Here is a 142,425-nt window from a genome sequence, read left to right on the forward strand (position 1 = left end):
CTGACGTGGATGAGCCACGTGTTTCGGAACTGCAGCCTAGGCCTGACCAGGCGTTCGAACTATGGGGAATGCACCATGGTGTTGCATGGACAAAAATTATTGTCTTTGGCTGAATGTGCCAATGTCTTAAAGAGTCTTGACTAAAGGGAGTCAAAGTCGCTATTGCAAAACATTACAGCGTTCATCCTAGCCAGATTTCTCAGATTTCCAAAAAAAGGCAAGCCATATTGAAAGACTGGCAAAACAACAGCAATCATACCAGAAAACGGAAAAGAATTGGGAAGAAGATGTTGAACAGGCGTTGCTGTGATGGTTTGCTGAAGCTAGAAGTCGACAATTGCCAATCGGTGGACCTCTGCTGATGGAGAAAGAGGCACAGTTATCTGAAGAACTGGGTGTAGAAGACTTCAAAGCAACAAACAGATGGTTAGACCCCCACTTAAAATATTGTTTTGGAGGCCATATCTAGCAAAGGACATAGGGCAGGGGTGTCCAATGTCGGTCCTCGAGGGCCACAATCCAGTCGGGTTTTCAGGATTTCCCCAATGAATATGCATGAGATCTATTAGCATTCAATGAAAGCAGTGCATGCAAATAGACCTCATGTATATTCATTGGGGAAATCCTGAAAATCCGACTGGACTGCGGCCCTCGAGGACAGACATTGGACACCCCTGACATAGGGGGAGAGTGTGGCACAGTGGTTAAAAGCTACAGCCTTAGCCCCCTGATGTTGTGGGTTCAAAGCCACGCTGCTCCTTGTGACCCTGGGCAAGTCACCCAATCCCCCCATTGCCTCAGGTACATTAGATAGATTGTGAGCACTATCAGGACAGACAGGGAAAAATACTTGAGTACCTGAATAAATTCATGTGAACCATTCAGAGCGCCCCTGGGAGAACAGTATAGAAAATTGAATAAATAAATAAAAAGAATTAAAGCACTGCAGAGAAAAACAACCAAAATGGTGTGGTGCTTGAGACACAAGACATGTGAAAAGAGACTTAAGGACCTGAATATGTATACCCTAGAGCAGAGGAGGGCAGCCTGGGTCTGCAAGGGCTGCAAGCTTATCAGGTTTTTAGGATTTTGCCAATGAATATGCCTGAGATCTATTAGCTTACAATGGGGGCAGTACGTGCAAATAGATCTCAGGCATATTCATGAGGGAAACCTGATTGGGTTGCAGCTGTTGAGGACCAAGGTTCTCTATCCCTGCCCTGGAAGAAAGAAGGGATGGGGGAGATATGACACAGACATTTAAATAGTTGAAAGATATTAATATATCAACAAACCTTTTCCAGAGACTAGGAAATAAAAAAACTAGAGCAGTGATTCCCAATCCTGTCCTGGGGGACCCACCAGGCCAATCAGGTTTTCAGGCTAGCCCTAATGAATATGCATGGAGAAGATTTGCATGCCTCTCACTTCCATTATATGCAAATCTTTCTAATGCATATTCATTAGGGCTAGCCTGAAAACCCGATTGGCCTGATGGTCCTCCAGGACAAGGTTGGGAACCAGTGAACTAGAGGACACAAAATGAAGTTGCAGGAAGTCAACTTAGGAGTAATTTCAAGAAATACTTTTTCATGGAATGCCCTCCTTGGGGAGGAGGTACAGACAAAAGCAGTGACAGAATTCTTTGGATAAACATAAAGGATCCCTATATGAGACGAGAGTGGAATCAAAACAAAGGGGGAGGGGAAAATGACTTGATGTTGATATCAAGTAAATGTGTGCAACATTGTTGTGCAGCTCTGGCTGCCTTGTTGAGCAGGTTGGATGGACCGTGTGGTCCTTTATTTGCTGTCATTTAATATGCTACTATGTAATCAAAGCAATGACTGTTCAGAATGACACAGGGACAAATTTGTCACTGTCCCCGCGGGATCTATCTCCATCCCCGTCTCCAGTGACGTAGTAAGGGGACACGGGGGTGGGAGGGAGGGTGTACGCCCTGGGGGTGGTCTTCCTTGGGGTACTGGCACCCATTTTTCTCACCACCCCCTCTTTCCAAACCTCACCCTTCCACACTCGTGCCCCTTCCTTTCCCCCCGTACCTTTTTAACATTGGTACGAGCAGCCATGAACTTGCGAGAAGCTAGTTTGTGACTGCTTGCACTGAAAATAAAAAGGTACGAGGAAGGGGTGCACATGTGGCAGGGGCGACGGGGAAGAGAGTGGTTGAGGGGCACCACTGCCCCGGACACTGCTCATCCCCGCTATGCCACTGCCTGTCCCATCCACATGAGTTCTGTCCCTGCCTGCACGAGGACAGAGCTTGCAGGGATGGGACAAGAACAGAACTCACGGGATGGGACAGGGATGGAGACAGATCCCATGGGGACAAATTTGTCCCCATGTCATTCCCTACTCAGTGGTCCATTATATTACCTGAGGGTGATCAATCCAGAATCAGTTGTTATGAAATCATGCAACACTGGGTCACTCCAACTGGAAGGGGAACATCCAGTCAGTATTTCATGGTACATTGAAGATTCTCAGACAGAACTGAATCTCTGCTCAGCCAAAATTGGAAAAAAAAAAATATGAAGGTTGAACAAAAGATTTAGAAAACCATCATCCAAGCCAAGGATGGGGATCTTGACATTTTTCAGCCACGCATAAGCCTGATTAGATGGCTATTATTATTTATATGACAGGATATCAATCCACTGAGTGCTGTGAACATACAGGCAATAAAGAACACAAGCTCAATAAAATCCACAAGGCTATAAGCTGACAGAAAAGCTACCTGCAAGTACTGAAGGTTGTGAATCTGTATCCTAAAGGCCTCATAGTCTAATAATTAGGGGGACTGATATTCAGCATTGCACAAATAAATAGGAGAGGCATCTACCCGTTTAAGTACTTCTGATCAGTCATACCTGGATTTCAAGTGGCATTTACTCTATCTGGTAGTAGGTGTACACTGTAGGCGGAGCCAGAAGTTACCTGGAACCTACAATATTCAGCAGCAGTGCTTAAATAACTTTAAAAAGCTCTGATAAGAACATAAGAATAGCTTTACTGGGTCGATCAATGGTCCATCAATCCCAGTATCCCGTTCTCACGGTGGCCAGTCCAGGTCACTAGTACCTGGCCCAACCCCAAGGAGTAGCAACATTCCATGCTACCGATCTAGGGCAAGCAAAGGCTTCCCCCATGTCTTTCTCAATAACAGACTATGGACTTTTCCTCCAGGAACTTGTCCAAACCTTTCTTAAAACCAGCTACGATATTCGCTCTTACCACAGCTTAACTGTTCTCTGAGTGAAAAAAAATTCCTCCTATTGGTTTTAAAAGTATTTCCCTGTAATTTCAATTGAGTGTCCCCTAGTCATTGTAATTTTTGACAGAGTGAAAAATTGATCCACTTGTACCCGTCCTCTGTTATATTAAAAAGGCCCCTGAGTAATCGATTTTCACCGTAACTTTGTATTTATGACAAGAACGTTAAAGACACGCTAGTACGTGCGTGCAGGCTTCGCCTTTTTTTTTTTTATCAGGCCTTCTATATGCCATCATATGAGGTTTTCTACTGGGCTCAATTGCATATCACTAATATAAGAAATGAATATGCAAGCACCATCTGGTGACTCAGCAACTCAGCAACTCAGCAGAACTGTTTTCAATAATATGCGATGAGCAGGACCATTCAGGAAACATGACCTCAAGTTTGCAACCTTTGCAGAATATAAAGGCACAAGTAATTCACTGGCCAATTTTTCTTTATTGTTGCTTAACAGAATGAATGTGAAGAGATAAAAGCCACTGGGGTAGTAAAACAAGCCGCACATGAAGTTTACTGCTTGGGGAGAATTTACCTTGTCATTTTCTGTTTGCCATTAAACTGCAGTTAAAAAAAAAAAAAATGGTTGAGAAAGTATTTCTCCCTCTCAATTTGTGAGCTGTCTACTTGCATGTCTTGTCATCTCTTAAGATGGTGTGTCATAAAAGAATGATTTATTAGCATAAGTAGATCGCGCCGTTACTGTCCCTATTTCTGTGGCAGAGGATGGCATAGAATTTACAGACAGGAAATTGCTACTACTTACAGATGCAAATCAGATGGCTGGACTGTGGAATGGGGCAGAGAGATGTGCCATGCTGGTAAGACCGAGGCTGATTCTGGTTTCAACACAGTTCATGTGCAGGGTGGGGATGGCCAGGGCAGACAGAAAATTTTTGTTTTGCGTTATTTACAGGAATTTCCATTTTATTTAGTTTTGTTTGGCCATTGCCCCGTTCTGTCATTTGCCAATAATAGTGCCCCATCCTTGGAAATAGTAAGAATTATAGGCCAGATTCTGTATGTTAGGTGGCGGTCGACACCGTAACGCCACCTAACTTACCCCCTCTTACAAAACCGTAGCACAGTTTTTAGAATAGTAACATCTCTGACGCTCATAGAATTCCGGCGTTAAAAACCATGCTACGGTTTTGTAAAAAAAAAAAGGGGGGGAGGGTTAATTGCTTTAATTGGTTTTACTCAGCGCAGTAATTGACCACGCCATTAAAAACCAATTAAAAACTCATTAAAAAAAAAAAGTAGGAGCTGGTAGAAATGCAATCAGGTCTAAGCACATCTAAGCAGGCGCCTAGCGTGGTTAGGGGCGGCGATGACCTTGGGCGCCTTTGGATACAGTTCTCAAAAGAACATAGGGGTCTGCAATGTAGGCCAGTAAAACCCTGGCCTACATTGCAAATGCCTGAGTTTTGGGGTAGGCGCCTAAGTGCGATCGATCCACAACAGGCGCCGTTTTTGTTGGCAGCTCTGTGTGGAAAGAGGGTCATACTGTTACAGAAAGAGGGCGCGCTCTTTTCTTGATTGCTTAAACCTGCATGGTGGTTTCACTGTTGGAAAAGAGCGTGCCCTCTTTCAACATATAGCATAATTATAGGATACTAGTATAAGACCACATTCATGCGCCTAGCTTTAGTTGTGAACACTTACGATAGCTCAATGGCTGGTGTAAATGTTCAACCTAACTGCATCAAAAAACAAAGGGTAAGAGTTGGTCAGTGGCCACCAATACAGAGCCTCAGAAGTAGGATTAGTGTATAACAAAAAATAGTTTATTGATAAAAGCTCAAGACAAAAGACTCGACACGGAGCCGTGCTTCGGTGGAGTCACTGCCTGCTCCATATCAAGTCTTTTTTCTTGGGCTTGCATCAATAAACTATTTTTGTTATACACTAATCCTGCTTCTGGGACTCTTTATTGGTGGCCATTGGTCAACCCCCTACTCTTTGCTTTTTGATTGGTTTTATTTCTAGAGGTCTCTCATTCCCTTTGTGTTTTTTTAGTCACACCTAACTGTAGCCAATTAGAATTCTATAACCTGTGTACATAAACTGTCTGACATGTCCCCGGCCTATCCATGCCCCCTTGCCCATGCCCTTGAAGAATACCGACTAAAGGCTATGTTTAGCTAATAATTGGTTGTTAAGGAAATTAGGCATTCAATAATTAATTATGCAGAGGAAAGGCAAGGTCGGAGAGGGGAGGAAGCCAAACCGGAGAGCAGAGGGGAGATACCTGGATCGGGGTAGCGGCGAGAGGTAGCTCCGCCCACCCCCACCGCGTCAGAGGTCGCGTCGGAGCCCGGGCCGCCCCTTTAAAAGAAGGTGGGCCAGAGCACGAGGCGATCTCGGCGGCTGCAGAGAGAAGCAGGAGCTGAATCAGAGGAATCCGGGGCAGCGCAGAGGAAAGGCAAGGTCGGAGAGGGGAGGAAGCCAAACCGGAGAGCAGAGGGGAGATACCTGGATCGGGGTAGCGGCGAGAGGTAGCTCCGCCCACCCCCACCGCATCAGAGGTCGCGTCGGAGCCCGGGCCGCCCCTTTAAAAGAAGGGGGGCCAGAGCACGAGGCGATCTCGGCGGCTGCAGAGAGAAGCAGGAGCTGAATCAGAGGAATCCGGGGCAGCGCAGAGGAAAAGCAAGGTCGGAGAGGGGAGGAAGCCAAACCGGAGAGCAGAGGGGAGATACCTGGATCAGGGTAGCGGCGAGAGGTAGCTCCGCCCACCCCCACCGCGTCAGAGGTCGCGTCGGAGCCCGGGCCGCCCCTTTAAAAGAAGGGGGGCCAACGGCGCACGGCCGTTCGGCGCTCGGCGAAGGCGAGCAGCAAAGGCGCTCGCCTTAGCGAGAGCGCCTTCGCGAAGGAGCCTTGAGAAGGAGCCCAGGCAGCCCAGCAGCAAACCTAACTTTAACCTACAAAAAAAAATATATATATATATATAATTTTCTTCTCTCCACTTTCTTCTTTCTCTACCCCTTCGGCTTCTCATTCTTCTCTCTCTCTCTACCCTTTCAGCTTCTCATTCTTCTCTCTCTCTCTCTACCCTTTCAGCATCTCATTCTTCTCTCTCTCTCTACTCTTTCAGTTAGCTGCACGCCGGAAACCACTCTCAACCACCGAGGGACCGTAGGAGCAAGGAGAAAGAAATGGAGGCTACAGGAACCCAGCAGAGCTACCCAGTTTACTGCATCGGGTGTCATATGTATGACTACCTCCCCTCCGGGAGGCGGGCATACATATGCAGTCGGTGTCAGGAGCTGGATAGCCTGAGGATGGAGGTCGGCAGATTGAGGGTCAAGGTCCAGGAACTGGAGGGACTACGCAACACAGAGGAGACGAGCTGGTCAAACAAGGACACAGACGGAGCAGGCCTCATTGTGGACCAGGTGAGGGACCTTGAGAGATTCATCGAGGAGGCCTATAGGAAGGTGGAAGGACAGGACCAGCAGCTGTACAGACGGATGTCGGCAGACGAGACCCAGGATCCACAAGGCGACACCGGGGAAGGACCTAGCGGAGGAACCACACAAGAGGAGGAGACCGTGACTCACCGAGACCCCGAGGGAGAGACACCGCACTACACAGAGGACACGGACCTGAGACAGAGGAGGTTGCTGAGGAAAGGGAAGTCTGCTATTGTGGTGGGAGACTCGATCTTGAGAGAGGTAGATAGTCACATAGCTGGAGGAAGGGAGGACCGGCTAGTGACTTGTCTCCCAGGGGCCAAGATACGAGACGTCACTGATAGGATCGAGAGGATCCTGGACGGAGCAGAGACAGAGGAGACAGCGGTGATAATCCACGTCGGAACAAATGATGTGAGCCGGAGGAACTTCAGCATGGCCACGCTGACTGACCAGTTCAGGGTCCTGGGACGTAAACTGAAGCGGAATACCCGGAGGATAGCATTCTCAGAGATCCTGCCTGTACCGAGAGCAGATGCAAAGAGGCAGGCAGACCTCCAGGCTGTGAATACATGGTTGAGGAGATGGTGCCAGGAGGAGGGCTTCCACTTTGTGAGGAACTGGACGTCGTTCTGGGAAAAGAGTAGGCTCTACCGGCGGGACGGCCTGCACCTGAGCACAGAGGGAACTAGACTACTGGCCGCCAATGTGAGGAAGGAGATCGAGAGGGCTTTAAACTGAGGAGAGGGGGAAAGCCGACAGCTGATCTGATGTTGACGCTTCGGACAACAGTATCCAGAACAGATGCTGAACGGGCTGACTGCATAGAGGAAGTAGACAGACCGATGGATCTTATGATCAGACAGCGAGGGAAACAACAGGTAAAGGGAGCTTGCTGGGAGGAGACTAAGGGGCATGGGGACACAGGGGGACTGGGTGGCACAAGGGTGAAAACGGAGGGCAATATAGGGGTGACACAAGGCGAGGGGGATCGAACAGAGGCCAGGGCCCAAGAGGGGGCAAGAAAACCCGGAGGAAAAGCGGGGAAGTGGGGTGACGGGAATGTGGGGAAACTGAAAGCTACGAGGGTAAAAGCTGAGGGCAAAGCAGAAATACAGGGAAAAGGAGAGGCGGCCCAGGTATATGCAGAGGTGGAGGAAAAACGACGGGACCTGCGATGCTATTACGCAAATGCAAGAAGCCTCACGGCCAAAATGGGTGAACTAGAGGTCGTGGCCAAGGAGGAAGACCTGGATATAATTGGAATTACAGAAACATGGTGGACAGAGGAGAATCATTGGGATGTAGCACTGCCGGGGTACAAACTCTACAGAAGGGACAGGACCCACAAGAAGGGGGGAGGCATAGCACTATATATAAAGGACTCTATCTACTCGGTCGGGATGGATATGGCAACGAAGGCAGAGGGGCTGGAATCGCTATGGGTCAAATTGCCAGGAAACAAGGGTGCAGGCATAAAACTGGGGCTGTACTATCGCCCACCTGGTACGCCGGAAGGAGTCGGACACGACTTGGAAGCTGAACTGAGACAGGAGTGCAGGACTGGAAGTGTGACAGTGATGGGGGACTTCAACTACCCGGGGATAGACTGGAGTACGGGTCACTCCAACTGCACTAGGGAAACAGGATTTGTAGAAGCTGTGAGGGACTGCTTCATGGAGCAACTGGTCAGGGAACCGACACGAGGGAGTGCTACTCTTGACCTCATCCTGAATGGATTAGGGGGGCCTGCAAGTGGGGTAGAAGTGGGAGGACCACTAGGCAACAGTGACCACAATGCGATCAGATTCACATTAGAAAGGGGGACACCCACAGTAAGGAGGACCGCAACAACTGCGCTCAACTTCAAGAAAGGGAACTATGTTGCTATGAGGGAAATGGTGGGGAGGAAGCTCAAAAACATCTTTAGGATGGAGACTGTAGAAAGCGCCTGGACCCTATTCAGGGACACCCTGCAGGAAGCACAAAGAAGGTACGTCCCCAGTTTCAGGAAAGGCTGCAAGAACAAGAGGTCAAAGGACCCAGTTTGGATCTCAACAGAAGTAAAGAGGGCAATAAATGACAAAAAAGTATCCTTCTGGAGATGGAAAAAGGACCCAACGGAGGAAAATCACCAGGCGCACAGAAATTGCCAAAAGGAATGCCACCGAGAGGTTAGAAAAGCAAAAGGAAAATACGAAGAGGGGCTGGCCAGGGAAGCGAAAAACTTCAAGGCATTCTTCAGTTACGTAAAGGGGAAGCGACCAGCGAGAGAGGAGGTGGGGCCGTTGGACGATGGGGATAGGAAGGGAGTGATAAAGGAGGATAAAGAGATAGCTGAGAGGTTGAACACGTTCTTCTCGTCGGTTTTCACGAGAGAAGATATATCTAATATACCGGACTCAGAGGAGCTCATGAGTGGGGAACAGGCTGAAAAATTGGAGCACATAGAGGTAAGTAAGGAGGATGTCCTCAAACAGATAGACAGGTTAAAATGTGGCAAATCACCGGGTCCGGACGGGATCCACCCAAGGGTTCTGAAGGAACTAAGACAAGAAATAGCGGACACAATCCAGCATGTTTGCAACCTATCCTTAAGAACTGGAGAGGTACCAGAGGACTGGAGATTGGCGAATGTCACACCTATCTTCAAAAAGGGATCGAGGGGTGACCCCGGGAACTACAGGCCGGTGAGCCTGACTTCAATTATAGGGAAGATGGTGGAAGCTATGATCAAGGACAGCATTTGCGAGCACATTGAGAGAAATGGCCTATTGAGAAAAAGCCAGCACGGATTCTGTAAGGGAAGGTCGTGCTTAACGAACCTTCTGTACTTCTTTGAGGGAATAAGCAGTCGGGTGGACAATGGGGAACCCGTCGACATCATTTACCTCGATTTCCAAAAGGCTTTCGACAAGGTTCCACATGAAAGGCTGCTTAGGAAGCTGTGGAACCACGGGGTGGGAGGGGATGTGCACAGATGGATCGAGCACTGGTTGTCGGGTAGACTGCAGAGGGTCGGAGTAAAGGGCCAATTTTCTGACTGGCGGGGAGTCACGAGCGGTGTGCCACAGGGATCGGTGCTGGGGCCGTTACTCTTCAACATATTTATCAATGACCTGGAAAAGGAGGCAAAGTGCGAGGTTATAAAATTTGCAGACGATACCAAACTGTGCGGCAGAGTTAGCTCCAGGGAGGAGTGTGAGGACCTGCAAAGGGACCTAGACAAGCTGGAAGACTGGGCAAACAAATGGCAAATGCGCTTTAACGTGAAAAAATATAAGGTCATGCATATAGGGAAAAAGGACCCGTTGTTCAACTACAAAATGGGGGGGCATTGTTGGGAGAAAGCAGTCTTGAGAGAGACTTGGGTGTGCTGGTGGATGCAGCACTGAAGCCATCTGCACAGTGCGCAGCGGCCTCGAAAAAAGCCAACAGGATGCTGGGCATCATAAAGAGGGGCATAACAACCAGGACGCGGGAAGTCATCATGCCATTGTATCGATCGATGGTGCGTCCTCATCTGGAATACTGCGTTCAATATTGGTCGCCATACCTCAAGAAAGACATGGCGGTACTTGAGAGAGTCCAAAGGAGAGCAACGAAACTGGTAAGAGGGCTGGAACACTGCCCATACGCCGAGAGGTTGGACAGGCTGGGGCTCTTCTCTCTGGAAAAAAGGAGGCTCAGGGGTGATATGATAGAGACCTTCAAGATCATGAGGGGCATAGAGAAGGTGGATAGGGACAGATTCTTCAGGCTGAAGGGGACAACAGGTACGAGGGGGCATTCGGAGAAACTCAAGGGAGATAGGTTCAAAACAAATGCAAGGAAGTTTTTCTTCACCCAAAGGGTCGTGGACACTTGGAATGCGCTACCGGAGGAAGTGATCGGGCAGAATACGGTACAGGGATTCAAACAGAGATTGGACAGATTCCTGGGGGATAAAGGGATCGTGGGATACTGAGAAAGTATAGAAACCCAACCAGGTCGTGCATGTGCAAGACCGGAGGGCTAGGACTTCGATGGGAAGATAGGACTCATCAGGAAACCAAGGTGGCATGGGAGCCCCTTCTGATGGACCTATGGTCTGACCCAGCGGAGGTACTGCTTATGTTCTTATGTTCTTATGTTCTTTTGCATGCAATGCATATGCAAATTTTCATGCTAGTCAGAAACTTGGGTATACCGCTTTCTAGAATTAGGGGGGGGGGGTTAGTGTGTGTTATTTCCAAAAAGATGTGCACTATAATTAGCAAGCAACAAAACATGAAATGTTGTGGTCTTTTCTGCTCATTTTTATTTGGTAATGACATGCTGTCACATGGGATATATCATTGATGTTTCCAATGTCATTACAAATGACATCCATCCCTAGTGCAGGGTTAACAGAGTCAATCAAGAAGCAAGCTTCAACATTGCTAACATTAGAATTGGAATGTCCTTTTTCCATACGTCCTTTTGCCTAAAGATTACTACGTTTTCTTGCACCTTCTAAACCTTCAACATATTTGTCTTTTCTCCCACAAGCCTTCCCAAATATCCCACTTAATAGCTGTAAAATGTTGGCGTACAAATGACTTCCCGATCCTGGCCCCAAAAGAACAGCAGAAAATTGTCAACTCAAAAAGGAAAAAGTGCCCATGGTATCTTGCTTTTACATTCATAAGAGGTGGCCACCGAGTTGCCCCTGGCTGTGGCACTGGATATGGGCAGAAAGTGAAACAACAAGAAAAATTAGACCCTGCCAAAAATCATATTGTGCTTATTTTGCTTTGATTTTTTTGTAATTATTTTCTGGCAGCCATACAGTGATGAAAGATATCTTACTTATTAACAACAGTAACATGATAGAGCCTGTCATTTAGGACTAGATTCTGTAAATTGTCTCCAAATTTGGGTGCAAAAAAATAAGAACATAAGAATTGCCGCTGCTGGGTCAGACCAGTGGTCCATCGTGTCCAGCAGTCTGCTCCTGCCGCGGCCCTTAGATCAAAGACCAGTGCCCTAACTGGGACTAGCCTTACCTGCATAAATAGATTCTGGTTCAGCAGGAACTTGCCAAACTTTGTCTTGAATCTCTGGAGGATGTTTTCCCCTATAATAGCCTCCGGAAGAGCGTTCCAGTTTTCCACCACTCTCTGGGTGATGAAGAACTTCCTTACGTTTGTACGGAATCTATCCCCTTTTAACTTTAGAGAGTTCCCTCTCGTTCTCTCTAACTTGGAGATTGTGAACAACCTGTCTTTATCTACTAAGTCTATTCCCTTCATTATCTTGAATGTTTCGATCATGTCCCCTCTCAGTCTCCTCTTTTCAAGGGAGAAGAGGCCCAGTTTCTCTAATCTCTCACTGTACAGCAACTCCTCCAGCCCCTTAACCATTTTAGTCGCTCTTCTCTGGACCCTTTCGAGTAGTACTGTGTCCTTCTTCATGTACGGCGACCAGTACTGGAAGCAGTATTCCAGGTGAGGGCGTACCATGGCCCGGGAAGAGGGAGGGAGAAAGGGGAAAGAGGCAAAGTAAGCTGAGGTAAGAACATAAGAATTACCGCTGCTGGGTCAAACCAGTGGTCCATCGTGCCCAGCAGTCCGCTCCCGTGGTGGCCCCTAGGTCAAAGACCAGTGCCCTAACTGAGACTAGCCCTACCTGCATACGTTCTGGTTCAGCAGGAACTTGTCTAACTTCGTCTTGAATACCTGGAGGGTGTTTTCCCCTATGACAGACTCTGGAAGAGCGTTCCAGTTTTCTACCACTCTATGGGTGAAGAAGAACTTCCTTATGTTCGTACGGAATCTATCCCCTTTCAATGCCCTCTCGTTCTCCCTACCTTGGAGAGGGTGAACAACCTGTCCTTATTTACTAAGTCTATTCCCTTCATTCATTCTATAAATGTCGCTCTGAATTAGATGCCGTTTATAAAAAATGCTTAGCACCAGGATATATGCCTAATTTGGGGCATGAGGATTTATACCAACTAATACCTGGTATAAATCCTCATGCCTAACCCCTCACCCCTTTTACTAAGCCATCGTACAGGTGTCTATCGCAGCCCAGAGCGCTAAATGCTCCGATACTGTTCTGACGCTCATAGGAATTTTATGAGCAGCGAAGCATTTAGCGCTCTGGGCCACAGTAGAAAACTCTACTGCAGCTTAGTAAAAGGGGGTTAAATTAGGTGTGGCTCTGAAGAGAGATATCGCTTTCCTACAGGTTATAGGGATAGGATTAGAGGTAAAATTATAAAATTAATCAGGGATCACTGTTCAGGCACTAGGCCTGATGGGCCGCCGCGGGAGCGGACCGCTGAGCAAGATGGATCTCTGGTCTGACTCAGCGGGGGCAACTTCTTATGTTCGGGAATCAGTACAGAAAGAAAGGGGATGGTCCTGCTACTACTCTGCCAAATATCAGGAACCTCCCAGGTTTAGAACAAACGCTAGGAAGTTCTTTTTTACCCAGAGGGTGGTGGACACATGGAACGCGCTTCCGGAGGTTGTGATAGGCCAGAGCACGCTACAGGGGTTCAAGGAAGGTTTAGATAGGTTCCTAAAGGATAAGGGGATTGAGGGGTACAGATAGAAGTAGAGGTAGGTTATAGGAATAGTCAGGGACCACTTCACAGGTCATAGGCCTGATGGGCCGCCTTGGGAGCGGACCGCTGGGCGCGATGGACCTCTGGTCTGACCCAGTGGAGGCAACTTCTTATGTAATACTTAAGACTCATTTGTTGCTACAGTCATATGGAAAATAGTCTGAACACAGAACTTTTGCTTTCTTTACCACCACTGCTGTTTGTTTTGTTTGTCTTGTGTATATTTATTTTTCTGCCCTCGCTGCTGTATCTGTCAGATTGCATAACAGACATGTAGTTTGCCTTCATATGTATTTTTTATGTGAATCTCTCTGAAGCCTTATAGACCACCAGGCAGTATATCAAATGTTAATAAAAATAAGGTAAAGATAAGATTCTATCATTATTATCATCACCAATTTCGCCAATTACTGTAGGCATGGACCTCCGATCTATGCCCAAAATTGTGTGCAAACTTTGGTGACCTATACAGAATTTGGGGGAAAGTTTTAAATTACTCCCCCCCAATTAATAATATATTTACCAGGAAGACTGAATTTCCAGCTAAAGCGTTCACATCTCAAGTACATATGCATAAATTATCTACATACTTCACAGGGAACACTGGAAGAAGAAAGAATCCAATGTGCATTGTTAATTACAGCATCAGTGGCTCTTCATATTAGCACACCAGGCCCAAGAGAGTTAAGGTTTACATCTCAATAATGCATTGCTGAAAGGTGACAATACTATATTATTCAGGACCTTGATGAAATTTGTCCCCGAGGTTTATAATACTGCTTTATCAGATTACGTTCACCTTTTTGCATTTTAAATATTTTCTTTTATGCTGTATATGGTTTGTTAGAGAATGACACGGTGACAAAATTCATCACCGTTCCCGTCCCCGTGGATAACCGCGGGAAATAATCCCATGTAATTTTGTAGTGTCTATTTCAACCTCAGTCCTTCTACCCCAGCATTCTTCAACGCAAAGCTTGAGGGTCAGTGGTTGTGGCCATTCATACTCTGATTCTTCCCTCTCTCCTTAAAGAATGACATGAAGATGGTTTCCCGCGGTTATCCGCGGGGACGGGAACGGTGATGAATTTTGTCACCATGTCATTCTCTATTAAATGTAATTAAACCTGTATCTTATGTTTCCTTGCTATGTAAACTCTATCCCCCTCTTTTACAAAGGTGCGCTAAGCTTTTTAGCGTGTGTGAAACACTAACGCATGCATTTTATCTTATGGACGCGTTAGCAGTTAGCGCGCGTGCTAAATCCACGCTAAAATGCTTAGCACACCTTTGTAAAAGAGGGCTTATGGGTCTGGATTAGCACATTACAAATTTATTTTTAAAAAATAAATAAACAAAAGCAAAAAACAGCGCAAAGAATACCATAGACATTTTTGTTAAGAGTAAAGTCACTCCCCATGTCATTCTCTAGTTCTCAGCCTAATCAAGAAAAGAATGACGTAGATATGGTTCAATCAATGATCTCAAATAGTGTCAAAAAACATAGAGGGTTCCTTTTACGAAGGCGCGGTAGCAGTTTAACGCATGTAATAGCACGCGCTAAACCACCGGACGCACTAGTCGCTACCGCCTCCTCTTGAGCCGGCGGTAGCTTTTTGGCTAGCGCGGAGGTTAGTGCGTGATGAAAAGCACACGTGCTGAAGCCGCTAATGCGGCTTCGTATAAGGAGCCCAGAATTTTGTTTCTACAAATTGGCACTTAATGAAATAACATAACACTCTTTTCAGCTCCAGTAGCACCGCCTCCTAATTTGAATATTTTTACTGCTGTAATTGTCTGTTGCTTATGTTTGACTTATTCTTGCTGTCCACAGCCTTGAGTGAATTCCTTCAAAAATGCGGTAAATAAATCCTAATAAAAAATTTAAAAAAATAGAACTTCGGTCCATCTTATGCAAACATACAAAAATGAGCCTCGGAGAAACACATAATAGAAGGAGGGGATGTCTATCAGATTTAAACATGCTGATCTCAGCAAACGAGGAGATCATAGATTCTTAACATAGAATTGATACTGAGTAGCTTGTCATTACTCAAGGCTTTTAACATTAGAACCAAAAGTTTAAAATGAACCCCCCGCCAGGCACTATTTTGAGGCCCTCGGTATGTTTATCATAATCACAAAAGGAAAATAAAACAGTTTCTTGATCATATGTCTCTAGCTATAAATGACAATATTATCAGTAAGATTTAGCCAAAAGGGAAGATTTATAAACTATAAAGAGTTTTACCTCATGCAAAATTGTCATTTCTTTAATAAGACATTGACTATTTTTTTCTGAGGCCCTCCAAGTACCTACAAATCCAAAATGTGGCCCTGCAAAGGGTTTGAGTTTGAGACCACTGCTCTAGAGCAGTGTTTCGCAACTCGGTCCAGGAGTACCCCCTTCCCAGTCAGGTTTTCAAGATATCCACAATCAATATGCATGATAGAAATTTGCATATAATGGAAGCAGTGTATGCAAATCAAGTTTATGCAAATTCTCAGGGTGGATATCCTGAAAACCTGACTGGCAAGGGGGCACTCCAGGACCGAGCTGAGAAACACTGCTCTAGATAACCGGGAACCAATGAAACTTTTACAGTACTGGAGTGATGTGTTCCAGCCACTTTACACTGCAGTTGAACAAGCTGAAGAGCCTTCAAATAGGCAGCAAAGAGTCCCAGACATAGACCATTGCAATAACGAAGCCCCAAAACTATCAGTGATGGTAAAACATTTTTAAAATGTCAAAGTGTTAAAAAGGCTTTTGTGATACAGCACACACGACTTAAAGAAGCTTTTTTGAACAACTGTTTTAATGTGTAATTTCATATTCAGGTCTGATTTCATTAGTATGTGACAGTGAACATTGACCAATCTTCAATATTAAGAGAAGCAAGTAAAGAATGGCAACGAGAATGACTGAGAACTAAAATCTCAGTTTTGCCAATATTAAGAACTCTTTCATTATGCGGCATACAGCATTCTTCTGATTTAATACATAGCGCTACATAGTCAAAGGTTTGAGCCACTGTCTCGCTTGCAGGAATGAAAAATTGAAAGTCATCAGCATAAAGTCTATAATTCATGCCTAGTGTGGCAGAGTTTAGCAAGGGGTTGGCACTAGGGCAGGACTGAGAAATATCGAGTGACTGAGAAGAGAGAGACAGAGAGGAAAACTGTGGTGTGAAATACAATCCTAAAGCAACTCTCAGCTAATTTCTTGCAACTAGGCCTCCAGACTAGAGATTCAGATATCTTAAGTCTTCAAATTTTACAAAGTCCTGTGCTTTCAGAATTCCAGGTAAGAAGGTGTAGAAACATAGAAACAAGCGGCAGAAAAGGGCTATAGCCCACCAAGTCTGCCCATTCCAAGTATCCCCCCTCCCTGAGTTTACTCCCTTAAAGATCCCACGTGAGTATCCCATTTTCTCTTAAAATCCATCACGCTGCTGGCCTTTATCACCTGGAGTGGGAGTCTGTTCCAATGATCCACCATTCTCTCGGTGAAGAAGTACTTCCTGGAGTCGCCATGAATCTTCCCTCCCCTGACTTTCAGTGGATGCCCTCTGGTGGTTGAGGGTCCCATGAGCCAGAAGATATCATCTTCTGACTCGATGCGTCCCGTGATGTACTTATACGTTTCAATCATATCTCCCCGTTCTCTTCTTTCCTCAAGTGAGTACAGCAGCAATTTCTTTAGTCTTTCTTCTGAAGGTCGTGGTAAAGGTAAAGACTTAAGGGCAAATTCTATAAGAAGCGCCCAAAAGTTAGGCGCCTAATTAGGCACTGTTCAGCGCGATTCAAATAAAATTGGGGGCTGTTTAATGAATCACGCTGAGCAGAACCTATTTTGGAGGCGCCCACGAAATAGGCCAGCCCTAGGCACAACTAAAAGTTAAGCGCCTAGCTGAGCGCTTAAACACGCTTAAGAGCAGCGATTCTGCAACAAGGAATCTAACATGTAGCCACGCCCACACCTAACGTGCATAGTGCCTATTTTTTTGAAGGCCGCCTAAATTTGTAGAGGCGCCTTGTTACAGAATCGCACTTTCTTGATAGGCGCCTATGTTTCAATCAGTGCTGATTAAAAAGCTTAATTGAGCTTGTTATTCAATTTAGATAGGCGCCTGTCTAGTTGGCCGCCTCCGAAATAGGTGCCTAACTTTAGGCGCTGGTTACAGAATTTGGGCCTTATTCCCAAAAGTGCAATTCATGTGCTACAAGTTACACAAAACTTGATTATTCGCGTTCTGTTTGGTATTGGGAAATTTGACCAAGTGTCTGAATTTTATGTGAAGCTTTACTGTTAGAAGATTGACTTTTAGAATACGATATAAACTGCTGTTGCTAACTTACCTTTGCCGTCATGGAATGGCTCCGAGATATTTGATCAACTGTATATCTGAGGATGTACCATCACGTAGTTTATGCTCTGCTCAAGTATGATTGGTGTAGCCCAGTGGTCTCAAACTTGCGGCCCGGGAGCCACTTGTAGCCTGCCAGGTACTATTTTGAGGCCCGTGGTATGTTTGTCATAATCACAAAAATAAAATAAAACAGTTTCTTGATTATATGTCTCTTTAGCCTTAAAAATTACAATATTATTATTAAGACTTAGGCAAAAGGAAAGATTTATAAACTATAAAGAGTTTTACCTCATGCAAAATTGTCATTTCTTTAATAAGACATTAACTATTTTTTCTGCGGCCCTCCAAGTACCTACAAATCCAAAATGTGGCCCTGCAAAGGATTTGAGTTGGAGACCACTAGCTAAACTGTAACCATGACAGCCTGTTTGCCTTTGGGAAGCAGAGCTGAGATTGTGATGTCATAATGCCTCATTCCACAAATAAGAGCTAACCTCATCAGTGATGTCACAATGGCTTGATTGTCCTGTTCTCCCCTCTGCCCTCCAACCCAGCCAGCAGATTAACTGTTCCCCTTACCTCAGTGGTCTCAAACTCACAGCCCGCCAGGTACTATTTATCATAGTATGTTTATCATAATCACAAAAGTAAAATAAAACAGTTTCTTGATCATATGTCTCCTTAGCTATAAATTACAATATTAAGACTTAGCCAAAAGTTAAGATTTATATAATATAAAGAGTCATTTCTTTAATAAGACATTAACTATTTTATTCTGAGGCCCTCCAAGTACCTACAAATCCAAAATGTGACCCTGCAAAGGGTTTGAGTTGGAGACCACTTCTGTAGCCCAACTTTACTTTACAGAAGGGAAGGCTGAAAGTCACAACAATGGGAGGGTTTTCTTGTGCTGGTCCAGAAGCGTGGAATGCTATTCCATTTGTATATTAGAAAGCAAAAAGATGTGACTGTTGTCATGGTTGTATGTTCTTTTGCAGTTGTTAATAAAGATAATTTACAAAAAAAAAAAAAAAAAAGAGGCATCTTTTCTGCAAAATGAAGCATGGGTACCGAGCATTTTCACTGGGTAAATTGTATGATATGTTGATGAAATTTATACGTGTGTCTTATGGCTGTTTGTAATGCTTATCGTGAATGGGGTATTGTAACCCACCTTGTTAAAGGCGGGATATAACTAAATAAATCATAATTTAAAAATCTGAAGGGAATAGACTTAGGGCTCCTTTTACGAAGGCGCGTTAGCGGTTTAACGCGCATAATAGCGCGCGCTACACCGCCGGACGCACTAGCCGCTACCGCCTCCTCTTGAGAAGGCGGTAGTTTTTCGGCCAGCACAGGGGTTAGCGTGTGATGAAAAGTCGTGCGTGTTAACCCCGCTAGCGCGGCTTTGTAAAAGGAGCCCTTAGTAATTTAAAAAATCTGAAAGGAATAGACTTAGTAGATAAAGACAGACTGTTCACACTCTCCAAGGTAGGGAGAACGAGAGGGCGCACTCTAAAGTTGAAAGGGGATATATTCTGTACAAACGTAAGGAAGTTCTTCTTCACCCAGAGAGTGGTGGAGAGCTGGAACCCTCTTCCGGAGTCTGTTGTAGGGGGAAACACCCTCCAGGGTTTCAAGACAAGCTGGACAAGTTCCTGCTAAACTGGGACGTACGCAGGTGAGGCTGGACTCATTTAGAGAACTGGTCTTTTGCCTGGGGGCCGCCGTGTGAGTGGACTGCTGGGCAGGATGGACCACTGGTCTGACCCAGCAGCGGCAATTCTTATGTTCTTATGTCCAGAATACCCTTTCCACTCTGACCTTTTCAGCTCCCGGGGCAATGACCAGCTTACAGACTCCACTTCAGCATATTTGTGACAAATTCTTCAGCTGAACTACCTCGCTGCTATCTCCTGCTCACTTTTCATCTCGTTAAGCAATTTTCTAAAAATCTGCTTTTCACATAAAGACCACCCTAAGCTTGGATTTCGTATTTCACAGTCAGAGCATTGCTTTACATAAATGCAGCACATGATGGCATGTTTACTGTTTTAGTCCAATGATTATACACTTTCAGTGCTTGATTATGCATGTTTGAATTGGCTGCCAAGTGTTGGGTTCTCCTGTGTGTAGCTTGCAAGTGACTCAAACTCCAGTATCTCCAGGGCCTGCTGTTCGGTTTCTTTTAAGGGCCAGTGGACTGTGCCCATCTTGTTGTCTTTGCAGCTGTTCTGCTCTTCTACCCACAAGGTAAACAGGGTGGAACAATCTAATCACAGCCTCAGGGATGGAGCGGACCACTGAATCAGAGAATAGGGGTGTATATGGGGAAAACTTTAATTACGGTACCTTTCATTTGTTTTTCTTTCACTAGTTTTTAAAGTTGTTTTCATCTTTGTTTCTGCATCAAAATGAAGAAACAACATGAAAATAGGTTTTGTAGATCATTTTGGATTGGAAATGGCACAAGTGCTGCTGGTGTTTACAGTGTTATTTCCAAACATTGTACTTCCCTGTATATTAACCTTCCTGTGTTCTTGCAGCACTGATAACCATTCCCTAGTTTCCCTTTGCAAAGTAAGGTGTGCCGTAGCCCCTTTCTTCTTGTGGTGAGTTCAAGGGACTCAGGAAGATTCTCAAATGTTCACAGTAAAATCCAGCAGGCAGCTGTCACGGAAACTACTGTAATGATTTCAAAAAGGCAAATCATTCTTTAAAAAAACCACGCATGCAAATGAGGTTCATGGAGAGTTGCGGAGGGTCGTTACATTTGCATGTGCCAATCGCTGGTGATAGCAATCAGCACACACAGAATAAATGTGTAAAAACAGCACCTTAAATCGAAGATCAGCATGCCCACTCCCTCCCACTACCTTGCAACAACCCCCGACACTCCCCTCAGCAGTGGGAGAGATGCCCACTCCCTCCCATCACCATGCAACAACACCTGGCACCCCCCTAGAAGTGGGAGAGATGCCCACTCCCTCCCCCAACACTTCTGTGCCCCACGATGAACCCCTCCATGCCACCAATCCCCCCATGCCACCAGTGACCTCCCCACCCAACCCCCTTACCTTGTTTATGAAGGCCGGACAGAGGGATGCCTACCCACTCTGGCCAACAGGCTCACCTCTTCAAAATAGTGGGTCTTCCCTTCCCCCTGTGCATCTTGGGATGCGCCAGGGAGGGTCCTAGGCCTCTGATTGGCCCAGGTTGCTTAAGGCCCCTCCTTAGCAACTTGGGCCAATCATAGCCTTAGGTCCTTCCCCAGATGCATCAAGGAGGAGCCTAAGGCTATGATTGGCCCAGGTGCAATCTAGGCCAATCAGAGCCTTAGGCCCCTCCCCAGTGCATCACAAGATGCACTGGGGAGGGGATGGCCTGTCATTTTGATGAGGTGGGCCTGCTGGCTGGAGGGGGTAGGCATCCTTCCAGCCGGACTTCATAAACAAGGTAAGGGGGCGGGAACATTGGAGGCATGGGGGGAGTCAGGGGCACGATAGCAGTGGTGGAGGGAGTGAGCATCTCTCCCACTTCTGGGTGTGGTGGTGTAGGGGGTTGTTTATTAGCAGCGGGAAGGAGTGGGCATCTCTTTCACTGCCCAGGGGTGTCAGTGGTCGTTGCATGGTAGCGGAAGTGGACATCTTTCTCGCTGCCAGCTTGGTGGCAGCAAAATTTTCTGGCAGATCTGAACTGTCAAGCATTACATTCCTGTTAATGCCTGATCCAATCAGCGCTCAGACACTGACCAGAAAGTAAGGCTATGACAGCTCAGACCCGATGGAAAATTTTGCTTGCAAATGTAGGACAGCGAGTTTAGGGACTCACCTAGCGACAATAGAGAATCGCCTGGAGTGTTCCTTTAAATATTAATTACCTCATTGTAATACATTTATATGGCAGAATTGGAAACTGCTAGGAAGCTCGTAAAAGACCACGGTAAGCTGTTTTGATAATCCATTGCTAAAATATATGAACGTTAAACCAGCTGGAACCAGTTTAGCAATCACGTTAAAGCTTGAGAATTTTCCCGTCATTGATAGAAGCAATCATGGAGCTCAGGTACAGCCACTGATCAGTGACATATTTATTATTCTTTTTTATTTATTGAGATTTATTAACCAAGAGATTTACCCAAAGTAGTTCACAATACTGAAAAGGATTTAGGTCCCAATTCCTGCCCCATACTTTCTCTGTCTCTGTCATTTGGAAGTCAGATGCATCTGGGGACATATTGTAGAGGCAAGAAATGATCTCCAAAACATGTCCAATTTTATTGTGAGCTTTACATCTCTTTTATATTATTCTAAATGAATCAGTGTTGTCAGCATGTGTCAGCATGTGACGTAAATGCAAACCATATATGGACACAGGTCACATGAAACGTTAAAGACATCAGCATTTTTTCTATCTCGAGACTGGAGTCCAAAAGGTCAGAAGAGCCTTGGCCAGCAGAGTCCCTAATCTAAAGCTGTTTGCAAATACGGTTTACAAAAACAATTGAAGTCACTTCACAACAAGATAACACACATCTTATCAAACATCAGAGAAGGAAAAACAAACAGGGTCTGGTTTTCTTACAGCTTCAAAACATAACCTAAGGAAAATTACCAAGGTTCATGATACGTGTCCCTTCAAATACATTGAATAGTAATCAGGTACTCAAGTTTTTTGCCTATCTGTCCCGGCAGGCTCACAATCTAACTCTGGTACCCGGGGCAATGAAGGGTTAACGCTGCTTTTACAAAGTGGTGGTAAAGGTGTCTACTGCGGATCGGTGAGATAAATGATCCAACGCTCATAGAATTCCTATGAACGTTGGAGCATTTACCTCTACCATGGCTTTGTGAAAGGAGCCCCAAGTGACTTGAAATTAAGTGAAAAGTAGGGATTGAAAGATGACCTCCACACAGGAACTCGGAATTAATCAATATCAATTTATTGGCAGATAAATAATTCTAATAAAATACTGACATGCGTTGACACGACACTGCTAGTATTTTGACACAGCAATGTGTCTTCTTCAGGAATCTACAAAAGATATGCTACTTCTACTACTAATTATTTCTAGAGCGCTAGCAGATGCACGCAGCACTGTACATAGTCACGAAGGAGACAGTCCCTGCTCAAATGATCTCACAATCAAGACATAAAATCAATCAAGACAAACAGGATGCTAGGGTAGGGGTTACGGTTAGCGGGGATGGTTAAACTTCTGGCTAGGGTGGTGAGCAGAAGGCAGAGGGGAGTATATGAAATGAAGGGGTACTGAAAAGTTCTCAGCCCAACCAACCAACTTCCTAAATTCTGAGCGTTATTTTGCCACTGTAGCTGAAAAGAGCGTTATCTTATTTCATTAAGTGCCAATTTCTAGAAACAACACGTGGAGGGGCACAATAAAAAAATGCGTCTTGGACCTAAGTCGCTAGTCACCCAAAGTTAGCAACATTTAAAGTCCATTCTCGAAAAATACGTCCAAAATATTTCTTTCTTCGAGAATCGTCTGCTTCTATGTCCAGCCGTTTGATCCTCCAGACTGCTAAGTCGTCTGTCTTTATATCCCATTCTTGTCCAAAAATTTGTTCAAGTCAAAAACACCTAGAACAAGACTTTTTGGATGTGGGCGGGATCATCAAAGTAATGGACTGGACATCTAGACATGGCAACAGAGTAATGAGGAACCTTACAGGGCACTGCTGTGAACTTCACAAAAAGGGTGCCACATAAACATCTCACCACAACTCTCTTATAGGTCATGGTGAGCCCCCAAAACACCCCCAAAACCTACTAGACCCACATGTCTACAACTCCAATAGCCCTTATGGCTGCAGATGCCACCAATGTGGCACTACAATAGGGTTTGGGGGGGGTTTTAGTGTGTGCACGTTTCACCATGAATGTAGTGGTTATAGTGGCTTATGGGCCTGAGTCCTCCTCTCTATGGTTCATTATCCCACCCCCTAGCCACCTTTGTGCAGCTCTACTAGGCTTTCCTATTCCAGGCGGGGGGGGGGGGGGGGGCAGTGATCATTCGGCGAGTGTGGGGGGGGGAGTCTGTACTTTGTGTCTGCAGTGATTATCTGGTCACTTTGGATACCTTCTGGCCACTTACACTAGTTTTTAGATTGCCTAAGTCACTACCTATAAGTTCCGTCTAGGCAGTCTCATTAAACTTTTGGTTATACTTGCAGTATGACTAAGTCTAGGTCGGCACATGTCCAGTCCAAATCCCACCCTCACTACTCCTCCTAAAACGCCCCTTTCTGTTCTGGGCGTACAGTAGCACTGAAAAGGCCTAAGCTGTTTTTAGATACGTCTAAAACCTGTTTCGATTGTTGACACTTGGACGACCTGTCTTTTAGATCGTCCAAGTACCGATTTAGGTGTGTTTTTAGACATTTAAAAAAAAATTATTATGAGTCCCATAGTCTATGGACCAAAGAATGACGTGTAGCTCTAAAAAAACATTTATGTGGGATAGCATGATGGAGAAGATCAGTACTACAAAAAAGAGTCATAACCTACCAATTATTGTCAAAATATCAATTGTAATTCTTTACAAATCGTCAATCCCTTATGTATAAACCAGAGGTCTTGTGCGATAAAATTCTAAATGCATATAATACTGTAATCTAAAAGTAAAAAAAAATAAGATGCAGACAATGCCACGATTTAAAAATTAGACATCAACAACATAAAGGCCCGGATTCTCTAAACAGCGCCATTATAGGCGACTGCCTTAAAGGCAGCCGCCAATCACATGTCAATCACACAACAGTGCTGTTTAGAGAATTACGCCTCCAGGAAAAATAGGTGCCAGAAATTTAGGCCAAAGTTTTCAAGGCCTACATTTCCGGCGCTACTTTGATGTGAATCGCATCTCTGAAGGTGCCCACCAATGCCCAATGCCACTTCTGGCATTAGCCACATCTACAGTGGCATTATGCACTGGTAGGTACCTCCAGAGGTGTGATTCCAGCGCCTTGAAATTTCTTTAAAGTACCGTTTAAAATTGCATTTTGGGGCAGGTGTGGCTCACTGGGAGAACTGCTGGCTCTGCACACAGAGGTTGCGAGATCAAATCCCAGTGCAGCTTCTTGTGACCCTGGGTAAGTCACTAAATCCTTCAGTGCCCACCACTTTGAATGTCAGTCTTGAATGCCAAAGCCACAAAAAGGCAATATACAAGTCCCCATTCCCTTCTTTCTCGTCCCTTAACTTAGGCGCTGGGTAGGGCGCCTCCCAGCACCTAAGTTACTGTACCGTTTAGAGAATATGGGCCAAAAAGCCTAAAGAAATGTGAGTTTGTCTCTCATCCATAAAAACATGATTTCTATTACTCACCACTCTCAGCAATCTTTCACACTATGCACAGGAAAACAAAGGCAAATGGCTGGGTCATCAAGGAATATAAAGATGCTCCATAGAGTTAAACAGGCTGCACGGACCCAAAAATTTAATAGAAACAGGTCCAGGCAGATTCATAAAAATATTCCAATAGAGCTCTTTAACTCTATAGAGCACACCTGTCAACATGGCACTTCATGATATCTGAATGTAGTGAGATGAATCTTCTATGATGTAAGATAATATCTTATACAGACAAAACTAATTGATCCCTTCCAAGATGGCACTTTCTATTCTGCTAGACAAATCAGAAGCCATTAATTGTCTTTGCTTGGTCATAATATTGCAGTCTAATGCATCCTCTTCTAAGAATAGCCCTTGAGAGCAGCTGTCCCCACAGCCAATGTACTTCAAAGTACCTCTGACTGTTTAGTGAGACTGAAGCCTCGTAGTCATTGACACAAAATAAGCTGGTCATTTTATCAGTGCTCTATTTTATGGCACTTAAACTCATTACTGTTATCTATTATATATTACACCAGGAATGGTGAGAAAAATCTCAGAAGTGCTGAAAGAGCATCTTTATAGTGCTGACATGTTCCCTGCCTTCGGCTGGCACATCAGAGTAATCTGTTGAACTTCACTGCAGTCTTTATTCTCAACATAGATAATAGCCCAGCCTCCTACAAGGGGTGCGCTCTCAACACCAGAACTGGTGTTAGAAATTGCTGGGGCCTGATGTGGCCCTTTTGAACCTGGGCGTGGCAGCCTATTAAAATTGGACAAATGTGTGGTGGAATGGGCAAGCATGACAAATAAATAGCCTTTATATTTTCCTCCCATTGCTCTGGATTTACTAGTCAGGGTTTGATTTATAAGATAAGGACCTAATCCAAGGGAAGAGGAGAAGGATTTATGAATGGCTATACAAAATTACAGTTGGATAAGCCAGAACACAAACCAGATAAGACAAGTATGAGATAATATATTGACCTAAATATGTGTTTTGTGCTGAGATCACTGGAAACAGGAGTAGGTCTTCTCTCTGGTCACTAGAATTAATATATAAGCTCTGTTGAAGACCAGAGCAGATACACCCAGGCTGTAGCTTAGTTTTATGAAGTTCCATTGTTTCAATGTGTGCCCAGTTTGGTCTACAAAGACCTGTGTCAGATAAGGTTTGGCTTTTTACCTGGTTGCTATAGAGATGGACTTCTCTATTACCCTCCAGGTACTTTAGTTAGATTGTGAGCCTTCGGGACAGTAAGGGAATTTTTCAAGTACCTTTCTTATTTCTAATCTTAATGTATATTTTCTGTAAACCGCTTAGAACCTAACGGATGTAGCGGTATATAAGAAATAAATTACATTACATTACATTACATTCTTCTTACTACAGAGATTACATTCCAGGGGAGGGGGCTCCCTCTCCTTTTTTGCAGGGTAAAGTTAGAAATTCTAATCGGATATACAAAATGTATATACGATTAATTAAATTTTAGTAAACTATTAATGTAGGAACTTTCATATTCAAGGGTTCAGATTGAAATATAATTACCTCTAAAAATTGTACTGGATATTCATATAGGAAAACATAGAGTTTGTGGGAGTGGATTGGCTACTCCCCTTCTCTTTCACTGAGACACAGGATTTTCAGTGCATGCTTTTAAGTGACTCAGTAACATGGAAGCTGCAGTTTTACTGTTAAGGAGAAATGATTTAAAGCTGTGTGTATGGATAATTTTTCCTCTGTAAGTATATTGTAATACCTTTTCTTGGTTTCTTCTGTATCTTTCTTTATCAGATAAGCTAGTATTAAAATGTAACTTTTAGGAATTCTTGTTTGAGGGGGACAGACACTCCCCCAATATGCATGCAAGCGCCTTATATGGTATCAAGTATTCTTGACCAATTATATGCAGGCAGTAAAATGTAGTCATGTATTCGATATATTTAAGTGAAACTAGCAGAATGGAATTTTGAGGGCGTTAAGTCAGGGAAGTTGCATTTACACTCTCGGACTTGCAATGTTCCTCCATTGTACAAATAAATGCCTTGAAACAGGATGTCTGTTAAATTTTAATAAACAATATTTTTATCAGAAATATTTGTACAATTATTATCATTTCAGTGCACCTATGAGCAGGGTAGAACCAAAACTCTGCTCAGGCCTGGGACAGAAATTAAGGAAGGATCTCTCCTTCCTCTCCTCCCTGTCCCTTCCACTGATTTCCCCACCCACCAAATGCCCTCCCATCTAGCATCTCTCCCATCTTCCTCCTTCCTTCCCTCCCTCCTCACCACCCTTGGGCCCACCAAATGCTCCCCCATACAGTATCTCTCCCTTCATTGTAAAATCAGTGGCTCTAGGGGCTCCCGTGGACTGGGATGTTTTTCCCTGTTCCCAACCCAGTTCCAAAGCCCTCCTTACCTGTAAAAATGCAAAGAGGTCACTGGTGCAGCAGTGATTTCCTAGCACTGCCCGTGGCCTCCTCAGCGCTATTCATTTACCATGGTCCACCCAAGTGGAAATAGAAAGTTGGGTCAGAGGGGAGCAGACCACTGTAAAGGCACAGCACTGAGGAGACCACGGACAGAGCTAGAAAATCGCTGCTGTGACAGTTACCTCCTTGCATTTTTACAGGCAAGAGGGGCTTTGTAACCATGTGGGGAGAAAGAAATAGCATCCTATGTCACAGGGGCCTCCTGGAGCTGTGGGGGCCCTGGATAGCTGCTCTGTTTGCACTACCCCGCCGCAAACAACACCGGCTCTGCTCAACACTGCTGAGACCAGCACCAAAAAAGGCAGCAGTAAGCTCAAATTCCAAATGCAAATCACCAGCTCTGAGTTTAGCAGAAATTGACCCCAGCTTTGGCTGCTTCCTAGACTACTAATAATGGCAACAGCCTTTAATTTTGGCCGCATAGTATCCGTGCTCATACCCTCTTCTTCTCAATCTGGTATAATAATTTCATGTTTGATTTACTATCATATGAGGCACTTTGGGCCTAATTTCTGAAAGGATTTTCCCTTCACTAGGACAAAATGGCAGCAGCCTAGGCTTGTGTGTTTAGCCTAGACTAAAAACCTAAAAGCAAGGCCTGTCTGCTGGATCTATGTCTAGTGAATGCAGGTCTTGCATATCTCGGAGGGAAGGGAAAACATCACAAACCATAACTTAGCAAGTAAAATGTAATAATGTACTGGATCTACTTCTGTATTCTGCTACGAAAACTTTACGATCATCAAGTCGCTAGGACTCGAACACGAGTCAATGGCACCTATCACACATACTGGATTGTTGGTTCAATATTGCCTTGATAATGAATGTGATTGTCTGGCAGAATGGATGGGCCATGTGGGTCCTTATCTGCCATCATATACAGTAGTGTTAGAACGTCTTTGACTGTCGCATCTTTCGTAATTGATGTGAAAGATTGCTGATAGCTCCTTTTGGCTCAAAACAAACATTAGTGATGGACATGAAAAGAATCAGCAAGTCACAAATTTGAATACAATAGATGCAGATCATGCGGAATGACTGACATAAACACCAAACACATTTTCAGATCAATAGGAGATGTTTGTTAATCTCTAGGAGACAATGTAAATATTGATGAACAGGAGGAAGATGTTCTTAGCTTTGGCAGTGAATTACAAAGCTGGAAAAAGTTGCTATGTGTCCTGACTGAAGTCAAAGCTTAAAAATGCCAGGATAGCATATGATCTGGAATCAGTTCCTTTTGCAACACCACAAGGCCCTGATAAGGATTTGATCCAGGAATTACTCAGGTGGCAAGGCAAGAACATTAACCATAGGTTTGGCCTGCATCTTAGGTATAGCTGGAACCACTGAAGAAATAACCAAATTTGGACGCATTGTGGTGCACCAGAACTAGCTGAGTTAGGTTAAAAGAGGTTGCTAGGATCTAAGAAATTGTTCCAATAACTGGAAGGCAACTGTGTATTTGTGCATTGTGAACTTCCTAGCTGTATTTCTAACTCCTGAAGTCTGTTTTGTTCTTACTTTGGAAATCAATTAGCCCAACTGCACAATTACGTCCAATTGTTCTACCTCCATTTGCATGGAAGCAGGTAATTGGTTAATGTATGGTAATAGGACTGCAAGTTCCTGTAATCTTGTAGTTCCCTGTAATAGGTTCTTTCAGAGCACATGTATAGCTTCCAGTGTCATATGGAACACTTTTTACTGGTTTAATTGTTCCCTAAACATGGTGGGCAAGCAGCTCCCTCCCCTAACTTCTCTCTCCATTGGGTTTCTAAGGGCTAGATTCTCAAAAATGTGCATTAAAAACAGATGGGCCACTGTCACAGCCATTATTGTAGCGATTTTAAAAAAGCGAGCCATTCTCAAAAAAATACTCATGCAAATTAGGCTGACGGAGAATAGCAAACGCTAAATTTGCATGTGCTCATTGCCAGTGATAGAGATTGGCACATGAGCAGAATTAACGCAAAAAAAATACCCACATAGCAACAACAAATTGAGCCACTGAAGTCAAGCAACCCCCCACCTGACACCTCGCGGCAAAGAGAAAGATGCCCATTCCCTCCTACAGCCAAGCAACACCCTTCCCAAATACACCACCGGCAGTGGGAGAGATGCCCACTCCCTCCCGCCATCACGCAACCCCCCGCCAGCCCCATGCTTCCAATGACCCTCTGCTCCCTCCCTCTTACCTTGCTTGCAATGACTGGCCAGAGGGATGCCTACTCCCTCTGGCCAGCAGGCCCGCCTTTTCAAAATGGCGGGCCTTCCCTTCCCATCTTGGGATGCACTGGGGAGGGGCCTAGGGCTCTTATTGTCCCAGGTAGTTTAAGGCCTCTCCTATGGGAAGAGCCTTAGGCATCTGGGCCAATCAGAGCCTTAGGCCCCTCCCCAGATGCACCTTGGAGGTGCCTAAGCCTCTGATTGGCCCAGGTTGTTTAAGGCCCCTCCAATGGTTGTTTAAGGCCCCTCATATGGTGTGTCGGGGGGGTTGCATGGCAGTGGGAGGGAGTGGGCATCTCTCCCACTGTCAGGGGGTATTGAGGCATCTCTTCCGCTATGTGGAGGGGGTGAATTAGCGGTATCGAGAGATTATGCGACATGGAAGGAGAGAGTGAGCATCTCTCCTGCCGACCTTCAATTTGGGGGGGGGGGTTTTGGGGGGGTGCGTGGTGGGGGGACTGAGATGTCAAACCTTACTTTTATGTCAGTGACTGAGACAATCAGTGCTCAAGCACTGATCAGAAAGTAAGATAACGACAGCTCAGACCTTTCTGCAAACTTTGGCTGCAAATATAGCACAACGAGGTTAGAGAATCACTCATTGATTATAGAGAATTGCTCAGAGTACTCATTTTAATATTAATGACCTCATTGGCAGCATCAGTGCTAGAAAACTCAGAAAAGAGCAGCTGGAACCAGTTTAGCGAGCTAATTAAAGGCAGATTTTAGTTTTGAGAATCTGCCCCCACAAGTCTATTCTGCAGCATGATTCTTTTGTGAACTAAAACTGCCATGCTGCATTATGGTTGCATAAGAAGCCCTTCAAGTCCATTGTGATTCCATCAAGATTTCACCAGTGAAAAAGTATAAACGGCATTACTTCTCGGCATGGTGTCTGGGTTTTGAAAGGCCTCAGGGCCGCATCTTGAGGGCCTCTGAGTATGTGCGTCATATCTGGGCATGCTCGGAGGCCCTCCAGACGTGGCCTGGACTCAGGGAAGAAGAGACAAGGTTTGTTTGAGGGCTAGGCTGGGGGCAGAACAGGGCAGGGCTGGGGGCGGAATGGGGCGGGGCCACATGACCTCTTTCTTTCATGAAGAAATCTGGTAACTCTAGCTTAAACCAAAAATATTGCTAGCAGTATTTAACTTGCTAATCTCAACATTAAGACGTCTTCCCCTCCCCCTTGAGATGCACAACACCTTCACTCGTAGCATAGGAGAATAATGATACATGTTTCTTTTTTAAAGACGTGTTTGATTTATGATCGTCCTTTTAAGGACGTTTTAAGCTTATGTTAGTCCTGCCAATTGAACTGAGCTCCTCATTTTCCCCTCCTTTTGTTTTTTCCGTTTTTCATTCTTTACTATTCAAATATTGTTGTTCCTCCCCATTTCCTCGCGTTTCAATATGTCTTTGTCTCTTTGTTAGTCCTTTGACTGTCGTTTTTTTGTTTGTTTTACTGTTCCCTTTTAAAAAAAAAAAAAAAAAAACACAACCGGGCCAATCAGAATAGGCCCGGGAGCCTTAGGCCCCTCCTGTGGGCGGGGCCTTAGGCTTAGGCGTTTTTTTGTTTCATTATGGCTAAAAAGTGTAGACGTGCTGTGGGTGTACTTTTAGACGTAGTGGAGATTGGGCGTTTAGGCAGAGGAAGGCCATAATCAAAACATGGACGTTTGTTTTGGTTATGGACACTTTCCCTGCTTCTTGGTTGACCGTTTAAGGACTTAGGCCAAAAGGGGACTTAGACGCTTTTTTTGATTATGCCCCTCTACATATTTATTTATTTTATCTATTTTTTTTATTTTTATTCATTTTTTAATCTTACAACAAGTGTACAAATAATAAAACATTTAAAATTAAATACATCACTTGAATTTCTTTCTAGTATAACATCAAATAAATAAATTTATTCCCTTCCCACCCACCCTTTCCTTTAGCATTCAATCAAAAATATACAAATATAAATGGTGGTGTATTTTATCTATTTTAAAAATTTATATACCGTTTAAACCTAAACGGTTTACATGTCGTTACATACATAATTCAATATAAACTTGATCTTCACCTGTCTTTTGTTATCTGCGGGACAAGGACCATAGAAGTTTGCCTGGCACTGGCCTTAGTTCCCAAGTGATTTTAGGTCTTCTGAGAGATCTAAACTTTTACTGTATGATCCCGTTAAAGATAAGCCACACATACAAAGGTGTAAAACCAGGCCCAGAAGAGAACAGGGAAACAGCTGGTAACTTGGACCTCTCCTTCTACTTTTCACAGTTCTGATCTCTAGTGATGGTGCGGCATTGCCAAGCAGCTATGAAACAGTTACTGCTGCCGAATGCTTAAGACACAAAAGAAAGGGATCACTTCAAGCAATATGAAATCTTGAAAGGATGCCATTATTTGAAGAAATATGCACCTTTGAAGAGCAGTTCATGCTGTGTAAAGCCAAGTCCTTGAAATGACAATAAGTGCACCTGTAGGGAAACTAGATTTTTAAAATTCTATTTAACAGAGAAATAAGCAGCAGGCAATAAAGTAGATGAATAGTAATAAGATTATAAGGGTTAGGGGGTATGCAGCGTGTTAGCTTACAATGTAAGGGCTAGTGGGTGTTCGATGTTCCATGTGGTAGCTTAGAATATAGGTTTAGGGGTGTTCCATATATATTATACTAGCTTAAAATGCAAGGGCTAGGTGTCTTCCCTGTACAAGCTTAGGATGTCAGGCGTGTTAGCTTAGGATATAAGGGCTAGGGAGAGTTCCATGTGCAGTGTACTAGCTTAGGATATAAGGGCCTAGGGCAGTGACTGAAACTTACGACCCGGGAGCCACATGCGGCCCACCAGGTACCATTGTTCTGGAATGTTGCCCGCCTAGGTGTGCAGTGTACCTGCTTAGGACATAACAGCGATTGGCTGTGTTGTGTGCAATGTGCTAGGTTAGAATGTAAGGGCTAAGGGGTGTTTGTGAGCAGTGTACTAGCTTAGGATATATGGGCTAGGGGGAGTGCAGTGTGCAGTATACTAGCTTACAATGTTAGGGCAATGGCAGCGGTCCCAAAACCTTAAATGGGGGATCCTCTAGCCATAGGGAGCGGAACACTTTTTTATTGGGGGGACCCAAAAGCTCCACTCTAGCCCCAGCATGATGACACGTCACAAATGATAAAAGGGATGGGGCGACTTCCCTATGAGGAAAGGCTAAAGCAGCTAGGGCTCTTCAGCTTGGAGAAGAGACAGCTCAGTGGTGATATAATAGAGGTCTATAAAATAATGAGTGGAGTGGAAATGGTAGATGTGAATCGCTTGTTCACTCTTTCCAAAAATACTGGGACTAGGGGACATGCGATGAAGCTACTAATTAGTAGATTTCAAACAAATTGGAGAAAATATTTCTTCACACAACATGTAATTAAACTCTGGAATTCATTGCTGGTGAAATCAGATAGCTTAACAGGGTTTTAAAAAGTTTAGATAATTTCCTAAAAAAGAAGTCCATAAACCATTATTGGGATGGCTTGGGGAAATTCACTGCTTATTCCTAGGATAAGCAACATAAAACCTGTTTTACTTAGGATTTTACTACTTGGGATTTAGCTAGGTACTTGGGACCTGGGTTGGCCACTGTTGGAAACAGGCTACTGGGTTTGATGGACCTTCGGTCTGTCCCAATATGGCATGTCTTATGTTCTTATGAGGCTACTAGGCAATTATGTGATGTGGAACACTACATATAGCATATGACATACATAAACATCCAAAAGGAGGAGAAAAGACCTCAAAGAACCCCAGGAGTCCAGTCAATAGAAAGACACTAGTTTGGGGTTTGGAGTACTATCACTGGTACAAACCTCCGTTTGGATTAGTGATTCATTTTTTGAAGACATTTTTCTAGTTTATATTAATTTACAATTTTTTAATTTAAATATTTTTAAACAAATAACACTTCAAAGTTCATTTTCTCTCAAATAGAGAAACAGAGAGCTGGCAACCATGCAAAATCAATCCATTGACAGAGCTGGATATGGCATGCTGAAAAACAAATCAAACAAGCACTTATCTTTCAGACCCGACGGAGGCCAGAACCATTTCACACTAACAGGCTTCTTCAGGGGAAGTGCGAAAGAATAATCAATGCCAATGCCAACTAATGGAAGGTTGCACAGTCATCTGAAAAAATGAAAGAAAAATGATGTGATGCATCATAGGAAATTCTAAGGGGCTCATAATCGAAACAGAAAAACGTCTAAAAACTAGCCTAAATCAGCACTTGGACGATCTAAAAGACAAGTTTAAAGACATATCTAAAAATGACTTAGGCCTTCACAGTGCTGCAGTATGCCCAGAGCTAATTATCCAACTCGACCTCTCTGCCGCATTTGACCTGGTAGATCACACCATACTTCTTCAGATTCTAGAAGCCATAGGGATCTCAGGCGGGGTATACAATTGGTTCCAAGGATTCCTCAAAACAAGAACTTATAGAGTAAAAACAAAAGATCTCTTATCGGATCCCTGGTCTAACCCCTGTGGAGTACCTCAAGGGTCACCTCTGTCGCCTATGCTCTTCAACCTCTTCATATCCTCCCTTGGTACCATTCTAGACAACCTAGAAGTAACTTCATTCAGCTACGCAGATGACATAACCATACTCCTCTCTTTCGACTCACAAGACCCCACCTCAATAGACAACCTGAAAAAAACATTAGAAGCAGTGGAAAAATGGATGCTGGACCACAAACTGAAGCTCAACCCGGACAAAACAAAATTTCTATTGCTTGAAAAGGACAAAACCCCATCTATAACCGAATTAGAAATAAATGCCACCAAATACCCCATACAGCCCGTTCTTAAACTCCTCGGAGTTACAATAGACAGATGCTGCACCCTGAAGGTCCAAATCAACAAAACTACTCAAAAAGCATTCTTTACTATGCGCAACCTACGAAAAATAAGAAAATTTTTCAACAAAGATCAATACAGACTTATAGTCCAATCCCTAGTCCTGAGTCTGGCGAACTATTGCAATATCCTCTACCTACCATGCCTCACATACTTAATAAAACAACTACAGACTGTACAGAACACAGCCCTCAGACTTATCTACTCACTTGGAAAATTTGATCACATCACCAACGCCTACCTAGATTCACACTGGCTACCTATTCAAGCCCGCATTCAATTCAAACTATACTGCCTACTATTCAAAGCACTAAATGGAACTGCACCCACCCACCTAAAATAACCGCCTAAATCGGAACCTCTCATCCAGACAAAGGAGAACCCAATCCCCTTTCTCCTACCCCCCTCTCAAAGGAACTCAGCGCAAAAAGATGTACGACCACCTACTAGCAACACAGGCAGCAAAATTGGACCCTCCACATATCCAACCTGCTCAGAGAAACAACTGACTTCAAAACGTTCCAAAAAAATATCAAAACCCTGCTATTCAAAAAATTTATCCAGATAGCCTAACTCCCCCCCCTCACCATCTCTACCTGTATTATCCCTCTAAGACTCAACAATGTAACCAGCTTCCACTCTTTAACTACTTCATAATCTTCCTGCTCCATCTGATGTTTTCCTAATTTCTCTACCTATCTTGTACCCTCTTCTCAAAACTTTATTATGAAACTAGCTCCTAATTGTATAATGTAACCAGCTCCTTAATTCTAATTTTTTTTTTTTTCCTGAAACGCCAGTTATCTTAATTGTAACTTTTTTCCTGGAAATGTCCAGTTATCTTCTGATGTAATCTGCTTAGAACTGCAAGGTACAGGCGGAATAAAAGTCAATAATGTAATGTAATGTAATGTAAAAGGGGCGTTTCAGGAGGAGTGTTGAAGGTGGGATTTGGGCGGAACATGGGCCGTCCTAGACTTAGTCCTACTGCATGTATAACCGAAAGTTGTATAACACTGCCTAGACGGAACTTGGAAGTTGTGACTTAGGCCATCTAAAACCAAGTCTAAGTCACAAGAAGGTATCCAAAGTGATCAGATAAGCACTGTAGACACAAAGTACAGACCCACACACTGCCCCAGTAATCACTGACCCCATCCCCACCCCCACCCCCATAAAAATCATAATAACAACTTTCCATATCTGCCTCCAGAACATCAGCACATGATAGTCTGGCATAGGAAAGCCTAGTAGAGCTGCACAGAGGTGGCTTAAAGGGTCTTGGAGGTGGGTTAATGAACCATGAAGAGGAGGACCCAGGCCCATAAGCCACTCTAATCACTGCATTCATAGTGAAAAAATGTGCACCCCCCAAAAAAAAAACCTTAACCCTTTTGTACTGCCATATAAGTGGCTCCTGCAGCCATAAGGCTATTGGGGTGGAAGATAGGTGGGTCTAGTAGGTTCTGGGGGTGTTTTGGGGGGCTTACCGTGACCTATAAGGGAGTTGTGGTGAGATGTTTATGTGGCACCCTATTTGTGAAGTTCACAGCAGTTCCCTGTAAGGTAGCCCACTACTCTGTTGCCATGTCTGGGTGTCCAGTCCCTCACTTTTCTGGCCCATCCCATGCCCAAAAGTTCTTTTTCTAGACATTTTAGACTTTGATGAATTTTTGATGATCAGACGGCTGGATGTACAGTTAGACGATTTAAAAAAAAAAAAAAAAATGTTGGACGTATTTTTCAAAAAAATGGACCTTTTCCCATGTCTGACTTTTGTCCGACTTTGGGCAACTTGCGACTTAGGCCCAAAACGGACTTAGACGTTTCTTTTGATTATGCCCCTCCACGGATATCGGGATAATACATTTCACAATTTCAATGTTAAAAAATGAAAAGAAACGACAAATACAACTTACATGTTAATACAGTCGCCCTAGACTTGTTCTCCCAATGTTTGCAAGATGGCGCCTGTATTTAAAAAGACGCTGACATAATAGCTAGCCAATCAACTCTAGACTAGAAGCAGACCTCACCAGAACTGCCATTTTTAGGAAGATTCAATGTCATTGTCTAGCGTGTATGATGACTAAGGCACATTGCCTAATATATATGGGGGACCGTGTGAGGGAGATATCTGAAAAAAAGCCAATCTCTATGTTTATAGAGCCAAAATCACTAAATATATTAATTCACTTTTTAATTATTGCTAAACTTGATTACTGTAATTCTTAATAATGTCACGCAAAAAGAAAAGAAGCGTTTTCAGATAATCCAGAATACTGCTGTTAAACTCATTCGTAACGGTAAAAAATATGATCATATCACTCCTTTTCTGACTATATCTCACTGGCTTCCAATTAACCACCGTATTACTTTTAAAATTTTACTCCTAGTATTTAAAACCCTTTTCACTAATGAACCCCAATTTATTAATAATTTTCTCATCTCTTATAGTACGTCGCGTTCTCTCCGGTCCACTAATCAAACGCTCATGGTAGTCCCCTCCCTGAAAATTATTGGGACTCGACGACATGATATGTTTTCAGTGATGGCTCCGCAACTTTGGAACACTTTACCTCAGCATGTAAGAGAGAAAAATAATTTGAGTCGTTTTAAAAGTAACTTCAAAAGTTTCCTTTAAAAAGATGCTTTTAATCTTTAAATTATGTTCAAATTTTACATTAGTTTCTTTCAGGTTTCCATTTTACCCTCCCTAATGTTCTCTCTTTTTATGGTTCTCTTTTGTACTTTAAAATATTGAATTGTAGTTCTGTTATTAATGTTGTATCTCGCTTAGTAAAACTAAATAAGCGATTCATCAAACTAAAATAAAACTTGAAACTTGTATTCTCAAACTAACAGAGTCATACTCAATACTTCACTGCAACGTATTCTTGTTGTCAACTTTAAAAAGTGCTGGAATTAAAAAGTACTCTGAAATTAATGAAGCATAGATGATTCATAAAAAAAGCTTTCCACTCTATTTGATTGTTGAGTCCCTGAGGTAAGTATGTTTATCGCCATTAAAAGATGGAGAAACTTGTTCAAGAATACACCACTTTAATTGAGACAATTCATGTTGATAAGTAATATTGTGAGTAACCATGGGAGCAGTGATTTTACCTGTCTTCAAACAACTACGGTGTTCAATTAGCCTAGTTCTAATACTGCGGGTAGTGCATCCCACATATATTAGGTTACAAGGACAAGAAACTACATAAACTACATACTTCGATTCACAATTAGTAATGGATCTAAGTTGGTAGATTCTATTAGTGGTAGGATGAACCCACTGACTACCAAAAAAGGACATATCACATGCTGTGACCACCACTGTAGCCCAGGGCAGGGCTCTATAGCAATCCCGGTGGTTACAATAAACAGCACACCAGCGTGTGACCCGACATGGAGTCACCCTGCAGGACTGGACTCTCAGCAGTAATCAAAATTAAAGTAAAACAAAATAAAGTCCCAACAATTGAGGTTGTTTAGAGAAATAGTTCAGTTTACTATTTTCTTCATGCAGGTAAGTAGTTCATCAAACATTTGTAACATTAGTCAGGATTCCAAACAGCAACAAAGCAAAACTGCCAAAAGAGGCAAGAAAATAAAACAGTCCAAAATAAAGTCCAAACTTTCTTTCAATCCTAATTAAGTCCCAATAGCTCCTGAGACTTCAGCTCTCCACAGAGCTAGCACTGCCTGCTCCTAAGCAGGTAATTCAACAAATCAAAAATAAAGTTCAGGGTACTTGTTTCCACAATTCTCAGTCATTAAAGAAAATGAGGAAAGCCTCTGGCAATATTATATGACTGCCAGGAAAGGAGAGTGACACAGGTTTTGTCAAAAATAAAGCCACAGAGATGGCCTTCAAAATCCCACCCAGGGTGACAACAAAACCTCTACCCACACACTCCTAGCTTTCTCAAAAACCAACATCCAAGAAAAAACAAAACACAGCAAGCAAACAGTTCCAAATAATCCACACTCACTGTTTGCAGCTTGAGGCCAAGTCCACCTGCATAGGCTCAGGATAATCAGATTCACAGCCTGCACAAGCTTCTTGACAGTCCATGGGCTCTCCATTCAGGAATGGCAAGTCTTCTGCTTGTCCAGCCTCAGTCAGCTCCATACGCATAGGTCTGTTGCTCCTGTTTGGCCCAGGTGGATCTTCAGGGAGGCAAGGCCTGAACTTCCTCCCTAACCGGCCTGCTTGTTTGAATGCCACTGCTGGCTTACATACTCTAGGGGGCGTGCCCTGTTCTGAGTGAGTCAGCAGTGTTCCAGGGACCTCTTGGGCTCCCCCGGTGGTGACTCGGGTAAAGCTCACCTACTTCCTCCTCAGACAAATCCGGCTCCCTCTGGTGGTCAATGGCATTATTACCAGAATCATAACCCTGGGAGATCTTGGAATTTCCCTTCCGTGTTTTTACTTTTACTTTTTCCCCTGGCTTAACTGAGACCTTGGCAGGCCTTGTGTCTGACTGGTCACAATGCAGAACATTTCCCACAAGGAGAATGATGTCCTGTGCTACTGGCTTGTTGTGGCTTTGCCTGAAAATCAGAGGAGACCAAGAATTCAGAAAAATTATTGCCTCGAGTAAAAGCGATACAAGGATTTTCTTGAAATACCGGATGAAGCTGTAAAATAGGCCAATGGGATCTGATGCTAGCAGCAATTTCTGAAGACTGGGTGAAAAGAAAATGTTGGTTTGTAACATGATATCACACTGGAAAGGAAATGGCCCAACACCAGTCAGAAGCAGACTACCCTACTTGCTGCTGTTGCTGATGATCCAGACAAATTTGAAAGGCTGGGAGGGGTGCACTGGGCCCATTGTGAGGGAGAGGAAGCTGGTTAAATCTGGATCGGGTATAGGGAGAAAAGGAGCTAGGGGGGACATGAGGATGTGCTGGACCTTGTTGGCAGGGTATAGGGATGTGCTGGATCTTGTTTAGGGGAAGGAGATGGGTATGTGCTGGACCTGGTTGGGGGGATATGGGGATGTGCTGGACCTGGTTATGGGGATGTGTTGGACCTAGTTAGGGGTTGATATGGGATGTGCTGGACCTTGTTTGTGGAGGAAGGAGATGGATATGTGCTGGACCTTGTTGGGGGGAGTATGGGAATATGCTAGACCCTACTGAGGGGATATAGGGATTTGCTGCACCTAGTTGGGGGGGGGGATATGGAGGTATGCTGGGAAGGGGAACAAGAAGGGGAGATAGAGAGAGAGACAACTAAGAAGGGAAGAGAGGGGAGGGGATGGGATGCTGGACCCAGGGAGGGGAACAGAAGGGAAGACACAGATCAGAGAGAGGAGATGGAAATAAGCCAGACAACAAAAGTGAGAGGGGCAGGGGAAAGAAAGGGAGAGATGCTGGACCCAGGGTGTGGGGTGAAATAGGAAGGAAGAAGACAAGAGAAAGGGGTAGGGACAAATCATAGAAAAGAGATGCTGGATGTGGAGTAAGAATAGAGATAGGGACACAGAGAGGCAATACTGGAAAAGTTATGGGATAGGGACACAGAGGGGAGAAAACAGGGGAGAATAAAGATACTAAGAGGTCAGATACTGAACATGTGGGGAGGACAGGAAGAATGATATAGGAGAGATGCTGGACAGGACAGATAGTGATGCAGAGAGAAGATGGATGGTGGACATGGAAAGAAAAGAAATGTCAAATGGATGGGAGACCTAGAAAGACAAGAAAAATAAAAGAGAAGGAAACACTTGGACCAAATTGAGTGGAAAAATAAAATGACCAGGTTTCAAAGGTAGAAAAAAGTATTTCATTTTGAATTTATTATTTGGAACATATCAGCTTTGGGAAATATGCATCTCTGATATATATATATATCTTGAATGCAGTTCTCTGGGAAACTATGTCATGTCATTCTCTAGTGTCTATCTCAATCTCACTCCTTCTACATCAGCATTCTTCAATGCAAGGCTTGAGGGTCAGTGGCTGAGCCCATTCATACTCTGATTCTTATGTGAGGCCAAGTATAAGATAATGAAGCCATTGTGACATCACTGATAAGCTTGGCTTTTATTGGTGGAATGAGACATTAAGACATCACAATATCTGCTCTGGATACCAGAAACTGTCATTCTTTAGTATTTATTTCAACCTCAGTCTTTCTACACCAGCATTCTTCAATGCAAGGCTTGAGGGTCAATGGCTGTGCCCATTCATACTCTGATTATTAGGATAATGAAGCCCTTGTGACATCACTGATGAGGATGTATTAGGCATTGGTGGAATGAGACATTATGACATCACAATATCTGCTCTGGATACCAGAGACTGTCATTCTTTAGTGTTTATTTCAACCTCGTCCTTCTAAACCAGCATTCTTCAATGCAAGGCTTGAGGGTCAGTGGCTGAGCCCATTCATACTCTGATTCTTCCTTCTCTCCTTAACGAATGGCATGGGGATGGTTTCCCATGGTTATCTGCAGGGAGAGTGACAAATTCTGTCACTGTGCCATTCTCTAGTTTCCAGTTCAGTTTTTTTCCTTCATATCACTGTGAAGAAAGGAGCTCCTCAGTCTGCAGCAAATATAGTGGTGCTGGGCAAGTAGGAGAAGGGGAATGATGAGAACAGTCTGAGGCTGGGGCTGGGAAAAGGGGACCGAGGGCTGACATGGGGATAAGGATGAGACAGGAGTTGGACTTAAAGATGGGTCCAATGCTGAGATGGAAGGAGGTGCTAGTGGTGGGAGAAGGAAAAGAAGGACAGGTATTGGGGAGGAGGGGAATGAAATATGGGCATATGCAGGGGAAGGTGAAAGTAGAGGAACACAGATGGATGATGGGGATAAGGTAGAGTAAAAATAGGGTAAATATAGGAGGAGATGCTGGGGAAGGAGAAAAGTAAATGTCGAAGAGATGGGACAATAGCTGCTGGGGAAAGAGGAAAAAGAGTCAAAGGGTGAGGAAAAGTACAATGGATAAAGAGTAACATAGGTGAGAGAAAATGGAAATAGGGGAGGTAAAAGGGAGTAAGACACAAGAAGGGGAGGACATGAATGACAGGTAAGGAGCTGGGGTGGGTGAGGAGATGAGAGAACGAGAGCGAGGGGGAGACATGGTGAGAGATGTTGAATTCTGGGAAGAGTTACTGAAAGACTGGAGAATGAGAGGCTGTGAAAGGAAAGAGAGGTGGGCAGTGGGGGACTGGGGTGAGGGAAAGAGAAGAAACATTGGACAGTGCTGAAGTGGTCAGAGGAAATAGTCAGTGGCATTATCCACTTAGGCCTGGATTCTCTATAGTGCGCCAATATTGGCAGCCGCCTAAAAGTGGCTGCTAGCGCCCTATAGAGAATCGCACCTTGGCGAAAGACAGGTGCCAGAAATGTAGACCAAGGTTTTCTAGACCTACATTTCCGGTGCCTGTCTTTGATGTGAATCGCACTTATGTAGATTCTTTAGGCCGCCTAACGCCACTTCCTGCATTAGCCACACCCATAGTGGCATTAGGTGGCCTAAAGCGCCTACGGAGGTGTGATTCCAGCACTGATTTTTTTAAAGCAGTGATAGGTACCTTGAAACTCAGTAAAAAATGTTTAAATGGTAGTTTTTACTTAGCTTGGGTACCTACCAACACCTAAAAAATCAGCACCGGTTAGGGAATCCAGGCCTTAGTGCCACTGAATAATATCAGCTCCCATATATCTAATTTTATTATAATGTGTTAAATTGAGTTTTTCTTTTACTCTCTTCTTTTTTCTTCTTATTGTTTAAGCATCTTGCATCTCCTTTGTGTTTTTGAAGAAAAGTTGGTTAAAGTATATGAGTTTGTCTGACATGATTTGTGTTTTGCTTTGCTGACACTCTCTAAGAAGCTGCTTCCCTAGGCAGCTGGTCAGTCTTGCCTAGTAGCTGGGGCAGCCCTTGCGCCACCCTCATTTTGGATGCTGGGAGGGGGTGCCAACTCATCCCTCGCCCAGATTGCCTCGAGCTGCCCCTGAATGTACAAGCACATCAGGCTTTTAAATGGATGTTGCTCTTGAGCACCTCTGTGCCTTCTGTGCATTCTTTCACATGGAGTCACGCAGTGACAGTAAGGCTCAGAAGACTGAAGCCTGGCACAGTACTGTCACTTATAGAATATATCATTCACTCAGAAAAAGGCACACCCTGGGGCTAGCTGTCAAGAAGATGAAGATGGTACTTCCTTTCTTGGATATTTTTCTTTTTATCATTTTTTAAGCTTTTATTCAATAATTGCTTTTCTGTTCTGGGGAGATTAGGACACAGAAAAGTGTCAACTGGATGAGTACATGGAAGCCAGAGGCTGCCCTCCTCCAGTATCTGAAAGAACCTCATAGGAACCCCTAACACAAGAGCAGTCTTTTAGTGGCCTGGACAAAGGCAACATTCACTTACCGTACATAAAACAAGGAAATATCAAACAGATTGGTCATTACTGATTTTTCTAGAATTAATGGTACATTGATTTGATCAAGCAGGCCATCTACAAAATCCAAAATGGTGGTCAGAAACAGAAGATCATGTTGGGGCATAGCAATTTATTTAAATTGGTTTGGGGACCATTGACATCTTTTATTTCTTTATTACAGTTGTCTTTTGTCTTTAATTTTTGTTTATTTCCATACACATCCAGGGAAAGGTGAAGGTGGGGGGAGGGATACTTTTATCTTAATTTTAACCCTGTGAATACATATATCCAGGTGGGTGGGAGAGTGGGATTACGTTACTACTTTAAATAGGGAAAGGTTATTGAAAGAATATATATTTATATTTTTGTTGACTAGTTATTGGATGGGTGAGTGGAAGCCTGGGCCCTACTCAAGAGCACGGTGCACGAAGCACAAAACCTGTACGTCCACAGGTTTAAGAAAGGGTGCAAAAAGAATCAAACAAAAAACCCGGCGTGGATAACAAATGCAGTGAAAAAGGCGATAAGGGACAAGAAAACATCTTTCAGAAAATGGAAAAAGGACCCAACAAAGGACAACCAGAAGGAGCACAAAAGGTAACAAAAAGACTGTCACCGAGTAGTTAGAAAAGCAAAAAGAGAATATGAGGAGAGACTGGCAGGGGAAGCAAGAAACTTTAAACCATTCTTCAGGTATGTGAAGGGGAAACAACCAGCCAGGGAGGAAGTGGGACCATTGGACGATGGAGACAGGAAGGGAGTGGTAAAGGAGGAAAAAGAGATAGCTGATAGGTTAAACAAGTTCTTCTCGTCAGTCTTCATGAGAGAGGACACATCCAATATCCCAGAACCCGAGGAGATCATAAACAGAGACCATGATGAAAAGCTGGTCCAACTAGAGGTAAGCTGAGAGGATGTCTTCCGACAGGTAGACAGACTGAAGAGCGACAAATCACCTGGTCCAGACGGCATCCACCCAAGGGTACTAAAAGAACTGAGAAACTAAATAGCAGAAACACTTCGCCAAATATGTAACCTATCCTTAAAAACTGGGGAGATCCCAGAGGACTGGAAAATAGCAAACGTCACGCCCATCTTTAAGAAGGGATCAAGGGGTGACCCGGGAAACTACAGGCCGGTGAGCTTGACCTCGGCCCCGGGAAAGATGATGGAAGCACTGGTTAAGGACACAATCTGCGAATACATAGAAAACAATGGACAACTGAAGGTGAGCCAGCATGGCTTCTGCAAGGGAAGGGCGTGCCTCACGAACCTACTGTACTTCTTTGAGGGAATAAACAGCCAGATGGATAAAGGGGAATCCATAGACATCATTTACCTTGACTTCCAAAAAGCCTTTGACAAGGTACCTCACGAACGACTACTCAAGAAGCTGTGGAACCACGGGTTGCAAGGGGATGTCCACTGATGGATCAAACACTGGCTGGCAGGCAGGAAACAGAGGGTTGGAGTAAAGGGCCATTACTCAGACTGGCAATGGGTCACAAGCGGAGTTCCGCAGGGATCAGTGCTGGGACCACTCCTGTTCAATATATTTATTAACGACCTGGAGACGGGAACGAAATGTGAGGTTATTAAATTTGCTGATGACACCAAACTCTGCGACAGGGTTAGAACCACAGAAGACTGCGAAGACCTACAAAGGGACCTAACGAGACTGGAAGAGTGGGCAAAAAAGTGGCAAATGAGTTTTAACATAGAGAAATGCAAGGTCATGCATGTAGGGAAAAAGAACCCAATGTTCAGCTACAAAATGAGGGGATCATTGCAGGGGTGAGCAACCTTGAAAGAGACCTGGGGGTGATGGTGGACACAACAATGAAAGCATTGGCACAGTGTGCGATAGCATCAAAGAAAGCGAACAGAATGTTGGGTATCATTAAAAAGGGTATCACAACCAGGACAAAGGAAGTCATCATACCGCTGTATCGTGCAATGGTGCGCCCGCACCTGGAGTACTGTGTCCAGTACTGGTCGCCGTACCTCAAGAAGGACATGGCAGTACTTGAGGGGGTCCAGAGAAGAGCGACTAAACTGATACAAGGTATGGAAAACTTTTCATACGCTGACAGGTTGAAAATGCTGGGGCTGTTCTCCCTAGAGAAGAGGAGACTTAGAGAAGACATGATAGAAACCTTCAAAATCCTGAAGGGCATAGAGAAGGTAGACAGGGACAGATTCTTCAGACTGTGGGGAACCACAAGTACTAGGGGTCACTCGGAGAAATTGAAAGGGGACAGGTTTAGAACAAACACTAGGAAGTTCTTTTTTACCCAGAGGGTGGTGGACACATGAAACGCGCTTCCAGAGGTTGTGATAGGCCAGAGCACAGTACAGGGGTTCAAGGAAGGTTTAGATAGGTTCCTAAAGGATAAGGGGATTGAGGGGTACAGATAGAAGCAGAGGTAGGTTATAGAAATGGTCAGGAACCACTTCACAGGTCATAGACCTGATGGGCCGCCGCGGGAGCGGACCGCTGGGCACGATGGACCTCTGGTCTGACCCAGTGGAGACAACTTCTTATGTCTGTAAGATGAATGTGCTTTTCTTGATTTATTAAATGTTTATATACTTCTGTATTGCACTGCTGATATATGAAAATCAATAAAGATTTTTTTTTTTTTTTAAAACAAAAAGCAGAAGATCAGCCGAAGCACAGTAACCAAACATTAGTTTATTGTTCCGGAGACATAGTATACCTACAAAGACCCAACACAGGCCATGTTTTGCCCACGCAAGGGCTGCATCAAAAGATTAGTGAAATCAGGCAGTGTTACAGCGTCACCAGCAACATTACTTGACCAAAAGATTGCAGTGCGCCACAATCAAACTCAGTTTCGCTGCCGATTGCTGTTATTTCTTACTAATAATCTAAGATACAAGCGGTGGAATTGGATGGACCACTGCAGCCTTGGCCTAACCAACCTTTTGCTTAATTCAACATCAGCAACTAGAACATGGAGATCAGGAATGAAGGGTGGTTTGTTTGGCCCTCCCTCTGACCAAAAAGGTGTTCCACTATCCCTGACCTATGAACCGACAGCTAAGTGACCAGTAGACTAGTAGCCACAGCAAGAGATCTGCCCGATCTCGTTAAATGCCAACTTATTGCTCTTTTATTTGTACTCTATGGCTTCTCTTTTGTCCTTAAACCAGGTCTCTATTTCTGTTCAGATGCATTTCTATAGTTTTTGGAACAGACATGTGAACTTTTACTATTGCTGTTATTAAAAAATCTCTGTTACTCTACAACATGTGTTGAATTTATCCCAAACCTGTGCCACTGATGCTGCCACGATATTGATCAGCACCACAGCGCCTCGTTATTAACTTCATGGCCTATGGGGTACCGGATTCTTCTGCTATAAGCAGTCTGATTTCAGTTTAGTGAAGTTAACTGCATATATATATTTAAAAAAAAAGTCAAATAAAAAAACATTACAGTCAAGCCAGAAATCTTAATCAAAAATCAAAACCTCAAACTTTTCATCTAAGCTAGAATTCAAGCCAAGATATAAGAAGTTTTCATTTTCATGAATTATTATGCCCAACTGTACTTTTCACCGTTTATAAGTAAAGGAGGCCTCTCTTCCCTTAGCTTGAGCTCATGTCATGCACTGAACATTTTCCAATTTTCCACATATATGGTTTTGTTGTCTGGAAGGTGCCAGCATGTTAAAGCAGCTAATCTCTTCCTTCCAGATTGTCCTCATTAAGGAAGAAAATGAATTTTCTTTGTGGAACAGAGCTACAGATTGAAGAACTTAATGCAGTGTCTGCCTGTCTTTGTAAAATTGGGATGTGCCCAGTGAGGCCTGGCATTTGGAGGGTAATTTTATAAGGGGGTGCCTCCTTAAAATGCCTCTTAATGTGCCTATATTAAACTTTTTTCTACATATAAAAACAAGTAGGCACCTTCTTACCTTTACAAAATATTAGCATAAGTGGCAGGTGTGGTCATTTACACCAGTGCTTAAGCTGGCATACATGTCCGTAACAATATTTGCAAAGTACTATGTGAATTATTGTCTATGTGGTATTGTGTACTGTGGTCAAACTCCACCCCTGTTCATGCCTACCAGCAAAGTACATATCATCATTTCAAATGATATACTGCTTTACCTGGCATCCATTTCCTAGTGGATAGAATCCCCTTTTAGACTGCCCTCCAAGTCTCTTCTTCTCCACTTTTACATGCTGAATGAGTGACAGGCTACTTTCCTACCTGTAGACGAGGGGCCGTTGAAAAGTTCTCAGTCCCCCTTTGATTAAACTGCGCTAGCAGTTTTTAGCGCGGGGAGCCACGCCGAATGGCCCGTGCTGCTCCCGACGCTCATAGGAACGCAGTTTAATAAAAGGAGGCCTTAGTCCAGCGATGTTCCACTTTTCGTTCTGTATTTTTCCGATGGAATGAAAAAAAGTGGAGAATCAACGGACTCAGTGTACACAGCCCTCGATGGAGACTGCCCCAACTTTGTTGGTTAGGCTGAGAACTTTTCAGCGGCCCTTCGTAGTGGCGTTCTTTACCAACGCTACTTTTCTATCTACAAATTGGCATTATTTTCCTACTCTGTCAAATCTCTTTCTTAGACTCTAGATCGCTTACAGTTCAGAATTTGCGGTATAAACAAATATAAAGAAATGTAAATGTACTTTTGTGACAGTTGGTATATTACAAGGTTATTTACACCTGCGTGTAGCCACAGCCTCCTGTAAATGACTGTTTAAAGTACCCCCCCTACATAATTACACAGTATAAACTGCAGAGCTGTGCCACTTTTAAGGCAGAGTGGGCAATAAGATCTATTGCCCAAGGACAGATTTTATGTTTCTGAGAGATGGAAACGATAAAGAGAAGGATAAAGAGCTTCATCTGAGTTGCCAAGTATATCAACAAAACCTTTGGATGGCATTGGTAGAGTTGCAATTTGGCATGGTAAGGTAATAGTCAAAAAAGATTACAAGATCCTTTCTACAAATTAATACTGTTTCATGACAAACAGGCCACAGGAATACAAAGCCACCACTGACGTTTGGCAGGTGTACAGGAAAACTCATTTTCAAATAGTCACTGCTGACTCATGGCACACGAGCAACAGGAATAATCAGTTCTGCAAAGTCCTAACTCATGGGAGGCAGGATAGAGGAAAACTCACTTCTAGGTCGTCACTCTTGATTCATGAAAAATAGGTCACTGTTGGTTCATGTTATACAGGAATCCTCTGCCTTTTCACAGCACAGAGTAGGGAGAAATATTTAGACTTGTTTTTTCTTTAAAATCCCAGGATGCCAATTAAAATGAAATAAATTACCTACCAATGTTGCTGTAATGATATTTCTTTGACTGAATATCCAGGCATTCTGTCTTTTTAACAAGTGCATATGTTACGTTATGTTAATCAGGCTTTCTATTATTAAAAACTTCATTAAGTGATTGGCATTTTGTTTAGACAATTGGAAATGGGGGCAGTCTCCATTTTTGTGTTATGTCTCTGATTAATCTGATATCCTGGGTTCTGTGGTGTGGCAATCTGGATTCTGATTCCTTTGTCTACGAAGTCAAAAACCTTGATTCGGGAAATCAAATTTAAATGAAACACATGAAAGGATAAGCAATGTAATGATAGCATGGGCCCAAAATATTTTAATAAAAATATCAGTTACTCAAAAACCAATTTTCAATCTCACAAATGCGCAGAGACATGTAATCCTCCCAGGGACAAGCCCTATAGGAGAACCCACCACCTAATCACTGCATATGTGATCCTGATTGAAAATAAATTTCAATATCATTTAGAGCAGTGGTTCCCAACCCTGTCCTGGAGGACCACCAGCTAGTCAGGTTTTCGGGATAGCTCTAATGAATATGCATGGGGCAGATTTGCATGCCTGTCACCTCCATTATATGCAAATCTCTCTCATGCATATTCATTAGGGTTATTCCCCAAACTAGACTGGCTGGTGGTCCTCCAGGACAGGGTTGGGAACCACTGTTAGAGTGCTTGTGATTTCAATGCTTATTATCTGACTTGTGCTGAATGGAAACTTATCTCAAAAATCATCAGGGTGTCCCGGATCTCAACACAGACCACGTTTCATTGTCATATAGGTGCCACCTGCAGCCATGAGGGCTAGACAGGTGGGTCTAGTAGGGATTGGGGGAGTTGTGGAAGACTCACCATAAATTATAAGGAGTATATGTGTGACGTACTTCTGGCACTCTTTATGTGAAATTTATAGCAGTAAGGTGTCTCACTGCTCTGTTGACATGTCTGTGTGGCCATTCCATTACAAGGATGGCCATTCCCATATCAAAATCATTAGATTTTGATGTTTTCAACTTGGACGTGTCTGTGGTCAAACATGGGGTATAAAGTTAAGGGTCCTAAGAGTTGGGTGTCCTTTCGGCCTAGATGTCTGAGGAGGTGAGTTTTGGGAAAAAATATTTTTGAAAGTCTAGTGGTTCAGCATTGAAAATGGATGTTTCTGTGCTTCCACTTCGGACGTTTAACGGGAAATGTCCAAATTGGGCTTAGACGTCCTTTTTCTTAGATCAAAATGTTTTATTGATTTTATAAGTAGAGAAAAAAATACAAAGCCAACAATGTGAGTGCTCCAACAAGGAGCACATTATAACAATATCATTAACAAATGTCTAAGTGTGATTCTACAAGTTGTGCATAACTTTTATAAAATCTGTTTAGCACGGCACTAGTCAACCCTGATTTTTTAAGTGTGATATATAGAATTGGGCCCAGAGTGTATATATTTCCTTGGTCTTTAACAGAGTGGAATGAGAATAATCATTCATTTCACTATTGCATTTCTCATCAAATTGATGAAAATCTTTACAGAAAGACCATGGGTCCTCTTTTATATATTTTATGATTCATTTCTTTTTTCTACAAATGCCATTTTTTTGCTCATTCTGTTTCCAGACCTGATAAAGGGAATGTCAAATTCCTAAAAGTAGTCAACAGATGCCTTGCTAGATTAATAATTAACAAAAAAAAAGGTATCACCCTCAACTTACATTATTATTTTTCTTGGCTAACCTTTTTGCATTCAAGCGGACTCACGTGGCAACCACATTACTTCTGCTAAAGAAGAAAATGTCAGGGTTCAATTAAACTTTAATAGATCGCCTACCAAAATTGCATTAATGAAGTTTCATTTGACTCTGTCTATTGTGAAGACTATTTAACAGGCGCATACATTAAAGGCTTCATTAAGTGACTGGCATTTTGTTTAGACAATCAAATTAGAGAGTGAACCTTGCTTCATCGATTAAATCCTGTTTTCAAAATCAGCCGCGCAGGTCTTGCTGCTCATACCGTGAGACTGGCCCTGTGTCAGAAGAAAGCAGATGCTATCTTCAGTGCCACTTCTGTATGTCAGAAGAAGGGATGCCAGTTATAGGTAAGAAAGAAAATGGTGGCATCAAAGCCACAGGGGAGGAGAGGCTACAGTGTAGAATGAGACTGCACTATCGAAATTACGAGTGGCTATTCACCCCCCACCACCACTACCCTCACCATCAAATTGTAGCACTTTTGGCAGCCACCTCAATTACCTAGTGTTTCCACCTGTTTTGGGGTTCACAAGAGTTTACTTCAGACATCCCATGGCTCTGTTGATCCATTTATGCAATTGTTCAGTCGTTTCTGTGCTTGCAACATTACGGAAAAAAATTGTGCTGAAAACCACAATAGCAGAACTAATAGGGGTGCATTGTGTTCATCTTGGAGTTAGGTTGGCACTAACAAGGCTGGGGCTGATAACACTTCTGACTGACTGAATTACTCCTTCCAGCCTTGGATGGATTTCGAATTCAAGCAAGAGGGACTCAACCCTTCCATCCTTTTCTTGGCAACCACCAGAGAAACTAGCATTTTCTTCAACCTGTTGTTAGGCAGCCTGCCGAGAGGCTTCTGTTTCCAAAGAGCTAAACACGAAGACTGAATAGTGAGTTGCCATGGCATACAATGCCTCAAAACCAATCACCCAAAGCGAGCCGCATTCTGTTCATTCTTTAATCCAAGACTCATTGGGAAAGGAATGCTGATCAGCACGGTGATATTTATTCTTCAACTCAACAGACAAATAGGACTTCAATTTAATAGTGACAACTGAAAGATTTTGGAAAGAATAATGACATGTCTGGGACTCATTTGCCTGGTCAAAGTTATAATTGATAGCGTATCCTGAGGATTTCTTGAAGAACTATATATTGTACTCAAACTGCTGGTTTCGCTCTCACTGTCATGATGAAACGCGCCGGGCTCTGGGGACACAGTGCTCAAATTTCTTATGATGTACAGTTCATGTTCATTGAAAGCCTTCTCCGTTTCATTATTGAAACAGGCAGATTCCATTAAATCATCTAGAACAATCAGGTCTGCAGTTTTCCGGGGGTAAGAGATGATTATTAAAAATTACAAGCCATTGCTCCATGCACATCATCTCCCACAATTCATTTTGCAACGGCTGCCAAAATCAATAGCATTAAACAACATTATCAGGTGTTCATGCCCTAGCCTGAGCATTTTCTAAAAGTATATTCTACAAAAACGTTCCACTAAAATAGATTATAAAGAGATGGAACCCCTGAGGCTATAATAAACCTGCATTTCAGATCACTGAAGAGTCTGTACCAGTGGCGTAGTGAGGGAGAGAGGCGCCCATCCCCCAACCCTCATCTCTGCCCGCACCTCTAATTGTTCACCGCCGTGAGCAACAAGGGCTTCAATGCGCTCCTCGCGACCCCCCTCGGCTCTCCCCCTGATGTCGCCTCCTATGCGCGGCACCCGGAAGTGACATCAGCAGGAGAGACAATGCGGCCACGAGGAGCACGTTGAAGTTGTTGCTCAGGGCTGTGAACAAGCAGAGGTACAGGGAAGGGGGCACGCGCGTGGTGAGGGGAGGCATAGGAAGAGGCGGAGAGCGGAGGCGGGGGGCCGGTGCCTCCACCAAGCTGGTGCCCAGGGTTGTCTGTCCCCCCTTGTACTATGCCACTGTATCCCAGCACATCGAGCACAATTTAACCTATTATACTTTTAAAGTTTCTTACCCTCCGTTTTTATTTTCCTTGAATGTATACTTTACTATACTTATTGTAGTTCTCCCTACTTCCCTTATGTATTGGTACGTCATGTCTGTCTGTGTTGGTTTTACTTACTAATTAAGACCCTGTTTTAATTGTAAATCGCTTTGAGTTAATGATATTGCGATACATCAAAATTTTAATAAAACTTGAAACTTGAACTATTCACATAAATAGAAAACGTGACCTACTGTCCTTTTGATCACTTTTCTCCTCAACAATGAATTTCCTGTCTTATTACTTCTCTTTCTTCTTCCCCTCTTGAAGTCAGTCAATTTGTACCTTTGCTTAATCTTTTGTAAACCGCAAAGAACTTCACGATATTGCGGTATATAAGCTGTTATTATTATTACTAGCTGATGCCCCGGCGTTGCACGGGTATTTAATTATAGCAATAACACTGTAAATGGATTCAAATAAAGATACTTTATAGTGGTGAATTAAATTATTTTTTTACAGCTTTATAAAAAGTACAATATTCAAATTATAATGTGAAATATTTGACAAAATGAATACAATACAACTAACACAAAACTTGATTAGAAACAACATTTTTAGTTTCACCTCCAGGAGCAAGAACATATAAATTCTTGGGTGAAGAGACCCCCAGAACATATCACCCCAGGTAGTGAGGGATCTGCATACCAAGTTTCGTTCAAATCGGTCAAGCCGTTTTTGATGTACTGTGAGAATGGCAGCTGTTTACATTTTTTGCATTGACATGAATGGGTGAAATCTGATTTTCAGTTTGTAGCTCCGCCCACGTGTGCAGGTGGGCCGCAAGACCCCCAGAACATATCACCCCAGGTAGTGAGGGATCTGCATACCAAGTTTCGTTCAAAGCGGTCAAGCCGTTTTTGAATTACTGAGAGAATGGCAGCTTTTTACTTTTTTTCCATTGACATGAATGGGTGAAATCTGATGTTCTGTTTGTAGCTCCGCCCATGTGTGCAGGTGGGCCGCGAGACCCCCAGAACATATCACCCCAGGTAGTGAGGGATCTGCATACCAAGGTTCGTTCAAATCGGTCAAGCCGTTTTTGAATTGCTGTGAGAATGGCAGCTGTTTACATTTTTTCCATTGACATGAATGGGTGAAATCTGATGTTCTGTTTGTAGCTCCGCCTACGTGTGCAGGTGGGCCGCGAGACCCCCAGAACATATCACCCCAGGTAGTGAGGGATCTGCATACCAAGTTTCGTTCAAATCGGTCAAGCCGTTTTTGAATTACTGTGAGAATGGCAGCTTTTTACTTTTTTTCCATTGACATGAATGGGTGAAATCTGATGTTCTGTTTGTAGCTCCACCCACGTGTGCAGGTGGGCCGCGAGACCCCCAGAACATATCACCCCAGGTAGTGAGGGATCTGCATACCAAGTTTCGTTCAAATCGGTCAAGCCGTTTTTGCGTGATCGCGGCACATACACACACACATACATACATACCTCCGATTTTATATATATAGATTATTATTATTATTATTATTATTATTTGTGTACGCACTTTATGTTAAAGTTGAAGGGAGATAAATAGAAAAGGAAGAATGTTAAATCTTGATATCAAAAATGATATTAAAGCAACTGAAATGCAAGGAGCGTGGGGAAAGAAGAAGACACAGTGGACCCCTTGGCATAGGAGTCAGCATTTCAAAATGCTTGGGGGTGCTGAAAACGGCCGAAACTCCCCCTCCCTGAACACAATGAAGGATACCTATGTGGGATCCCTACGAGGTCATGCCAAGGGATAGGGTCACTAGGACTTGAATGAGCGGGTCAGTAGAGGGACAGTATAATTATAATTATACTTCAGGGGGTCAGTAGACTTAAGAGGGTGGGTAAATAGTGTGGGCAGACTTGATGGGCTATAGCCCTTTTCTGCCGTCATCTTTCTATGTTTCTATGTTTCTATGAACTCGTTTAATATTGGGGGGTGGTCCTGTGGCCTCTTGGGGAAAAAAAAGTGTCATCGCCAAACACTTAGTCCATCTTCTACTAAGGTGCGCTAATCAAATTAGCATACGTTAAACACTAAGGCGTGCATGTTAGTCTATGGACATGTTAGCATTTAGCACCTGCTAATCGGTTAGCTCACCTTAGTAAAAGAGGGGGAAAGTTGTAAGCCCCACCCCATGCAATTCCCTGCCTTCGTTTGGAGCTAAAAGGTCCCACTCCATGCAGAGTACATGCACCCCATTTCTTCATTTAAAATGATAACTGCCACCCCATGTAGGCTACCCCCTCAAAAGTAGTTCCTAGAAACTCACTACGCAGGATGCACGTTTCAAATCGAATCGTCAAATCGGGCAGCACTAGTAGGCATTATATCAAGTATAAATAAACTTGGAAACTTGAACCTTAAATATTATTAGGTGCTTTTATGTGCTCCCAAGTTCATTCGCTATTGCCCTCTTTCTTCCTTCACAGCCTTCACAGGATACAAAGAGATGGCAGATGGCTCCCGGTGAGACAGAGGAAGTGCTTACATAGATATCAGCTCTTTCCCTTTGTTAAGAGTCTGCATGGGTTCTCAACCTTTCCTGGAGGGCAACAACCCAGTCAGCTTTGCAATAAAAATGCACCAGATCTATTTACATGAGGTACTACCATTTTATGCAAATAATTCTCAAGCAAATTCATTGTAGAAATCTTGACCACCAGTGTGTGGTCCTGGAGGACTACGTGTGGAGATTCTTGATTTATAAAGTCCAAGTTTCCACGTTTATTAAAAATTTGATATACAGTAAAGCCCCGCAAATTTGTGGTTTGCGAATCGCGGACTCAGTCTTTCACGGTGTTTTCTGACCTGAAGCGCTTCAAAGCAGCTCCTGATTGGTGTAGCCTGACTTTAGTTCCCAGAAGAGGCGATCAGAAAATACTAAGAATGATCCCATCCCCGATTTTCAGCACCTGCCACTGCCCCTGCAGCCCTCTCCTGCCTCCAATCTGCTCCTAAACCACATTTGCAGTTTTTCCAAATTCGCGGGTGCTTCTGGAATGGAACCCCCGTGAATTTCAGGGGAATACTGTACTGCCTAATCAAACTTCAAGCTGGTGTACAGTAATAATAAAAGGGATTACAAAGGACTTAAACATTATTAATAAAATCGGACAATACATAGAGTAATAAATAAATAAAAACCATCAAACTTATTACTTGAGATGAGCTGGGACAAAAGGAAAAACCAATGGGGGAAGGCACAGGTTTAGTTTAATTGGTTGATGTAGTCCTTAGAACAGTGTCCCGCAAACTTTTCTGGCCGGCGGCACACTAAATGCAGTACCACGGCCGGAAGGCACACAGAAGTCAACACGATGATGTCTTGCATGTCATTGCGTCAACGTCCGCGTATGCGCGGAGGCCCGTCATGCCGCAACCCCGCCATTACAGGGATCCGAGAAGTGCAGGGAGGAGAGACGCTGGCCAGGAGAATCATCCACGCTGGCTGACTTCCTACAGGACATGCCCCTCGCCGCGAGAGGCATGTCCTGTAGGCAGGCAGCTAGCGTGGACGACTCTCCTCCTCACCAGTGTGTCGCGGTACACCAGAAATCTCAGGAGGCACACTGGCAACTAAAATTCAATGCAAAGAAATGCAGAGTAATGCATTTGTGGATTAATAATAGGAAGGAACCGTATATGCTGGGAGGAGAGAACCTGATATGCATGGACGGGGAGAGGGACCTTGGGGTGATAGTGTCCGAAGATCTAAAACAGGGTGACAAGGCAGTGGCTGCTGCCAGAAGGATGCTGGGCTGTATAAAGAGAGTCGTAGTCAGTAGAAGGAAGAAGGTATTGATGCCCCTGTACAGGTCATTGGTAAGGCCCCACTTGGAGTATTGTGTTCAGTTTTGGAGACCGTATCTGGCGAAGGACGTAAGAAGACTTGAGGCGGTCCAGAGGAGGGCAATGAAAATGATAGGAGGCTTGCGCCAGAAGACGTATGAGGAGAGACTGGAAGCCCTGAATATGTATACCCTAGAGGAAAGGAGAGACAGGGGGAGATATGATTCAGATGTTCAAATACTTGAAGGGTATTAACGTAGAGCAAAATCTTTTCCGGAGAATGGAAAATGGTAAAAGCAGAGGACATAATTTGAGGTTGAGGGGTGGTAGATTCAAGAGCAATATTAGGAAATTCTACTTTACACAGAGGGTGGTGGATGCCTGGAATGCGCTCCCAAGAGAGGTGGTGGAAAGGAAAACGGTGACTGAGTTCAAAGAAGCGTGGGATGAACACAGAGGATCTAGAATCAGAAAATAATATTAAATATTGAACTAAGGCCAGTACTGGGCAGACTTGCACGGTCTGTGTCTGTATATGGCCGTTTGGTGGAGGATGGGCTGGGGAGGGCTTCAATGGCTGGGAGGGTGTAGATGGGCTGGAGTAAGTCTGAACAGAGATTTCGGCAGTTGGAACCCAAGCACAGTACCGGTTAAAGCTTTGGATTCTTGCCCAGAAATAGCTAAGAAGAAAAAATTAAAAAAATTTAAATTGAATCAGGTTGGGCAGATTGGATGGACCATTCAGGTCTTTATCTGCCGTCATCTACTATGTTACTATGGTGTGCCGTGGCACACGGTTTGTGATACACTGCCTTAGAAGGACCGTTAAAAGTCCAAAAGCATCACTGAAGAGGAAAGATTTTAGCTAGGCACATGTAGCTATGCACATCCTGTGCCACTTAAATACCCAAATGCACTACACCATATTTTCCTCTATAAGGTAGGGTGTAATGTTATGGGGTATAAGTGCAAGGCGCATTCATGTGGGAGAAACATGGGCATGTCACCCTTATATAGGTGGAGAGACATAATCGAAAGGACGTCTCCATCTCGCAAGTCGTCCAAAGTAAAAAAACAACTTAAGACACATTTTCGAAAGATACGTCCAACTTTTTTTTCATTTCGAAAATTGTCTAATTATACGTCCTGCCGATCTGATCGTCCAAGCCACTAAATCATCTATCTTTATACCACATTTTCGTCCAACTTTCCATCCAAGTCCAAAACGCCTAGAACAAGCCCTGTTGGATGTGGGAGGGGTCTTCAAAATGATGGACTGCACACCCAGACATGCCACCTAAATAGTGAGGTACCTTACAGGGCACTGCTGTGAACTTCACCAAAAGGGTGCCATGGCTTCTCCTCCCTACAGCTCCCTTATAGGTTACGGTGAGCCCCCCAAACCACCTCCAGAATCCCCTAGACCCAGTTATCTACCACCCCAATAGCCCTAATAGCTGCAGGAGCCACTTATATGCCAGTACAAAAGGGTTTTGGAGGTGTATAGGGGAGTGTACATGTTTAAGTATCAATGTAGTGATGGGCTTATGAGCATGGGTCCTCCTCTCCATAAGTCCCTAACCCACCCCCAAGATGACTTAAGCTGCCTATGGGCTGGACCCAGACTAGGCTTTCCTATGCCAGGCGGCCAGGTGATGATGGTCTGGAGGCTGAATTTTAAAGTTATGATTAAAATTTTTATGGGGGTGGGGGGGTTGGTGATCACTGGAGTAGTGTGTGGGGGTCTGTTTATGTGTTTGTAGTGCTTATCTGGTAACTTTAGGTGGGTTTTTGTGACTTAGACCATAGTCTAAGTCACAACGTCCAAATTCCGTCTAAGCTCTGTTGTAAAACTTTCGGTTATACATGCTGTACAACTAAGTTTAAGCCGGCCCACGTCCCGCCCAACTCCCACCCTCAACACGCCTCCCAAAACGCCCTGTTTAGCTTTGGTCGTTCAGCGGTACTATGAAGGCCTAGGTCGTTTAGAAAAACCCGTTTTTATTATCGGCACTTGGACGTTTTTGAGAAATGTTCGTTCAAGTGCCGACTTAGGCCGGTTTTTGGACGTTTTTCTCTTTCGATTATGAGCCCCATAATTTATGGAAAACTATAATTTTGCACACTTAAGCCCACCAGCTTGTGCCAGTCAAAGTCTTGGCATAAGTAGGCATTCCAAAATGTAGGTACATCAATGGCAACTTGAGTTAGGAAGTTGGGAACAGATTCTATAAAAGATATCAAAAGTTAGGTGCCTAGATCAGCATGCCTAGCCTACAAACAGTACAAAATGCTGCAATTCGGCTGTTAGGCCATGCATATTCGGAATCATGTGACACCTTTGTATCTGTAATTCCATTGGTTGCCAATAGAATTTAGGATCAAATTTAAGATCTTGATGTTGGCACATAGAGCATTGTTTGAGTTACAACCATTATATCTTTCTAACTTGGTGTTATTCTATGCACCAAGACGTTTATTACGATCTTTAAATGATAATAGGGCAGCTGTTCCCCATATTTCAAAGGTTCATCTTGCCTCAACTAGAGACTGCATTTTTTTACTTAGTTCCAAAGTTGTGGAACAGCCTGCCTATAGAATTGAGAAAGGAAGAATCGTATCTAAATTTTAAAAGACATTTAAAAGCACACTTCTTTCAATTGGCTTTTTTAATTTGAAGAAATGAGTTTGGGACTGCAGTTTATATAATGCTGTTATCTATTTTGAAGAGGCCTGGTTTGGCGCACACGGCGCAGAAGCGTTAGCAGGGCATGACAGAGACCTTCCTAGTCCTGATCAGAGGGTCTTATATACATGCAAACACATTTAAAACTTTGAAAAAGTCAGGATAATAAACAAAAGACCAGGAAACCGATATAAAGCATAGGAAAAGGGGAATTCACTATTTGTGTGAGATGTTAGGTGGGGCAGAATCATAGAGGAAATCAGGTATAGATATACATAATACATACATAGAGATATTAATGACTCCATTTTGGTTTTCTGTCTTTCTGTAAGTATCTTCTTCTTGGCTTTACTCCATCTTGTGTTCGGTCTTTGTCTCTTCTGTGTCTTTGTTCAGTTTCCCGCCTTGAGCCTCGTGGTTCTAATTAATACCAGATCTCTCAGCCTGGCTTGTGGAAGATATAGGCTTTCACATTGTTGAATACAGATAGTTATATGTCTCGTATGAATGCAATATACCGTGTTGTGTGTGAAAGAGGCCCCGAACGAATGTGTGTGATATGTGGTAATGATATGTGAGAAAATGCTTTGTACTCATATTTAAATGTTTTATATATATATATATATATATATATATATATATATATATATATATATATATATATATATATATATATATATATATATATATATATAAGATGAAGAAACTTTAAGGAGAAATCTGAGAACAACATCTGGAAATAGTTAGAATCAGAAACACTGTACCAGTCTTTGAGAGACTCAGTGCAGGGGGGAATAGCCCCTCCTCCTTTTTCTGTGCTGACAGGGACATGAACTTTTCAGCAGATGCTAAAACAAATGCAGGCTCTCTTGAAATAGATAAACAGTTTGATTTAAGTTTTTGAGAATGACAAAAAGAGTATTGGATATGCAATAATGGGTTTATGCATATTTAGAAATTAAGGTAAACAAAATATGATTTCTGAAACTTTTATTTCGATGTCAAAAAAGATTTTCTTTGTTCAAACTTAAATACAGCCTCTATTAGGGGATTGGCTGACAACCCGTGATGTCAGATTGGACTGAAAGTATATATTGATGAATAACTATTATAGTGTGGGGATTCTTTGTCAGAAATGCCAGCGTTTGGCACCTGTAAAAAAATCCTTCCGAAGACGCAATAATCTTTTGATAAATGTTATGGAAATAAATAAACTTAATACATTTTTAAACCTTTTGCATCATATGCCATCATTCATGTACACTTTACCCACCCATGAGCAAACCTGGCTGCTCAATTTTTAATAAAACTTTTAGTTGTATTAATTAAATTTTATATTGATAAATTGATTGTCATAATAAGATTTATTTTGTGTTTTTTAAGAAAAAGTTTTCCTTTTTTCTCTTTCTTTCCTTTTCTATGTGAATGGAGTTCTTTTCAAAATTGTGTGGATGTATAAATTGTAAACTGCTTTGATCCTTTTTTAGGCTGTGTAGGCGGTGTATAACGTTTTTAAATATCTTAGCACCTAACTTATAAACATAAAATCGATTTCTAGACTGCTTAACCTATGCAGTTTACAAAAGACTAAATTGAAATACAACAAATGGAGTGGCAAAATGAAATTAATTATCTAGAAACATGGAAAACAAATACGTTTTCAAGTGTCTCCTAAATTCTAAATAAGATGAAACCGCTTAAAATCCTTATCCCAAATTGCTGCCTGATACGAAAGCATACGTTCATGGTACCTTTTAAACTTACAACCCTTCGCTGGTGGGAAAACAAAACAAGCATGAAGTACATTTTGACATTTAATAGGCAGTCCCTGCTTGTAAGAGACAGATATGACATATAGGGTTGAGAGGAGTTAGGAGTTGAAAGCACTCTCAAAGAGGCCTTGAACACTGCCAGAGACGGAGCCTGCCGTAGGGATTCGGGCAGCTTGTTCCAAGCATACGGCGCAGCAGGGTACAAGGGACAGTGTCTGGAGGCGGCAGAGGAAGAAAAGGGCAAAGATAGGAGGAACTTAACAGCTGAGCAAACTTACCCCCACTTTTCCAAAGCTGCACCAGCAGCTGCCATGCGGCAAAAGCCCCAAAGCCCTTTAAATCCTCATGAGCTTCGGGGTAGTTAACAAAGTGGTGGCCACTAACGTGGCTTTATAAAAGGCGGGGTTAATTATTTAGGAAGCTTAGTCGGTGCTGATAGCAAGCAATTGGCTTCCCCTAATTGAGTTAAATTAAAATTAATTGAATGGTAGGCACCTACCACTTTCAGGTGACTAGTCCAAGGTAGTTAGGGACCTATCATGGGCATTTTTTGCATATAGGCAGCTGTTTTGGACTTAGGCGCCAGTATTTAGGCCAAGAAAACCCAGGCATAAATAGGCTATATCTGTGGTTAGGATGCCTTCTGGTGCCTGTCTACTTTAGATTAGGGTTACAACCAGATTTCCCCGGACATGTCCTCCTTTTGAGGACATGTCCGGGGATCCAGATGGCTTTTCAAAACACAGCACTTTGTCTAGGTTTTGAAAAGCCTCCTCAAATCGCATCGGGCAGGGAGGAAGTCCACACATGCAGTGGACTTCCTCTCTGACAAGTGCAGGCAGTGGGACTGGAGGTGGGGCTTGGGCATTACAGGGCGGAACTGGGCGGGCCTGGGGCGGATCTAGGGGGTCCAGATTTTCTCTTTTTTTTAAATAAATTTTATTATTTTCCAATATGAACAGTGCAATCTATATATATATATATATAAAATCGGAGGTATGTATGTGTGTATGTATGTATGTATGTATGTGTGTGTGTGTGTGTATGTGCCGCGATCACGCAAAAACGGCTTGACCGATTTGAACGAAACTTGGTATGCAGATCCCTCACTACCTGGGGTGATATGTTCTGGGGGTCTCGCGGCCCACCTGCACACATGGGCGGAGCTACAAACAGATCATCAGATTTCACCCATTCATGTCAATGGAAAAAATGTAAAAAGCTGCCATTCTCACAGTAATTCAAACACGGCTTGACCGATTTAAACGAACCTTGGTATGCAGATCCCTCACTACCTGGGGTGATATGTTCTGGGGCTCTCGCGGCCCACCTGCACACGTGGGCGGAGCTACAAACAGAAAATCAGATTTCACCCATTCATGTCAATGGAAAAAATGTAAAAAGCTGCCATTCTCACAGTAATTCAAACTACCTGGGGTGATATGTTCTGGGGGTCTCTCTGCCCACCTGCACACTTGGGCGGAGCTACAAACAGAACATCAGATTTCTCCCATTCATGTCAATGGAAAAAAAGTAAAAAGCTGCCATTCTCACAGTAATTCAAAAACGGCTTGACCGATTTGAACGAAACTTGGTATGCAGATCCCTCACTACCTGGGGTGATATGTTCTGGGGGTCTCGCGGCCCACCTCCACACGTGGGCGGAGCTACAAACAGAACATCATATTTCACCCATTCATGTCAATGGAAAAAATGTAAAAAGCTGCCATTCTCACAGTACTTCCAACTACCTGGGGTGATATGTTCTGGGGGTCTCTCGGCCCACCTGTACACGTGGGCGGAGCTACAAACAGAACATCAGATTTCACCCATTCATGTCAATGGGAAAAAAGTAAAAAGCTGCCATTCTCACAGTAAATCAAAAACGGCTTGACCGATTTGAACGAAACTTGGTATGCAGATCCCTCACTACCTGGGGTGCTATGTTCTGGGTGTCTCTTCACCCAAGAATTTATATGTTCTTGCTCCTGGAGGTGAAACTAAAAATGTTGTTTATAATCAAGTTTTGTGTTAGTTGTATTGTCTTCATTTTGTCAAATATTTCACATTATAATTTGAATATTGTACTTTTTATAAAGCTGTAAACAAATAATTTCATTCACCACTATAAAGTATCTTTATTTGAATCCATTTACAGTGTTATTGCTATAATTAAATACCCGTGCAACGCCGGGGCATCAGCTAGTATAAATATATACATCTGAAACATATCAAGCCATTACAAAGCACTATTGAACTACAGAAATTAAAAGACATCGGACTGAAAAATCTGGCAATCTTACTTTCGATGGTACTAGACGCAATTCTACAAATGGTGCCTAGTTTGATATGCGCTACGTGCCGCATTCCTTGGAGCCTATGTTTTAGATGCCATTTAGAGCAGTGGTTCCCAACCCTGTCCTGATGGACCCCCAAGCCAATCGGGTTGGCAGGCTAGCCCTAATGAATATGCATGAGAGTGATTTGCATATAATGGAAGTGACAGGCATGCAAATCGGCTCCATGCATATTCATTAGGGCTATCCTAAAAACGTGATTGGCCTGCGGGGTCCTCTAGGACAGGGTTGGGAACCATTGATTTAGAGAATCGGGGCCTTGGTGCCAAGATACCCTTATAAAACAGCCTATAGTGAGAATACAGATGTGTCACAGATATGTTCCTCCCTCCCCCCCCCAACTGCAGGCTCCATCAGCTCTTTCCGTTTACAGCTTTCAAAACAAACACCACACAAATTACACAAGTATAATTTACTTGTATATTTGGTTAACATTATCTCTAATTTATTCTGCATTGACTTAACGGAAGCAACAAGACTCTACAAAGCAAATTGCTAATGTATGAAGTTACATAGACCAATGTAAGGGTCTATAGCTAGTTAATTGATTTGTTTTTAACAATTCAATGTGGACTAACATGGCAGACATGTTGTATCGACAATCTTGAAAAACCATATTTTAAGCAAAAAAAAAGTTTAAAATACCAAGCAGGAAAAGGAGCAAACCAGTATACTTTATCCTAAACCATATGCTTTGGGATAATACAAATCCCCCAGGTACTATAAAGGCATGCAATTTTGGGTGTAGAAACCAGATCTGCATCTAAATTAATTAGCTAAGCAATATATTATTGGTGTTGATTGGCATTAATCTGGATTTAGGTATGGATTTGCCCGCACCAAATTCTTGGGACAAGAACATTGGATAGGGTTACCAGATTTTCAGAAGTAGAAACCTGGACAGATGGCCCCCTCCCCATTCTGCCCCCAACCCTGCACTGTTACGCCCTCAGCCCCACCCCCCAAAAAGCCTCATCTTTCTTCTCCGACCTCCAGGCTGTGTCTGGAGGGCATCCGAGCATGTGTGATGTCATCTGCGCATGCTCAGAAGCCCTCCAGACATGGATGCCCTCCTTCCCAATGAGAACAGGCAGCGGGGGGGTTGAGGGGTGGCACTGGGGCATAATGGGACAGGGATGGGTGGAACAGGGTGGGCCTGGGGGGTGAGTCTAGGAGGTCTTGATTTTCCATTTGGAAAATCTGGTAACCCTACATATGGGTGCCTAAGGGGCATGGCCAAGGGAGGTATATGGATGGATCGAGGAACATTCCCAGAGGTTAGGTGTGATTTTATAGAATACTATACACCGAACTGCCATAAATTGGATGTCAGCATTTACACCAGGTCTTAATAAATGCTGTCACCCAAAGTCAATCATGAAATGCACAGTAAGCTAGTATTCTGTCTGTAAAGAGCAATCCACGCAGAGCACCCTTTACTGAATACTAGCTTAGTACAGACCATCCCGACCAGTGGCGTAGTAAAGGTAGGGCAGACAGCCATAGGTGCCATCTTCGGGGGGGGGAGGAGGGAACCTGCGCCGCTCCTCCTCCCCATGTAACTTTTTAAATGTTTGCTGGTGTGAGCAGCATCCTCCACTTGATGCTTGTGCTGGCATCAGCTCCCTTTTGACGGCACTTCCTGGCCACGGGACCAGGGCGTGATGTAAGAAGGGAGCAGAGGCAGGCCCGAGAAGCCGGTGGAAGGTGCTGCTCTCGCCGGTGAACATTTCAAGGCCCAAGCAGCAGGGTGGGGCGGGGGTGCACAGCGTGTTAATGCCAGGCATCAACCTCCCTCACTATGCCACTGATCCCGACATCTATCTGTGGGTCCCATTTACTGAGTTCCATCCATACAGTCAGATTCAAAGTGAATGTTTGTTGATTGGGAGCTAATTAGCTTGCTGTGTTCTTGTGACATGTAAGAGTAATAAAACAAAGCATCCATTTCTCTCCAATGTAAAGAACTTACCCTCTCTACTCCCATCTTTTAGAAAGAGAGCTCCATCTGCAGGGCATTTACAAATATGCAACAGATTCAAGTTGCTTCTTTTTCTATCTCCTTGCATGTTGACCCATAATGGAAAAAGAGAAAATGGCCTGTAATAATCTATTGATTCTTCTGGAGGATCAAACTGAATTATCACCTCACATCTCCAGTTTCAGAAGATTCTGTACAGGCACTTTATGGTGTTTTGTTCTTAAAGCACACTTTCCAAAACCTGCTATATACAAAGGACAGCAGCTCCTGCAAAGAGCTAATTGGATAAGATTAGAAGAGTGAAGGATGAAAGGGGGAGAAATGCTACAGGTGCTGAGGATGTGGCTATCTGGGATTTTCCTCTGCATAAAGGAATGGGGGGGGGAGGGGGGGAGGGAGAGGGGGGAGGGAAGGAGAGTGGTAGGAGAGAGAAGCTGCCAGACACAAGTCCTGATGCCATGCAATGTGGCCTCTCAAGTAAAAGGATTTTCTAACTCACTTCCAGAAATAATCCTAGTCCTTCCTTAGTACCTTTTGTCCCATATAGCAAACTCTCCTCACCCTTTCTTTTCACATTCACCTTCACAATACGATTGCAGCGTGTTCTGTGGATCACTGGATTTTCCAGCATCTCATCTTATTGTTTATTGTTTATTTAGTTATTTGATTAAACGCTTTATCAATTCTACTCTTTTATAGAATATGGATAGGCAGATTTTATAGAATTTGGAGGTGAATGAATACATATTTTCTCTGCTGATTTGATGCAAATGTAGTACCATATATACTCGAATATAGGACAAGATTTTTGGGCAAAAACAATGGCCCAAAAATGGAGGTCTCATCCTATATTCGGGTCATCACCCAGTGACCACCCGACCCCCCTCCCGGACTTGCTGCTGGCCTCTGCCAGCCTGCTGTATGGCCTAGTAGACCAGAACAGGAGGGATCCCTCCTGTCTCCCATCCCGGCCGATTCTAACAATTTTTTTACCCACGTGTACCTTTTTTCGCATCCCTGGTGGTACAGCAGTGTATGGGTAGGAGCGAGCTTTCCGCACTCCTGCCCCATGCTGAGCCCCACCCTCAGATCTCGTGGCCAGTGGCAAGCAGCCAGCACACAGGAGCAAGCTTTTCACACTCCTGTCCAGCCCTGTGCCGCTCCCTGAATGGCTGTTGCCAGTTCTCACGAGTCCCGCGTGTGGGTTTCGCTGCTTGCTTCGGGCCCTGAGATCTGAGGAAGGGGCTCAGCATGGGGTAGGAGTGCGGAAAGCTCACCCCTGCCCATATACCGCTGGACCACCAGGGATGCGAAAAAAGGTACATGGGGGGGGGGGGGGGTTAAAAAATTGTTAGAATCAGCTTGGACGAGAGAAGGGAGGGATCCCTCCTGTCCCAGTCTACCACTAGACCACCAGAGGGAGAAGAGGGGACAGGGCAGGAAGGTAGGACAGGGTGCCTATCAGGAAGGGGGCTGGGTTCAGAGCCTGGCAGGGCAGAGAGGGAAAGGGGCTGGGTGCAGAGCCTTGCAGGGGAGGGCTTGAGGGAGGAGACACTGGGTGCAGATCCTGGCAGGGCAGGGCACTTGAATATTAAGTCCCTGTCTTATATTCGAGTCACTGTTGTACTAATCACCTTTGTTTTACTTCAAACTCTGATTACAACACAAGCTGATGTGGTTAAGTGAACACTCAGACCCGCAGCTGAGGTCCGGTGAAACAAGTTCACGGAGCAGCTGTTAAGGAGACCATCATTGTTGTTCACAGTCTCCTCCACCAAACAAAGACTAAATAACCACACATAAACTTGAAGAAAATAAAATAATAAATTTAACAGCGACTTAACTTTGAATGGTGTGGATGGTACACATAACTGCTCCGGGCTCCTCCATTTATTCACAATACCGACCCCCCAACCTAAGTTTTGATTATATTCGAGTCAACCATTTTTCCTCCTTTTTGGGTGGAAAAATGGGGGTCTTGACTTATTTTCGGATTGACATATAGAGTATATATGGTAGCTAGTAACCTCATTTCATGTCCCCTAATCCTTGTACTGTTTGAAAGAGTACAATGGTAACACAAATTTTGATCTCAGATTACTTACTTGACTACTGAAATATCTTATACGTTGGGTGTCAACAAATTATGTATATAAACTCTACGGAATATAGTGTCCAGCTTGTTGTCCTCAGCACATAAGTTTGGTTACCAGAAGAGATTTTAAAACTATGCTTAATGTTGTTTCTTATATTATACATTCAGGCGCCTTTATATATGTCAGATCTTGTTATTTTCCCAACTACAAAGAGCAGTTGTGACAATTAATATTTCCCATTTCCTAATCTAGAAGGGGTGAGATATCAAATGGTGCCGATGTAATCTTTTCACTCTCAGGCTGCCAAAACACGCAATGCTCTGCTGGAACAAATTAAAAGGATAAACAATTGTAAAATCTTTGAAAAGTCATTATAAACCTGTTTGTTTCAGAACTGTTTATTCGTCAAGTATTGAATTCTGTTTTTGAAAGAATAAAAGGATGAGTCCTAGGTATACCTAGTTATTCTTATTGTAAAACTGCATTTATCTCTATTGTATGCAGTATATAAATGCAATACTTATTTATTTTTAGCATTTACACACTGCTTATACCTAGGTTTACCAGACATCCAGGAAAACCGGGATGTGTCCTCTTTTTAGAGGACTGTCTGGGTTCTCAGACTTTCCAAAACCCGGCAGTTCGTTCAGGTTTTAGAAAGCCCTGACAAGCTCCAGCCGCATCTAGAGGGCCTCTGAGCATGCGCAGATGACGTCACACACACATCCGCACATGCTCAAGGCTCTCCAGATGCAGCCAGAGCTCGTTGGGGAAGAAGACGAGGCTTTAAGGGGGGGCAGAATGGGGCAGGACTGGGCGGAGCTAGAAGCGGAACAAGACAGAGCCATGCGTCCAGGTTTGTGAGGCTCCAAATACGGTAACCCTACTTATACCTAAGCAGTTTACTCAAGTATTTCTCACTATCTGTTCCAGTGGGCACACAATCTGACTAATGTACCCCGGAGCAATGGAGCATTAGGTGACTTGACCAGGGTTACAGAAGCAGTGCTGGGCTTGTACCTGCAACCTCAGGGTGCTGAGACTGCAGTCCTAACCACTAGGCCACTCCTCCACTTACTGCTTAGAAACTGACAGAATGTGGATGTGCAGTTAAATGGTCATTAACTAGAAAACTTGCCATACAAAAAAAACAAAGAAAATAATGATTTCACTTAACCTAACATAGTAACATAGTAGATGATGGCAGATAAAGACCCAAATGGTCCATCCAGTCTGCCCAACCTGATTCAATTTAAATTTTTTTAATTTTTTCTTCTTAGCTATTTCTGGGCAAGAATCCAAAGCTCTACCCAGTACTGTGCTTGGGTTCCAACTGCCAAAATCTCTGTCAAAACCCACTCCAGCCCATCTACACCCTCCCAGCCATTGAAGCCCTCTCCAGCCCATCCTCCCCCAAACGGCCATATACAGACACAGACCGTGCAAGTCTGCCCAGTACTGGCCTTAGCAAGCAAGTGAGATACAGAAGAGACAGTGGGAAAATTTACTTTTGAGTCACAGCTCCATTTCCTGGTTTTGATTTTATTTTTTTGTTCAATAACTGTATTGAATTTTTCCATATAATGTATTGAAATTTTTCAAGTAATTTGTAATTTATCCTTAAAATCTAGCATGGTACCAGAAGATTGGAGAGTGATCAATATAATGCCAATATTTATAAAGGGTTCCAGAGGTGATCTGAGAAATTATAGACTGGTGAGCCTGACGTCGGTGCTGGGCAAAATGGTAGAGACAATTATAAAGAACAAAATTACAGGGCATATTCATAAGCATGGATTAATGAGACAAAGCTAATGTGGATTTAGTCAGGGGAATTCTTGCCTACTACACTTCTTGAAGAGGTGAATAAACATGTAGATAAAGGTGAGTGGGTCAATATTATGTAACTGGAGCTTTGACAGAGACCAGCAGTTGAAGCCCAAGCACAGTACCAGATAGAGCTTTGGATTCTTGCCCAGAAATAGCTAAGAAAAAATTTTTTTTTTAAAATTTAAATTGAATCAGATTGGGCAGACAGGAAGGGCCATTCGGGTCTTTATCTACTATGTTACTATGTTCAAAAGACATTTGACAAATTATCTCATGAAAAACTCCTGAGGAAATTAGAAAGTCATGGTTTAGGAGGCAATTTCCTATTGTGGATTAAAAACATAGTAAACGAGAGTAGGGATAAATGGCCATATTCTGAACAGAGAGTATTAGCCAATTAACCAGTATTCTCTAAATGTCAAAGAAATAAAGTTTTTGGAGTTGAAGATGAGGATAGTGATGTATGGGCATATGGAAAATGAAAGTAGGAGTAGAGGTCATGCAATGAAGCTGCTAAGTAGGACTGGGAAAAGTCATAAAAGCAGTTAGCTTAGCAGGGTTTTAAAAGGTTTGGATAATTTCCTAAAAGTCCATAAGCCGTTACTAAAGTGGATTTGGGAAATTCCACTGCTTATTTATAGGATAAGCGGTATAACTTCTTTTTACTCTTTTGTGGTCTTGCCAGGTACTTGTGAACTGAATTGGCTACTGTTGGAAACAGGATACTGGACTTGATGGATCTTTGATCTATCTCAGTATGGCAAATCTTATGTTCAGACAAAAAACCACCAATAACAATGGAAACACAAAAATAAAATTAAATGTACAGACACAATTATTTGTAGATGCCTTTTTCTAGCCAATAATTTTTTAGTGTTGCTGATTGTAGAATCATTCATGACTCTTTGTATAAGCCTTGGTGTTACTTTGTGGATATGTTCTCTGAGGATTATTTGTTTGTCCAATTATGGGTTTTTTTTTACAATTTTATGTATGTGAATTATGTAAACCGTTTAGGGGTCTTTTTATCAAGCCGCGCTAGCGGGGTTAGCGCATCAGACATTTCATCACGCGCTAACCCCTGCGGCCAGCTAAAAAACTAACACCTGCTCAATGCAGGTGTTAGCGGCTAGCGCAGCAGGCAGTTTAATGTGCAGTATTACGCGCGTTAAACCCCTACCGCAGCTTAACCCCTTAGTTTTAAACGGTATAGAAATTTTAAAAATACATAAATAAATGTATCTAAGATGCTTCTATTGGTTCTTTCTCCTTAAGGATCAGGAACTGAATTTTTTTTTCCTTTCTGAAAAAAAATTATAGATTAAATTTTTAAGGGGTTAAAATGGGGTCATCTCTCCATCCCTTCTACTTTTATTTTCCATATGCCCGTATACCACTAGCCCTATCCTCAACTCCTAAAACCTTTAGTACAGTAAACTTCTCCCTCCGTATCCACAGGGGTTAGGTGCAGAGCCGGACCGTGAAGTGTGAAAAACTGCGAATAACTTCTCGGCCGGCTCTGACCCGGCCCCACCTCCCTCCCACCTTCCTCCCATGCTTTAAATACAAACTCTCACTCAAACAAACCATCCCGGACCTTACCTGGTGGTCTAGCGGGCTTTCAGGGCAGGAGCAATCTTCCTATGCTCCTGCCCTGTGCAGATCACTCATAGGAAATGGCTGCGGGGAGTTCCAATCGTAGTCTCGAGAGACTACGGGAGCTCATGGCAGCCATTTCCTATGAGTGATCTGCACGGGGCAGGAGCATAGGAAGATTGCTCCTGCCCCGAAAACCCACTAGACCACCAGGTAATGCTTAAAAATAGCTCAAAAAATTAACTCCCTCCCCCCCCAAAAAAAAATCACAAATATCCGAATTCCCGGATGCTGAAACCATGGATTCGGAGGGAGAAGTGTATTTTGAAATTCAGTATGATGATCTGGCGCCCTCTGCTGTGATTTTACAGAACTGACTAGAGACAACAGTCGTCCTTCCTTTTCGGAATCCATGTGTTTAACGGTATGTTTTCTGTCAGACATGAGACTATTCACAGGTTTTCATTCTGGTATTTTTATTTTTCTTCTTAGCAGGCTAGTGTCTTTGGCAAAGGGATGGATAGGAGGAACCAGCCACACAAGGAGTCTCATGTGGTGATGAAATCAGTTTCAAAGTGAGAAACAAGGGAGCATTCACCAGATTGAATCACATATTCTAAAAAAAAAAAAACAAAAAAAAACCTACAACACAATTGTTAATTTCCAGGTCATACCAGTTGCCACACATTCTTTTGTGGGCAGTTTGGATTGTATGGGAAAGTTTGCAGCTTTTTGAAAAGGCTACAATTGTGGTGTATTTTTTTTTTTTTTAATCAAGATTTAAAACAAAAAAAACAATAGTAACTATTGAAAATTTGAGAAGTTAGAAATGTATTAAAGTTAGAAATGTATTAAAGTAGCATTAAGATTTTAGTGTAGTCACAGCGGGGACAAAATTAGTCTAATATTTCAACCTTAGTTTTTTAATTAATTATAAAAATGTGTTTGATAGAATGGGAAAAGAAACATGTGGTTGCCATGGTGTAGTAAGACGGGCAGGGGGGTGCACTCCACCCCAAGCGCCATCATGGTGGGAGCACAGACACCCCTCCTCCTCTCCACCCTTTGCCTCGTCCCCCTCCTCCCCTTCCGCATGCGACTCCCCCTTCCCTTCCCCCATACCTCTAGTTGTTCACCACTGCAAGTAACAATTTCAACATGCTCCTCGTGACCGCATCACTTCTGGGTGCCACGGAGGGAGAGGGCGGGGTCACGAGGAGCACATTGAAGTTGTCGGTCACAGCGGTGAACAACTAGAGGTATGGGGGAAAGGGGTGTGCCTGCGGAAGGGGGATCTGGGAAGGAGTAGGGGGTGGAGATGACAGTGGGGGAGGGGCGCCATTGCCCCGGGCGCCTCTCACCCTCGCTAAGCCACTATGTGGATGGAATTTTTGCACTTTTGGGGATTCAGCCAGGTACTTGTGACCTGAATTGGCCACTGTTGGAAGCAGAATACAGGGCTAGATAGACCATCAGTCTGGGACAGTATGCTATTCTTATGGTCTTAAGCTCAGAAGTATACAAGTGTCTTATAACAAAGGAGGGAACAGAGTCAATCTCGGGGGCTACAAGCAGAGCTGCTCTCCAATGTAAGCAAGATATATAAATGTTTAAACAAAATGTATGCACTTCTATCACATTCATTGTCTGCGCAGAAAACCAGATCTCTTTGCAGCTCCTAAAGCAGGGCTGCCCAAGTCCGGTCCTCGAGATCCACTGGCAGACCAGGTTTTCAGGAAATCCACAATGAACATGCATGAGAGAGATTTGCATACCAAGAAGGCAGTGCAGGCAAATCTCTCTCATGCATATTCATTGTGGATATCCTGAAAACCTGGCCTGCTAGTAGATCTCGAGGACTAGACGTGGGCAGCCCTGTCCTAAAGACTGGAGTCATGGACCCCTATTCTGATACTAATAACATGCAGAAAAAAAAAATCAGTGCCATTAGGTCTTTTGTTTGCTTTATAAATAGGCCAGCATCTCTTTGAAAAAGAGGAGCCTTGCATTCCTTCTAAAAGCAAGGCTAGCCCTACCACTGTCAAAATGGCAGATGATATTTAATGTGAGCAAGCGCAAAGTGATACATGTGGGAAAGAGGAACTTGTGATGCTGGGTTCTGTGTTAGGAGTCACTACCCAAGAAAAGGATCCAGATGTCATTGTTGAGGATATGCTGAAACCCTCGCTCAGTGTGCAGCGGCTGCTAAGAAAGCAAATAGAATGTTACGAATTATCAGGAAAGGAATGGAAAACAAAAAATGAAAACATTATAATGCCCTTATATTGCTCTATGGTACAGCCACAAGTCAAATATTGTATGCAATTCTGGTTGTTGGATCTCATAAAAGATATAGCAGAATCAGAAAACGTTCAGAGAAAGGCAACGGAAATGATAAAAGGGATGGGACAACTTCCCTAACAGGAAAAGCTAAAACAGCTAGAGGGCTCTTTAGCTTGGAGAAGAGATGCCTCAGGGGTGATACGATCAGGGCAGGATTAATTCGTCGAGGGCCCCTAGGCACCCAAGTACACTAGGCTCCCTGCCCCACCCCACCATGCGCCCAGGCGGAAACAGGAAGCTGCGTCAGAGGGAAGCTTTGGGCAAGCAGCACCGCTTGTGCAATTACAGTTCCCGTTGCCTTTCTTACCCGCGTTGCTTGCTTGTCTTACTTTCCGTCGATGGGGGGGGGGGGGGGCCATGTTGCCGATCGGGGTGGGGCCCGCATTGCCGATCAGGGGGGGCCCGTGTTGGCGATCGATGCTGGAGGGGCCCATCGCCGTTTGGAAAAAACAATGTTGATGCCCTCCTTCATCGGGCCCCCTTGACCATTTCAGGCCCTAGGCACGTGCCTACTTGGCCTATTGGTTAATCCTGCCCTGGATATGATAGAGGTCTATAAAATACTGAGTGGAGTGGAAAGGGTAGATGTGAATCGCTTTCCAAAAATACTAGGATTAGGGGGTATGCGATGAAGCTACTAAGTAGTCGATTTAAAACAAACCAGATAAAATATTTCATCATATAGTGTGAAATTAAACTCTGGAATTCATTACCAGAGAATGTGGTGAAATTAGTTAGTTTAGCATAGTTTAAAAAAGGTTTGGATAATTTCCTAAAAGAGAAGTCCATAGGCCATTATTGAGATGGCTTTGGGAAATCCACTGCTTATTCCTAGAATAAGCAGTGTAAAATCTGTTTTGCTACTTGGGATCTAGCTAGGACTTGGGACCTGGGTTGGCCATAGTTAGAAACAGGATACTGTGCCTTCGTTCTGTCCCAGTATAACAGCTCTTATGTTCTTATGCAAGCCAAGTATAGGATTTATGTGAGCCAAGTGTAGGACAATCAAGCCATTGTGACATCACTGGTGAAGGTTGGTTCCTAGGCATTAGTGGAATGAGGCATTATGACATCATAATCTGAGCTCTGGAATGTTGCTACTCTTTGGGTTTCTGCCTAGTTCTTGGGGCTTGGGATGGCCACTGTTGGAAACAGGATACTGGACTTGATGGACCTTCTGTTTGTCCTAGTAGGGCAATTGTTATGTTATTTTTAAAAAACATAATAATAGTGGATAAAGCTTTGTGGTGTTTAGAACATGAAGAGCATGAGAATCTGTGAAACTTACCGGTTGTGAGGGCAACTAAGCAAGCTGGATAGGCTCCTTTGCAGAGTAGGTTCAATAGCGAAAGTGAACAAACGCCGCGGGAAGGCGCGAAGATTAAACCAAAAACGTAATGACGTCATGCGCCACGCGCTAAGAGGGGGAAAAAAAAGGCCGGTGCTGTTACGTCAGAGCGTAAGCGTGTGAAGTCTGAAAAATAGATGTGTCGGAGAAAGGGTAATACGAGTGATTTGAAACGAAATGAATATGTGTTTGATGCAGACCATTAATGAGTCAGCTGGATAAGTGTGTAAAGGGGCATAAGGGTGTAACTAACAAATGCGTGGTAATGGGAGTTGTGCAAGGGGTATTTCAGTTAGGAATACATCAAAGGTTAATAGGGAAAAATATTAATGAGACCGAATAAAATCAAACACATATTCATTTCGTTTCAAATCACTCGTATTACCCTTTCTCCGACACATCTATTTTTCAGACTTCACACGCTTACGCTCTTAGCAGGACCAGCCTTTTTATTCCTTCCCCCCTCCTTTCGCTTGTAGGGCATGACGTCATTACGTTTTTTGTTAGCTTGTAGCGCATGACGTCATTACGTTTTTTAATTTAATCTTCGCGCCTTCTGGCGGCGTTTTTTCACTTTCGCTTTTGACCCTGCGCTGCGAAGGAGTCTACCCAGCTTGCTTAGTTGCCCTCGCAACCGATACGTTTCACAGATTTTCATGCTCTTCATGTACGCAAATTGCATTTTATTTCACTTTTTTTAAAATAGTAATTCGGTCTTACTCCACCTACTTCACATCCGCTGCGGCTCCTTTCCAAAATTCCCTCTCACCCGCTGGTAAATCCCCGTCTTCATAAGCCTAATTCCGTATTATTTTCATAGCCCCTGCATGAATTTGGGTTTTGTCCTCTGTCCATGCACAATGCCAGCATGCCCTTGCCTTTCCCGCGACGCATCAGATGTTTATACTTCCGATCCCGATATCACACAGTATAGCTGTCTAGTAGTATAAAACCGGCAAGCCAATATTGTCCACAAGATTTGCTTCACAATAGGCATGCCCCTACCTCGTTCAAGCTTTACTACCCTGCAGATCTTTTCTTCATATCTATGCCGCAATTGGATTTCGATTATTTCAGTATGCCTCAATCCGTTGCTACCCCCTTCATTCATGTTTGCATTAGCACATCAAAATCTCTGTGTCTCGCTTGTTACCTCACCAGGTTTTTCACATCTCCGTGTGTTTTTCTCTGTTTTCCATAGCCCTGCCCCTTCTTTTTTCCCCCATAGGCTTTCCAGCCATTCATAATCATAAATATTACCCAAATGCTTTTACTGTAAAATTTATTTTAATTCATACTTTTAACCCTTGTTTTTACTGGTTCCACATATTCCCTTTAGTTTTTTATCCTGTTGGTATCCATATGGTACCCCAGTATGTGATACTTTCTAGGTATATATGATCGCCCTTTAGACACACTCATATATATCTCTTCAGTGTCAGTCATTTGGGTTGTTTCACTTCATTACCACATGTTCATGGCTTTTTTTGACCCATATGGCACTTTTCTCCACACTGGGATGCATGTGTTTTATGTGTATCCACACTTTTCACTTGATTGATCAGTATCTAACAATTACACCTACATCACAATAAAGGAGCTTCATGACCACACTCTTATTATATTATAAAGATCACTCGTACAATGAATATTCGTGAGAGAGATTTGCATCCAATAGAGGCAGTGCATGCAAATCTCTCTCATGAATATTGTGGATATTCTGAAAAGCTGACTAGCTGGGGGGTGCCTCCAGGACCAGGTTTGAGAACCAATGAATTATTGGCTTTTCATTCAGGAAATTGCCCAAACCTTTTTTTTTTTTTAACCCAGCTACAATGACTACTTTTGTCACTTACTCTGGCAAAGAGTTCTAGAGCTTATCTCATGCATCAGCACCAGGAAGCACTGGCCCTATGACCATTTATTTGTTCATTCATTCAATTTTCTACAGTGTTCTCCCCAGGAAGCTCAGAACGGTTTACATTAATTTATTCATATGCTTGTGGTATTAGACTTAAGGAAGAGGAGAAAAAGGAGCTGCAGCAAATATTTATAAGTTAGGATTCAAGTTGGCAAGATGGACTCAAAGATGGAGGTTCGCCCACTGGCATAATAAGGTGGATACAGGAGGGGTGCGGTTCAGGCAAGCACCTGTTCTCCTCTCTGCCCCCCCCTTCCTGACCCCCCCCCATGCCGCGCACCCCTTCCCTTCCTTCATACCTCTTTAATTTTTCCTGCACAAGCAGCATTGCAAACTTGCATCAGTGTCACCTCTCTCTGACATCACTTCCGGGTCCCACACCTAGGAAGTGATGTCAGAGGGCTAGCTGATACGACATGGGCAGCAAATTCATGCTGTTGCTCTCACCTGGAAAATTAAAAAGGTACAAGGGAAGGGGGGGGGGGTTGTCAGGACAAAATAAGTACCTGTATATATATATATAAACCACTTTGAATGTGTAACCACAAAAAGGTGGTATACAAGTTCTTTTCCCTTATGCTCAATTAATGTAAATATTCCTCTTGACATATTCATTGTGCATATCTTAGAAACCAAACCAATAAGGACTGGGGTGCCCTGAGGAATAGATTAAGAATTATTGCATTAGAGTGAAACCTAACTTGGATGTTACCAAGTGGGACCAGCTATAGCTAATGTTTTAGCTGGCATTACAGTGCATTGTGGTATTTGTAGTCTTACTTCTTCCCTATGCAGCCAAAGAAGGTAATCATAAAAAAACAGGATTCACCTGAAGTCTTCTTCCAGAAACCAGGACATTTGGGGCCTGTTTTACAAAGCCGCGCAGCAACAGACCCGAAGCCCTTTAAATCTCTATAGGCTTCGGGGCCGTTACCACACTACAGCCGCTAGCGTGGCTTTGTAAAACAGGCCCTTGGTCATTCTGTAATTTGTTCTATGGTACATGTGCTATCAAAATTTGTGCTAGCTGAGATGTTTTATATAATTCCTCTGCCTGTATGTCTTGACTAAATTTTTCTATTTCAGTCAATCACAAGGATTGAAATAAAATAACATTCTTTTTTTTTTTTTTTTTTTTAATTGACCTCCACGGTTCTCCGTGAAATACATTGAGTATTCAATTATGTCTGCCCTGCACCAAAATTGCATTTCCATTCAACAGAGAATCACACTTTAAAGAAAACCTGATCAATTAAATGAAGTGATAAGAATGACTCTGGGCCATGTTTTCCTTTTGTCTGACAAGCCTGCTCTGCTTTGAAGAATGCACTACAATCCATGGTGAAAAGGACACGGAAGCAGCTACCCAACATGATCTTAGATTATTTCTTATAATGAATATCTGACCACATTCAGCACTATCTTAAGCTTATAAAAGCCATTACAGGGAAGTCTTGAAACCAAAGACACCAGGTATGTTCTTTTGAATGGAGGTTGGAGGCTACTTAATCCTACCTTTTCTACTTTTAATCTTATCTCTGGAGTCAGAAGCCATGGGTTTGAGAGATACAAATAGATTAATTATCTGCATTCCACATACGCTTTAAATAGGGTTTTTAAAACTGTTATGTAAGGCTGTTATGTAAAGTCATCAGCAATCGGGGATCAGGACGTGCTGAGAGAGAGTGAGTCTTAGCTAGTACTCATTTGTGTTTCTGTTAAAACTCTTATTATAAAGCAATAAGGCTCTGTAATATTTTATTTTCTTGAGTCCGTACTGGAGTACTAGGTATGAGGGGGTGCTGAAAAGTTCTCAGCCCAACTAAGAAGAGAATGATGTGGATATGGTTCAATCAATGACCTGAAACAATGTCAGAAAACCTAGAATTTCTTTTCTGCAAATTGACACTTAAAATAAGATGACACTCTTTTCAGCTACAATGGTAAAATAACGCTCAGAATGTAGAAAGCTGGTTAGTTGGGCTGAGAACTTTTCAGCATGCCCTGGTACAGTTTTCGTCTCCTGCATACCAGAGGAGATTGAATGATAACAAAAGAGTTCAGTGAAGAAGAGTGATTAATTTTATTTTAGGTTTCCATGGCTGGCATCATGATTGTTGCAGATGTCTTGGTCTCACTGCATCTGGATAGGTTGAACTGACATTTCAGCCATGATGCAGTGGCTTTCTTCAGTATGATGGCTGAAACATTGGTTCTGTCTACCCAGTTGCATAAAGACCTGAACAACTGCTTTAGGCGTTGTAACAGGGGGGCCATGGGGGCCGAGGCTCCCCAGAAATTGTGTGCACTCTTTGTCTCTTTACAGCCCGGTGGTACAAGCCGGGTGGATGTGGAAAGGTAGGGATCGAGATGCTGCAAGGGCTGAGAAGGGGGAGGGAGGGAAAGAGATGCTGCAGAGGCTTGGGGGGGGTGGAAAGGGAGAGAAAAAGATGCTGCATAGGCTGGGGGTGTGGTAGGGCTTGGAAAGGGAGGAAAAGAGATAATGCACTGGAACCAACTTGATGGAAACTAACTCTCCAGACAACAAAGATTAAAAAAAAAAGAAATTTTATTGACTGAAATACATTAGCTTTAGGAAATGTATATATCAGATGTCTTTGTGTTCAACAGAAAAGGAAATGCATTTCTGGTTTTATTTCTCCAGTGTTGAAGTATTTGCTGTAGCTGGTGGGGATCCCTAAGCACGCCAGCTGAGGACCTCCAAAGGTGGCCAGTCCTCCCTTCTACCAAGCATATCAGTCACTGGCAGCATCTTTTTAAGCCAATGAGGTGCCAACATCTGTGGCTTAGGGATGTTGCTGCTGCCTGCCAAGCTTAGTAAAAGGGATTTTTGGCCACCTTCAGAGACAGTCTACAGCTGACATAGCTTGAGGGTCCTCATCAGCTAGACTATTTATATATTTACATTAGAGGCTCTGGCAGAGTCCCATTTTCAAAGTAAGTATTCTTCCTAATTAATATTTCCAAATTAATTGTGTCTTTGCTTATTTGTAAACGGGTCTCTGCCAAAGCCTCTAATTCTCTGCATACAATGTGCTTTGTGTAGTTTAATTTTGTGGTTACCATTATGTATTGTTAATAAGATTATACACTTCCCCCTCTGCATTTGCGGTGATAGGGGAACAGCAAGGAAGCAAATAGAGAAAAATTGCAAATAGCTTTTCGTATGTTATTTGCAGGTTTTCTGGAAAAAAAACAAACCCTAAAAAAGACACAAAACTGCGAATAACCTGACCTGTTCCTGTAAAGAAAGTGCAGTAATTTCTCTGTACATCACTGCGAGGATCGATTTTTATCCCAGGACAAGCAGGCAGCATATTCCCACACATGGGTGACGTCACCGACGGAGCCCCGCAGCGGACAGCCTCGAAAGCAAACTTGCTTGAAGATCTCGAACTTTCGAGCACTGCACCGCGCCTGCGCGCGTGCCTTCCCGCCCGAACTAGGGGGCGCATCTCCTGAGAGGATCCTCAGTTCGTTCATTTCCGCGGAGACAAGAAGACACGTTCTCTTGCTCTGCAGCATTTGCCTTCTCATCACCGCGGCTGTTTCTTTTTATTTTAGAAGTCGGTCGCTGTGCTTATTTCCTAATCCTTTCTTTTTCTTTTCTTAAAAAAAAAAAAAAAAAAAAAAGATATATTGTTTTTCTTTTTCTGTTCGGCCGTCGAGCTTTGGGCCTAGGCCTAGGCTCCTTCGTTCGACACGGACTTTATTTTTTCCATGTCCCGGCCTCTTACCGGGTTTAAACGTTGTCGACAGTGTAATCGGGTGATTTCTGTCACCGATCCTCACTGCCGTTGTTTACAGTGCTTGGGTTCTTCTCATTCTCCAGAAGATTGTCATCGCTGCTTCACACTTACTCCTCGAGCCTTTCGACGACGTTGTGCTCAATTTTTTCAACTTTTCGGCATGGAGCAATCTTCGGACCCGGCCTCGACCGTAGCGGCTGCTCCGGTCTCGAAGGCTTCGACTCCGACGACATCGACACCTGTGGTCTCGAAGGCCTCGACCCAGGCTCCGGCTGGAGTTTCGGTCTCGAAGGCCTCGACCTATTCTACCTCAGTTACCTCGAAGACGACTCCATCCACGAAGTCTTCTACGGGGGGTAAGTCTCCGAGTTCTCTTTCAGGTGCCGTATCCAAGAAGCCACCAGAGTCCTCGGCACGTCCTCCTTCGAAGCGTACCTCCAAGATAAGGGAATACTCACCTTCGAGGTCGCCCTCTTCGGAGCGTACTGCTGCACCTACGAGGTCAGAATCTTCTGTCTCGGTGCCGATGCTAGAGGACATGTTGAAATCTATACTCACAACTCAGATTTCCTCCTTGGTAGCTCAATTGGTCCCGTCCTCGACCTTGCGTCGGACTGATCAGCCTGTCACTCAACCAGAGCTTCCAGTCTCCCGAGGCCGATCCCGGACACCGAAGAACATTTCTTCATCAGAGTCTTCTCCGGGCTCACCTCCTCCGAAGCATCGATCGAAGCATTCAAGACCTGTTCCTTCTAAGCTTCGGAGGGAGTCTTCGAATTTGGATACCGAGGCTTCTTTACCTTGTTCGTCGAAGTCAAAGTCGAAGCATGGATCTCGACGAGCCTCGACTCGAAGCCCTTCTCGATCCAGAACACCGTCGAAGCCAGTCCGTCGAGACAGTCCTACACATACCTCGACTGTAACTCGTACACCTGCTACTTCTCCTTCCAGGAGTTTGAAAAGAAAGCATTCTCTTACTCCAACTCACAGTGCAGCTTCTTCGGTCACTCTGCGTCTGGAATCAGACCTTTCACCATATTCTAGAGAGGCTTCTCCATCCTATTCAGTTCAGCATAAATCACGCAGTGGTTCTCCTGAGGAAACATCTGATCCAAAATCAGTTTCTTTTGCCAAATTTATCTTTGACATGGGCCAAGCTCTCAAGATAGACCTTCATTCAGACTCAAAATATACTCCTGAGTACTTAGCGGATATGGAGCTTCCCCATCCTCCAAAAGAGTCACTCAGATTACCTATGACTCCTGTTCTACAGCAGACCTTCACTCGCAATATGGAAACTCCTTATTCTATAACTGCTATCCCATCCAAATTAGAATCTCGTTATAGAACGGTCCCATGTAAAGGGTATGAAAAGTCTCAACTTTCTCATCAATCTCTAGTTGTAGAATCATCATTGAAGAAAGCACATCCCTCCAAAATCTATGCTTCGGTTCCTCCTGGTAGGGAAGGCCGTACCATGGATAAGTTTGGACGTCGTTTATACCAGAATTCTATGATGGCAAATAGAGTTCTTAATTATAATTACATATTTACATCCTACTTCAACCATTTTTTAAAGATTTTATCTTCATTTTACCCGGACATATCTACCAATCGCCTATCAGAATTTAAAAATATCCTTAAGACTCTTTCTCAGTTGAGACTTTTCATGCTACAAGCTTCCTATGATGCCTTTGAACTCTCGTCTAGAGTGTCGGCATTTGCAGTAGCCATGCGTAGATTAGCATGGTTACGGATAGTGGACATGGATCCTAACCTTCAGGATAGATTGGCTAATCTTCCTTGTCAAGGAAATGAATTATTCGATGACTCTATTGAGGCAGCTACAAAGCGTCTTTCAGAACATGAGCGCTCTTTTGCTTCCCTCATTCGTCCAAAACCTAAACCTGTACCAACTAGAGGTTTCAAACAAACTCCACGTCGCTATCCGCAGAAAACAACTCCTGCTTTTTCTAGACCTCCTGCTCGTCGGCCTCCTCCACAACAACGACAACAAAAGTCTCAGACCCCTTCTGCCACCAAGCCTGCTCAGTCTTTTTGACAATCTCGACCTGAGCATTCAAATTTCTCTGTTTCCAAATTCTCCCCTCCCCATAGGGGGTCGCCTGTCCACATTTTATCATCAATGGGAGTTCATAACATCAGATCTCTGGGTACTTACCATCATACGGGAGGGATACTCTCTTCGACTCCTTCAGCTGCCTCCAGATCGCCATCCAAGAGAGTGTCTTTCAAATCAGTCGCATCTTCCTCTTCTTCTTCAAGAAGCTCGAACTCTTCTTCTTCTGCGAGCAGTGGAGGAAGTTCCTCTCTCCCAACGGAACTCGGGATTTTACTCCCGTTATTTTCTAGTTCCCAAAAAGACGGGGGATTTGCGACCGATTTTGGATCTCAGAGCTCTCAACAAATATCTAGTCAAAGAGAAATTTCGAATGCTCACTCTGCCAACTCTATATTCTTTGATGGATCAAGGGGATTGGATGTGCTCCCTCGATCTCAAAGAGGCCTATACTCATATCCCTATTCATCCAGCATTTCGCAAGTACCTCAGATTCCAAGTAGGAAATCTCCATCTTCAGTACAGGGTCCTCCCCTTTGGACTGGCTTCTTCTCCCAGAGTTTTCACAAAATGCCTTGTGGTTGTAGCTGCAGCTCTTCGCAACCAGGGTCTCCAAGTATTTCCATACCTAGACGACTGGCTCATCAAGGCTCCCTCTCTTTCAGGGGTTATTGCAGCGACCCAACAGACTATTCTTTTTCTACAAAGTCTGGGATTTCACATCAATTTTCCCAAATCTCAGCTGACTCCTTCTCAGTCTCTCCAGTTCATAGGAGCAACTCTGGACACCATCAATCTGAGAGCATACCTCCCACAACCACGTCAGGAGGCTCTCCTTCAAATTTCCCATCAATTCTTCCAACTTTCCACTGTTCCAGCAAGGAAAATGATGGTTCTGCTCGGTCACATGGCTTCTACAGTTCATGTGGTTCCTTTTGCCAGACTTCACCTTCGCATTCCTCAATGGACACTGGCATCTCAATGGCAACAATCAGTGGATCCTCCAACTCGACTAATTTCCATCACTCCTTCATTAAAGAAGTCTCTCCGTTGGTGGATGCTCTCTTTGAATCTTTCAAGAGGTTTACTGTTTTACCCTCTTCCTCATCAGAAGGTCCTCACAACCGACTCGTCAATGTACGCATGGGGAGCCCATGTGGACGGTCTTTGCACTCAAGGGCTCTGGACCCAAGCAGACCGGAAGTGTCCTATAAATCTGTTGGAACTCAGAGCGATATTCTATGCTCTCAAAGCTTTTCAGCATCTACTTCACGACATGGTGATCCTAGTACGTACCGACAATCAAGTAGCCATGTATTATGTGAACAAACAGGGAGGGACGGGATCTCATTCCCTCTGTCAAGAGGCTCTGAAATTGTGGCAGTGGGCGATTCTTCACAACATCTTCCTCAGAGCAGTTTATATTCAGGGTCAACACAACTGTTTGGCGGACAAATTGAGTCGTCTTCTACAACCTCACGAATGGACACTCAATTCTCCTACTCTTCGCCAAATTTTTGCTCGTTGGGGGACTCCGCAGATAGATCTGTTTGCGTCACCTCTCAACTTCAAACTGCCTCAATTTTGCTCCCGCATCTATACTCCTCAACGTCTCGAAGCGGATGCGTTTCTACTGGACTGGAGGAATCAGTTCCTTTATGCTTTTCCTCCGTTTCCTCTGATTCTCAAGACTCTGGTCAAGTTAAAATCAGATCATGCCACCATGATTCTGATAGCTCCTCGGTGGCCCAGGCAACCTTGGTTCTCCCTTCTACTTCAACTCAGCACCAGGGAGCCTCTACTTCTACCAATATTTCCTTCTCTACTCACGCAGAATCAAGGATCTTTGCTTCATCCCAATCTACAGTCTCTACATTTGACAGCTTGGTACCTTTCTCTATAACAGACTTTTCTCAATTCTCTCCGTCTGTGCAAGATATTTTACTTGCTTCCAGAAAACCATCAACTAGACAATGTTATGGTCAAAAGTGGACAAGATTCTCTGCTTGGTGTTCTACACATAATTTACCACCCAGATCTGCTTCCTTGACATCAATTCTGGACTATTTACTTCATTTATCACAATCTGGACTTCAGACTACATCTATTCGAGTCCACCTCAGTGCTATAGCTGCTTTTCATCAGCCTTTGGATGGAAAATCCCTTTCTGCACACCCTATGATTTCTTGTTTTATGAAAGGACTTCTCAATCTCCATCCTCCTCTTAAACCACCTCCTGTGGTTTGGGATCTCAATGTTGTTTTAGCTCAACTTATGAAATCTCCTTTTGAACCACTTGACAAAGCTCATCTCAAGTATCTCACTTGGAAAGCTGTGTTCCTGATCGCCCTCACTTCCGCTCGTCGTGTCAGTGAGTTACAAGCGCTAGTGGCTGATCCACCTTTCACAGTTTTTCACCATGACAAGGTTGTTCTCCGTACTCATCCTAAATTCTTGCCTAAAGTTGTTTCAGAATTTCATATCAATCAGTCTATTGTTTTGCCTGTATTTTTTCCAAAGCCTCATTCTCACCCAGGAGAGGCGGCTCTTCATACCTTGGACTGTAAACGTGCTTTGGCTTTTTACCTGCAACGCACTCAGCTTCACAGAACGTCTCCTCAACTTTTCATATCTTTTGATCCGAACAGGTTGGGTCGTCCTATATCGAAGCGTACCATCTCCAACTGGATGGCTGCTTGCATTTCTTTTTGCTATGCTCAGGCTGGTCTTCCTCTGCAAGGTCGAGTGACGGGCCACAAAGTTAGAGCTATGGCGGCATCTGTAGCTTTCCTCCGATCAACTCCTATTGAGGAAATCTGCAAGGCTGCCACTTGGTCCTCGGTTCATACTTTCACCTCTCATTATTGTCTGGATACCTTATCCAGGAGGGATGGCCATTTTGGCCAATCTGTTTTGCAAAATCTTTTTTCATAATATGCCAACTTCCCTCCATCCCTTCTATTTAGCTTGGAGGTCACCCATGTGTGGGAATATGCTGCCTGCTTGTCCTGGGATAAAGCACAGTTACTTACCGTAACAGTTGTTATCCAGGGACAGCAGGCAGATATTCCCACAACCCTCCCACCTCCCCTGGTTGGCTTCTTGGCTAGGTATCTGAACTGAGGATTCTCTCAGGAGATGCGCCCCCTAGTTCGGGCGGGAAGGCACGCGCGCAGGCGCGGTGCAGTGCTCGAAAGTTCGAGATCTTCAAGCAAGTTTGCTTTCGAGGCTGTCCGCTGCGGGGCTCCGTCGGTGACGTCACCCATGTGTGGGAATATCTGCCTGCTGTCCCTGGATAACAACTGTTACGGTAAGTAACTGTGCTTTCTCTGCAACGCCGAGAGCAGCGATATCCTGTGACGTAAATTTGGAAGTTTCTAGTTTCTAGTTCTAGTTTCTAGTTTATTAGGATTTTTATATACCGCCTATCAAGGTTATCTAAGCGGTTTTTACAATCAGGTACTGAAGCATTTTCCCTATCTGTCCTGGCGGGCTCACAATCTATCTAAGGTACCTGGGGCTATGGAGGATTAAGTGACTTGCCCAGAGTCACAAGGAGCAGCGCGGGATTTGAACCCACAACCTCAGGGTGCTGAGGCTGTAGCTTCATCCACCGCGCCACACACAGCCTTCTAACGAAAAACTGCGAATAACCAAAACCGTGGTTAATGAAACTGCGAATATGTAGTGAGAAGTGTAGTGTGTATATGAAAAATGAATCTGCCAAAAATATTATTCATATACCAGCTTCTGCTAAATTATATATTAAATCTTATAGCATAAATAAATTGTATTGGTGAACACAATTAACGGTTATAGGCAGGCGAATGTCAGCGATTGTGAGTTCCTGCTCGTTATTCGATTCAAGTTATTACTCCTCCTGAAGAAGCCAGTTTCACGGCGAAACTCAGGACTGGGTTGAGGAGTCAAGATTTGACATTTTAATTAGGACGGGAAGATGATTTTAAACCCACTTAAAAATTTCTGCACCATTTTGCAATGACTTGATCAACATTTTTTCACTTATCATTTGAATAATCAGCTGCGGAGCCACAACAGTAGACCATCTCAAAAAATAAGTTCATATTCATATTTATATTGACATATATTTATAAATATTTATTCATTAGTGACATATTTATTATTTTATATCATTTAGAATAAAAATTTATTTATATTTATCATCATAAAAGGACAGAAAAGTGACATGATGGTCCTGATATAATCTTCATGTGGCTCGCATGCAAGAAATGAGACACTGAACTCTTTTCACAATTTATTTCACCAATATTCACCAATACAATTTATTTATGCTATAAGATTTAATATATAATTTAGCAGAAGCTGGTATATGAATAATATTTTTGGCAGATTAAGATTACTAGCAACTCAATCATTATATACTCCTACTAACATTTTTTTAGTATGAAAAATGAATGGCAGAAAGGCAGTACAATTTTCATTATTAAGGAGGCGGGATCTGAGGGGAGCTTGGACAGGTCTGGGGTGGAGTTTGGTTGGGGGTCTAGGGCGGAGCTTTTGGACCCCTCACAAACAAAGTGTTTTGCTGCCTAAGACTGCATCAATCAAGAGTGATTAAAGGCAAGATTCTCAGAAAACCGTGTTAAAAAGTGACGGTCCACTAATGCAGCCTTTTTGATAGCAAATTTTTTTTATATATAAATCTTTATTGATTTTTAAGACTAACAAAAGTGCAGAATCGTATTTATACAATAATCATCAGGTTAAACACTTCTATTCTTATATTTCTATTTCTTTTCTTTTTTTTGCTTTAGTTGTGTTTATAAAAATTTATAAACAAAGCCTTGCCAGCTGAACATCTCTTTCTCTAGTTCAGCAGCCAGAACTTTGATTTATAAGGAATAAGCTAAATATTGCAGTACTGAGGCTTGTATGGATGCTGCGAGGATGGAGCGGGGACGGGACAGTGGTTGCAGGGGCGGGGACAAAATTTCCCCGTGTCATTCTCTTAAGTACAAGGGTTCTTCAAAACATTTTTGCACTTTCATATTTTCAAGGGAAATAGTTGGGGTGGGAGAAGTGGTAAGAGAACATGTAGAATGTCATATGACTAGTCACTGTCCAAAGCAAACCAGCTATCTTGCCATGTATAACTCCAAATGCAAAGAACTAAACTTTGATATATAGACACTGGGGATATCTCAGAACGCTACTCTGAAAGATATCAGCGTAGCAGCACTCCTCACTGAGTTCACCCTGTGTATATCAAACCTAATATTTTTTTCTTTTTATATTTTATAGTTCAACTCGTTACTTGTCATGAAAATTTTCTTTGACACGCAGCTCCTGATTGGTAAGGTCTGACTTAGTGCAGGAAGAGGCGGTCAGAGCTCCGGCTGCTCTCTCCCTCCTCTCCCGCTGCCCTCTCCAGTCTCTCCCATGAAAAACTGTATTCACAGTTTTTTTCAAGATTCGCGGGGGTTCCTGGAATGGAACCCCCGTGAATATCGGGGGAGTACTGTATTCATATAACCTGGAGCCTCACCATATGCAATGAGAAAGATGAAAGTACATAGCTTAAAAATTGCGTTAGTTCATCCAATGGCTCAATTATCACCTAAAAACTAGCATTTTCCCCAAATCAGGATGAAGAATTATCACTTCGTTAAATTAAATTTGAGGGGATGATTGATTTTGCAGACATGATTGTGTTGATTTCAACTGTGAGAGACCTGAAGGAATGGACTGTACACTCATGTCCAGATTCTCAAACCTCACCGTGCATTTAGAAACATAGACACATGACAACAGATAAAGGCCAAATGGCCCATCTAGTCTGCATCTGCAGTAACCATTATTTCTTTCTCTCTCCGGGAGACTGTTCCATGCATTTCCGTAAAATAGTATTTCCTCAGATTACGCCGGAGCCTATCACCTCTTAACTTCAACCTATGCCCTCTCATTGTAGAGCTTCCTTTCAAATGAAAGGAAGCTCTACATTACATTACGTAGGTATTTAAACATCTCTATCATATCTCCCCTCTCCTGCCTTTCCTCCAAAGTATACAGATTGAGATATTTAAGTCTGTCCCCATGCGTCTTATCACGAAGACCACCCACCATTTTAGTAGCCTTCCTCTGGAACACTCCATCCTTTTTATATCTTTTTGAAGGTGCGGCCTCCAGAATTGTACACACTATTCTAAATGAGGTCTTACCAGAGTCTTATACAGATGGACTTTAACGATGGATGCTAAACCAGTCCTGGCTAGTTTAGCTTCCAAGTATTTTACCTGCCGATTCTCAGAACAACTCACAGTGGTCTTTTCTGTGCTTTCTAGTAGCCTCTGATTGTACTATGCAAATGTAGTACAAGGTTATTAATATTAAAATGGTAGTACAATGAGGTTATTAATATTCAAACAAGCACTCTGGGCAATTTTCTAATCTTTTTGCCCACTTTTTATGGGCAGACCTTTCCAGCAGGGTCTGAGCTGTCGTAGTCTTACTTTCCTGTCAGTGATTGGCTCAGGAACTTTCCTGTCAGTGCCTGATTGTCTCAGGCACTGACAGGAAAATAAGGATTGACAACTCAGACCCCACTACAAAAAAAATCCTCTCCTCAAATTATTAAAAAAAGACCCCCAATTCCTCCCTCCCTCCCACTGATCCCCCCCCCTCAGGGCCATTCAATGCCCCCTGTCCCCAGTACTTAAAAAAAATTGACAGCATGGATGCCCACTCCTTCCTGCCACCTGGGAGGGGTCTTACAATCTGAGCCAATCAGTTCCTTAGGCCCCAGTCTGGTACATCCTGGAATAGGGAGCAGTCTTAAGCACCTGAGCCAATCAGGGCCTTAGGCCCCTCCTAGTGCATCCCAGGATGCACCGGGAAGGGGAAGGCCTGCCATTTTGAAGAGGTAGGTGGGGTGGGGAGTTGTTGGGTGGTCAGGGGATCATGCCAGCAAGAAGGAGTGGGCAACCCTCTTGCCGATCTTGTACAAGGTGTTGGGAGGTTGGGCAGTGGCAGGCAAAGGGGAGTGTCAATGGGAGGGGGGACTTTTCCTTCTACTGCTCTCTCTGTTGGTCAATCAACTGAGCCAGCAGGACTCAGGTAGACCTACAACTCAGTTGATCGGGGCAGAGAGAGCAGCCTTTGCAAGAAGGAGGAGCGATTGTTCTTCTGAGCAAGTGCCAGGCCCAGTTCCTCCCCCTCCCTCCCTCCTCACACCAGCAATTTTCCATGCAAATAGTGTGCATATAGTTTGCATGTTATTGTGCTGAGAATCGCCAGTAAAAGAAAAATCGCACCCTACGGCATGTTTTACTGTGTGTTGGGGTCTTAGAGCATCTGGCTTTCCGTGAACAAGAGCTTTGATGAGAAAGTCTTCCTTCAGGACCTCACAGCAGGAGGTAAGGGGAAGTCTTTCACACACACACACGAGATTGATTTGATATATACCACTTTTATAGCATGCAAATCTCTCTCGGACATATTTATCGTGGATATTCTCAAAACCTGGTTGTCTGGGGGTCCCCCCAAACAGGTTTGGGAATAACTGATTTAAAGATTAATATAAAAGGTTTGCAAAAATGGAAAGGGCAGGACCAGAAGATATATCTCCTACAGTTCAAATGATTAAGCTGTGGGCTGAATTAAGGAAACTTCCATGGTGGTTTTTAAGCACAAAGTAAGCATATTTGGAACCATTTAAAATATCTAGTAGTGGCAGGTTGTATGGCGAACAAATGCATGTCTGAGACCCTGAAAAGTGCTCTTTCATCCTATTCTACGCAGAGACTTGCTGCTCAGGTTTCCTTTAGATATGGGATCAGGTGAACAAAATACTGGAAAATCCAGTGGCATTGACGTACAATACCATCCTATTTGGTATGTTAATGAGAGCTAAAAACCAAATATCTGCTAGGAATAACAAACTTCTCTTTATGGCAGGGGTTGCCATACAACTTATATTGAAGAATTGGAAGAACTGGGATAGGTTAAATTACGCGTTCTGGTGGGAATCTCTTTGTTATACCTTTAAAATGGAACATTTGATGGCTATACAGCAGGGAAGTTACAGGAAATTTCTGGATGTTTGGGAGCCATTGGCTAAATTTTGTAAGGAATGATAACTAACTTTATTTTACTGACCTTTAAACATACACATCCAGGGAGGGGGGAGGGGTTTGCATTGGAATTGATTCGGGGATTTTTTTAGGTAGTTTCTTGTGGGTATTTATTTTCTTGATTACTAGGTGGGTGAAAATAATTGCTTATTAATATCTGTAAGTTTATTGTGCTTTTCTTGTAATATATGTACATGAATTATTTGCATGCATAACTGTAGTTTGAAAATTTAATAAAGATTTTTTTAAATAAAGAAAATGAGAGCTAATTAAATAGTAAGGTCCTCGTGTGCAAGGAGACATCAGTTCATCTAACAGAGTTTTCTCAGTCCTGAGGCCAAATTATGTTTTGAAAGGCTGAGATTTTTTAAAGTTCAAATGTTAGCATTGCATTGGAAGAGACTTACAGTATCGCATAAAGATCAAAAGCTCCTTATTTACCAAGACTTAAATGAAAACCAGAATGCTCCCATTGTTCAGAGGTATGAATAATGCATGAATTGTTGACTTACTCGTAGCTATTGGGATTTATCAACCGTCTTTATCCAAAGTGATGTACAGCAAGTATAATTCAACATAAAGCTTACAATTTTGTTAGCAGCTTTAGTAAAAAGACCAAATATAAACACAAATACAATGAATGAGGCAAACTCAAAATCAGCAAACTGAGGTTTAATAATAAGGCTACCATGAAACAGTTTCAAAAATAAACTTATTAACAGCGCTGAAATTCAAATAAAAGAGATATAATACAATGTCAGCATAATATTGATGAAACACCTAATAGGCACACATTAGAACATTCAAATAACAGAAAGATGATGCTAATGCTTTTTTACGGTACAGCTTATCATATAGCCGAGAGGCCACGTACGGGTATTAGATGGGGTCAAGATGGGTGTTTATAGAGTTAAACAAGGTATAAGGAACTGATTTAGTTAGTGTGTGTGACAAGCTAGTCCTGATGCAGAATGAGTGTGTACTCAATCACTCTATGTATTAAAGCAATGTATCGCAAACTGTGCCATGGCACACCAGTGTGATTTCAGGTGTGCCGCAACACACTGGCGAGGAGGAGAGTTATCCATGCTGGCTGACTGCCTACAGGACGTGCCTTGAACGTCGAGAGGCACATTCTGCAGGAAGTCAGCCGGTGCTGATGACTCTCCTCCTGGCCGGTGTCTCTCCTCCTCTCCCCGCAAGTCCCGGAACCCTCCACCGAAGCAGGTCACGGCCAGATGGGCCTCCACGCATGCACGGACATCAGTGCGATGATGTCACACATGCATGTGACATGATCACATCAACGTACGCACACTTCCGGGTGCCTTCCAACCGGGGCACTGGATTTAGTGTGCTGCCAGCTGGAAAGTTTGCAAGACACTGTATTAAAGTCTTGGGAGAAGAGCCAGGCTTTCACCTGCTTCCTGAAGTAGAGGTAGTTTGGAATTTAGATGTACCCCCCTTTGGGAGTAAATTCCAGAGCATGGGGGCTACTCTTGAGAAGGCTCACTGGCAGATATCACATTGTACAATTTCTTTTGATGCTTCTTGAGAGGACCTCAAAGGTGTATAAAGAGTTAGTTTATTCTTTAAATATTCTGGCTCATTCTGTCAGAGAATCTGAAAATCAAATATAGAAGGGTTTTTTTTAAGTTACAAAAATTTTTATTGAAATTTTCATAATAATAAACATTCAGACAGGAGAATAAAGATTCTTACAAATTGTTTACAAGAGCATAGGATATTTATGAACTTACAAACATAACCCATCCCTCCTGACCCTATATACAGAGAGTGCAGGATCCATACACACATACATGCTCATTCATTCTAACAACTACATTTAATTCTTATTATTGGTCAATAAAGAGTTTTAAATTTAGTCCTGTGAGGTACTGGTAGCCAGTGTAGTTTTTACAGGAACAGTGTAATATGCTACTTGCAGTCTTCTCTCAATTGTGCTGCAGCATTCTGAATTAATTACAGCCGATGCAAACTCTTTTTGGTTAGACCAATGTACAAGGCATTGCAGTAGTCTAGTTTTGATGTTCTCGTGGTATGGACCACTGTGGTCAGACTTGGTCTTTTCAATATACGGAGAAAGATTTCGTAGCTACCACAGATGACAGACTTTTTAAAGGCTTTTTGAATTTGCGGGACCAGACTGAGTGATGAGTCCCTCAGTATCCCGAGATTCCTGAGCTGTGGCTTTAGAGGGAGTTCCTATTTCCCAAAAGATATTTTGGGGTCAGGTATTTCTCCACTTGTGTTAGGAACCCGCCATTAAACTACAGAGCAGTTTGGGATGAGGGAAGAGGTTCTATAGTTTTGTTTTTTTTTAACGTGGATCAGACGCTCATGTTACAAAGCTGATCTGCACCCCCCTGCTGGGTTACCGCAGTACCTCGTTATCCAGAGTCAAAACTCCAGAAAAAAACTAAATGCACTGCCATTCCCTGGACATTTTTTTAAAGTGAATTTTAGACTCCTCACAGCAACATAGCTTTCTTTTTCTATAAGATGAAGGGCTGCTTTTACGAGGTGCACTAAGCGTTTTAGCGCATGTACAGGATTAGCACGCGCTAGCCGAAAATCTACCACCTGCCCAAAAGGAGACGGTAGCGGCTAGCGCGTGCGGCAATTTAGCGCGTGCTATTCCGCACGTTAAGGCCCTAACGTGCTTTCGTAAAAGGAGCCCTAAGTAAAATTACATTGGTGATTTTTGTTCTGCCATTACCTTGTGATCGAGGCAAGCAGCGTGCCTGATTTTAAGAAGAAATGGGATCGTCATGTGGGATCTCTGCACAGTTAAATAGGGGAGGGTCATTGGGGTGGGCAGACTAGATGGGCCGCGGCCCTTATCTGCCGTCTTTTTCTATGTTTCTATGTTCAAGGCGGATTACATATGAGGTTATCTGGACATTTCCAGAAGTGTTACAGAGTAGAACGAGTTGCTTCGGGGGAATGAAATGCTTCCTGCGGTATTAGTTTGTCTTCATGGATTTCTTGAATAGCAGGGTTTTTATTTCTTTTCTAAATTCTTGTCAAATTCTTTCCTTGTTAATTCTTTAGGGATATCTTTTGCATATACTGAATTTTTAAAAGGATTTCTCCAAACTCTGAGGCCCTTTTTACAAATTACATTACATTACGGATTTCTATTCCGCCTATACCTTGCAGTTCAAGGCGGATTACAAAAGATTTGACTGGACATTTTCCAGTGAAGATACAATTTTTTAAAAAATTTTTTTTTTTAACAGAGGAGAGATAGCTGGATAGAATCCTAGGGGAACTTACGGGTTGGATAGTAAACTGACAGTGCCGAACTGTGTGATATAAACAAATAGAATACAGTTAGAGTAGGTAAGATTACAATCTATTTTAGGGGTCTGTTTACTTAGAAGGTGTTTTGGGGGGGTTATTTGGGGGAGAATTATCTGGAGGTAGGTGAGTTATCTGGAGGTAGGTGAAGAGAGGTTAAGATATTTGGATGAATTTTTTTGAAAAGCAGGGTTTTGATTTCTTTCTGCATTAAATACTAACATGTGCATACAGCAACAAAATACCCCCCCCCCCCCCCCCCCCAATGCTTGACTGTAACACAAAATAACAGTGGTTGGAAAACAAAATTCTGTGCACTTCAAAAAAAATAAAACATTGTGCTGTTACATTTAAAAGAGAGAAAGGATTTCCATTTAATTTGGAAGCAAGAAACTGAACAGGTACTGTAAATATGTGTTTCTTCATTAATGGGGTCTCCTGACAAAGAATGTGAAACATGGTCCGTGTTGGGACCCTTTCACTCACTTAAGTTAAGAAACACAAGGAAAAACAAGATAAGTGAATTTAGTTAAACCACTAATTTATTCATTATTTTGAATCTTTTCAAGAAGTGACACATATGATGATTGGTCTGTGGGTTCTCCTATAGGGCTAACACCCTGGGGGAGCTTCATATTTTCTGAGCATATGACAAATTAAAAAAAAGGATATTTTGCATTTAGAATGTTGCATTAATTTTTTGATGTATTAAAATAGCCCAATGTTGTCCTTCCCAAGGTTTAAAAAAAGAATGAAGAAATAGTTAAAGCTAAGTACAAAAGTTTTAAAGTTGTATAAGAAAAGTTTATCGATTTGCACAAAACATAGAATACAGAGCATAAGAACTTTTAAAAAAACTATGGTCTGGTGATGAATAAAAGCCAGAAAGAGAAACAAGCCTTCAAATAATTTGGCTGGTGGTTTGCTGGAACTGAAGACCATAGAGGTACTTGGAAAGGTATTATCTGAAAAAAAGATCACTTAGAAATTAGGCACTTTGAAGTTTATTATATGCCGTTGTGCTTGAGTTTTTTGAGCATACGTATTTACTGGCATATGTGTTGTGGACCTTACATGTCTCACATAAGCATTTATATCCCTGTTCAATATACTTTGACTTGGTCTAAAATTAACATATGGCCATTAATACAAAAAATAGGAATGTCGGCCATTTTACCCTTGTGAAAAAATGGCCTTAATGTTCTAGAGAGACCTGCATAAGGGCATGCTAAGGCCACTTTTTGCCACTGTTTAGTAAAAAGGCCCCTCTATTTTTGTTAAATCCTTTCCTTGTTAAATTTTCAGGATTTACAAGTGTTACAAAATATGGTGCTGAATAATATTTGAAGAGAGCATGGTCCTACTGCTGAGGAGGCTTCATGGACTTCCCATCAAAGCCAGTGTTATATTTAAAATATTCACTTTGATGTTATGGACACAGCTCTGAATACTCTGTGTTTTTACAGAAAAAAAATGTACTCAGTGCCTCTCAGAATACGTACTGAGATTCTCCCAGGGAGGTAAGTGATTATTTCTATATATTGGGTAATATCTAAAAATAGATTTTGGCCAGGAATACTTTGGGCAGAAGGGCCATCTATATGGAATATTTTTTTCCCATTGATACTATCAAGAAACTGAATTGCTGGATCTTCAAAAGCAGATAGAAAGGTAACTGTGTGTGAGAGGTTAAGGAATGTGATTATGGTGTCTCTAGGGTGAAGTAGGGGGGGTGGTAACAGGTTAAGGTACGTTCAATTTTTATTTTTTTCTGTTATTTGTAAGGGGAAAGTGATGTCACATAATCCCCCATTGCCCCAGGTATAGTAGATAGAGTACATTAGATAACCTGCCAGGACAGATAGGGAATGCACACTACTTAGGTTATACGGGGTATATAAATAAAATAAATATATCAATAAAGGGAATGTAATTTGAAAATTAACACAAACTCTGTGGGCAAAAAGTACTCACAGTCACTGGACAGACAATATATTCTTCATGCTGTAGTCCACTGTAACTCAAAGATTGTTAGAACATAAGAATACCTTACTGGGTAAGACCAGTCTTCCATCTAGCCCAGTATCCCTTCTTCACGGTGGCCAATCCAGGTCACAAGTACCTGGCAAGAAACACAACATTCCAGCTATTAGTCCAGGGCAAGTAGACATGGGGGAAGCCACTACTAAGTCAAGAAAACCATGGCCTAAATGCAATTGCACCTAAGGTTTAAACATGTACCGGCACCTAAAATCACTAGGCACAATTCTTTATACGGCACATAGAGGATAATTAACAACCGTGATGAACAGCGGCTAGGAATTCAGCGCTATTTATAAAATCAGGTCTTGTGTTCTGACATAGGTAAGTAGGTCTACATAATGGTTGGCATGTAACTGTCAACTTATGCCAGTATTCTATAATAGATTTCAGTGTTCTCCCCAGGGCCTTTCAGCCGGGCGCTCCGCCCAGCTAATTTAGATGAGCACCCGGCTGTAATCTCGATCGCAATCCTGCTGCTGCTGCCACCTTCTGCTCAACATTTTTTTTAAAAAACCCTTCTCACCGGCTTGGAGATTTACCGGGCTGACTTGGCACAGCCTGAATCGCAGGAGCCTGACTTTTTTTTTTTTTTTTAGTTTTTAATGCCAGCAAGCGACTTGAACCCATGCTCCGGGGCTCTAACATGTGCATGCCGCTTCTCTCCGAAACCAGAAGTCACATCCTGAGGGAGGAAGAGAAGGGAAGTCGGCATGCACACGCCCCGGAGCATGGGTTCGCTATAGGAGACAGGCCAGCTTACAACTTGCTCTTGCTTGCTTCGGGCTTTCTTCGCTGCCGGATCCTGCCTACTTTCTGTTTCTGAAAGTAGGCAGGACCCGGCAACGAGGAAGGCCCGAAGCAAGCAAGAGCAGCCAGTTGTAAGCTTCCTTCCGTTGCTGACTTATGGAAGATAGGTCAGTGATGGAAGGAAGCTTACAACTTGCCTTAGTCCAGCCCTGCACAACATGCGGCCCAAAACGGATCTCACTGCCGATATGGCTCTCACTCCTCTCTCCTTTGAAGATCAGCTCAGGAGGCAAGATTTAGCCCGAGATCAGACGAATATTAAAGGGCATTTGAAGGCATCTGAGCAGATTGAGAACATGTCCTGTTTTTCCATGCCTAAAAATACCACCTTGTCTAATGTAATCTCTGATCAGATCCTTAAGAGTGATGCAACTATGTATGCTGGACAGTCTCCTCCAGTAAACAGAGCTTTAAAGCCTGCAACCATACAGAACCAGATGGTCAAAGGGCTCCGAAGTGTAGTATTGCCAAGGGATCTGTCTCACAAGTTTCTGACGCTGGCAGATGTATGCACAGCACAAGAAATAGAGACTTGTGGCATTCTGTGTAGAAAGCTGATGCATAATGAATTTACTATTACCCATGTAATAGTGCCAAAGCAGTCTGCTGGACCAGACTACAGTACAGTGATATGGAGAATGTGGAAGAATTATTCAGTGTTCAAGATCAACATGATCTCCTCACAGAAGAAAGACGGAGAGAAAGAGAGAGGCCTAAACCAAAGGGGAAAGACAGGAGGCAGATACTGGAGAGGGGGGAGAGAAGGGAAGGAGATAGAGATGTCAGACCATGGGGTGGAGTGGGAAGGAAGGAAGGAAGGAAGGAAAGGAGAAGAGAGAGATGCCAGAGCATAGGGGTGGAGACAAAAAATGGAAAGGGGTTGAAGCTGAAATAAATCATGTACAAAGGAGAGAAAGGGCACAGGATATAGAGTTTATTGAAGGGACATAGAAAGAGGGAAGATACCATATGGAACAGAGAGAGGGCAGACACTGGATGGAAAAGGCAGAAAGGGTGGACAGTGGATGCAAGGGGCAGAGATAGGGTGGACAGTAGATGGAAGGGGTAGAGAGAGGGTAGAGGCTGGGTGGAAGGGGCAAAGAGAGAGGACAGATGTTGCATGGAAGGGAGCGAGGTCAAATGCTGAATAGAAAGAAGAGAGTGAAGAGAAGATGACTAAAGCAGAAACGACAAAAGGTAGAAAAAAAAATATTTTTGTTGCTTTACGTAGAATCAAGTAGTATTGTAACTGTATTGATTAAAATTTATCAATAGGAAATGGAAATAAGGCAATTTTGGGAGGGAATAAACCCCTTTCCTCAGGTCAGGACAGGATACCATAATAGCTGTATACTGTACTGTCTTGAAGAAAGATTTGGCCTCTGAAAGCTAAATGAAAAATGGATTAGTCCAATAAAATGGTATTTTCATATTTCTCATTATTTTATTTCTATTTGTTAATTTGTAAAGTGGTGACTGTTATGTAGAAGTTTTTTTCAAATTTACATCTACAGTGGTGCCTCGCATAACGAACGCCTCGCACAACGAACGCTGCACACAACAAACTTCATGTCTTGATTCACACAACGAACTTCGTTTCACACAACGAACTTCACACAACGAACTTCGTTTCACACAACGAACTTCGTTTCACACAATGAACTTCGTTTCACACAACGAAGTCGCCCAAGCTGCCGATGTATTGCATCCTTCCGCGCAGGCACTGCAGGCAGTCGTTAGTCACTGCGCTTAACTGCCCTCTCTCACTGTATACAGTCGTCCTTTTAAGATAAACTCAATATTTTTTATATATCATGGCTTCTAAAAAAAGCAGGAAGGTGATTTCTGTTGAAATGAAACGGGAAATAATTAGAAGGAGTGAATGTGGGGTCAAACAGTGTGACCTCGTCAAAGAGTTTGGCCTCAGCAAGACCACCATTTTCACCATTTTGACAAATTTATCTTTTTTTATGTCATCTTAGCATATTTTATGCTGCAGAACGAATAATTTTTTTTAACATGTATTGTTATGGGAAAACGCGTTTCACATAACGAACTTTTCGCATAACAAACTTGCTCCTGGAACCAATTAAGTTCGTTGTGTGAGGCACCACTGTACTGTCTTTATATTTTGCACAGTATTAGGGGACATGTGTCACTGTTTCTGTGGTGTTGCATTGTATGCAGAGTCTGGTTTCTTGGTTCAGTTTAACTTTTGTCTACATATTTCTATTTTTAGTTTGTGATTATTCCATATTGGGCGAGGGTGTATCTGTGTTCTGTGTGTATGAAAAGGACATGGCTTTCTGTTAGCATCAACTACAGGATCAATTGACTGTGTAGGATCTGGTTTGTTTAATTTTACAATGCGTGTGTTGGTGTTCTAGTGCTCACTGCAGTGTTTAAGATGCTGCCTTTTCCTAGATGCACCCTTATTGTGTGACTCATGGATTATTACTAAAAATATATTTTTTTATATAGAAGAGGGGGTTGTTAAAAAAATGATTAGCACTGGCTGTCATAGGTACACCACTGGATTTAATGACTCTATTCTAACTTTACTGTTGACGTAGGTGTTGTCCCCCCCAAAACACAGACACACATTATAAAGAATTAAATTAAAGTTGTATTATCATCAAGTAGCTTTCAAATGACATTATAAGCAAATAAAAATAAAATATTTTTAATACATTGCTAAATATTACCTGCATCTTTACCTATACTGTTTTGCCCTAGCTCTTACTTTGCACTATAGCAAAATAAAAAAAGAAGCAGATAAAGATCAATCACACAGGTGCCCTTCAAGGCTCAGTAACACCTCTCCATAAATTATGTGGAAGAGGTCTGGAAGTGGGGATAGCATCTATTTCATATCCTCAGTGAGACCTCAGGAAGGAACCTAATGATCAAAACATTATTAGAGGTGTTGTACAGCCATTTCTTGTATGACTGGATGAGCTATATTTATCTTTTTTTTTTAGTTGTTTAAATTCATGCAGAAATAAATGGTTAGATTGAACCTAATGACTTCATTAACGCATTTCCCTTTTTTAAACCTCTATACTATTTGAAAGAGGGTGAATATCTAATTATTCATTTCTAGAATTGGATACTTCTTAAATTTAGTAAAAATATTCTGGCACAAGTGTCAAACCTTAAAAAAGGAAGTCATATCGAGCATTGGAAAATAATAATAATTAACTAATAAAAATAGTATACATTTAATTTTCTCCACTACCAAATTTCCCCGCCCCACCAGGCTACTTTTTCATGCCACCCGGCTGGAAAAAATTTCTGGGGAGAACACTGGATTTGCCACTTAGATTTCAACACGCCCAGACCTTTTGGCTCCAAGCACTGTTGCAAAAGATTCTACATTTTAGCACTGACTTGTATATCCACACATTATGCAAAATAACATCTGGCATTATTCAGAAGACTATCTAGACTCCTGAAGCAGGGGGGGGGGTTTCAACCTCAACTTCTTCCCGGCGAGCATGTTCCAGGATTAAGGATCTGCCTTTTCGGACGGTAAGCCCGAATGGAGGGTTCAAATCCGCCCCTCTGAAGGTTATTTCCAGAGGGGGGAGGAGAAGCGGATGGTCGGGGCCCGGGCTGCTCGGTCCGTGCGGCCGCCCTCAGGCGTGGGAAGGGAAAGGAGCTGCCAGTGGGTACGCATCGCCTCCGGACCCAGGGAAAACGGATGACACTTTCCCATAACCTAATTTTGTTAATATACTGTATATCTATGTGGGTTTTGAGTGGGGGTTTTCATAAACACAAAGAGACATACAGAAAGAAAGACAGGGGGCCAGGAATATAGAAGGGGGCAAGGGAGAGAAACAGACAGAAAAAAGACACACAGCCAGCAGCCAAGGAGAGAGAGAAAAAGAATGAGACAGACAGACAGCCAGCATTCAAGGAGAGAGAGAGAGAGAGAGAGAGAGAGAGAACCCCCCTCCCCCCCCCAGATAGAAAGACAGCTGCTAAGGAGAAAGAGATAAAGAAAACAGACAGCGTTCAAGGAAAGAGAGAGAGAAAGGGAAAAAAAAAACCCAGACAGCGGCCAAGGAGAGAGAGAGACAGACTGAAAGACAGACATCTATTCTAGCACCCGTTAATGTAACGGGCTAAAAAACTAGTCTATTTATAAACAGCAGACAATCATGGGAAACTGTACAACAGACACAAGAAGTCTCACAGACACAGCCTTTGCTGTCTAGACCAGGGGTGTTAAATGTCAACCCTCAATCTAGTCGGGTTTTCAGGATTTCCCCAGTGAATATGCGTGAGATCTATTAATATACAATGAAAGCAGTGCATGCAAATAGATCTCATGCATATTCATTGGGGAAATCCTGACTGAATTGTGGCCCTCGAGGACCGACACTTGACACCCCTGGTCTAAACAGTCCACTTTTGGGGGTATAGTAATTCCAAATCAGTCAACTGTTGATAAGCTTCCCTCTGATACTTTACACCAGGGGAACATTAGTAAATTATTACACTATAAGGAACAACGGTTTATATTTAACTGGAAAACATCTACAGCCACAGGGCTAAACATGGAAATAGAGTGGATTGCTCTGTAATAGTTGTACTTCCGGTTTAGAGGGTATTATTCCGGTTAGAGTAACCATATTTACCGGTTAGGATACCATATTTAAAGTTGCGATAAGAGTAGAGAGAGACACTGGTTAGTTCGTCCTCCCCAAGAGAAAGAGCCGACTGACAGGTATGAAAGAGTCTTTTGAAAATATGTAAATTAAATATTTGAATTTGAATTTTAAAAAATGTATTTAAGTATCAGAATAGATAACGAGAGTTTTAATAATAGATAGTAATCTACTTCTTTGTATTGCTTTTATACTCCTAGTACCCCTCCTGACGAAGACAATTTTGAAACTCGAGTTGGGGGGGTATAATGTAATCCGAAGGAGATAAGTTTACAGCACTACTGCACTTTTTGCACTAGTTCACTTTCACTCAGTGGTTATAAGTTAAATTCAACACAAGGAGCCTCCAAAGGAGCGTTTTAGTTCATTGATAGAAGATTGACAATATGGTAATGAAGAATATGAAGTCTTCTCATTAACCACTGTAGTTTGATACTCACGTTTGAATGATTATTTTGATGAAGCACCATATCAATGTATTAAAGAAAAAACATTTTAAAGAAGATGTATTAATAAAGCTGAGATTTTGGATATCATTGGAGAAGTTCATCCAGCTATTTTGTTAATATCTCCCACATTTTGTGACATAGCTGATATTAGTTCAACACATTCTCAGTGTTATTTACCCATCTTCTTGTAACCAAGGTTATAAATAAAATTTAAAAAAAGATATTCCTGTAGGTTTAAGAATTTTGAGCTGTACGTGTCACTTTTTAGAATTTTTGGTCAGCACAGCTCTCTCCAGGAAGTGAGCAGAGCTGGAGAGAGTACTAAAACTGCCTAGGAGAGCAGTTGAGGAGAATTGAGTTGGTTTGCTGGCAGAGACAGGTTTCTATTATATGTTGTCTCTGTAAAATTGTTTTTTAAAGATAAATTGGATATTGGATAGTAATAGATCCTGTAATGCAGGGGTGTCAAAGTCCCTCCTTGGGAGCTGCAATCTAGTTGGGTTTTCAGGATTTTCCTAATGAATATGCATGAGATCTATTTGCATACAATGAAAGCAGTGCAAGCAAATAGATCTCATGCATATTCATTGGGGAAATCCTGAAAACGTGACTGGATTGTGGCCCTCGAGGAGGGACTTTGATACCCCTGCTGTAAAGGAATTGTATTGATTTTTAATTAAACCTTGGTTCAATAGAGAGTGGGTGGGATTAGGAATATGGACATTTCAATTATTCTTTGATTTACATTCTGTATGAGCTTTCTCCAGCTTTCCGTTCACTTTACCACAGTATGTCAGATTTTGGGAGCAGCTTATTTTGTAGCAGTTTTATAGTGGCCAAATGTATTCCTGTTCACTGCTGAACATCTTCATTTCTGATTCTCCCCCGCTGTGTTTTCCTTACACTTGCTCTTGATACCGAGTGGGTAGGATGGGAGAAGAGGATAATGACGGTGCTTCACAGCACTGTGTGTTACATCACGATGTCATGGGAGAATGCCTGTTACTCAAACAAAGCATGATCTACTTTGCCACCCCAGCAGTCTATCCACTTCCTCTCGTATCCATCTACAGCAGCGGTCTCAAACTCAAACCCTTTGCCAGGCCACATTTTGCATTTGTAGGTACTTGGAGAGCCGCAGAAAAAATAGTTAATGTCTTATTAAAGAAATGACAACTTTGCATGAGGTAAAACTCCGTTATAGTTTATAAATCTTTCCTTAATTGCGTCTGATAATTTCAGCTATACACAGCTGAAAGCAGTGCAACATGCAAAAAGTGAAAACTTAGTTTTTCACTTTCTGCATGTTGCACTGCTTTCATCTGTGTATAGCTGAAATTATCAGAAGCAATTAAGGAAAGATTTATAACCTATAACGAGTTTTTACCTCATGCAAAATTGTGATTTAGATCCTATAGTACCAACTGCAAGAGACAAGATTTTGGGGTAGTCCTCTAGACTTTTTTTGTAGAGGGGAGAATCAATAGCCGACTTGTGCCTGGTAAACTTGCGCCTTAAATGTCCGGTTGTTGCGCCCGCAACTGCCTTCAGTTCTCACCTCCTCCAGCACCAGGACACAACCGCCATCTTACATCAAGTAGTCACCGCCAGGAGAGGTGCTGAATTTCACGAGAGTTCACAAGATTATGTACACATACACAAGCTGCACTGCTTCCAGTGGTTACCTTACATTCTGGAACGTTGCCCGCCTCACTGCTGTAACCTCACGCAAGCGCTTTCCTGCATCTGTATGCAATTGTCCTCTCCACTCCACCTCACAATCGCATACAGATGCAGGAAAGCGCTTGCGTGAGGTTACAGCAGTGAGGTGGGCAATGTTCCAGAACAATGGTAACATACCAAGGGCTTCAAAATAGTACCTGGTGGGCCGCGGGTTTGAGACCACTGATCTACAGTGTTCTTTATTGTGTATGTTCCTGATATTGTATCAAGATAGTCCTATCACTAGATTTCAGTTTGCCATTTCCAAGTCTACTTAATTGACTGTATGTTTTCATGTATGTTTTCATTTGGTTATTTTACAATTGTTATGCTGCTAACGGAACTATACATTTTGGCCCAGGTTCTACAAACAGTGTCAGTATTGGCTGCCTCCGATCATGTGTCAATCACGCATTGGCGCCGTTTACAGCATCGCACCTGCGGGAAAGACAGGCGCCAGAAATGTAGGCCAGGGTTTGCAGGCCTACAGTTTGGGTGCCTCTCTTTACGTGAATTGTGCCTACGTATGGTGTTGTAGTGAGGGTGAGAGGCGCCCAGGGTGGTGGCACCCTCCCCCGCCCCTTCTCTGCCCCACCCCCATCCATTCCTTCCCTGCCTCCTCCCGGCATGCACACGCACGCCCCTTCCCTTCCCCTGCACCTCTTTAACATTCCCAGCGCGAGCAGCAACCCCAACCTGCTGCTCACTCCAGCATGGATCAAGGAAGTGAAGTCTGAGGAAGAGCCGACGCTGGTGCGAGCAGCAGGTTGGGGTTGCTGCTTGTGCTGCAGACGTTAAAGAGGTACGTGGGCGCGCAGTAGTGGGGAGGTGGAGAAGGAGCTGGACGCCGAATGGAGGATGGGTGCCGGGGCCCCCAACAAGATGGCCCCTCAGGGCGGACCACCCCTCTGTCCCCATCATACTATGCCACTGCCTACGTAGTGCGACCGGGCCAGTCCCCCAAGGGTATAGGAAAGCCTGGCTCAGACCGCAGGCAAGAATTTTGTAACGCCTTTTATATAGTCAAGTGAAGGAAAAACCTGGATAACAGATTTCTGGAAAACAGCATCAGGTTTATTAGTGTCCCAAATAAAAAAGGAAGAAAAACAATCAAACTTGGTGTCTTGGACTTTCTTTCAGCCCTTGCTCGTTCTCTTATATAGCTCAGTCCAGGGCGTTACATTAGGCTTGCTCCAGGAACTGGTTCAATCCTCATTACAAAATTAATCCCAAATTCAAAACCAGAAAAGAAAAAATCTCACCCGGGGTCAGGGCCTTCACTGTCCCCACCTCCCCGTCTGGGTTAGCAGTCTCTCCTACCTTCAGTTCCTTCCCTACGGCAGAGCACAGCTTGTGCCAGCTTCCGCACCTCTCTCCTGCTTTCACCTTCACAGTCCTAACAGGATTGTTTTCCTTGCTTTAGCACTGTTGTCTCCCCACGGAGCCTTCACAGCCCACCAGATAGGCTGTGCGGGTCAAGCCTCCCTTAATTTAAAGGTCTTCAAGCCCTCCCAATATGACCTTATCCTTCTTATCTCCTACTCCCATGTACTCTGAATACTGTGCTATTTACTGTAGCAATTTTCACTCAATTAGGCAGGGCTGCCACAGCCCTGCTTCAGCTCAGGTTTAAACGGGGCAGAAATTCTTTTCACAGGACAATACAGGACCCTCACTCACTATAATCTTCCAGGTCCATGTCGTCCTCACACACATCACCCCCAGGGTCACTGTACATTTCCCACTCACACTCCTGGGAACCCGGGCTTTCCACCCCCACATTCACTCCAGGCTTCTCCTCCCATCCCCCTCTCTGCATGCAGTTTAGCTCTCTGGGAATGTTTACCTCAGCATAATCTCCCAGCCCTGCTTCCTGTGAGTTACTTAGCCATTCCTCATTCTTCCCGGGATGCACACTGCCCCTCCCTGTGAACGGGTCTCTGGCAAATCTTCCCTGCTGGGGATTAGGCAGCCTCTGGAAACTAGGATAGCCTGGCGTTGTGTGGCTTCCCCAATCAGAGCCACCTGTGTCTCCCTGCTTCTCCAGCTGACTTCCTATTTGAGGCTTTTCACTCTGCACACCACAAGGGCTAACTCCACCCCTCCCCAAGTGGGTTTCAGGTTTCTCCCTACCTCGGGGAAAGGATTGATAGGGGCTCTTTCCAGCTTTCCCTGCCCCCCCCTACCTGAATTTTGGACGGAGTCACAATCTGCTCATTTCCCTTTCTTACAGCCTGAGCTAGATTGTGTTTATCAGCAGGGTGTCCCTGCCTTGTTCGTGTGGTTACAGGGTTAAGGACTTTATTCTGGGCAGATCTGGCTGCTTTCTGATCCGTGACAGGAGCTTCCCTGTCACAGTAGGCACTTCAGGCCACCTAATGCCAATTCCAGCATTGGCCATGCCTACAGTAGCATTTGGAGGCCCAAAATGCCTTTGTAGGCGCTATTCTGGCGCTGGTTTTTTTAGGCGTTGGTAGGAGCCTTGAAACTCTGTAAAAACATCATTTGAATGGCGTTTTTAACTTAGATTGGGCACCTATCGGCGCCATTTATAGAATCCAGGCCTAAATGTGAAACTTTACCTTGGGTGAATCTCTTCATATAGGCAATTAATAAATCCCAATAAATAAATAAATGCATCGGGTAAGGAGGAATAAGTAGACGACTGAAGGTTGTTTCAGCAGGGATCTGCCATATGTGCTAAAAGCATCTCTAGGTTTAACCCTTTCAGGACCAAGGGACATATTTGTCCCATAACTTTAAAATCCTATAAATTTTGATTGGGATAGTCTACAGTTCTAAATTTGATATGTACGGATTCCATATGATACTGCCTTTATGTAAACAAACTGGTTCCGACATTCATTCATTAGCGTCGTTGCCAGATTGACGAGAAGATTCACTTGCCACACTGTCCATAAGCCAGAAGTTTGATTTTTTTAAAACAAAATAATGATATTTCACAAAAAAAATCAATTTTTTTGGCATCTGCAAGCCCTTTTTACCATAAAAATGTCGTCAAAACCACAAAAATTGGCCTACGATCCTTATGGTCCTGAAAGGGTTAAGAGCTAGTAAAGGAAATATATTCTGCTTATGTTATGGTTCATATCTAAGGAGGGTGTTTCACTGATATTCACATTTCTATCATTTCAGTTAGAGATTTACATATGCCATGCACAGATATCTCTGAGGGGTCCTTTTACTAAAGTTTAGCGCATTAATGGAATTGCCATACACTAAATAGTAAGAAGCCCATTTTATGCCTATTGGTTTCTTAGCATTTAGCACACACTAATTCTGTTAGTGCACTCTAAGCTTTAGTAAAAGGGCCCCTAGACTTCCTTGAGAAGCTCAACAGAGAGATCATAAGAACATAAGAGCTGCCAAACTGGAACAGACCAAAGGTCCATGAAGCCCAGTATCCTGTTTCCAACATGGCCAACCCATATCCTAAAGAGTAAAGCATATTTTATGCTGCTTATCCTATAAATAAGCAATGGATTTCCCCACATTCATCTTAATAATGGCTTATGGATGTCTCTTTTAGGAAGTTATCCAACCCTTTTTTAAACCCTGCTAAACTTACTGCTTTCACCACATTCTCTGGCAACGAATTCCAGAGTTCAATTACACGTTGAATGAAGAAATATTTTCTCTGGTTTGTTTTAAATCTACTACTTAGAAACTTCATTACATGCCCTCTAGTCCTAGTAGTTTTGGAAAGAGTAAACAAGCAATTTGTGTCTACCCGCTCCACTCTACTCACTATTTTATAAACTTTTATCATAACTCTCTTGAGCCAGCTCTTCTCCAGGCTGACAATGGATGCTTTTTATGAATTATAAATTAGCCTCTAAACTTTTTATACAAAAGGACCTGAGGTTACTGACCTGTTTTAGGAAGTATTCAATTGTCCTCAATGTAATATTCTATGTGGACATAGAGTATTGGACTCTAGGCATGTATGCCATGGGAGTAAACTAGTCTATCACAAAAAAGAAAAGCATGAGACATAATGACCAAGTTGGCACATAGGCAGACTCCACAACCTGAAATTCAGATGAGATGTGAGTTGAAAAGGATAAATATAACAACCCATGTTCAGATCACTTCCTAACCAATATTTCATACATTGCAATTGAATCTGTTTCAGACTGTCCGGTTGTGATGAATGATGCCCTGGCTAAGGCAATGGAATATGCTTTTTCCAATATCTCAATTTAAAAAGAAAATGCACATTCACTGTTCTCGTGACCAGCTAATAGATTAATGACTTCAACTTCTGCCTAGTGGGAATAAGGCTGCTGAAACTTTTCTTCAAAATATACATTGGCTACTATTTACCTAAAATGTAAATACTCAGTTTTATCGGTAGGATTATCCTAAAACAAATCCTACATATTCTTTCTCCTCTGTGATCCAAAGTGTTTGGTCCAGATCGAGCTATAGAATATGAAAGAGAAAAGTGCCCTCGTTTGCCATACAAACCAATACTTTGCCACCATACAGGTAAAATATATGGAAAAGACCCCTAAGGAAAGCACTGCGGGCCTGATTCTATAAACGACACTGATCAGTTGTCAATCAAATGCTAGGTGTCCTAGGCTTGCTCAGACATCGCTAGTGTGACAAATCTAGCTCTCTTACTAGCTTCAACACAGGATTAGGGAAGAAGAGCAGGAAACCCCGTTGCAGGAGAGCAGATCAGGTTGGCCCTGCTGATGTTATAAGCGCTGACTTCACTGTGACTAACCCAGGAGCTAAGAAACTACAGCTCCCAGAAGGCCAGTCTCAAGAAGGAAGCTGTCACTGAGACAGGCACAGCTGCAGAGAGATTTCTCTCCCTTCCCCCTCTTCAGAGCAGGGAGGGGCGAATTAGAGGGGGTTAAAACAGAGCAGCTGAGAGAGAGTCAAGAGAGGAGGAGCCAAGGAGGCTTCCGGGGGGGGGGGGGGGGGGGGAAGCAGCCTGGAGGCAAACGGGAGAGATTCATCCACAGCCCGAGGAGGCTGGAGACTGGCAAATGGTGGACACAAAAGAGCTTACTGCTGACCCAGGGAGTGAGGAAGGAACCCCAGGTTCCATGGAAATCCAGGAGAGTCTGGTAGGACCGGAGGAGGTGTCCATGGACATTGATAAGCAGTAAGGGGATGTGTATTGCCTGTGTCCACAGTAGTGAAGCTACCCGTTATGCCAGTGATAGTTTAAAGGGGAGTTGTAGTTCTCTCCCTGCTGATAATGAACTGTTAATTGCTGCTTGAAAGCTTTAGTTGTAAAGCTAGCAAATGTTTTGGCATTTTTTTGTTCTCTCTGCTAGCAGCCAAGCTGAGCCGAGAGTGTTCTTCCTCACAGCTGTGCATAATTAATTACTTGAAAGGCACAGCAGGGAGCTGTGCTGAGAGCCTGCACGGACCTGGTGAATTCTGTGCTAAAGAAGAGAATACGGTTTACAGAGCTGAAGCAGTTTAGGGAAAGTTACTAAATCCAAACTACTCTGGTGAACAGGACTGTTTATAGATGTGCTAACAAAGTCCAGAGGCTGTGGAACTGTAGGTTAAGATGAGACAAACCCAAAAACCTGGACACTGGATTTCTTTGAAAGTTTTGCTCTGTTTGAACAGCTTGTGTTTTGCCTCATAGTTTTGAGGTCTGCTAAGCTGAAGCATTTTTTCTTTTGTTCAATGCAATCAGTGAACATAATAAAACCTTTGTTTGATTATTCTACTATACTGGATTTTGAGCTGTGTGAGATTCTTTTCTCTTGCCTGTTTTTCTTTTGGTAATATCAGGGAATCTGATATTATACCTTAGGCAGATGCCTAAGAAGGCCTGAAGGGTACCCTGGTTAAAGGGTACACGTATGGACAGGAACAGTCACAGTGTTCCAGCTCGCTGCCGTGAACAGGAGCTGGGCAGGTGTGACACTAGGCAACCTAGATGTAGGCACTGGCATGTTAGGCCAAGTTTTACTAGGCCTAATTTACTAGCACCTAACTCGGACACCTAACAAGGCCTAAGTGAACCACACCTATTTGCCACCCTTAGCCATTCCTACTTTTTGGATAGACATCATTAGGCACTGGAGGGCGCCTCCATTTCGGCGTCACTAGGTGTCCTAAGAGTTCCATGCTGAACTCTTAATTGGTGATTTAATTTTTTGGGGGGCTGAAAACTGGTTCGGTCAATTACCATGCTAATTAAGCCTATAATATAAAGTTGTGCACGTATTCCAAAGTTAGATGTCACTACGGCATCCTTTATTAAGGCACCTAGCAGCGTCTAATGTAGGCATCCTATACAGAATCTGGTCCTGTTTGCCAAAACATGGACCACGTTAGGTTCCTCCATTCTTTTATTATACTTTATTTGGGATTGTCGATATTAGTTGTTGAATAAGCTTTTGATCATCCAGATCCTGTGTACTACTTTGTTTTTTTCTGTTTGTCCTTAGCATGCACCCATTAACAAAAATTAGCTTGCGACCATTTACTGCCATCCATTTTGTAGGCTCTAAGGGCTGGATTTTGTAAACGGTGCTGGTATCGGCAGCTGCCTATAGGATGGCTGTCAATCACGTGTCATGCAACGGCATTGCTTGTAGAATTGTGACTACCTCAAACATAGGTGCTGAAAATGTAGGCCAGAGTTTTCAAGGCCTACATTCCCAGCACCTATATTTGGCATGAATCACGTCTACGGTGGCGCCTAAGGTCACTTCCTGTGTTGTCCGTGCCTACTTCAACCTTAGCTGTCCTTAGGTGCCACCACAAACATGATCTAGATGCCTACATTTTTAGTTTTAAACAATTTTAAGAATTGTAAGAATCAGGCCCTAAATACACAACAAATCTTCAACAAAACTAAATAATTACAATAAAGCATTAATCCATCACTTAAAATACAAGCCACATTGAAGTCATTGTTATGATTGTTATTTTAATCTGATGGGGTAAAATATATTTGACATCAGTGTCACAAATGGTTTTCTCATAATCCAAATCTCATTGGTCTGGAATGTCACAAAAGACAATCCACCCGTCACAAAAGACCCATTGCTCTGTGGTACAATCACACCTTGAGTATTGTGCGCAATTCTAGTCACCGCATCTCAAAAAAGATGATGCGTAATTTAAAAACGTATAGTGAAGGGCAACCAAAATGGTTAAGGAGATGGAATTGCTCTCATATGGAGAAAAGTTAAAGAGGTTAGGGCTCTTCAGCTTGGAGAAGAAGGATATGATAAAGCTCTACAAATTGAAGAGTGGAGTGGAATGTGCAAATATGAATCAATTGCTTTCTCTTTCAAAAAGTACAATGATGGGAAGCACCATAAAGTTACATGTAAAACAAATAGTAGAAAATATATTTTTTTCACTCGGGTTTTTGGAATAGCTCTAATGAATATGCATGGGGCAGATTTGCAGTTCTGTCACCTCCATTATAGGCAAATCTGTCTCATGCATATTCATTAGGGCTATCCTGAAAATCTGAGTAGCTGGGGATCCTCCAGGACATAGGCGTCGGAACGGGGGAGGCCACAGGGGCCATGGCCTCCCCAAACATTGGCGGTCAGAAGAGTCAGTTATGGCTCTACTCCCCCACCCACCTCCTCCCGGCCGCTGTAATTTTAAATCTTCGGGCAGCCGCCATTCAGCATCAACGAGTAGGTCTGCCCCAGAAGTCTTCAATCTGCAGAGACGCAGCTGCCCAAAGATTTAAAATTACAGTGGCAGTGAGGGAGTCGGAGCTGGAGAGAGAGGCTGTACCGCAGGATCCTGCTGGAGCTGGGCTGGAGCTTTTGCCCCCCCCCAAAAAAAAAAAAAATCCCAAAAAGCTGCTTATGTTTCAAGACAGGTTTGAGAACCACTAAGCTAGACCAGAAGAATGCCACTACTTATCACTGGGTGTAACATGGGAGCCCTTTTTCTTTTTAAATCTTTTTCTAAACAGCGGTAAGTGTTAGTGTGTTCTTACCATATGCTAAAAAGGCTAACCCCAGGACATGTGTTGGCATCCCATGGTGAATTTGCCTCTAAGACAGTGTATTGCAAACTGTGTGCTGCAGCACACTAGTGTGCCCTAGCAGATTTCAGGTGTGCCCTGATGAGATGCCGGTTAGGAAGAGAGGCGCCGGCACCAGCTGGCTACATCTAGGATGTGCCTCTCGCAGTGACAACTCTCCTCCTCGCCGGCGTTTCTCCTCCTCTCCCTGCACCTCCTTTCCTCCTGGATCGCTCCAGCTCCAGCTGGGGGGATCCAGAGTTGCAGCTGGAGGGCCTCTGTGCATGCCCAGACGTCAACATGATGATGTCACGCATGCGTGTGACATCATCACATTGACATCCCACACACTTCCGGGTGCCTTCCGGCTGGAGCACTGAGTTTAGTGTGCCGCCAGCCGGAAAAGTTTGAGGGACATTGTTCTATGTGCATATATACCACGAACTAAAAATATTTTTAATTTTCTTCTAAGGGGACATCTTAGGGGATGAAGTGTAGATATAACAGTGCTAATCATTTGCTAATTGATTAGTGCAGGGTTAGCACATGGGACCTTACCACCTTCACCCTCAGCGCTGTACATTGAAGAGATAATTAATATCCATCCACAAAAAGGAATGTTTTCTGGTCTGCCTTGAACTTATCAATGGAAGTTAGTGATCGTAACGATAGTGGTAATAAATTCCACAGCTTTGGACTGTTGACTGCAAAGATAGCGTCCCTAACATGTTCATGAACTATTTCTCTAAAAGATAGCACAGTAAGGAGTTATTTATTGGCTGATCCATCTGCCAGTCATCAAGCTTGAGCACTCTCCAGTCACTCCAAGCTCTAACAGGCAGGCTGGTCTCCCTGAGGACCCTCCTTTTCACTCGGACACTCTCCCTGCTAGTCCCTCTGCCAGCCGTTGATGGGATATATACCCCATCACACTAAAAAAAAAAATATTTTTTTGCTGAGGGGGGGCAGAGAGTGGTCTTGTCTGCATGAATCAGTTAGCACAGCTACATACCATGTACTAGCTGATTAGTATAGGATTAGCATGTGAGCTCTTACCAAATACAAAATAGGTGGTGGTAAGGGCCCATGTGCTAATTTATGTTAATGGCTGAGTGATAATGGCAATATTAGTACATGGCCATTAAACTAGAAAATGGAAAAATCAGACATTTTCCACCATGGCAAAAATTGGCCTTAGTGAATGGAAAAGGTCCACATAAAGGTATGCAAAGGCACCTTTTGTTGCAGCTTAGTTAAAGGGCCTCGAAAGTTGGTGACTGATAGCAACCTAGCAACCTGCAAATCTATGAACCTCATTTGTGACTCTAACCTCCAAAGGATCCAATTCCATGTACTACCTTAAGTACCAAACAGAACACCTTAAAAAGAACCGTTGACTCTACAGGCAACCACTGTAAGTCAAAGAGCAAATGGAGGGGGGAGTGTTCACCCTCAGGGCCGCCATCAGGGCAGTACTACCAGTCCTGCATTCAGGGGCCCGGAGCTGACAGGGGGCCCGGGCTCCCCCAGGGTTCTAGGCCACAGTCTAGGGAGGGGGCGGTCCGCCCCATTGCACAGGAGAGAGCTTGATGGTGAACCCGCGGAGTTCAATACATCTCGAGCCGCGAGGCTCGTCTTCTGTTCCTACCTGCCCTGACGCTCACATATAGCCGATCGGAAGTGTTCCCAGATGTCAGCGCTGACGTCGGAGGAAGGGCTTAAGCAAAGCCTGCCCTCCGACGTCAGCGCTGACGTTGGAGAATACTTCCGGTCGCCTATTTGTGCGCGGCAGTGCAGGCAGGAAACAGAAGACAAGCCTCTCGGCTCGAGCTCCGTTTTGCTGAGAAAGTTGCAAAGATGGGCTGGGAGGCAAACTCGGAACACAAAAGGGGGGAGGGAGTGCGTTTTGGACACAAGGCATGAACTTGGGAGAGAGGAAGGGAGGAAAAGAGATGCGGAGGTGGGGGAGGGAATGGGTTTTTGGACACAGAAGGCATGGACTTGGGAGAGAGGAAGGGAGGGAAAGAGATGCTGAGGTGGGGGATAGAATGGGTTTTTGGACACAGAAGGCATGGACTTGGGAAAGAGGAAGGGAGGGAAAGAGATGGTTGTGTATACGGGGAATAGAAGAAAGGAGAATTTTTGGTCATAGGGAGGGAGTGAGGTACAGATAGTGGCATACCAAGGGGGGGAGGGCGGTCCGCCCCGCCCCGAGTTTACGTCCCAAGGGGGTGCACAGCTGGCCACCCTCAAGTGTTATCCCTAGGCCGGCAAACTGCGGCTCTTTAGCCACTTGAGTGCCACCGCCGCCATCGGGAACAGGCCGGCGCCAAGTTCTCCCTGCTTTTCCCTGTGGGGCCGACCAACTCTCGCCACTCGCGTCAATTCTGATGTCGGAGAAGACGTTCTGGGCCAGCCAATCGCTGCCTGGCTGGCCTAGAACATCCTCTCTGACGTTAGAATTGACGTCGGGTGGCGAGAGTTGGTCGGCCCCACGGGGAAAAGAAGCAGGGCGAACTCAGCGCCGGCCTGTTCCCGATGGCGGCAGTGGCAGCCTATTCCCCAGTGGCGGTGGCAGCATTTTCCCAATGGTGGTGGCATAGGGGAGGGCAGGGAGAAAGAAAGAAAGGGGGGACAGGAAGCCAGAAAGAAAGGGGGCAGGGTGAAACAAAGAAAAATGGGGCACGGAGAGAGAGAGAAAGACAGACATACAGAACGAAAGAGGGTGTGGGGAGAGAAAGAAAGAAGGGGGCAGGGTGAGCGAGAGAGAAAAACAGACATACAGAAAGAAAGGGGGTATGGAGAGAGAAAAAGAAAGAAGGGGCAGGGTGAAACAAAGAAAAAGTTTGGGGAGGGAATGAGGTCTTGAGGAGAGGAAGCATACAGGAGGCTGAAAGAAGGGAAGAAATATTGGATGCACAGTCAGAAGAATAAAGTGCAACCAGAGACTGATGAAATTACCAAAGGTAGGAAAAATGATTTTATTTTCAATTTAGTGATCAAAATGTGTCTGCTTTGAGAATTTATATATGCTGTCTATATTTTGCACTATGGCCCCCTTTTACTAAACCGCAATAGCGTTTTTTAGCGTAGGGAGCCTATGAGCGTTGAGAGCAGCGTGGGGCATTCAGCGCAGCTCCCTGCGCTAAAAACTGCTATCGTGTTTTAGTAAAAAGGGAGGGGGAATATTTGTCTATTTTTGTATAGTTGTTACTGAGGTGACATTGCATAAAGTCATCTGCCTTGACCTCTTTGAAAACCCGCGGAATATAAATGATAATTAACATTTTCTCTGCGTACAGCGTGCTTTGTGTTTTTAAAATTTTATTGTTGGTAGATCATTTTGACTTGGCCACAAAGGTAAGGGGGAGGAAGGGAGGGGAGCTGCTGAAAGACATCTAGTAATCCTTGCAGGCTTGACTGTGCAGGGAATTATTTTTGTAAAATCATGTTTTGTTATGTGACTGGCATTATTTAGACTTTAATTTCTATGAATGAATAGAATGAAAATGATATAAATTACTTGCTTGTTTTTATGTGTGTGCGCTGAAGGAAAGTGGAGAGAGAGTGGGCTGAGGACGCTAAAGGAAAATGGGGAAGAGAGAGTGGGGAGAAGACGCTGATTTATAAATTGACAATTGTACAGAATATTGTTTCTTTTTTATATTCATCCATAGCTGCATGTTAATGATGTGCTCATATGCACTTATTTATCATCATAACATATACATCATCATTAACATGCAGCTGTGGATGTGTAAGGACAGACTGAGGAGAATGGATGGGAAGGAAGGAAGGAAGGTGCACATATCAACATATCGTACATTTTTAACATGCATGATGCAGCTGAGGAGGATGGGATCATACAGATGTGTATGTTCAGATATGCGCTCAGATGTGTAGTTTTTTCTGATATATTTATTAAGCTTACAGTATTTATAAAAACACATTTAATACTTGTTACAAAAAATATTGTGCAATTGTGATCTACTTCTGGCCTACAAAGGTCAAAAGCAATCCTTAACTGAGATTTTACATTCAAAAGTGAATTATAGCTACTAGCACTATTATTTATTAGTTATTTATTATGCAGATGTTTGTTAGTTTGTTATTAGTTCAGTATTAGACATATGTTAGTTTAGAATAGGTATAGATTAGTTTAGGTTAGGGTAGGGCCCTGCTGAAAGAGTCTACCTTGACGTGGTTGCAGGCTTACAAATCTTTTGGTCAAAGAGTGCAGCGACAGAGAAACGTATGTGTGTATTCGGCCCATGGAAGAAGGGGGGGTCGGGGGGGAAGGGGTGCGTGGGGGGCCCAATAGGATTGCTCAGTAAGGGGCCCAGAAATTTCTGATGGCGGCCCTGTTCACCCTATCCGACATTTTCTTATAAGTAATCATACAGGCTGTTCTATTTTGAATACGTGGAGGGGTATTTTCAAAACATACATCTAAGGCCCTAGAAGAAAGGAGGGACAGTGGAGATATGATTCAGACGTTAAAATACTTGAAAGGTATTAATGTACAACAAAATATTTTCTAGAGAAAGGAAAATGGTAAAACCAGAGGAGTGGTAGATTTAAGAGTAATGTAAAGAAACTTTTCTTTACGGAGAGGGTGGTTGATGGGTGTCAGGTCAAAAGCGTGCCGGGACAAAGGTGCGCGCAGACAATTGAGCGCAGCGTGGAGGCGTGCGCCGCAGAAAATTACTGTTTTTAGGCCTCTGACAGGGGGCATGGGGGGGAACCCCCCCACTTTACTTAATAGAGATTGCGCCGCATTGTGGGGGCGTTGTGGGGGGTTTGGGGGGTTGTAACCCCCCACATTTTACTGAAAACTTCACTTTTTCCCTGTTTTTAGGGAAAAAGTTAGTTTACAGTAAAATGTGGAGGGTTACAACCCCCCAAACCCCCCACAACGCCGGCGCGATCTCTATTAAGTAAACTGGGGGGGCTCCCCAACAAAAACCCCCGTCGTAGCCCCTAAAAACTGTAATTTTCTTCGGAGCGCACCTCCATCTTGCGCTCAGTTGTCCTCGCGCGCCTTTGTCTTTCGCGGGGTTGTCTATGAACCGGTTGATGCCTGGAATGCGCTCCTGAGGGAGGTGGTGGATAGGAAAACAGTGACAGAGTTCAAAAAAGCGTGGGATGAATACGGAGGATCTCTAATCAGAAAATAATAGTAAACATTGAAGAACTAAGGCAGACTTGCACAGTCTGTGTCACATATATGGTCATTCAGTTGAGGATGGGCTGGGATGGTTTAGATGAGCTGGAGTGAGCTTCGATGGAGACTCTAGCCCAGAAATATCTAAGAAAAAGAACAATCTAAATTAAATCATTAAATTATAGAGAGTGTATATTTGGACAAACTGGATGGATTATTCAGGTCTTAATCTGCCGTCATTTACTATGTTACTATGGTTATGCAGAGTTTCAGAATTAATAGATTCACAGGAAGACAAAACAATTTTTGATTGGAAAACAGAGAAAATGAGATAATGGTCAAATAACTGGTAATTACAAATTGTAGTTTGAAATTAATTACAAAAACTATTTATAACTTCTGAGCAATTCCCAATAGCAAACGGTTATAGAAAAGATAATAAATTACTGCTCACCTGCTGGCATAAGAGCATACAAATTGCCATATAAGGTTAGACCAAAGGTCCATCCTGCCCAGTATTCTGCTTCCAGCAGTGGCCAATCCAAGACACAGGTACTGGGTAGAATCCCCCCAAAATAGCAGGATTCCATGGGGCCCTTTTGCTAAAGAGGTGTAGGAGAGGGTCAAAGTATATCACATAAGCTGAGAACAGAAAGCACAAAGGGACATTCAAATATGGGGCAGTCAAGCAGAATTTTAATTTTGGACCCAAGAATGAAATTCTGCTTGATTGCCCTATACTTGGTCTGCCCTTTGTATTTCTTGTTCTCTGCGCTTTTACTAAAGCTATGACAAAAGTGGCTTTAGCCTTACACAGGTCTTTCCCATGATACAAGGCCACTTGTGTTGAAGCTGGAAAATGGCACATTTTCCCATTTTCCGAATTAATGCCCACATGCTAATTTTGCCATTAGCCCTTGGCCATTAAAAACTTTACTGCATGAACCCCTACGACACCTATTTTGTAGGTGGTAAGGTCCCAAGCGCTGACCCTGCACTAATCAATTAGAGTGTGGCAATGTCTCATGTGCTATATGATTAGCACTGTTACATCCATTCTTCATCCCCTAAGATGTCCCCTTTTTCTGTTATATTATATTATACTATGCCTGTTTGTTATGTTTAATTATGATTTTACTAGTCTTATAGCCCGTTACATTAACGGGTGCTAGAATATATGTGTGTGTGTCTGTCTTTATTTTTTTCTCTCTCTCCTTAGCCGCTTTCTGTATTTCTGTGTGTCATTTTTTTTTTTTTTTAACGTTCATCGTGTAGGCATATGCCAAAAATATTGTGGGATACCTCAGTGCACATCACAAACAAAAGGATACTAAAGGTCACACTTAAGTAATAACAGCACAGAGAGACCTTTGTGAAATATACAGTGAACTCACTCTAAAACTTCTTAAAAGAGAACAGGATCTCATAAACCATAGCACAGCACACAAGTAATTCTTGTGCTTGTATATAACTGGTTCAGTTTTCTTTCATAGATCCAAAAATCTCCCTCATGCAACATATCAAACACTTATTGCAACATATATGTAAATATTGTGAGTAAATCTGCTTGTGCTATAAATGACAGCAGATAAAGACCTGAAGGAGTACTTAGTACTATAAACTAATTATAGGTAATTAGTCCAAAGTTATTTGGCTCTCGTGTCATGGGAAAAGTACTAAAATACAAAGCCCAGAGAACAAACTTACTGCTTGCTTATTCACTTGTATAAGACAGACCAAGTTATGCACAAAATACTTTTATTCAGAAGTCTAGCAAGTCATAAAAAAATAAGGTCATGGCATAAAACAATGCTAAGGCTTAGATACATGCATAAATTTGTAGCCCCTGCTAGGCAACACTTATCACATCTAGGTCAGACACAAAATATGCATATAGAAAAGTAGATTATTTAGAGGTAGAAAGACACCCAACTAAGTTTATAACCGCTAATGCATGTGTCCCTGTGTAACAACAGAGATATTCCTGTGCTCACCATCCATTGTAGACGACATCTCCAAGGGGTTGTGCAGGATCCCCTCTCTCTGGGCAATTAGCCAAGGTGTGCCTGAGGTCTGGTCGTAGGCAGATCTTACAGGAGGATAAATGCTAGCACCAAAGTGGTCAGTCTTTCTTTGTTGTTAGAAACATAGAAAAAAGCAGCAGAAAAGGGCTATAGCCCACCAAGTCTGCCCATTCCAAGTATCCCCTCCCCTGAATTTACTCCCTTAAAGATCCCACGTGAGTATCCCATTTTCTCTTAAAATCCGTCACGCTGCTGGCCTTTATCACCTGGAGTGGGAGTCTGTTCCAATGATCCACTACTCTTTCGGTGAAGAAGTACTTCCTGGAGTCGCCATGAAACTTCCCTCCCCTGATTTTCAGCGGATGCCCTCTGGTGGTCGAGGGTCCCATGAGCCAGAAGATATCATCTTCTGACTCGATGTGTCCCGTGATGTACTTATATGTTTCAATCATATCTCCCCGTTCTCTTCTTTCCTCAAGTGAGTACAGCCGCAATTTTTTTAACCTTTCTTCATACGTGAGATCCTTGAGCCCCAAGACCATCCTGGTGGCCGTTCGCTGAACCGACTCGATCCTCAGCACGTCCTTTCGGTAGTGTGGTCTCCAAAACTGAACACAGTACTCCAAGTGAGGCCTCACCATGGCTCTGTACAACGGCATCATAACTTCAGGTCTCCTGCTGACGAAACCTCTGCGGATACACCCCATCATTTGTCTTGCCCTGGAGGAAGCCTTCTCCACTTGATTGGCAACCTTCATGTCCTCACTAATGATCACCCCTAGGTCGCGTTCCGCCGTGGTCCTAACCAAGGTCTCACCATTTAGTACATAAGTTCTACGCGGGTTTCTCTTACCCAGATGCATTATCTTGCATTTTTTAGCATTGAAGCCTAGCTGCCAAGTAGTTGACCATTGTTCCAGCAACAGTAGGTCGTGTGTCATATTATCAGGTAATAAGCTTTTGCCTACTATGTTGCAAAGTTTGGCATCGTCGGCGAACAGTGATACCCTTCCTCTAAGTCCTTGCATCATATCTCTTATGAATAAGTTAAATAGAATCGGGCCCAGGACCGAGCCCTGCGGCACTCCACTGATCACGTCCGATGCTTCGGATGGGGTACCGTTCACCACCACCTTCTGAAGTCTACCGCTCAGCCAATCCCCAACCCATGTAGTTAGAGTGTCTCCTAATCCTATCGATTTCAGCTTGTTCAGTAATCTTCGATGAGGGACTCATCAGCGAAAAAGTTCACAGACTCTGATTTCTGAAGGACTCCCTCATCGAGGGTCCTCCTTGAGGACCAATCAGTGCCAGTTCTGAAGGGGCATATTACAGTCACATAGAATCATGAAGCCTGCATGTCAATGTCAGAAGGACCCACAAATCATGCCATAAAGATAAGGGTTTCAAAAAATAAAAATCCTCTTAGAAGAATGTCACTATATGAACAATCAAAATTCTTCAAGGATAAGGTGAGAATAGCAGTAGCCAAAAACGATAGTACACACTAAATAATATTATTCTCACCTAAATACTATTCTCACCTTATCGTTGAAGAATTTTGATTGTTCATAGAGATAAGGGTACCAGGCACAAATTGTCCAAGTTCTGCCGATGTAGTTTCTCTCCTATACACATTCCACTGGAAACAAGGGGTCCAGTTCTGGTAAAGATGACCTTGTCAGAGCACACACACAGCTTGCAAAATTCCAAGAGGCAGTGCTTGGTCTAAATCAGGTCACAGACTAAAATTGGCAACAAGAATAGCCCTACAGGGGGGTCACGTGATGCAGCCTGCCTGAGTGGTCGCACGAAGGAGAGCTCCTGCCTCATCCCTGCTAAATCGGCGTAAATACCGACTCTTCTCTGTCCCTACTGCTGAAACGAGCAGACGAGACGGGAACTAACAACCCGCTCTTCTTATCTGGATCCTCAGGAGTGACCGCAGCGGCACGGGGCATGCCCGTTAAACCGGCGAAAGGCACCCGGGACAAACCCTCTCTTACCCCCTCCAAGATGGCGGCGGAGCAGGCCACATTCACCATCCCCGCTGGCGACTGGATCACCGACATCACGCGGTCGGTCACGGCGGCGCTGGCGGACAAACTTAATAAAATTCAATCAGCGGTGGACGAAATGCATGAGAAGTTCGACTCCCACAGCCAGCGTCTGACAGAGGTAGAGCAGCGCGTGTCCGACCAGGAGGACACGTGCGTGACGCTGACTGCCCAGGTGGAAGACCTCAAGCGAACGTCCCGGGAGCTACTGGCGGCCCTGGAGGAGCAGGAGAACAGGAGCCGTCGGAACAACCTGCGGCTGGTCGGGCTCCCGGAGGCGGTGAGTGAACAGGATCTTTATATGATTTTCAGCACGTGGCTCCCTGAGACCCTGAACCTGTCGGGGGGCGCGGAGGCCTTCGCCTGCGAACGGGCGCACCGCATTGGAAATCGACCCCTGGAGGGGGGAAGGGCGAGGACTGCCATAGCCCGCTACTCCAACTGGAGGGAAAAAGAACTTATACTCCGGGCTTTCCGAAAGGCGGGCGCCTTGGATTACAAAGGATCCCGAGTGCTTGTCTTCAACGATTACTCTGTGCGGGTGGCGGCCCAACGCAAGCTTATGGCGCCATCATGCACTGACCTCCACAACAGAGGAGTTAAATTCGCGCTGGTCTACCCGGCGAAGCTACGAGTCTGGCATGAGGGCAAATCTCTCACCTTTAACAGCGGAGAAGAGGCCAAGGCGTTTCTGGCGACTTTACCCGCCTAATGTCACCCTGTACCGGCGGTTGCTGCTTTGAGACTCACCCGCAGCTGCGGCTCATTATTTTCGGGAGCTGTGTTGGAGTCCTTTTGACACTACCCTCTGCGCGTTCCGTGGGCCCGCGAGACCCTGCCGCTGTTGCGATGGTGGGGCTTACTTTCTCCCCTTGGATTTGAATCCTGAACCCGAGTGGCTGGAGCGGCCTGAGTGATACGTGCAAGGCATTGAGGGGCTGTGGTGTTTACGACTTTTCAGTGGACTTCTGTATCCCCACCGGCTACACCAACCCCTGAAAGAATCGCTCTGACCTTGGTGCGGGCCGCCATGGCTGGAGGGGATCCCTTTTGAAGCGGCATGCGGCAGCTCTGGAGAACTTACTTGGACTTGTTGGTATCACCTCTTCACTGTTAAATGTTTGTGTTTCACTTCCTGTTTTTCTTACTAATTGCAGGGACTATATGCTAGGGGTATTGTTCAGTGGGTGGGGGGGGAGGGCTCCGGGCAGGTTGGGGGTACTATATGGGTTTGTATGCTGATGGGATGGGATCAGCCTGGGAGGCAAGTGTTGGGGGGGAGGGTGGAGGGAGAGTTCAGGGGGGGGGAGGGAGTGGGAGTGTGTGGTTGTGTATGGGATGAGTGGGCAGGGGGGATGGGTGGAGGTCTGGGGGGTGGACCTGGAGGGCACAATGAAAACAGGGGCAGCGAAGCTTAGCTGGGAGGCTTCGTCTGGGCCCAACTATTCTTTCTGCATGGGACGCATGCGTGTCTGGCTGGTGGAGAATGGATGAGCTCACAGACTCTGGGAGGAGTGTTTCCTTCTGGTTTGCTGTACTGCATAGAGCTACTCTCTCCCTGTTATGGCTGATTTAAGAGTTGTTTCCTTTAATGTCGACGGCATCAGGTCCCCGGTAAAGAGATCCCGTATTCTTACCAGCTTGCGACATTTGAAAGCGGACGTAGCGTTCCTGCAAGAAACCCACCTCACTCAGATTGAACACTCTAAATTGCGGAGAAACTGGGTCAGGGAAGTCTATTCTTCCACATCGGGGGGCAGGAAATGTGGGGTGGCAATACTGTTGCACAAGAGGTTACCCTTTATCTTGCATAAACAATTGACTGATCGGGAGGGGAGATATGTACTTGTGCTGGGGGAACTTTGGGGTTTAAAACTGTTACTCTGTAATTTGTATGCCCCCAACTCTTACTGTCATAAATTTTTCTCCTCAGTTCTCTCCCTAATATCGGCTTATCCGGATTATCAGGTGGTCCTGGGGGGGGACATGAATATCACTGCAGACCCGGGGATGGATTGCAAACCCCCCAGGCGCTGTCTGAAGGATCATGATAACAAGGGGGTGGGCTTCCTGGACCAGCATCTAGGTCTGGTGGACGTATGGCGGACACTGCACCCATATGATTCGGATTTTACTTTTTACTCTCACGTGCACAAGGTATATTCCCGCCTGGATTATATATTACTAGACCAACGGCTGTTCTCTAGGGCTACCAGATCGGAGATAGTGGACTCCTCGATCTCGGACCATGCTACTGTGGATCTCACCCTGACACTGGCAACTGGCAGTAAGGTCTCCTCTTGGAAAATGGCGTTACACCTGTACCAAGACCGGGAATTCCGGACATTTCTCCAGGCACGATGGGCGGACTATCAGGCTACTAACGATACCCCAGATATTGGACCGATATCTTACTGGTATGCCTCCAAGGCAGTCCTGAGGGGGCACGTGATCGCGTACACTGCGGCTAAACGCAAGGCCCGGGGAGCTGAGCTCCTGTCGCTCACGAGACAACTGCACGGTTTTCGCAGGGCCCATATCTCTTCTCTCTCGGATACAGAGCGACAGGAGTACAAGAAAATACGTGATCGTATCGAAACTTTGCTTCAACACCGAGCGGAGCAAACCCTTGCGTTTCAACGGTATAACTTGCATAGATGGGGGGGAAAGACGGGGAGACTTCTGGCGAACCTAGTGAGACCCTATAAGAAACGTCAAATTATTACGGCAATCCGTGATGCTGGGGGCACTCGGCACGAAGGGGAGAGACGAATTGCGGAACAATTTGTTAAGTATTATGAAACTCTATATGGTAAGAGACCTCTGGATGAGGTGGCCCTCCAGAATTTCTTCCGGGGGTTATCATTACCACGCCTGGAGGAGGATCAAGCTGCATCTTTGAGCCTGCCGATTACCGAGGCTGAACTCCGTGTCACCATACGGTCCCTTAAACTGGCGAAGGCGCCCGGCCCAGATGGGTTTGGGCCTGAATATTACCGCATTCTAGAAGATCTGGTGGCAAAGCCCCTGAGTGCAATGTATAACGAAGTAGCGACATCGAGGGGCTCTTTTCCGGATAACATGGCTCACATAGTCCTACTCCCTAAACCGGGTAAAGACCCGGACCTGGTGGGGTCGTTCCGCCCGATCTCCCTACTAGATCAGGATATTAAGCTTTTGGCTGCGACTTTGGCGAGACGTTTGAATGGTCTTCTTCCCGATCTTATTCACCCAGATCAGGTTGGGTTTGTGCCGGGTCGATACGCCTCTATGAATTTACTGAGGGTCCTGGGAGCGATCCATGACAGGGTAGGCAGGGGTGGACAGGAGGCGGTGGCGGGACTGGACATGGAGAAAGCATTCGATAGCATCTCTTGGGATTATCTTTTTTGGGTCCTGCGTCGGGGTGGATTTCAGGGTGATTTTTTGGCCTGGGCCTCGGCCCTATATCATAACCCCAGGGCGCGCTTAATGATCAATGGGGGTTTAACGGAAGACTTCGGCTTGCAAAGAGGAACAAGACAGGGATGCCCGCTCTCCCCGCTCCTCTTCCTCTTGGCTATCGAACCCCTTGCGGCAAAAATCCAGCAGGATGTGACAATTCAGGGAATAGTGGTGCGGGGACAGGAATGCAAAATCAGCCTGTTTGCAGATGACATCTTACTCTACTTGGACCATGTTTCTATGCATTTGCCCAGAGCTCTGGAGGTGATTCGAGCCTTTGGAGCGCTGTCGGGATTACAAGTTAATTGTAGTAAATCGGAACTTCTGCTACTAGCCGGGGGCCGGGCGGAGCCCTGGCATGCGGTGCTGCCCATCGCGCCCACGATTAAACCAATGAGATATCTTGGAATATACCTCAGCACTGATCTGCCCACGCTCTACAACGCAAATCTCCGCCGGCCCCTTGAGGCCGTCGCAAAACTGTGCCAAGCTTGGCAGGACCTGCCGCTGGGGATTCTGGGTCGGGTAGCCTTGGTGAAAATGATTCTGGTACCAAAACTCTTGTACCCCTTGCAGGCCATGCCGCTTTGGCTCACCAGGAGGGATGAATTTGTCTTTAAATCTACTATCTCTCGCTTTGTTTGGAGGTCTCGCACTCCTCGGATAGCGATGTCCAAGCTTATCTTGGATAAATCCCTGGGGGGACTCAGTGTCCCGGATATTCGGCTTTACAATGTTGCCTCTCTTCTCCGTTGGATCCACGAGGGCTACACTGAGTGCTCCCGCTACTCCCCTCGGGGATGGATGACAGGCTGGAGTGCCCCCTTTCAATTTATGAATCTCATTCACCGACATGATGATCCAGGGAGGCGCTACACTGTTTGTTCTCGTTTTCTGCGCCCGTTCAGACTGACATGGCGTTGGTGGAGGCGACGACAACACTTGCCTCCGGACATATCCCCTTTTATGCGTCTGGAGGGCAACCCCAGGTTCACGCCAGGCAGGGGTAGATCGGTATTTCAGCTTTGGTCGGCTCAAGGTTGTAGGTCGATGGAAGACATACTTAATTTGTCTCCCCCTGGATTCCCCACCTTTCAGCAGGTTCGGGACGCGTGGGGCCTCCCTTCGAATTATATGTTTTCTTATTTTCAGGTTCGTCACTACTGGGAGACGGAGCGTAGAGGAGTGGCGGGGGCCTGGGACAGGGGCCCTCTGGATACCCTGTTCTCGGCCACCCAGCCCGCGCTAAATTCTCTTGCGCACTGGTATCGCGTCCTTAAGTCGTCTCTGGCCACGTCGGTACTCACACCGGTGCGTACTTCCTGGGAGCGAGACCTGGGACAGGATATTTCTGAATCACAGTTCACTGCCTGCTTCACTACACTATATTCCTACACTAAATCTGCCGACTACCAGGAACTCCAGTATAAGATCCTACTTCACGGCACAGAGGGGAGCGCGAATGGGACTCTGGGAGAGTGGTTTTTGTATTAAGTGCAAGAGCAGCGTCGGTACATATATACATTCCTTTTTGGAGTGCTCCCGGCTGGATGTGTGGAGGGAAGCCCTCCCCTTGTTGGAACAAGCGGTGCAGCGTACTGTGGAATGGGACTATGGGTTCTTGCTCCTGGGTCTGCAGACATCCCTCCAGGACCAGGGATTCACCACACCCCAATGCAGATTTCTTTATAACGCTATTTTAGTAGTGAAAAAATTAATCTTGACATACTGGATGTCTGAGGAGCCCCCTCCGTTGCCGCATTGGAGGAGTCGGCTTCGAGAGGTGGCTCTGTTTGAAATTCGATCCCATGAGAGAGCACCGAGCGTGCTTAAGCAACACTACGCTGGCTTATGGGTGAGACTGCGGGACTTGGTGCCGTCGACCGCACGAGAGGGGGACCAGGGGCCCTCTTAACAGGGAATTGACTTAACATTTTCTTGGCCGGCCCTCGGTGGTTTGCCCCATTAACTGACTCTTTATAGCCTTCTTTCTCTTTCTCTCTTTTCATACTTTGGTGCCCTGGGGAGGGGGGGGGGGAGGGAGCTACCCGGGATATGAGTGACTGGTTTGTATGGGATGGACGATGATGAGTGCGATTGGTGTTCTGAGTGTTGTGTGGTTTTTGGGGGTTTTTTCTAATGGAAAAAGGCGGGAGATCACTGTTCCAGATGGGCGGCTCACCTTTCCATTTGTACCTCTCAACTTTTGCCCCCACTGCTCTTTTTGTATTGTACTGTTTTTGTATATAACACGCATATGGGGGTACACTTGGGGAAGTCTTGCTATTGCTCCTGATGGTTCCTGCTTGTTCTGAGTGATGGATTATTCTTTGTCTTTTTGATGGTTATTGTTACGCCCTACTGGGCGGTGTATTTTTCTCGCTGTCAATAAACATACGTTAAAAAAAAAAAAAAAAAGAATAGCCCTACAGACCTACTGTAAACGATCCAGATAGTCTGCCCAGTAGTCACATTGCCCACTACTGTGCTTAGGTTCCAACTACTGGAGGTGCTTTTGAAGCTCTCTCCAACCTATCCAAACCATCTTGTCATTTGCAGGATACAGAACATAAGAATTGCCATACTGGAAAAGACCGAAGGTCCATCAAGCCCAGCATCCTGTTTCCAACAGTGGCCAACCGTAAAAGTCTTTCCAGCACTGTCCTCATGTTCCAAATTACCGAAGTTTCCCTAGAAGCCATCCCCAGCCCATATTAACCCAAATTACCATATACAGGACACAGACCATGCAAGTCTGTCCAGTACCGGCCTTAGTTCTTCATTTTATACCACTCATTTTCTAATTAGAGATCTTCTGTGTTCATCCCATGCTTTTTTGAATTCCATCATCATTTTATTTCTACCACCTCTTTTGGGAGAGCATTCCAGGCATCAACCACCCTCTCCTTGAAAAAGAATTTCCTAACATTACTCTTTAAGTCTACCATACCCCCATCCCCAATTCAAGCCCTGACTTAACTCAAGCTATAAAGTTCTGTGAGAGATAGTATGAGAGAGGTTTGATACCGAAATAGCCTTGTGTTTGACACTGGTATTTGCTGTATCTTACATAACAATATAAGAATAGCCATGCTAGTTCTGACCAATGGTTCATCTATCCCAGTATCCTGATTCCAATAGTGGCCAATCTAAGTCACAAGTACCTGGCCGAAACCCAAATAGTAGCAATCTCAGAGCAAAAAATGGCTTCCCCCATGTCTGTCTTTATACCCCTGATGCAGTCTAAGGGCAAAATGTGGCTAAATCAGATTTTTAATAAAGAATTAAAGCTTGCAGATCGTTCATGTCAACTACATTTCTATGAGTATGGCTAGTGCTACATAGGGTTACCATATTTCGGGCCGCAAAACCCCACACATGGCCCCACCCTGTTCTGCCTCTGGCTCCACCCCATCCCGCCCAGTTCTGCTTTCAGCTCCACCCTATTCTGCCCAGCCCCTCCCAGTTCAGCCTCCAGCCCCAACTCCCACAAACCTCCTCTGTTCTTCCCCGACAATCTCCGGCCACCTATGGAGGGCCTGGAGCATGCGCGGATGTGTGTGACATCATCTGTACATGCTCAGAAGCCCTCCAGAGATGGCCGGAGCTCATTGGGGCTTTGCAAAACCTAGACAAATTGCCGGGTTTTGGAAAGTCCGTCTGGGAACCTGGACAGTCCTCTAAAAAGAGGACACGTCCAGGTTTTCCCGGACGTCCGGTAACCCTAGTGCTACGGTATCAAATATTCAAAAGGATTTCTCCTTTTTGTGCCTTTGGGGAAAACACTACATTTGTCCAAAGAAGATAGTTTTAGATTAATATAATAGCTTCTCTTGAGAGATTAGATGAGTCCACTTAAGGGTCTGGATAGAATATAACTTAATTTTACAATTACAAGAAGAGAAATCAGGCCCTGTGAACCTTGCAGACTCTTGTGCTAGTTCCTGTCCTACTATACGTTCCTTTCAGTTTCAACTGCTTCCTCATATCCTTTGTATCAAGAGATTCAAAATAATATGGACCAGTCTGTGTCTTTCACGGGCATCGTGAGCACCACCTGTTCCATACCCTCACATATAGTTACATATGAGGTACCAAGCTGTGGTGTGTTGTCATTAATATCTTTTAGGTTAATGATCAATGTACTGGTTGATTTCAGTGGTGGAATTCCTTGACAAGATGAGAAACTGTAAAGTGATCACTTTCCAGAACAGTTACCTACCATTTCCAACCTTGTTATACAAGTAACAGTTTGCAGATACAGTACCTAGTTCCAGGGACATAGTCAGACCTGTCATTTCGGGTGGACCCAGCGTTAACTCGCCTGGGCCTTTACCAACCCATAACATAACATAACATTATACTTATAGACCGCGCTACCAAAAAGTTCTACGTGGTTTACAAAAGATTATAAACATTAAACATAATCGTATATTTGAATGAGTCAGCTAGTCAGGTATTTGGAGAAAAGATAGGCTTTTAGCTGTTTTCTAAAATGTCTGTAAAAAACAGCTGTGAGCAACAGTGATCGAAATTCTTTTTCATGAGAAGCTGCCTGAGATGCTAAAGAGTGATTTAGGAATTTCTTGCTTTCACAACCTTTAACAGAAGGGAAATTGAACAGAGCATGAGTTTTTCTACTGCATTTGTGTGTAGCTATTGAAAAACTATTAGCTAGATAAGTAGGGGCTGCACCATATAAAACGTAATAAAAACAGCCCAACTTGAACATTATCCAAGCTTCCACAGGCAACCAATGCAATTCGCAATAAAATAACGTAACATGATCGTATTTCTTCAATCCGTAAATCAATCTAACTGCTGTGTTCTGTATCAATGATAATCTCAATAATTCCTTCTTAGTAATTGATAAATAAGCAATATTGCAATAGTCAAGGAGACTCAACTGTAATGACTGGAGCAATAATTTAAAGGCTGAAAATTCAAAATAGAGTCTAATTGTTCGTAGTCTCCATAAAGTAAAATAACTTTTACGTACAACAGCATCTATCTGGGTTTTCATAGTAAGATGTTTATCTAATACGATTCCTAAAATTTTAATTGTTGGATGGATTGTATAAGATGTTGAAAGTATATTGAAGGAAAGTTCATGAAAAATTTTGGTAGGAGATGCTACAAAGAACTTTGTTATATCAGAATTAAGCTTAAGCTTGAATTGCTGCATCCAAAGATTCATCCTTTCCATTAGAGTCTCAATTTGAGTAGAAATCAGAGATAGAACCAAATTACAAGGTAAAACTATTGTGATGTCATCATCATAACTGAACAGTCTTATATCCAGATTGTTTAGGCACGAACCTAGTGATGAAAGGTAGATATCCTTGAGGCACGCCACACGGATTTTTCCAACTAGAGGACAGTTGAGTCTGAAATCTGACTTGGTAGGATCTAGATTCCATAAATCCCTTAAACCATGAGTAGACATTGCCATCCACATACATATATATAATACAGGATTGTTTTTCTTAACTTTCTCCTCCACTCCCTTCTCTCTATCTCTTCCCTTCCATCTACAGCAATCACATCTGACAATGGTTTTGAGAAAAACCGGGGGGGGGGGGGGGGGGGGGCTCAGAAAGAGGAATTGCTAATCTGTATATTACATCTGTATGTTAAAAGGGTAATTGCTAATTTACAGTAAGCATGACCGATTATATCTGATGTGAACTAGGCAATGATGTTGCTAGGGGTGAGCCTGTGTGGGCACAGGCCTACCCATTCTTGCCTTAGGCCCAACCAGTTTAGTGGCCCATGAGGCCCCAAAATACCTAAGTGGTGGCACCTCAGTTCCCTCTCTCCCTCTTCTCTGCTCATGGCCCAACATCTGATGTCTCTTGTACAAATCCATCCCTAATGTATGTGATCTTCCCAATGCAAGAAACTGCAGAAGCAGTGAGTGAAAGCATTAGGGATAGGTATTCGTTTACAACTATATGGGAAATGTCAGTGATATATTCCATTTCATTGCCTGTTGGTATTACATGAAAACAAGTGGAAAAACACAACCATTTGTGTTTTATCGTTTGCTAATAGCGCAGACTCTTTCAAGAGACTGTGACTGTTTGCAAAGAGGCAGCGGTCAAATGCCAATGTCTTCATTTTCAAAATGGAAGGAAACGGAACAGGAAATTTCAGTTTACATTTCCTGTCTCTGTTCCAACGAAAGTGCGTTTGTCACCTTTACAGTGCTTAATATCTGTTAACAGACTACATTAAAAATGAGATTGCCTATTGCTATACTGAAACTAGTAATGTGTTCTCCAGACTGGTAAATTAAAAAGTGTTCTGGACCATGAAGCCCTGTCACACTTCAGGCAGGCACATTCACAGGAGGAAAACTTACTGTATTTTCAGTCCATTCAGGAAGATGGTTGTTTCTGTCAATGACCAATATATAGACTTCACAAGTACTGCTTTGCTGAATTTCAATCCCATTATCCTTTACTTGAACAATAAGCTTACAGCTCTTTGTAGCCTAAAAAGAAAATGTGAAGCATTTTCTTTCTCGGTGCTTTTTACTGTGGCTTACTTTATAGAATCAAATTAGTAAGACAGACTTAGCTAAGACTCATTAGTCGTGATCTCCTTCTCCAGCCGCTTATAACTAAGGCATTATGAAGTGGGCTGAGAAAGGGGAGCCCATGAAGGAGCACGCCTGCAGGCCCATCCTTGCATGCAGCCCAATTATTTAAATGAAAACAAGTGGAAAAACACAACCATTTGTGTTTTATCGTTTGCCGATAGCGCATACTCTTTCAAGAGACTGTGCACTGTTTGCAAAGAGGCAGCGGTCAAATGCCAATGTCTTTATTTTCAAAATGGAAGGAAACGGAACAGGAAATTTCAGTTTACATTTCCTGTCTCTGTTCCAACGAAAGTGCGCTCGTCACCTTTACAAATTCTTATATATCGCAGCTACCTTGCGATTCAGTGCAGTTAACAGCTAAGAAATACTAACCATATGTAGTATGATTAAGGTGACCATACGTCCCGTTTTGAACGGGACAGTCCCGTTTTCAGATCCCCTGTCCCGTTGTCCCCACACATAGCTTCGGGACGCCCAAAATGTCCCGTTTTCAGAGACAGCGTCCGGAAGCTGTGCACGGGGACAACGGGACAGGTGATCACTTCCTGTCCCTCCCCTGCCGCACCAAAAAAAAAAAAGCCTCCATCCAGGCCCGATTTAGGTCCACTGCCGCTGCTCCTCTGCTGCCACTGCTCGAACCCGGAAGCCTTCTTTCCGACGTCAATTCTGACATCGGAGAGGAAGTTCCGGGCCAGCCAATCGCTGCCTGGCTGGCCCGTAACGTCTTCTCAGACTTCAGAATTGACATCGGAAAGAAGGCTTCCGGGTTCCAGCAGTTTGCAGCAGAGGAGCAGCGGCGGTGGACCTAAATCAGGCCTGGAGGGAGGCTTTTGTTTTCCGTGGTAGGGGGGGAGGAGGGAGGTAGGCAGACAGGCAGGCTGGCTGGCTGGCTCTGGGGGAGGGAGGTAGGTAGGCAGGTTTTGGGGGAGGTAGGCAGGCTGGCTGGCTGGCTGGCTTGGGGGAGGGAGGGAGGTAGGCAGGCTTTGGGGGAGGCAGGCAGGCTGGCTAGCTCTGGGGGAGGGAGGTAGGTAGGCAGGCAGGCTTTGGGGGAGGTAGGCAGGCTCTGGGGGAGGCAGGTAGGCTGGCTGGCTCTGGGGTAGGTAGACAGGCAGACTGGCTTTGGGGAGGTAGGCCGGCAGGCTTTTTGGGAAGGGGTGGAACAAAGGCTGGAAGCAGTGAGGGGACATAGGAAGGAGGGATGAAGGAAGGAGAGAAAACGGCAGAGAAGAGGGGGGGGGTTGTAAGTAGAATAAAGACTAGAGAGATAAAGGCCTGGACCAAAGGGGAAAGTCAGGAGGCAGAAGCAGGACTTTGGGAGGTGCAGACAGAGGGGGAGAGCCCCTGAGGAAGAGCAGAGAGAGGCAAGATCATAACAGAGGAGGGAGAGAGAGAAAGGGAGACCTGGATCAAAGGTGCAAAGGAGAACTGAGACTGGATCTGGGGGCACTAAGGACATAGGAAGGAGGCACTGGGGGCACTAAGGACACAGGAAGGTACTGGGGGCACTAAGGACATAGGAAGGAAGGAGGGAGGGAATAGAAAGGGACAATTGTTGGGCCTGAGTGCAGAAAGAAATGAAAGATAGGATGCACAGTCAGAGGGAAACGCAATCAGAGACTCATGAAATCACCAGACAGCAAAGGTAGGAAAAATGATTTTATTTTCAATTTAATGATCAAAAATGTGTCAGTTTTGAGAATTTATATCTGCTGTCTATATTTTGCACTATATTTGTCTATTTTTCTATAATTACTGAGGTGACATAATTGAAAACCCCCAAATATAAATAATTAACATTTTCTCTGCGTATAGGGTGCTTTGTGGGTTTTTTAAAATTTTGTGGTTACCATTATGAAATAATAAGATATTGTGTGTACATGAAAAATGAATGGAAAAAATTTGGGACAGGGCTAGGGTGGGATTGGGGTGGGGCTAGGGTTGGATTGGGGGTGGGGCTAGGGTGGGATTCGGGGCGGGACTGAATATTAATAGATGTCCCATTTTGATGAAAAAAATAAATGGTCACGTTAAGTATGATCATAATAAATTAATCAAAATATTTATCAAACAAGTGGGTTTTCAACAATTTTCTAAAGACTAGGTAAGAGGTTGAGATTAATATATAAGTACTAACTTGTTTGTCCCACATAGCTGCCAAATATGTCAAAGTTTTACTAAGAAATCATTTGTAAACACATGTCTTTACAGATGGAAAATCAAAAAGTCGTATCACGCAAGTGTTTTCTAATAGCAAAATTGAAGCAATCTAAAAGATAGCTGGGTAAAAGTCCAATCAAGGCCCTGCTGTTCAGCTTCTATTGGCTTATGCAAATGAGGACCTTTGAGGAGCCTCTTGGCATATGGCCGTCCCCCTCCCTCTGTATCCTCCACTGCCCCCCACACACACACACACATACACACATATCTGTCAGATCTAATAGGAAGAGGCAAGGTCATGTGAATCTATTGCTTCAGTCACAGTTCACATTATTGTCCCTTCACCAAAATGTTCATCAGCAAAGGGCTTCTGGGAGAATTCTGTGCCATAAAAATAAAATATTGAGTACTAAACGTTTGAAAAAGTCCACATCCCATATTTTAAAGTTTGAATTAGATAATAAGACAGCATAATCATCATCTCAATAATAAACTCCAGTGCAGAAATACTGTAAGTTAACATTCACAAATACAGGATTTTAAAATTCCAAATGTCGTACTGAAAGGCAGCAAATGCCTTCCCTGCTCTGTTCTAGCCCCTATCTTTCTCGCTCTACCACTCTGAATCCAATCCCACAACCACACTCTCGATCCAAACCCATCACTCTTCTCTTCCATTTCTTCACATACCCCCCCCTACCAGATTCTAATCCACCTCTGAACCTGGAATTGCCACAACCTATATCCAGGGTCACTGCCCAGTGTATTACATTACAACATGAATCATAAACACAGAGATCAATCCAACAAATTATTTTTTTTAAACCCAATAAAAACAGAAATATTACAAAGCTATTCTATATCAGAAGTGGAATTCTAGGCCAAATCTACAGTATATTGTGCAGTCATAAAGAATCACTTATTCAGCTATTTCAGAACAATCAGGAAGAAGGCAGAAGATTAAAGCGGGAGAGCAGTTGTTCTGGAATTGTTAACTGAGGATTCATTGGAGTCAATGATATCGGTAATGACTTTCACAATATAGGCAGTTCCCAGGTTAAGAATGAGTTACATTTTTAAAGCTTGCCAGTAGAGGCCAACCAAAACTAAATACATGACTGGAATCTGCGGCCCAGTTTTAGCCAGAACCAAAACCGAACATGTGGACCCACCCCTGCCTCAATCGCTATTGCCTTTGCAAGACTGCCCGACCCAAAGCCAACTTCCCATCCCTGAGATAAATCCTAGCCTGACCACCAGCTCCCCCTACCCTCCCCCTCCCCCTCCCTGTTCTTGTAGGCCTTCCCCAAGCCTACCTTTTAAAAGCCCTGGTGGTCTAGTGGCTTCTTCAGGGCAGAAGCATCCCGTGTTGGTCCTGCCCTCAGTCACCATTTTGTGATCAGGAATGGCATGATTCTATATGGATATTCAAAGGCACTACCTAAATGGATAACATCATTGAATATATAAATTATTTTAATACATCCTAGTTACACATTATGCCTGTTTAAGTCAACATATAATCAAAATGTATTCATTTAAGTTCAAGGGTCAGGGCTAACAGTTATATGTATAGCAATGATGATCAGCTGCTATTTTGGTAATTTTACTGGTATCAGTAGTCATCCTACCTTTAAATGAATAACTTAAGCATTTAAAGTTAGACATCATATTGAATAGTCTGACTTGAATAAGTAGGCCAGCTGAAAATCCGTTTAGAGATTTACCACTGCACTGAATGCTGATCCCATATATCTACAAAATATTCTAGCCAAAGCTTAAATTGCAAAAGCCTGGCCCCATCTGGTGCTGTCTCCAATTAGAGGGCAGCCATGTTAAGCATGTGGGTTTGTAGTACATGAGTGAGCAGAGGTTAGAGCCCTAGAGTTTGAACTCTCACCTTACCTTGCACAGTGCTTTCATTAACCGAAACTTCATATCTCTTGGAAGTGAACTGAGGAGCAATGTCATTAATATCCAGGATTTTTAACAGAATCCCTAGTTTTGTGTCTTTTTCGAACGTAGTTCTGTTGATAACTTTAAATACCCACTGGAAAACAAAAGAATATAAGGATTATCCAATGAAGCCAATATCATTAAAACTTTTTTCACTAATGAGGATGCAATTTGCTTGCCTGAGTTTGGGCACTCCGACAGATGGCTCAGAATACATCAGGACCTGACCTGGGGTCATTATGTTTGTAGCAATTATTAGAATTGATGTCTGGCTTCCGGCATTCTGAGTAAAGGTATACAGTAGTGCAGATGAGGCATAGAGAAGATCAGACATTAGAAAGGAATGAAGCAGAGGTGAGGAAGCTTGTTAACAATGTGGGACCTTCCAGCCAAGGACATTTTGGCCCTATATTCTTCCATTCTTTGCGTCTCATTTTATTTCTTAGCAGAAATAAGTTTCAGAAAAGCTCTGCTAATTTAGTTGTTCCTTGCATCATGTTTCTCTATGTTGGGGGTGGGGGAGTCTTGCTCAGGGGAACATGATATATAGTTTCATAAGATAAAATTAAATAGCTAATGAAGGCAGAAAAAAATATCAGCTATTTATTCAGACGGCCAAACTCACATCAGCTACCAACCAAGGATGTGACCATCTGTAAAAATGTTAACTCTAATATAAACCGAGAGTTTATGGTCAAGTGCCATACCCTGCCCTCTCAGGCTCTGCACCCAGCCCCCCCCCTCCCCTCCCTCTGTCCCCTGCCTTGCCCTGCCCTCTTCCCAGGATTACTGTAAGCCCTGGTGGTCCACCAGTTTCACAAAATTGCCACAGGAACTTGCAGCAGCCATTTTAGATAGCGGCTATGCACAGGGCAAGTGAGTAGGAAGATTGTTCTTGCCCTGGTTCACCGCTGGACCACCAGGGCTTTCAAGGTAGGCTTTCTATAGGGCTGGAAGGCAGGAGGGAAGTGGGAGGGTGGTGGGATGTTTCAGAGTTGGACAGGAAGTAGGAGGGATTATTCCTATCCCGGCTCATCGCTGGACCACCAGAGTTTACAGCAGGCCTAGGGGAGGCCTTCAACAGGTCCAGGGGAGGGGGTTTGAGAACAACTCAAATATAAACCAAGACCCCATTTCTGGGCCATTTTTTGGTCCAAAAATCTCAGTTTGGACTCCTACACAGATCTTAGCCTTGACATTATCCTAATCTTGAGCTTATTTATGATTATCCCCGGTAAATAACATTTCTAACCCATAGACCCTCTGGTAAACCTCCAACCCTCTGGTAACACTCTAAATAAAGGTACTGTATATTTCTTTCAGCCCTGTACTCTGCTCCCCCAAAATAAACTATGGCCTAAATTCTGTATATGGCGTCTAAAGTTGAATGAAGCTGATATACATGCACAACTTAATTGATTAATAGGCCTAATCGGTGCTGATAATTGACAATTAACACTTTACAATTGGAGCTAATTGAAACTTACTTGCACAACTTGGTAGGCACATAGCTAGGGTTACCAGATATCTGTGGAAACCCAGACATGTCCCTTTTTAGAGGACTGTCCGGATGCCCAGAGGAATTTCCAAATCCCGGAAGTTTGTCCAGGTTTTGGAAGGCCCCGAGCTCAGGTCTGCTTCTGGAGGGCCTCTGTTCAAGCGCGGCTGTCGACATGATATGTCACACATGGGCGCACGCATGTGATTCCATTGTGCCGACGTCTGCGAATGCACGGAGGTCCTCCAGACCCAGCTCTGAGCCTGGGGAAGGAGACACGAGATTCATCTGGAGATGGGGGCGGAACATGGCAGGGCCAGATATCGTCAAATCTTGATTGATTGGGAATTATTAACTTCCTTTATTTTAAGCCCTCCAGGGACAAGAAATATCTACAGTACCCAAAAGTAATGTATCCTGAGCTTTTACTGAAAAACAATGGTTTAAGCTATAACTAAATCACTTTACCTCTGTGTAATCTCATATAACGCACCATGATGTTTAGTCAAATATAATTATTTATTTAAAGAACACTGTATTCAGGAACAGGAGTACTGTATGCGAAACAATGCCCATGTTTTAAGTTATATATAGGGCAAACCTCCAGGAAGTTTCTTACCCGCATGACAGAACATAAATCATGTATATCATGCCAGCTGCTAGAAGCACCATTAGTAGAACATTGCCTAGCATCTCAACATTCTTTTACGGATCTAAAATGTTGGATCATAGAACAGCCAATGATGCCAGCCCGTGGAGGTGACTTTAGGACACTGCTGAGACAACGAGAGCAACGTTGGATTTTTGCTTTGAGCACATGTGTTCCAACAGGATTAAACTCTTGTATAGAATGGAATGCCTTTTTTTAGATTCTTCAGGAGTTTAATTGCATCCCATATATTGTATTTTTTACTTTTGACATTGCCGACTTTTTGACATTGATGATGTCAGTGACGTCATTACGTTTTGTAACGTCAAGGTAACCTATTTCCGGGACGCTGAGGAGCCATTTTGGTTGCAGGAATTTTGAAGCATTATGCTCGAGCTTTAGGTACTGTGTGTTTTAGATGAAATGTTGTGTTATGTATGGGATAAGTTTTTTTTTATTATTTTTGTATTTTCAGCTCATTTCCCTGACGAAGCTAACTGTGACGAAACAGGGGCCCTGTCAGGAAACTATTGAATTATTGAAGGGGTCCGTTGGAGAAACTGTATTTTTGATGGAATAACTGCCAGACCCTCTATCACCTTTAGCCTCTGCTGACATACTATACTTAGAAGATCCTTTGCAACAGATAAGTTTTTCAATTTTTTCTTTGTTTTGAGTTTTGCATGAAAAATAGTCGATGAACATTAGATTTCTACTCAAACATTGAATGAATGAGTGTGGAGTTTTTCAGACTGAGGATGTGTTCACACCTTCAGATTTTTATCTGAAGATGTTATGTCCAGAGGATTTTTTTGAAATATTAATCTAACGTGACACTGAGGTCTTTTCTCCACTGGAGATTGAGAATTGCAAGTAAATTCTTTGAGTAATAGTGTGTTCCTAAATACAGTGTTATTTAAATGATTATAAGGAGTATTCTACTTGACTGCTAATAATTTAGTCAAATATAAATACATATGCACAGACACACAAAAAGAGGAATTAGCAGTTAGCAGTTGGGAAACAGATTTGCATCCATTCCTGCTTTTCCAGCTCCCTGTTGAAAATTGTAGAACACCACAAAATCCATACTGCCTAGAGAGGCAGTATGGATTTTGTGGTGTTCTACAATTTTCAACAGCAAAAATGATTTTATACACTCATGATTATTTTTGGATAGATCATAAAAACACAGACCAGAGGAAAATGTTTGATTTTCCAGAGCTGGCCCAAAGGTAGCTGACCCTAGGCAACTCTTCACCCAGCTAGGGCTCAAGACCCTAACCCCCCATGATTCAGTATCTTCATGCCTTTTCCCTATGCCCTCATGATATCCAGCATCCTTTCTTCCCTATTCTCTCATCTTCCCCCTCCCCCCCCAACCAACCCAAGAGTTTCCCCTTCTGGTTCCTATCTCCTCTTCCCTTCCTAACCTCTAGTCCATGGTTCCAGCATCCTACCATCTCCCCACTTCTCTTTACCCAGCTGGATTTTCATCACCCCTCCTCCCATTCTATCACTGCTGTTGTTGTCTAATTGCTGCCACCGGGGACAACTGCAGTAAAGAAAAGTCAGTGTAACTAGCATGGGTCCTTGAATATTTGCACATGCTTATGTTCTGCCGTGTCCCACTTCCACCTAATTTCCTGCTGCAGACAGTGTGGGAGGCAGCAGCCTCGACCTTGTGTGAATACTCAAAGCCCCACCCTGATTTTTATGTGGTGGAATGACTGCCATGCTGATGCCATCTCCTCCCCCCCCCCCCCACCACCCACAAATTGAGGTACCCTAAACTGACACCTAGACACCATGGTCAGGTCGGCTCTGCATTTCTCATGAAGTCAACCGGACCATTTTTACATCTAACTGCTTCAGAAATAACAAACAATAACATTCCCTCTGTCTTTCTTCCAGAAAACCCAACTAATGAAAATAAGAAGTATCTGAAGAAATATTCACTCTGATTGTTTGCATGTCTTGAGTCTCAGCCCTTTCCAAAACGCTTCTTTTATATTTTATTCACTTGCTACATTGTAATTAGCCAATCGAAGGAGGCAAGCCAAGTGTCAAACAGACAATTATGGAATAATTTGTTGGCAGCTATGACTCAGTAATGTCTCTACCATTAAGAAGAGTGATGACATGCCCCCATGTAGGTACAATCAATTACTTTGACTTCTGAGTGTGGGAAAAATGAAACACCAGTCCCAAATCACACACTTACCATCCTCATTCCAGCCAAACTAAACAGAAGCCTTGTTACTTTCTCCAAGAGTACAGTTCTCACCTCTCTTTTTTAGAGATAAGTAAAAACATTGCGAAGTTATGTTCCAGAGAACTTTATTTCTGTAAGCAAGTTTATTATTTTGTAATAATGCCTCGTAGTTATTGTTTTCATGTAAAAGGTTAAAAAGGGTCTCTTTACAAAGCTGCAGTAAGAACTGACACGTGCTACTACTCCTACTGTTAATTATTTCTATAGCACTACCAGATGTACGCAGCACTGTACAGAGTCACAAAGAAGAAAACGGTCCCTGCTCGAAAGAGCTTACAGACAAGACAAACAGGATGTCATGGATACAAAGGGGAACGATTAATCAGCTGGCCGGGATGGTGGGCAGAGGAGTAGGGTTAAGGATTGAAGGCTATATCAAAAATGGTGGGTTTTCAATCTGCTTTTAAACAAGGGAAGGGAAGGGGCTTGGCTTGGCGGACAAACACAGGTAATTTATTGGGGGCAGCTGGATGAAAGGAACAAAGTCTGGAATTGGCAATGGAGGAGAAGGGTACAGCTAAGAGCAGCTTATCTGAGGAACAGAGTTCTCTGGAAGGTGTATAGGAGAGATATTGAGGGGCAGCAAAATGAACACACTTGTAGGTCAGCAATAGGAGCTTACTGCTTTCAGCAGTAAAAAAAACAACAACAAAAAAAAACCCCGAAACCATGGGTTGCACTGAGGCATCCTGTGGTAATTTCAGGACGTATGCATGCAAGCACTAAAAAATAAAATTTATTTTTTGGTTCAGGGGGTGTGTCTGGGCAGAGAGTGAGCATGTCCTGCACTAATCGGTTAGTGCAGCTACATTGCCACACACTAACCAATTTGTGCATGCTTAGCATGTGAGCCCGTACTATTTTGGGGCTTCCAGCATAAACCAAAGCCCACCCTTAGTTGACTTACAATGCTATAAATCTAATTTACAATTAGCCAAGGATTTTTAAATGCCTTTCCCCATCTAACCCACCCATTACTGCATCTGGCGGCAAAGCACAGATTGCATGTCTCACCAGAATATAATATAGCTGCATTTTTGGCTCAACCACTAGGTGCCACTGTTGCACAACAGACAAGACTTCCTGCCTCTCTCCTTCTCTCTCTTTCTCTTTCCCGAACCCTGGCTGCACAGATAGCAGAAGCCGGATCAAATATGCCAAAGGCTGTAAGTCGTCTGGGGCATTTTTGGGCAGGTGTCTCCAAAATCTAAATAAATGAGAGCCTATGGATATTGACAATGATTCACAAAATAAAACTTCCTGAATAAAATTACTATTTCCAAAATGAACCAGGTTGACCAACTACTTAGTTGAAATAGAATTTCAAATATGGCCTATGTTTTCATTTAGCCCTGTTTGGGTATCCATTTAAAACAGATGCCCAGAAAGATGGAAATCACAACTCAGCTAAGCTCTCTATACAATAAGAATGTTCATGCTCTGAATGATTTTACATACAATGCAGCAGAGACCTCAGTTTAAGGCGCAATATGGGTACAAACATATCCCTGAGCTGATTGAGCCACTAGGAGCCATAATCTTTAATGTATATAATGCTCCATATTCCAGCACTTTGGGAACTGGAAATAATCCGAGGGAGGGAGGCACTTTGCTGCCACATCGTAACAACTTTGGACTCCACTTTCCATTATCCATACATGTAAACCTTCACGAGAAAGAATATTCACATACAGGAGATAATTTTAATAAGGTATGCTAATACAAATCACCGTAAATTATACAAAATGATTACACTGGTATACAGGGTTCATGCAATGCAAAGTTCTTTCTCTTCTTTTTTTTGGCAATAGAGCATCCTAGTTTCAGTGCTGTGAATGGACAACCAAACATTAGCCAAGATCTTGCTGAATGTCCTCTCCTTGCCCATTAATGCTGTGAACAGGCGTCAAGAGCCTTTTCAGCTTAAATTGGCATGCAACAGAAGGTGAACATACCAGTTTGACAACACAATAAATAGACCATATGCTATCAGCTTTATAATTATGCTTCTGTGAAGCATTTGCAATGAAGGTTATTTCACATTACCCAGCAATCCAGCCTGAAGAGAATTCAAGACTAAACCGTACTTTACAACCAATACGAGGGGTGATCAATAATTTATCCACCCGAGTATGAAAGAAAGTAGCAAGCATGTTGAAACAAGTCTGTGCATGTTGTGACATGTCTCAAGGTTACTCATGCACAGTTGCAGTTCATCAGTGATAGGACAGAAGGAAGGCTCCCGTCAGGGAAGGCCGCGAAGTGGCCCGTTCAGAGCGCTGCCGCTGTTTTTGGATGCCTCGGAGGTATGTCAGTCTCATGGTGGGAGGGTTGGTGGGGTTCTGCTGCACAGGGGGATGGGAGGCAGGGATAGAAAGATGCTGCTGCTGCCGCTGTTTGTGGATGCCTTGAAGGGAGGGTCGGTGGGGTTCTGCTGCACAGGGGTTGGGAGCTCAGAAATAGTGGAAGCCTGGATTTTTTTTTTTTTTTTTTACTAGGGATGGAGTCGGAGAGTGTCAGGGACATTCAGCGGGGCTGTGGGGTCGATCTTAACTAGGGTTTATTTTCGGGGAACCACTGTACATCTTGAGATATTTAAGGCTGGCTCATATGCTCTATGACAAAGACCTCTGACCACTGTAGTAGCCTTCCTCTGAACCAGCTCCATCCTATTTATATCTTTTTGAAGGTGTTGTCTCTAGAATTGTACTGATCCAGATATTCAGAGGCACTATCCAGGAACTATGTGGATAATGGCAATACTCATTCTGCTATCCAGATAACTGACGGGGATAATTTCGATCAGATAAAAGGTTTCTTGAGTTATTCAGATCAGCTATTTGTTTAGCAGATTTGAATATTGCCATGATTTGGATGAGTTCCCGGGCTGACTGCCTTTTCTAGATATTCGCTTTAGTGCAATACCAGTGTATTTATTATTTGTGTCTAATTCCAACCTTCCTTAAAATAATGGTAGAAATAAACATGGTTGGATATCCAGAGAGTAAATAATTCCTCTAAAATACCTCAGCCCCACCACTCCACCGCTATGTTTGATTCAAAACAGCGGGAGATTTGCGTGGTAACTCATCATCGGTATTTTACCTAACTAAATGCTGTGACAGTTTTAGACAATTCTTATCATTTTTTATCCTTTTGATATTTTTTTCATATATATCTATCTTTTTTATATAAAAAGTTATACCATAGTAATGGGTATACTTAGCTTTTAACCCACACAGCTGGACCTGGGAGCCAGACCCGACATGTTTTGTACAAACGTACTGTCTCAAGGGTCTCCCTAGTGTGCAAAGATAAAGAAAAAAAGACTTAGGGAAATAGCAGAGAGATCTAATCCTACCTGCCACCTCCCATATGAACCCTTTCAAAAGTACTTAATCAAAAAGCGCTCACCGAGGCCGCCGTTGTCATCCGACTCACAATCATAACTTCTGTGGAAAGATGGCGTCGGCGTTCTCAGGCTGTTTTTAAATCCAAAAAACGATGATAGACACACCCCCCCGAAGCAGCCATTGGGTCATTCATTCACCAATCAGCGATCCCCAGTCAATCTCCCCATTCAATCCCCCTGGTTCTACTGTATTCAAAGAAAAGATAAGTCTTTGTTCTGACTCATTCAACCTCTGTAAATCCTTCCCACCATCCCTCCCCACTATCTTTTTAATCACACGCCATCT

General features: G+C 43.5%; 2 long non-coding RNA genes across 2 annotated transcripts; one reads left to right on the top strand and one right to left on the bottom strand.

Moving 5' to 3' along the window:
* Positions 1-33,610: 33,610 nt before the first annotated feature.
* On the bottom strand, positions 33,611-73,987 carry LOC117369219. Its single transcript, XR_004541098.1, has 3 exons — positions 73,932-73,987; positions 64,770-64,859; positions 33,611-33,931 (listed from the first exon to the last, which is right to left on the bottom strand). It is a non-coding gene; the product is annotated as an uncharacterized LOC117369219 (long non-coding RNA).
* A 2,314-nt stretch (positions 73,988-76,301) lies between these two features.
* On the top strand, positions 76,302-94,705 carry LOC117345571. Its single transcript, XR_004536463.1, has 3 exons — positions 76,302-76,375; positions 77,135-77,385; positions 94,503-94,705. It is a non-coding gene; the product is annotated as an uncharacterized LOC117345571 (long non-coding RNA).
* The last annotated feature ends 47,720 nt before the right edge of the window (positions 94,706-142,425 follow it).

The sequence above is a fragment of the Geotrypetes seraphini genome, chromosome 11 (genome assembly GCF_902459505.1).
Source record: "Geotrypetes seraphini chromosome 11, aGeoSer1.1, whole genome shotgun sequence".
In the NCBI taxonomy this organism is placed as follows: domain Eukaryota; kingdom Metazoa; phylum Chordata; class Amphibia; order Gymnophiona; family Dermophiidae; genus Geotrypetes; species Geotrypetes seraphini.